At 35.1% G+C, this 123,321-nt stretch overlaps 1 protein-coding gene across 2 annotated transcripts; it reads left to right on the forward strand.

Moving 5' to 3' along the window:
* The first annotated feature begins 13,272 nt into the window (after window positions 1-13,272).
* LOC128982205 (E3 ubiquitin-protein ligase KCMF1-like) lies at window positions 13,273-96,538 on the forward strand. Of its 2 annotated transcripts, none has more exons than XM_054401268.1 (8): window positions 13,273-13,529; window positions 33,050-33,217; window positions 46,860-46,999; window positions 47,082-47,198; window positions 61,397-61,494; window positions 67,831-67,999; window positions 68,816-68,973; window positions 95,640-96,538. In XM_054401268.1, exons 1-8 carry the CDS (start codon window positions 13,514-13,516, stop codon window positions 96,010-96,012), a joined length of 1,239 nt encoding a protein of 412 aa, XP_054257243.1. In that variant the 5' UTR covers window positions 13,273-13,513; the 3' UTR covers window positions 96,013-96,538. The 2 variants fall into 2 exon arrangements, with proteins under 2 accessions (XP_054257243.1, XP_054257242.1); XM_054401267.1 differs by having other exon boundaries at window positions 13,275-13,529; window positions 67,831-68,005; window positions 95,640-96,537.
* The last annotated feature ends 26,783 nt before the right edge of the window (window positions 96,539-123,321 follow it).

A 123,321-nucleotide genomic window follows, 5' to 3' on the forward strand; every position in this document is an offset into this window, starting at 1 on the left:
GCCACAGTTTCACGAAAAGTTATAAGCTATTCCACAATTTCTCTAAAATGAGAGAGAGAGAGAGAGAGAGAGAGAGAGAACTTTATTACATAAGCATCAAGCTTAGAAATAGTGTCACAAAAGTAAAAATTAAATACATGTTATTTTTTTTATGTCTTTGGCTTCTTTTTTAAAAGAGTGGCATTCTTCTACATCGGGCTTCAAACTCCTCGATGCTGTAAACAGGCTCTTCGAGCATCCATTTCCGAAGTCTTCTCTTCATTGTCCCAGGGTTGCCGGCTTTGATATCCATTGGGAGCAGGTTAAAAAGTCTGGACCCAGCATAGGATGGCTTCTTAGAGAATCTGGAGGTTTGGTGGACGGGAAGGTTGAAATTAGCTTGGTTCCGGGTATTGTGCTGATGGATATTTGAATTCCTCGGGAGGTTAAGGGAAGTAGAAAAGGCAACAACCTCACAGATGTAAATGGCGGCCAGCGGAAGGATTTGGAGAGACTTGAAGACGCCCCTGCAACTCTCTTGCTGCTGGAGGCTCCCGAGAATTCTCACAGCAAGTTTTTGTAGAACAAAAACTCGCTGAGTTACTTCCTTTGCACAGTTTCCCCATAGAATTATACCATATCTAAGATGGGATTCAACGAGTGCGTGGTATGCTGCCCGTGTTGCATCGGCTGTTGCAATACTATTGATCCTTCTTAGAGCAAAGATGGAGGAGCTGAGTCGTTGGCAGAGATGGTCGATGTGGGCACCCCAGCGCAGTTCCTGGTCCAGGATTATTCCAAGATGTTTTATTGACTCGGTAGCTTGTATGTTAGGGTGGCAAGTGACGTCGTCCTTAAGTTTCCCAAAGAATACTTGCTGTGTTTTGTTTTTGTTGAAAACCAGGTCATTGTTGGCACAGTAATCCATGGCTCTTTTGATGGCGAGAAGGTTGTTTAGCTCAAGGGTCTCCAGTTCATTGTTACTGGTTAAAAGTACCGAGTCATCCGCAAACATGACGGTGTGGCTATGCTGATCCATGTAATCAGGGAAATCTGCTGAAAACAGTGCGAACAGTACTGGGCCCAAAACCGAACCTTGTGGCACTCCCCTCGATACGTCTAACAGCTTAGATTTTACCACGCTTGTTGTTCCATTTGCAGTGTGCCTAATTTCAACTAGCTGCTGTCTATTGGAGAGGTAGGAACCAAACCAGGCGAGTGCTGAACCATCTATACCAAAAGTTCGAAGTTTCTCTATGATGCGTTGATGGTCCAGGCAATCGAACGCCTTGCTGAGATCCAGGAAGGCTGCACAGACAGTATTTCCATATTCCAAGTTGTCCAGGATGTGTTCGATTATATCTGTCACAGCAGTGATTGTGGATCTGCCAGGAATGAAACCATGTTGTCCCTTTGGCAGAAGGCTCTTCTGGTGTAGATACTTCTGGAGACGGGCCAGAATAACTCTCTCCAGCACCTTTGAAAACGTGGGGACCAAGGAAATTGGCCTATAGTTGCCCACTTCATCAGTTTTCCCTTTTTTATGAAGAGGGTAGACCTTTGCGATTTTCATGGCACAAGGAAAGGTTGCTTGAGACAAGGACTTATTGACAATATCGGTCAATGGTAAACAGAGCTCATCTTCACAAAACTTCAACATCCTGGAGGAAATATCGTCCACTCCAGTTGATGAGGTTGGCCTTAGAGTTCTTATTATATTCCGGATCTCGTCATTAGTTGCTGGATGAAACAAAACCAACCCAAGGTGATCCATAGGTGGCTGGAGGAGCTGATGGATTTGCTGGTCATTTTTCTGTGAAGGGTTGGCTCTAAGTGTTTCTTCAGCTATAGACGTGAAATATTCATTGAACACGTTTGCAATCACGTTGGGGTCTTCAACGAGTTCATTTGATGTATTCAATCTCCAGGTAGGATCTCTTGGCTTATCACATGCTCTTCTTTCTGAGTTTATAATATTCCAGATTGCCTTGCTTTTATTTGACGATTCTGAGATTACCTTTTCACTTGCAGCTTTCCTAGAAGACTTTAGTTTTAAATCGTAAGACTTCTTCTTCAGATTGGCTTCAAGTTTGTCGCATTCTCTTCCGGTGATCAGGAACCTGTTCTGGGCTTGGATGAAATTGGCCTTCAGTAAATGTACATCTGGATCATACTGGAACATTTTTTGGCGAGCATTTTTACCTCTTGTTGTTTTGTACGGACATGATGCATCTAGAGCCAATCTCAGAGTTCTCATGAGGTGTGAGAGAGATTCATTCACATCAACCGATTGAAAGACGTTATCCCACGACTCCTCAGCTAGAAGTGCCTTTAACTGTGACAGATTATGGTTGCTTAACTTTCTGCGAGAAGAAATTGGCTGAGTTGTAGTTTTTGCAGGTAAGTTCAGAGCGCAAAGCTGACCACTGTGGTCTGATATGTGTTCGTGCATTATTTTGATATTGACCTGTTTTGGGTCTAGATTAGTGCAGACGACATCAATCGATGATTCAGAAATACTAGTGATTCTTGTTGGTGGCAGATTTGCTCTGTATATGCCAAAGGACGCAAGAGTATCATTAAGGGCTTGATTTTCCTTCTCCTTTGATGCTTTGAGACTGTCAATGTTCAGGTCACCAACTATGCATATAGGGGCACTGCTCGGGAGTGTTTCCAAAAGGGTTGATATTCGCGCCAATGCTTCGTCAAGAGTGCCTCCAGGAGGCCTATAGACGCCGATCAGGTACAAGTGTCTTCCTCCTTTGAGAGATACTTTTATGCCGGCCATCTCACAAACAAGTTCAAGGCAATGACGTCTCGTTTCAATTTCTTCAACCTCAAAGCCAAAGGATTTATGTATGTAAATAGCGCAGCCACCTTTTTGATGATGCTCCCTACAAAAATATGCAGCGAGTTTGTAGTTTACCAAATGAGTGCTGGTGATTCTGGATTGATCGAGACCGTGTTCAGTTATAACAAGTAAGTTATATGTAATGTTATAGTAATGTTATAATGTATGAAACATATTAAGTTTTACAACTTGTAGAGGCGGTTCACGAGTACGGGGTTTCGTGGCCCATGGTTATCGACGTTATCGTTGATCTCGACCAATTTTAACCGACGGTCTAAAATGGGTTCACGACATAGAGCGTTAGCCGAGATCAAGCTTAGCCGAGACCAACGCTGGCCGTCGCATTTTTGTTGGGAGGTTGGCAACAGCCACCTGCCGGGCCGCACGATTTTTATTTCAGCTGCAGTTTTTTAATACGGACAAAATGAGAGTTTAAAAATTAGAAATTAAAAAAAAATTATTATAGGCCTAAAACTAAAAAAATATATAATTATTTATTTAATTAAACTGTCATAACCTAACTTAACCAACCAAACTTGCTGATAATGACAAAATTGAATGAAGGTTTACTAATAGAAAACCTATTTCTGTTCATAAGATAAAACTATAAATGCCTCAAATTAAATTTTATATTTTTTAATTATAAAATTAAACTGTCATAACCTAACCAAACTAACCAAACTTGCTGATAATGAAAAAATTGAATGAAGGTTTACTAATCGAAAAAATAGTTCTGTTCATAAAATAAAACTATAAATAGCTCAAATTCAATTTTATAATGTTTTAATTATAAAATTTAACTGTTATAACCTAACAAAACTAACCAAACTTGCTGATAATGCAAAAATCTTAGACAAAAAGTCTATGCCCCCGATGAGTTTCGAACCTGGTACAACAAGATTCATAGCCCAGCACGCTAACCACTGGACCACCAAGGCCGATTGCTGCGTATCGTTTCATTGCGCTATTGGTGTTCCCTCAGCCAATAGAATGCTCTCATTTTATTGTTATTAAAATAACTGCAGCTGAAATAAAAATTGTGCTGCCGGGCCACTGCTCGCGGTCGACACGAGACCTTGCCGTCAGACCGTCACCACCTTTTTTTCGTCTGTCTAGAAACGGGACAGCGGAATTGAAATCCGAACTAAACATCTGACCGCTGGTTTCTGCTTCTGTCATCACCGAGCTTGTTTTAAATTACGCGGGAACAAAGTACAGTAGCCGTTTAATGTTAAATATAAGTCTAAATATGTTAATTGAAAATTATTTCTAGAATAATTATTAAAAATTACAAATAGCTATATAAGTCCAAATAAAGATGAATTACATAAAAATCCTAACTATTATTACTTGTTGTTTACACTGTTTAAATAACAAAAGTATAGAAAGAAAAAGTTTAATTCCATGTCATTCTAAATTATAGCTTACAGGTAGGCCTATTTTCAGCTGTGAACATTTTAAAACTAGTAACATACCTCGTGTTAAAATTCCTGGTCTTCGTCTTCAAAATAAATTCTTCTTCAAAAGCGACAATTTAACACATATTATATTACACACTAACACACACAAATAATATTTACATTTATTTACAACATTTTCTTCATCTTGGAAACTGTAACAACAAAATGAACATAAAAATTAGGCTATTTTAAATGAGAAATATCTTCTTGTGAATTTTCTATAGGCCTACTTGTTTATTTTGTTTGTTTGTCAGTGTCACAAGTTACTCAACATGGGTCTACGTTTATGTTTGTAGGTTCTCTGTGAAAATATCTGGGATGTCAGTGTGTGTGTTCAAGTTCAAAAACTTTTATTTCAGTAAAAGATTTCACTAGCATACCACTGGGCCGAGTGAATACAAAAAAGTACAGCAAGTATTTACTTGCGAGTAAATACTTGCAAGTATTCATCGTTCAGGTAATCTCTTGTGAATAAAAGCGACTCTTTACTTGCAAGTAAATCCTATACTCTAATACGAGCAATGTTTGCTTGTATGTATGTATGCTTGCACCAAGATCTCGAAAACGGCTCCGACGATTGTCTTCAAATGTTGTAAATAGTTTATTTTTGGTCTAAAAATGAGTTTATTGCAGTTAGAACTGCCAACAAAATTCTAATTACGTAGAAAAATGAAACTGAAAGTCTTATGGGTTGCTAAGTAACCATGTTAGTTGAATTGAATAACAAGGAAAAAGTAAACAAAAGACTTGTTAGTAGTCTATCCACAGTATACTAGCAATTACAAAATACAGTACAAAAGGAAAAACATCAGTTGTTACTATTGAGCAAAGATGATACTGAAGATTACTGGATACATTGTAGGAGGACTTTTTTTATCAATAATAGTAAAGGCTAGCAGTGTGGAGTGTGGGAACTGTTTATGACGATTAGATTAAGGTATCTGCAATCCTCAAATGCTATGGGAAGGGAGGGAAACAGGTCTGCGACGTAGGAAGTGGTGAAGGGAGTAGTAAAGGTGAGCAGTCTGGAGTGTGGGAACTGTTAATGGGGATTAGATTAGGGTATCTGCAATCCTAAAATGCTATGAGAAGGGAGGAAAACAGGTCCATAACGTAGGAAATGGTGAAGGAAGTAGTAAGGCTAGCAGTGCAGAGTGTGGGAACTGTCTGTATCTGCAAATCTAAAATGAGGGCAAACAGGTCCACAACGTAGGGAGTGGTGAAGGAAGTAGTAAAGGTAAGCAGTGTAGAGTTTGGGAGTGGATTAATGTATCTGCAATACTAAACTGTTTTCAGAGTAAACTAATGATTTTCCCCGAGCAAAGCTTGGTCCCCAGGTACTACTTCCTAAATGAGGTGGTATACTGATCTATCGGATATGAGGGTATACTTGCAAGTATGTACTCCATTTTAAAGTAAACATTATACAGTACAAGTATATATATATATATTATAGGCTATATATGATAAATATATATATTATTGAAGGTCTAAGGCCTTCATTTAAACATGTAAAATGTGAAGGTTTTGCATTATTGAGACTTGTGGATGGATTTTCATTAACAAATAGCTTGAACATAACGAAGGAATACCACAAAGGTTCCATCTTCAACCCAAGCATTATTTTGCGGAAATCACTAGTGTCATACATAATTTAAATAAGTGTATTACACCATACTGAATGTGTTACATGCATTTATCAACAAGTTAACTTAAACAAGCATGGGTTACTGATAACTAGTTGAAAAACAAGTATTTACTCTTTAGGCAAGTATTTGCTGGTGGTTATTCACACCAAATTTATAGGTTTCTGAGGGTATATACTTTCTTGGAAAGGCTTTTTAGAAGTACAAGTAAATACTCATGCTTATTCAATTCTGTTTAAGTAAATGAGTGAAAATTTAAAAACGTACGTTTTCATGTCCCTGGCCTTTTACTTCGTAGATACTGGATTTGTAGTTTATTATTATGTGTTTTAATATTTTTTGGGACGGGGGCAACATGTTACACACATTTATTTGGTTTTAAATAGGTTCTAGGTATTTTTTTCGTATTTTTAAAGTCTCGAAATTCACGACCATGACGTGTCCCTAGGGTACATTTTCCAACTTTCACGCTGTTTTTAGACTAATTATTCATGCCGAAATATATAAAGCCATATTTTTATGTCATCAATGGTTATTAAACTCACAAAAAAGGAGCATAATATAATTTTATTGTCATTGCAAACTGACTACCATGACAAAATAAGTCTGTCCCTCGATTTGGCGTCACGACCATTTGGGAAAAATTTTCAACTTTGGAGCACGACAGTGGCAAGCCTGGCGTCGATGGAGTCAGTTGGTTTTAGAGACTAGTTCGGGGTGTACGTCAGGATTGTAGTGCCGGCCGTTTCGAGTTGAAAGGAGGAATTACAAGATTAATAAAGGAAAGATAGTGTTTTTTGTAATTTTGGTGTGTCCATGACCGTACGTAGTCATTCGATGAAGTAGACATGGTGTTAATTTTTGTTTATAAGATATTTCAATTGCTAGATTAACCTAGAAGTCCACTTTGTATCCTCGAACATGAGGTGCAGGGCTACCGCCAGAACAGAGCCAAATAACACGTAATTTCACGACCAAAGTTTCACGACCATCGCGGGTTTTTTCACGACCAATCCAGCCTTATGGATTATAGTGTGTTTGGTCGTGACAATAACTTTAATATAATTGTAAATTGAACAGTTTAGTTCAATTGAAACACATATTTTTATTATAACTAACAGTATAATTGAAGGATTGTTTAGAAAGATTTAGATTATTTCAGAAAATTCACGACCGTACCGCTTGTCCCTGACCATCACGTTTACGATTTCTATCATAAAAATTTCAAAAACTAAAATATCGTCATATTTCAATGTTTTATACACAAAAGAAGCACACCTCTATACAAACATAACGATTTTTCGGGTCTCAGGTAAGTTTTTTCGGAGTTATACAAACTTAGAAAGATTTTATTGGCTTTTTTCAATTTTTTGAGTTTTTTTTATTTTTTTATAGAAAGACCAAATATACCAAAAGCTCAGTGACCTTTTTATTGTATAATGGTCATAAAAGTAAATTAGTTTATAGCAAAACATAGTTATAAAAATAATATTAACTATTTTTAATATTCATTTAAACGTCTGTTATGGTCGTGACAGGTTTTGTGTTTCTCCACTAAAGATGCTCTTTTTTAAAAAAAACTACCAAAGATATTGCGTTACCATAGACATTTTATGAAACTTCAAATGTTAATGAAATAAAAAAAATAATAAAAGTTTTGAAAAAATTGGGAAAAAATTTGCAAAGTGCTTTTCCTGAAAACGTACGTTTTTAAATTTTCACTCAAATACTCAAATTATGAAAATTCAAGGCAAGTAAAAAAATTTTAAGTACAAGAACTTTAACTTAGAAAATAAGAATGTGTCAGCTGTTACTATTTCATTTAATTTATAATTGATGGTTGATTATTACCTAATGATTAAAAATTATTAAATATATTTCTTTTACAAAGTTTTATTGGTTTTATTTACAATCTGTTTTAAATTAAATGATAAGTAAATATGATGACATTTATATAAATTAAATAAAAATTGGGGGAAAAATGTATTATTAATAATAAGACTACAGTTAACAATAATGTATTACTGTTTAAAGTTATGGATTAAATAAACTAATCTTAATATTGATCTTAGCCTACCTGGTTAAGCAACTCATGGAGTTGAAGGTTCAACCCCTGTACTGAGCAACAATGCTGTTAAAGCAATGTGCTGAGATTCTTCTCGTGTAGGCCGGGAAGTTGCTTTCAACCCTTTTTTCTTTTTGTTTTTGGTTGAAAAAAAACGCCTTTGAGGCTCGATTTTTATCTTTTTGGTCTTGGTTCTTACTTTTAAGGCAATATTCCTTTGTTTTATCGATGTCAACTTTGCATCTAGGTTTTTCAGGCATTGATCAGCTACTTTTAAACTCTCCGGGTTGTCAATTTTATTTAAAATTGACTCAACACGTTGCCTTAGTAGAAGTTTGTCAGTACTAGTCTCACTCTTGTGGGCAGAACAGTTTTAGTTGAGACTTCTGCCAATATTGATTTTCTTTCTTCCAAACTTTTGACTTGATCTTGGTTAAGGGCTTCTTGATTAAAGGCTTCACCTTGATCTTCCGACATCAATTTCCGACATAGTAGGTGCACATGTTTACACATGTTAGATTTAATGCATGCATCAATGCATGTGCATGTGAACTTGTGTATGCATGCTGTACACTGCTTGCAAATAATGCTACATGGACATTCTTCTTTTATCTGACAAATCGTGTACATTTCTGCAGAATTTGATGACGCCACGTTCCACGAATTTTCTAAAGTTTCAGACTTAACAATTAAGTCTTGGTTCATGGACAAAGAACTTTTTTTTGAAGTTAGTTTTCCCTTTTCAATTATTAGTAATCTGTCAAAGAGTTTCTGCCTAATGAGTTGCATGATTGCACTTATCGCTTTATCAAGTCGATTGACAGTTTTTCCTTATTCCAATATAAAATGCTTTATTGTTTTATGCATACTTTCCAGATGCATGTTAGTGTTAATTCCTACATTTACTCGAAAACAGTATGCCCATGAATGGTAGTTTGACCCGTAATGTTCCTTGAAGTAATCACCATATTCTTCGGTGGCTTGGTCGCTGCGAAGTTCGTCAATAACTGGTCCCAGCATTGCCAAGAATGCATTCGGATCTGTTTCTTCCAGCAGAACTCTTAACTTCTTGTATACTGCTTGTCTTTTATCACAATCTTTTATCTTTGACAGATTCTTTTGCCATGCACGGTCGACATGCCATGTACAATAAAGTCTGTTATCAACTGGGCCCATTACTTCTTTCCACGCGTTATAAAATGATTCAGCCATGTCTGACATGAACGCATTAGGATTTATCATTCCAACTTTCTCTCGGATTGCTGAAAGAAATTCACTCACAGCAGATTTATCTGTTCTGTTTGTGATAAAAAATGCACACGGAAATCCTTGTCTCATATTGTCAATTACCATAACGGTTACCACTTCAAAATCATAAGCGCCCAAACCGTGAGTACTGTCTATACAAATACAGTCTGAACCAAACTTTTTCAAAAGTTCTCCTTGTGCCTCAGTCATTATTGCAAGAGCGAAATCATTCTTGGCGAATGTGGCAGTTTCATCAACCCCTTGTGGTTTATATAACAAAACACAGTCATTTTCACCCTTTTGGCCTTGTACCCATGCTTCGACACTAATGGCATCGTTCGAATGACGCATAGTCTCATTAAGACCGAATTCTTTTTCAATATTATACAGATCTTGTTTCGTCAGTAAATGTATTCTTTTTAGCGAGTTTGGTTGCAAAGTTGACCGAACTTCTTCAAGTATTGTGCCAAAAGGAATTTTATTTGATATTTTTCCGGCGATATCTTGACGTTCATCAAAGGTCAAAGGTTTGTGAGCTAGGTCAAAAGTGTGGCCTACATGAGTCTCACAGTACTCTACTTCGACATTTCCATTTTCAAAAAACGTTGCCTTTATTGAGAAAGGACAGAAACCATTTATTTTGCAGGAACCCTGTATCTTTGTTTCCCTTTTTCTTTTGCCGGATATAGGCTTAGGTTCAAAGTTTCCCGATCTATTGCACTTAAAATAAATTCTCTTCTTACCAGATAGAATCCTCTGTCCTGTTTGTTTTGTGAACAACACATTTTCCTTTTCCTCCGTCTTGCTTTTCCAAGTGTAGAAATCTGACGCACTAGAAAAACTAAGAACTGACTTGACAAAAGTCTTATCGCAAAACTGGCACACATTCATTGTTGACAGTTGACACCACGCGACCACGCGACCGGACAGACAGCATCGAATTTGACGTTTAAGTTCGGCACTGCTCGGTAAGATTCGGAAGCGTTCGGCACAGCGCAGTAGTGGGGGAAGCGTCGTTCCGATTTCAAATTCCGCTGTCCCGTTTCTAGACAGACGAAAAAAGAGCGGTGACGGTCTGACGGCAAGGCCTCCTCGGTCGACGAGCCCCAAAACAATAGGATGACGTTGCGTCATAAAGATTGGTTCATAAATTATTACAGTATCATTAAATAGTCCAGGAGCTGAGGGGGTTTGAGCATGCATGAAAGTAGTACGCAATGTTATTGCTGATTATTGTAATACGGACTGTGACTGTGGTGATCAAAATTACGTATGTCGCCTATTTCAGAAGTGGTCGGTAAGGTGGGGGGGAGGGGGCAAACATGGCGGTTTGCGCTATGCGTTAAAACGCTGATAGTTCGAAAACGATAAAAGATAGAACATCGGTTAAAACGTCGTTGGAATTCTAAAAATGTGGACAACAATAATGGTTATTGGGTCCGAGGTCGTATCTCTATAAATAAACAAGTTATTGTATAAAATAAGTAAAAATGGACTTTTCGTGTAGTTTTTTTTACCGAAAGTAGAATTAATTTGTGAGTGTCGCAAAGAAGTAATACCAAATATCTTTGCTGATAGTTGTAATATGGACTGTGGTGATAAAATATACGCATGTCGCCTACTTTTCAGGTGGTCGAGAACTTGGGGGGAGGGGGGCAAAAATGGCGGAACGCGCTATGCATCGAAACGACTGTAGCTCGAGAACGGTACGAGATAGGACATCGGTTAAAACGTAGTTTTAATTCAAAAAATATTACCAATAGAAAAGGTCATTGGGTAAAAAGTTGTATCTTAACTAATAAAACAGTTAATAATTTTAACAAAATCTACATCGTACAGCTATTTTTTTCGAAAATCGTATGGATTGTTGATAAATAATAGTGCAATTACTTAATTACTCGGCTAAATATTAACTAGATACATTTTCTTATAAGAAAAAAATATATTATTACGAATACATTTGGTTTAAAATGAAAAACACGTACCAAACGCCTTGGGGTTCGTCCGATAGGTTGCGTTATAATTGCTGCGCAGTGCTGCTGATATCGGCACAACTGTTAATAAGAACTGAATAACTGGCATAACTGAATAAGAATCTGTTACATAATCATATTGAAATAACCTACAACTTTATAATAATTAAAATTAGATTTGTAGTGGTAGTCTGTATTATGCATTTACAGGCGTTTGACAAGGTGTGGCATGTCGGACTTCTGTTTAAACTCAAAACCTCTCTTCCTCACTCTTTGTATAACCTTCTGAAATCATATCTGACCAACCGATATTTTCAAATAAAATTTGATAATTCGTTATCTGATCTGAAGCCGATACAGTCTGGAGTACCTCAGGGGAGTGTTCTTGGTCCCTTGCTATATTTGATATACAGCAGACATCCCTATATGGTCCCCAACGTCACAGTTGCTACGTTTGCTGATGACACCGCACTGTTGTCGAGTCATGTGGACCCTCAAGTCGCTTACATAAATCTACAAGCTGCCTTGACTGAGCTCCAATATTGGCTTAAAAAGTGGAGGATAAAAGTCAACGAAAACAAGTCCAAACATATTGTTTTTACTCTGAGAACAGGGTACCCTCCAGTAACCATTAATAATGTAGCCTTAACGGAGGCAGACAGTGTAAAATATTTTTCCTACATTTACCTAACAATGTATATGTTCTCTCACTTATTTGAGAAAGCAAAGTGGCCAATTCGCTCATCAGTGAGACAATGTTAACATTGTCTCACTCTAATTACTTTGTCTCACTCCAGATTTGCAACGTGAAGGCACGAAATAGTGAGCGCGTAACATGCAGGCAACGTCGTATGCGCGCGAAATACGTTGGCAGCACTGGCTGTAAATCAGCTGGTCAGCTGTTGTACTGTTGTATTTGTCACGTCACATTAAATATTATATTAAAAGTTCACTTCTATGTAAAAATAGGTTATCTTTCTTCACAAATTTATTTGTTTTATGGTAACTATAGGAAAAGTATAATGTGCAACTCGAGTTCAAAGTACAATTGCCTCACTCGAGAAACCATTCCTCACTCGCCTACGGCTCGTGAGTAAGGATTTCTCTCGAGTGAGTCAATTGCTCACTTTTCTCACTAGTTGCACAAATAACTATAGGTCTATCTTGACAAAAAATTAAATTGGAAATCTCATATCTGGTGCTAGAGACAGCAAATGGAATTAAAACTTCGTAAACACAATTGGCTACTATAGGTACGAATTCAAAATTATCATTGGCTAACAAAATTTTACTGTATAAAGTTATGATAAAACCAATTTGGACATACGGAATTCAACTTTGGGGGACCTCGAGCAAATCCAACATCGAAATTCTTGAACGATTTCAGGCTAAGGCACTGAGAAGAATTATTGGCGCACCCTGGTTCGTATCCAACACTACAATTAGGAATGACTTCAAAATTAAATCAGTGAAAGAAGAAATTGCAGACCTTAGCAAAAATTATCAAGAAAAATTAGAATATCATCCGAACAGTCTTGCTGTTAATCTGCTGGACAATAGTCAGTGCATTACCAGGTTAAAAAGTGTTGTGCATGTGCTGGACCTAAGCTACAGATTTCTGTAAATATTTAAATGACTGATCTAATTTTTGGCAAGACTTGTTGATGAACAGGTGCTTGCTTCCTGACATTGTTTTGATTTATGTTTTACTTATTGTTCTCATATTTGAACAGATTGTAAAATAAATTCTGATAAAAAAACGAATATTTGTTGTCAAATGCAACTGAAGGCAAGTGAGCGCAGCGAACGAGCTCCAACCTAAAGGCGAGTGAGCGTAGCAAACGAACTTAAACCAGGACGTGATTGAGCCATGCGAACGAGCTCATCTTGAAAATGAATGAGCAACGAGCATTTGACATAAAACCACATTAGGACAGGACGACGTCTGTCGGGCCAGCTAGTTGATTGTATGTTATAATAAAAAAATCAATCATTCCATAGACATATGATAGTTAGCTGCTCTACAGAGGCGTGACGTCACACTAGCTTAGTTGGTTTTCTTTTCTTGTTAGTTCAGTTGGGTTTACTTTTACATAGCTGATTGTGTTATCCATCGTAGAAATTTGAGAAAATGGGATTTATGTAAACGTTCATTACATTTTTCAGTTCTTAACGATCTAGTATAATTCCATGGTCATATATTTACCATTTAGAATCAATTACTTACGCCATCTAAACCTTGTAGCTAGTGTTGAAAATTCCATTTTAGGGCTGTTCACTACCTGAGTGAAATGTCTCGACATGAAGGTACGAATTATGTAGTACTAAGGCTATACAGATCTAATACGAAATAACGCATAATAATAGTGATCTAGATATTTTTACCCCTTTTATTGCCTCATAATGACTAATCTTACAATTTTCGACTAGGAAATAATGATCAAGTAGGTCTAAGTTATTTATTGTTCTAAGTTAGCCTACTTAGTGAATCATAATTTTGTAGATTATCTTTAAGTTATTTAGAGAAAGTCATAAAAAAATTAGATAACTTAGGCCTAGCTGAAAATGATTTTACTCTTGAACGATGTCTTAATACTTATCACAAACAACATCTAAAATAGGTAGGCTAGTAATATTTTATTCAGTAGGCCTACCCTATTTATTTAGTATAGTTAGGCCTAAGTTACCTATGTGCCTCCAAACGAATTTTTAATTTTGATATCTTACTTTATAGTTTTTTATTTCCTAAATCCAAGCCTATGTTATTTTTTTCACCGCTGATGAATGTTTTCTCAAGATACTCCATAAAAATATACAACATTAGGCCTATAATACACAAGGTAGGATGGATGACATTTTCAAGTGGAATTAACTGTGGGTTAACTAAGCCTACAGCTGACTCTTTTCAAACACACGACAAGCAATGGGAAGTAACAACATTTGAACTTTATTAACTCACTCTGATTCTGTCGTTGGCAATAGGCTAGGCCTAGTGACGTCATTAACTTACGTCACTACAACTACTTACTTACTTGAATCCACATCCTACACTCATCTCCATTCATACTTGGCTTAAAATACCTACATAGTATGGTCGCCATTTCATAAGAAAGTATAAAGTATAAAGAATTCTTGAATACTTGTATTCTTGATCCTTGACTGGCAATTTCAGATAGATCGCGTCATGTCTTTAAAAATGTAAAGACTTGATTTATTACTAGAAGGAACACAAAACAAAAATACTCATTGTCATATTGTGCTAGGCCTACTTAGTCTGTTACGCCTGTCACAAGTTCAGGTTAAGTGAAGAGAGTAACATGGTTGATGAGAAGAATAACATAGTTGATTAAACATAATATAACATCATTGACTACAAACATTTCAAGAGATTCTTTACTGTAGTCAATAATGTTTTCTATGAAAGTAATTTCGTCACATTATAATGGAGAAACTTAGATGGACTGGTGGACTAATTAAGTTACATTTAGTTCTTAAGTTACATTTAGTTCTTAAGTTATTTAGGCATGTCAGGGTGGTAGGTATTGCTTTAGGTCCATGTGAATTCGTGACTGTAAGTTAAGTCCTTTGAAGGTAGGTTGGATTAGGTAAGTTAAAGTTTAGGTTATAATGCATCGAGTTGTTAGTTTATGTCACCTGCAAACTGTTTTTGTAAAATTAAAATTTTTACAAAAACAGGATTTTAATTTTACCAAATACAGTCTGACATAAACTTAACCTAAACTTTAACTTCGGCTACCTAATCTAACCTACCTTCAAAAGACTTAATGCAGTCACGAATCCGCATAAAGCATGGCCAACCACCTTGACATTCGTTTGCTAACGTTCTAGAGGGTTGGTTTGGTTAGGTTATGTTAGAATAGCACTTAATTTTAGTAGGTAGGTACCTATGTAATTTCTAAATGGGGAAATATAAATTATTAATTTAAAAAAATAGGCTGCTGGTAACAATAATAAATAACATTAAATGTGTTAACTTATTAGTCTTAGAAAGTGAAAAAGTGTATAACATAATCAGGTGATTTTCAAATTTCAGAATCAGAGTTTGCTAATTAAGTTGTCACTTCCATTTGCTTGACTATGATTGAAAACAATCAGCTGTTGGCTTACTGGCTTACTTCACCGTTCATCCACAGTTCTTTGTTCATTCCACTTGTAAATGTCATCTGTCCTACCTTTTAGCGAATTTCCCTAGGGAAGCAGCTAATTACCGTAGGTGGCATGATAAGACCTTGGCCCGGGACCGATTTAGGTACTTTTTCATTTTGATGTCCCCACTGGCCAAAATCACCATTCGTTCAAATTTGTATAGGCCTATATATTTATATATATATATATATATATATATAGATATATGTAGTGAGACCGGGGACACTTGATACAGTTTTTTAACTTTTATTTTTAGATTTGTTATTATTTCTCTTTTAAATACTTCCAACCAAGCTTGAATTAACACTTCCTTTATCACTTAAAATTTATTTAAACATATAAAAGTAACATTTTATTAAAAAAAATACAATTTTAATGGCAGTTTGTATCAAGTCTCCCCAGCCAGAGTTGGGAGACTTGATACGGCATACATAACAAAACCTAAGTGGGTTACTACTGACAAAGTCCTTCAAACTTGTCTTAAAAATATAATACCCCCGCCGCAGCAAACCTGCAGACTAAGGGAATTTCCATTTGACTGATTGGATTTACACTGAAATGTCTACTTAAAAATATAACATTTATTCCCGATTTAAATAGAAGTACCTGGGGACCGAGCTTTGCTCGGGGAATTAAATAGAATTAGTTTAACCCTTCAACTGGCACAGCGACTATAATAGTCGCGGTAGTCAGTGTCTGTAGTGGCAGCGACTATAATAGTTGCATTTTGCAAGGTTATTTTAAATTGCATATAAACAGTTAAAAACGATCGCTAACTTACATAAATTGTATACCAATCGAAAGATGAGGTTCTAAACTTTCATTTTATTACATAAATAACCTTTATAACACTGATGGATCAATATAACTTAGTGATAAAGTGGAAGACAATTTCGCGCGAAGTCAGTTTCTCTATATAAGCATCACAAAACTACCGAAAATGGATATTTTCAACAAATAATAGCAAGGGGTATTTTTAGTCTACGGAACAGCGGGTGGTACCACTGCATCCGGCAGTTCATTTTCTATATCCAGATATATAAATTATATCGATATCTTTATAAATAACTCATATAGAAAAATAATACCTCAGCCACCTTTTTACGTGTATTTGAACTGGCAGCGCGACTATTATAGTCGCGGTAGTAATTCACATATGTTTCAACGAAATTTATAACTTTTGTTATAATGACATATACCATCTGATAGCCCATGAAATTCTGTGCATAGTGGACTTTTGTTGCCGTATGTTGCACAACCTGTACCAACGTCATCACTTGTTGTTTACGTGCAATTTATCTTCTTCACCTGTTCACAAGGTTATGGGAATTTCACCGTTTTTTAGTTTTTAGCGAATTTCCCATATAGGGAATAAGCTATTACCGTAGGTCTCATGGTAAGACCTAGACCCGGGACCGATTTACTTTTTCGTTTTGAGGTCCCCAGAGGCCAAAAACACCATCCGTTCAAATTCATATATATATATATATATATATTTATATATATATATATACCTATATATTTATATATGTGTCCGTTAGCGCGATAACTCGAGCAAAATTGATCCGATTTTGATGAAATTTGGTACAAACGTGTAAACCTACATTAATTCGAACGAGTTCGCGAACCAGCATAATCGGACCATGGGATCAGGGGTTTATGGGGGGTTTTATGGGGTAAAAATGGGTTTTTCTCGTTTTTGACCCTAAAAACTTTAAATTTCTAAATTTCTCTCTAGACCATTTTGAAGAGCTTAAAAAAACAAATAATTTAGTATATTGAAGTGTTTTTGAATGTTCATTGACTACGGAGAAAATTAAAAAAATTGTAAATTTAAAATTCCCATGTTATTCTTATGGAGAATAAATAAACTGTTCTAGTTTGCTTGTTTATGGATATATTTTAATCAAATTTGGCAATTTGGTTTATTTCATACTAAGCTATCAATATTTCAATTGAAAAAACACACCTCAACATCTTCCCCGTAGCAGCAAACCTAACTACTCACTAAAATAATGTTATTTAAATAGGAAATAAATCTGAAAATTTATAGGGAATATTTTAGTAGAAATCAAGCCGGGTAAATGGAAATTCGCTTAGTATGCAGGTTTGCTGCGACGGGGGTATTTTGGCCATAACTCAGCCAAAAAAAGTTATAAATTGAATGTTTTTACTTTTTTATGAACAGAAATAAATTGCTAACATTTTGTATATCTTGGATTTCATATAACAAATTTTCTGCATTTGCAGCACAGTTTTGCTTTCAAATTTTCAAATTTGAAAAAAACAATTTTTTTTGTTTTTTTCTCTTTGTTTCAAAAATTATTCTTCCAACTACTTGCAGTTTTACCATTTTCAGATTCTTCACTATTTTACGAACAATTCAAGTATATGGTTCATATGGTTTACTTTATTAGTTCAATTTATATGAATTTTCAAAAATATGTCTGCAAAATCACTAAAATGGCCTTGCCACTACAGACTTTTCTATGTGCCAGTTGGAGGGTTAACAAGTACTTAGGTTTGCTGCATCAGGGAGGGTAAAACTGTTTTTTTTTTGTAAAATGTTAATAGTAAGAAATAAAAACATTTTCCAAATTTGATCAAAATATGTTCATAAACAAGCAAACTACAACAGTTTACTCATTCTCCATAAGAATAACATGGGAATTTTAAATTTACAATTTTTTTGAATTTTCTCCGTAACCATTAGGCGCATAATAACGCTTCAATATACTAAATTATTTGTTTGTTTAAGCTCTACAAAATGGTTTGGAAATAAATTGCTAAATTTTATGTTTTTTGGGTCAAAAATGGGAAAAACCTATTTTTACCCCATAAAACCCCCCGTAAACACCCGTTCCCATGGTCCGATCATGCTGGATCGCGAATTCGTTCGAATAAACGTAGGTTTACACGTTTGTACCAAATTTCATCTAAATCGGATCATTTTTGCTCGAGTTATCGTGCTAACGGACATATATATATAAAAATATATAAATATATATATATAAATATATGAATTTGAACGGATGGTGTTTTTGGCCTCTAGGGACCTCAAAACGAAAAAAAAAATCGGTCCCGCGTCCAGGTCTTACCATGAGTACTACGGTAATAGCTTATTCCCTATATGGGAAATTCGCTAAAACAAGGTTTATACACAATACAAAGTCCATAAATTATTCTTTTAATTGTATAAAACATGGTTAGGCCTACTACTCAATACAAAGTCCTTAAAAATTTTCTTAAAATATGAAGCATGTTAACCTATCATTTTTCTGTTGAAATTATGGCTGTGATAATTTTGTTTTTGTTTGCTCATCATCAAAATTGCTGATTGTCTTCTACTTCAGGCCATTTGAATTTACTTCTTCAATATGGCAAGCAAACTTTACCCTCCACTCATCGATAGAGACTTAATTTTCAATTACTCCTACAAATCGACAAACACTTTTCTTTGCTTTGTAGGCAACAACCACCCAATCTCCAACTTTTAGGCCTTTAGTCTTCGTCCTCGGTGAAGAAAACCCAAATTTAACTCCCATAAGAAATACATGGAAGCAAAATTCATTAACGAGTAAGCCAAATGGGATAACAAATAAATGTAGGCCCTATGCCGATGCTTATTGTAAAATCTGTGCATTCATTTTGCATTCATACATTCAATTTGAGACCTCAATCATGAAAATTGGTCGGGTAGAAGAGCTAAACGAACTCGGCAAAGAAAAACCAATCCCATAAGAAATACATGGGGAGCAAATTTCGTTTACATATAAGCAGAGTGGGATTATAGGTAAATATATGCCGATGCTTGATGGCAAATCTGTGCGTGCATAACTTCAATTTGAGACCTCAATCATGAAAATCGGTCGGGTAGAAAAGCCAAACGAACTCGGAAAAGAAAAACCAAGTTTTTTAAATATTTAAGACTAGCTGTACCCGCGGGCTTCGCCCCGTTTAACTTCATAAGTAGGCTATTCGCATGGCTCATTCACGTCCTGGTTGAAGTTCGTTCGCTACGCTCACTCACCTTTAGGTTGGAGCTCGTTCGCTGCGCTCACTTGCCTTCAGGTTAGCTCGTTCGCTACGCTAACTCACCTCAAGGTTGAAGTTCGTTCGCTACGCTCACTCACCTTTTGGTTGGAAATTAGCTGTTGTCATAAATAAAAAAAGAAATTAATAGTGCTGCACCCTTTTGGTAATCCTTGTAACTTTTATGCTGTTGAACATCATAGAACAGAACCAACTTGTTTAATTGAGACAGCTGTTAAGATTCATTAATTCCTTTTAAATATGAAAAATCATAAGATTAACATGGGGAACTACAGAGCCACTGGGGCGGAGCCCGAAAGGGTTTTTGAGATAAGAATATGCTTTAATGTTAATCGGGAATGTGAGCTATCAGCATGCCAAATTTCAGCCCAATCCGTCCAGTAGTTTATGCGTGATTGAGCAACACACACACAAACATACACACAAACATACACACAAACATACACACAAACTCACAAACTTTCAGATTTATAATATTAGTAAGATAAGATAATATTAGTAAGATGACATTAACATATGGTTTGACAGCTCCATTTAAGTAATGTTAAATAATGTTTACATTCAGGCTAGTGACATCATTATTTTAAATATTATCCTTACCCTCTCTGTTTTAACATTCGTGCAGTATTTAAATAAATGTTTAAACCAGCTGTGTGGAATTGTGAAATCAAAATTCATTTGACCGTTAGTTCTGCTTGTTTACATTTTTAAACTTTGTAGGTTTGTTCTTTGTTACCATGGATACTATCAATCAATATTTACTTTTAAATCTCTCACCTAAAATTCTTGAAAACCCACGGGGCAGACCCCTAGGACAATATCGAAGCGGGAATAGTTCTATATGTATCATCAGAACTGTTGTAGCTTCATTTGTGTGCAATTTGAGCCCAGTCGGTTCAGTAATTTTTGAGATGATCTCATACAAACACACACACAGAAACCACCTCTTCTTTATAATAGTATAGATATATAGATAGATAAATCTATCTAGGCTATCTATATATGTATATAAATTTGAACGAATAGTGTTTTTTGCCTCTGCGGACATCAAAATGAAAAAGTAAATCGGTCCTGGACCTAGGTCTTACCATGCCACCAATAGCTACAATAGCTACTTCCCTATAGGGAAATTCTCTAAAAACCAAACAACTTAAACGTTTTGTCAAGAAATGTAGTAAAATTATGTACATTTTTTAAAAAAAGGCAATAACATTATAAACTAAATTTTTCATGGATAATGATCATTACTTTAAATCTTTAAGACTTTTATAAATCTTACAACATTACAACTTTTATATTTTTTTCAAAAAAAGTTTTGTTATTCAGACTTGTAGGTATATTATTTTTCATACACATAAAACCTAGAAAAAGAAAGTAGATGTAGGTATTCAACTACCTAAATATATATATAGTTATAAAGGCAAATATAAATAAATAAATATTTTATAGTGTTTTGTATAAAATGCTGCTGCACCTTTTCCATGTAGCGATCAAATCGTTTATTTCGCTATGACGAAATGTTTCAAAAACGAGCTAAATGTAAATGGAGACACACTATCGATCTTTTCCCCGAACAAGACCCGGAACCGAGCAGGGAGAAGGGAGGTAAAAATCTGCAAATTTTCAATCCGAACATTTCCCCGAACAAGACCAAGACCAGACAAGTTCTACCGAGCGCGGTAAAAGGGAGTTTAGAGAGAGACGGTGAGCGTGTGTGAGTGAGAGCGTGTAGGCGGTAATAATAAAACAGTAATAAAACATGAAATAACATGTTACAGAATGATAGTTTTGATTGCCTTTAACAATTTTTATGTTTATATTAATTTTGAAAGAATTAAAGTATAACATCAATTACTTAATTCAAGTTAAACATCATGGTATCATTGATTTAACGGTTTCAACTTGTAAAATACATTTTCAACCTTGACAAAACACACAACAAAATTACAACATAAATGTCCATAATATAACGGCAAAATATTACCCAACATTTATTTTTTTTAGCAATTAAAGAGTTTAATTGCCATATTAAATTAGAACTATCAACGCTAGCGCAGGCGGCCGCTTGGTGCGGCGCTCGCGACGATGTACGGGGCAAAAATATACCGTGACACAATATCGTACATCACTCCGTACATCGGACCGATCTTTTCTTTGATCTTTCGCCAAAAAACCGCCTCCAGAGCGCTCGTCTCCCTGCTCGGCCTGATGTCTGGTTCGCCGTCTGGATCAGTGTACGGACCCGTGACACACTATCGAACATGCTCCCTTCGACCTCCCTTCTCCCTGCTCGGGGAAAAGATCGAGTGTGTCACCGTCTTAATGTCCCAAACCTCAAATCTAGTAAGTACATCTATGCTCAAGAAACAGTTTACAAACTAAAAATGTACAAATTTACAACTAATATGATTCAAAGTGATAAAGTCACAGTCAAACCCGCGATATTCGTTAAAGGTCGATTCACACATATCAGTTCAATCACAGTTCCGTTACAGTCCAGTCTCAGTTGCATCCGCAATTTCTCAGTCAATTGTCCGTCAGTTGTTTTCAGTCAGTCATCCGTTTCTAAAATTTACAGTAATTTACAGTGAAAATTTTTAAGTTATAAACCTATATTTTATCAAATATTGAGTCAAATATTTATCATTGTCCATCTTGTTGATTGTTACAAACAGTTCTCAAAATGTAAACACAACCATTTAAATAACAATAACACTATTTTCTAACCTCAAACAGTTCCGTCAGGTGTTTGAACAATCAAAAAATATCGTCGGAAAGAAATCTGAAATTGACTGACGGATGCCAGCAGAGTGACTGACGGGACTGCAACGGATGAGTGTAGATAGCGCTATAGAAAATCCATTAAAGAAAATTTTTGTTAACTGTGACGTGCCTGAAGTGACTGGACTGCAACGTGTCGTAACTGATGTGTGTGAATCAACCTTAATGGTAAACAATCAATAAAGTTCTCAAAAACCGGCTAAAAATAGTGTTGAAGTTTCTAAAAGTAATTTCACATTTCAGTCAAAAAATAATAAATAATATCCAAACTAAACATTTACAAATTTACAGCTTATAATCACGATGTAAACTAATACCTACCTAAAGTAAAATCACACCAAAACTAGACTTCTTAGTTGTTGGTCAACAGAGATTGAGGTTAGTTAGTCAGACAAATATTCTCAAAAAGTAACAGCTGATAACTTAAATACCACAATGCACAGAATTTCATGAACTTTCGAATGAGATACATTATCATATGGATAATTATATATTTCAGTGAATAAAATGTGTTTTACGACTGCTACTATTATAGTCGCTCTGCCACTTCACGAACACGTAAAAACTGATTGATTTGTTTTTGTTGTTGTGAGATCATGTAAAGTTAGCGATAGTTCTATCAAATTATTTTTGCACCATAATTTAGGAAATTTATTTCTTATTGCAGTGGTACCACCTGTTTTTTTTTTGGACAAAGATATCCCTTGTTATGATTTTTTGAAACTACCGTGTTTGGCAGTTTTGTGACGCGTACATGGTGCAACTGACTTTGCTCACAATTTTTGTTTAATTTAGTGCTCAATTACAGTGATCCCTTTGCGAGATGAAGTTCGTCCATGTAACAAAGTGCAAATTTAGAATCCTATCTTTCTAACGGTATAAAAATTATTCTATTTTACAACCGTGACTAAGCATTTATTTTGGAGTTAACCAAAACCTTGCATAACGCTACTTAGTGACTGCCACTACAGAAACCACCTACCGTGACTTTATTCGCGCTGCCAGTTGGAGGATTAAAGATTAAAGCTGTCACCTCTTCCACCATTTTTTTATCGCAATCAAAAAACTAACTCTAGAACATTATTAACGATGAATTTTTTTCAATACAAGTTAAGATAAATTATTGATACCTATTTTATTTTTCAATCCGATACATCAATATTAACGAATTGAAATATAGGCCTACAGCTGACAACTACAATACATAAAATACCCCCGCCGCAGCAAACCTGCAGACTAAGCGAATTTCCATTAGCCTGATTGGATTTACACTAAAATGTCTCCTTAAAAATATAACATTTATTTCCTATTTAAATAGAATTAGTTTAACAAGTAATTAAGTTTGCTGCATCAGGGAGGTTAAAATTTTTTTTTTTTTGTAAAATGTTAATAGTTGGTAAGAAATAAAAACATTTTCCAAATTTGATCAAAATATGTTCATAAACAAGCAAACTACAACAGTAGGCCTATATTTATTCTCCATAAGAATAACATGGGAATTTTAAATTTACATTTTTTTTTAATTTTCTCCGTAACCATTAGGCGCATAATAACGCTTCAACATACTAAATTATTTGTTTGTTTAAGGTCTACAAAATGGTTTGGAAAGAAATTGCTAAATTTTAAGTTTTTAGGGTCAAAAATGGGAAAACCAATTTTTACCCCATAAAACCCCCCATAGTCCAATCATACTGGTTCGCGAACTCATTCGAATAAACGTAGGTTTACACGTTTGTAACAAATTTCATCAAAATCGGACGATTTTTGCTGGAGTTATCGCGCTAAGGGACACATATACAGGGTTAGTAAAAAGTGTGGAGACCCCCTGTTATTTTTTTAACGGCCCATACTAGAAAAACTAAACTCGGCACACCATTATGGCATGTTATGAAGTACTTTTTGGGCATAACCGCCACTTGGTGTTCATCCCCAAAATGGGGGATTTTGGGGGAAACTAAAAAATTTCAAACACAAAGACCCATCGAGTGACCCCTCATTTTGAAGGTCCTGGTAAAAGAAAACCAACAACGCAAACTAGAGGTCTCTATCTCAGTTCAGTACAAAATGGCAGCCAATTCAATAGAAAATTGCAAGTTATTTCCGATTTTAAAGATTTTAATCACCTTCCACTTTATACTGGATTGAGATAGAAACCTCTATACTCTGTCTGAATTTAATGTGCGGTTGAAGGACAAATTTGTTTTCCCCTGTTTTCTCCCTGGCCCCTGCCACCACCACATAATAGCCTACAGCTGATTCATACTGTTCATAATTTTACAACAGGAACAGGTGTCACTTTGTTTACATTTTAGTAGTAAACAACATTGTGATTATTATGATGATATTTTGTGCAGTTTAATATTATTCAGTTTGGGTTTAATTGATTAATGTTAATTAGAAATAGCCAAAACAGTGCAAAACTTAACGGGGGAAGGAAACAAATGCATTGCAGCACATAATATGGACTCTGAAGATTGTAATATAGAAAATATATCAAAAGATTATTGTAATGGATAATGCCAGCTACCATTCGAAACGACTTAACAAAATTCCAAGTTCAAAATCAAGAAAGGCAAGCATTGTGAAGTGGCTATCAGATAACGGTATTGAACACAATCCAGTCCACACAGTAGCAGAACTCCTTACCACCGTGCGGCAGCACAGGCAAGATTTTCCTCCACAGTACGAACTGGATGAACTTGCGTTGCAGATGGGTCTGAGGTTGTTTGCCTACCCCCTACCATTGTCAATACAATCCCATAGAGCTAATTTGGGCTCAAGTGAAAGGGGAGGTAGCGCAATAACACGTCTTTCAAAATAAAGGATGTCAGGAACCTTCTTGAAAATGCCATGAACCATATAACAGTAGAAGACTGGAAGCAATGCGTAATTCATGCTGAAAATATCCCGGAAGAAGATTTTTTTAAAGAAGGACTGCGTGACGAAATTATGGAACCATTCATTATAAATCTGCAGGATGACACTGACTCTGATGGCTTAAGCGAAGATCTACTTTCCAGTTATGAGAGATAATGATGTAATGGAACGTCTCCAGTACTTTGTTAACGTTCACATTACATCTAACTGTTGTTAAATTTACATCATTGTGTTCATTTTGTGGTTTAATATATGTTTTAAAAATAAAATTATATTTATATATTTTTACGAGTTTTGTTTTCTATTTGGTGTGTACTCAGGCATATTGGGCTTTTATTATTAGGGATTTTAAATATTTATACAATTAGTAAACAATGAAAAAATGCAAAAGCTTAAATATAGCTGTTTCATACAAATGGTTTAATTTTTGTGTATCTTTAAACATAACTCGTTCATTCAAATAGTATGATCAATTTGTTATGTTAGTTTATCCTCAGTCAAAGAAAATTATAGTAAATAATGTATGGTACAATAAAACAAGTTTAATGAAATGACTCCATTGTTCATCATGACCTAATAGGTAGATATTAAAGTCAAAGTACTCTGATGTTGTACAATGATTATTCAGGCATAAACAGGAACACTCAATGGTTTTCATCCTGATCTGACCTTAGGGCTCCGCTAGAGACCTTGACAAAGTTCCCATTACCGACGGCATTAAAATAATAACTAAATAAGAAGTGAAGAATCGCTTTAGAATTGTGAAACCAGTTCACCACGATATTAACTAATTTAATAATGTATAGTTACATTACCTGAACTGAAATTGTATTTAAAACAATCCATCAAAAGCATAAAGCATAAATGTTAGTCCAAGATTATCTATATTACAACAAAACTTCTAGTGAAATTAAAATTAATACGTAGATTATTTATGAATAAATCTTCTTGTTTTATTATGTGTGTAGTTCAATCATTATAAACAAATGCTTCCTAAAAACCTGTCTGCAATATGAAACAGATGATTGTTACGGGTATTTTAGCGTAGAAAAGGGTAAATGAGAGGGAGATTTACCATAATAGGGAAATCATATGTTGAATTCCAACCACACAACTATTTTAGACAGGCTATAGTTTGCGTTGTTAGTTTTCTTTTACCAGGACCTTCAAAATGAGGGGTCACTTGATGGGGCTTATCATTAAAAACTTTTGAGTTTCCCCCAAAATCCCCCATTTTGGGTTTGGTAAGCAAGTGGCTATTAGGCTTAAAAAGTACTTCATTACATGCCAAAAAGGTGTGTGGAGTTTAGTTTTCCTAGTGTGAGCCGCTACAAAATTTACAGGGGGTCTCCAGACTTGGAAAGCTGCAAGTTAAATTCAACTTCTGAGAATTTCAATTGGCTGCAATTTTTTACTGGATTGAGATAAAGACCTCTAGTTTGCGTTTTTGGTTTTCTTTTACCAGGACCTTCAAAATGAGGGGTCACTCAATACGTCTTTGTATTTGAAATTTTTGAGTTTCCCCAAAAATCCCCCATTTTGGATTTTACACCAACACATGTGTTGGATTTTACATTTTTGGCATGTACACCAAGTGACGGTTATGCCCAAAAAGTACTTCATAACATGCCATAAAGGTGTGCCGAGTTTAGTTTTTCTAGTATGGGCCGTTAAAAAAATAAAAGGGGGTCTCCACACTTTTTCCTAACCCTGTATATATATATATATAGCCTATATATGAATTTGAACGGATGGTGTTTTTGGTCTCTAGGGACCTCAAAGTAAAACGGTCCCGGGTCCAGGTCTGTTTGGTTAAAAGTATTCCTTTATCTGTGTATAATCATATGATCATATTATGTTATTATTGTTATTGTTTACATTTGAAGTTGTACACAGATTGAGTTCAGTAATAAAGATACTTTTGTCTATTAAACATGGCGCAGTCAAGAATAATAAAGTAAATAAGAGAATTCAAAAAGAAAAGAAAGATCAAAATGGATTTTAATAAACCTGAAGAGTTGAATGTTGTTAATGGTAATATTGCCACCAATTATAAGAAGTTTAAAGAAGAAATATTAATATACTTTGAAGCAACTGAAACAGACAAAAAGTCAAACAAAGTACAAGTTGCAAGATCGAAGAACCTTTTAGGGGCTGAAGCTTTTAAAGCTTTACAACACACTGAAGAGAGATGCAGAAAATGAGGATGAAACAGTCTTAAGTATCTTAAACACGCTGGAAAAACACTGTATTCCTAAAAAGAATGAGACTATGGCAATACATCGTTTCTTAACTCGTAAACAGAGAGATGAGGAAAGTTTTGATAAATATTTGATTGATTTAAAGTCACTTGTAAGCCCTTGCGAATTTAAAGATCAAGAAGATAAACTCCTACGGTCCCAAATCATATCTGGAATTTCCTCTGCGAGCGTTAAAGAACGCCTTCTAAGAGACAATGTTCCTCTAGAAAAAGTAATTGATTACTGCAGATGCGTAGAAACAGCAGAAGAAAACAGAAGCAATTAATGAAAAATGATCAGCCAACCTATATTGATGACGTTACTATTAACAAGACTCAAAAACCACAGACGAATAAGCAAAATTACAGCCAAGCTACAAATGGTTATTCCTCAATGATCAGGCCTAGAGCTTATGATAATGAGGGTGTAAGATGTTCAAGATGTGGATATTTTCACAAAGGCCAACCTTGCCCTGCACAAAATAAAGTATGCTTAAAATGTCTAAAACCCAATCACTTTGCTAAAGTATGCAAGACAAAAATTTTCAATGGCCATGAATTAGAATCTACTGCTCGAATTGATGAAACACAGTCAGAGTGGAAGCTTAACGATGAAGTGGGGGCTATAGTCAATGTTAACAGGATCAAAGCAAGTCACTGGACAGTAACATTAAATATAAATGCAAAGAAGATCGTATTTAAGATTAACACTGGTGCAGATGTTAATATTCTTTCCACCAAACATCTTGATAGCTTATCTCTACCTAAGTGCTTTGAGGTTCAACCATCAACAACCAAGCTTGAGGCTTTTTGTGGGTTCAAGATAATCACAGTGGGGGAAGTAACCCTGCCAGTTACAGTGGCTTCTAAATTGTACAACATCACATTTATTGTGGTTGATTCTGAAAAGGCGACACCAATAATAGGACTTAATTCATCTATTGCAATGGGCCTCATCAAGAGAATATCTATTGATGCAGTAAGCAAAATACCCGACGTACAAACGCTGGTTGAAGAGAATAAAGATGTATTTGTAAACCAAGGTTGTTTTCCTGAAGTACTGAAACTGAAACTTAAGGAAGGGGCTGTTCCAAGAATACCTAACAAATTAATGGACCGTCTTAAGCAGAAGCTGGATTCTTTGGTATCAAGAAACATAATTACAATGGATCAGTACATAAAATCTACAAATGAAGACGAATCCTTATACAAAGTTATGCAGTTTTATCAAGAAGGATGGCCCAGCAAAGTTTCGCCGAATAACCATGAACTAATGCATTATTTTAGAATACGAAATGACCTAACAGTTCAAGATGGACTAGTGTATTTTAACGAAAGGTTGATAGTGCCACCATCTATGCGAAGATATACTTTACAGACACTCCATGAAACTCACTTGGGATTCAACAAGTTAAACAAGAAAGCTCAAGAACTTGTTTACTGGCCTGGATTAGTTTCAGATTTGAAAAATCTTATTGACAGCTGTGCTACTTGCGCTAAGTTTATGCGAGCAAAATTGAAAGAGCCACTTCAACCTCATGAAGTTTTTGACATGCCTTTTTACAAGGTAGCAGCAGACATAGCCGATTTCGACGATCAAAGTTATTTAGTGTTAATAGATTATTACTCAAGATGGATTGAAGTTGAGCGTATTCGAGATAAAAAAGCAACTACTGTCATTACGGCATTGAAGCCAATTTTTGCTCGTTTTGGAATACCAAGTATTTTTGTAAGTGACAATGTCCCATTTAACTCTCAAGAATTCATTGACTTCAGTAAATTGTGGAAGTTTGAAGTAAAGTTTACTAGTCCCCATTATCCTCGCAGTAATGGACTCGCGGAAAAAGCAGTAGGCATAGTTAAGTCAATGTTGCAAAAGTCAAAGCATGAGAAAACAGACTTCAGTTTATATCTTCTAAATTATCGGTCATCTCCAGTTGCGAATCTGAGGTATTCTCCTTCGCAACTACTTCAAAGTAGAGTTCTGAACACTAAGTTACCTGTAATACCATCAAAACTTAAACCACGGATTATTGATGATAAAGAAGTGACAAGCAAACTTGGCCAGGGTATGCAGTATAATAAAACAGCACTAAATAAAGCCAGTGTTTTCATGAAGGGACAAAAAGTATTAATCAGGAATGTTTCCAACCTTCAGTGGGAAGAAGGTATAATAGTTGATGTGCTGGGAAACAGATCATACATTGTTGAAGTAAATGGGAGAAAGTTGCGTCGTAATTCGTGGTATATTCGACCCTTCATTGAACGTACCAGAACCAGGATATTCAAAGCTCCAAAAAAATTAGATTTGTGAAAAGGGGCATGTTTGGTTAAAAGTATTCCTTTATCTGTGTATAATCATATGTCATATTATGTTATTATTGTTATTGTTTACATTTGAAGTTGTACACAGATTGAGTTCAGTAATAAAGATACTTTTGTCTATTAAACAAGGTCTTACCATGAGTACTACGGTAATAGCTTATTCCCTATAGGGGAAATTCGCAAAAATTAGTAAATTGTACATAAAATTGTAAATTTATAATTCCCATGTTATTCTTATGGAGAATAAAGTTAACCGTTGTAGTTTGCTTGTTTATGGATATATTTTGATTGAACTTAGAAAATTTATTTATTTTAGACTACCGGTAAGCTATGAATATTTTACCAAAAACATACTTTATTACCTGCCATGTAACAGCAAACCTAGGTACTCGTTAAACCTAATGTTTTTTAAATGGATCTAAGTGGAAATCCAATCAGGAAAATTGATATTCGATTAGCTTGCAGGTTTGCTGTGGAGGGAGCATTTATTTTTTACTGTGGTCTATACCATTAGTTCTTTAACAGTTTTGCCAACAGTTATTCAGAGTCCAGAATTTGCCTTTAGAGCTGTTTTGTTACTTCTGTTATATGTTGTCAGTACCTATCTAAAGCTGTTCATATTTTGAAATTTTCAACCAAAAGAATCATATTGTTGCCCTTTGTTATTAAACCTTGTAACTTTTGTATTCTATTATTGAATATCATAGAACCCACCTTATTTAGTTGAAACAGCTGTCAAGATTCTTTGACGAACCTACAATAACCTTACCCTTTAAATACGTTTTGTGGATAATTGTAACAATTAAATCTGAAATAACATAATGGTAGTAAATTAACGGAAAAGGCCCTTTAAATGTTTTAGCCTACTACTGCAAATCTTTAGTGATAACTGCCCACTCTCCTGTATTATGTCATGTTTGAAATCATATATCAGTTGGCTTTATATCAGAGTTGGGTTTCCAAGCATGTCGGTAGGTTTTAAATAATACCAGCTAAAAATGCTGATATAGGTCAGACAGGAAAATCAAATATTATGCACCTTATATGTTGATAGCTTTGACTGCAAAGAGATTTATAGAGAGAGACTCACCTTTGGTTTGCTGGGGGCTTCACCTCTCAGGTCCCCTTTTTAGTTATAGAGAATTGTAGGAAATTACCTTGGGGACATCTTGAAATTGAAATATTGTTTTACTGAGTAAAATGCCAATAATAAGTAGGTAAACACTGAGCACTGCAGAAGTAGGTAAAAAACTGTTAAAGGAGTCCTTATATTTATCTATTTAAGGGAGGGGGGTCATGGTTGCAATTTTAAATTTCATATTTCTCAAGTATTAGCCCTCTTAGCATTTCTCAAGTCTCTATTGTACATTTTGAAGTTATTAACACAATATAAGCTGCACATTATCCAAAAGAGGTTTTATATTTGTGAGGGGGGGGGTTGGCAATAAAAGGTTACGTTAAAGATTCAAAGATTTTGAGTTTACGTTCTAAGATTCAAAGATTTTGAGTTTACGTTCTAAGATTCAAAGATTTTGAGTGTTAAAACTTAAGGCCAATAATCCTGCTAAATATCAAAGTATTTTGCCCATGATAATTTAGTCCAATGAAGTGTTTTTATTCAGAAATGTAGAAGTGCGATTTTGGGGGGAGGGGTTAAATTGTGTGATATTTGATATAAATTAATAAATTTTGGTTTTAAAAATAAGACCAGTACCTAACTGTAAAAGATGTCAAGTCCTTAGCACAATGAAAGTGGTTTAAGAATTGTTAGGGGGTTAGAGCTCAATTACTGTATTTGTTGGGAGGTACACATTTCTTAAATATTTTGGGTTAGTACCTCAGTCTAGCCATCCTACCAGATGCCAAATACCCAGCATGTGTGTTGTTGATGGGTGACAGTAATAGACCATATAGAATAGAATAGAATAGAAAGTGCTTTATTAAATACATATTATGTACAGTAGGCTACATGAAATGGGTACGATAAATTGATTCATGCACATACAACAATGGTCATACGACCGTCTGCTGGGTTGGCATAATGTCCTCATAATGTCCATTCAATATTAATGAAATAAAATTGTTCCACATAATCAACATACTAAGCACTAAAACAAAATAAAATAACACTTCTTAATGCAACACATATACATGCATATATACACATACACATGTATGCATACATACACATATATGTATACTCTAAACATATTTTAATGCAAAATTTTAAAAATTAAATTCCCTAACTAACTCCCATCTACGTTTCCATGCAATTTTAAAAAAAAACTTAAACTAATAATTAATTAGTCTAAAACTTAACAGTAATAGACCATTGCACACAGTGACAATAAGAAACAATTTGATTTTTTTCTATTGTCATTTCAAATATTTTTGAGGGGGTGAAAATTTTTAAATGTTAGGCTACTTTTGGGTTTTTAAGTTGGGAGCATGAAATGTACAAATATTTGTCCGAAAAGCAAGTTTAAAAATTAAAAACATGTGGAAAATCCAAGAAATTTTAAGAATGTAGGGCGTTTTTTTTTTGGGCAAATGGGTGAGATTTTCGGAAAACGCCCAATAGCATTTTGTATAAAAAATGTTATTCCTGACCATGAAAATTCTTTCAAATATTTGCTAGCTCTTAAACGTTATTAACTTAGTTGTAGGTAGCCATAAAAAAATGTACTTTATTAAATAAAAGAGTATTTTAAGGAATTTTGTTTTGGGGGTTAAAATTTAAAAATGTGACTTTTGGAAATTTAACCGTTAAAAACGGATGGTGTAATATATTGGTAAATTTCAAGTCTCAAGCTTGTTTTTAGGCTGAGAAATGGTTTCTTATCCCCATTCCAAAGTCAGAAACTTCCAATGTTATTTCCTATAAGAATAACGTGAGGGAAATTCTAAATTTAAGGGGATTAAAATTAAAAAATGCACCTTTTTAGGATTTTCCTTCAGAAACTTTCAATGTTATTTCCCATAAGAATAACATGGGCGAAATTATAAATTTAAGGGGGGTTAAAATAAAAATTGAAACATTTGTATCCCGAGTGATTGAGTGATTTGGTTACACATGAGGCTGTAGTTATAGAGATATGACCAACCTCTATGTAATGTTATAACTTTGACTATTGATGTTATACCTGAATTACCTATATTTATTTGTGCTATTCAGTATTGTATCTATACAAAGTTGTGAAGCATGCAAAATAAAAAATATAGGTTTACAACAAGAAGTTTTTTTACAAACTCCATTGTTTTTAATGTTAATGCGATTGAGGATAGGAGAGTTTAAATATTAGTAAATTAGCTTCAATTTTTAGTTAGTCTGTTAATTTAATTCAGGTAGGACTCAGAAAACATTTTAATTGGCCATTTGTTCTAGGGGTCAGTTGTGATTCATGTCTAAAAGGCAACTTTAGAGGACGACGTTACAAGTGTCTGATTTGCTATGATTACGATCTGTGCGCAACATGCTATGAGGCAGGTGCCACTTCCACCCGCCACACGACAGAGCATCCAATGCAATGCATTCTCACTCGCTCAGACTTTGGTAAATTTATTTAAACTTATAGCTAAGCTTATCTTATAGACTCCCTTTAGAATGAAACAAAAGTTGTGAACAACCACAGGATTTGAACTGGAAATGGAATTGAAACAAAGCAAAGTAGTAGGTAGGTATGATTGAAAACGAATTATGGTGTTACCTTCATTGAAAACTAATGATTGTAAACGACAACAACATAACTTAAACCATAGAAAAATAAAGCCCTACATAAACATTACAACACTCATAACAAAGATGAAATCATAAAGAAAGATAACAATGAAATAAAACGTGGTCATTCTTACCCTTCCACACATGCGTGTATAAGGTGCATTCAACAAGTTGCTATGATTACTGATCACCCCAATCGTATACCACTACTCCATTATGTCTTCATCAGCCCCTTGGCTAAAATCTATTGTCGTGACAGTGCATAACGGACAGATGAACAAGGCGTAGACGATTGTCAATGCCAACATTGACACCATCTTGCATCAACATTTCTTTGTTCTACTTCTACTTTATTTTCTACAAATAAACTGTAATGTCTCAAACACATTAATTTGGGAGCCAACTGCATTTACATACCCATTTGGGCCAAACCAGTTGAATAAAATAATGCATTTTATTACACAGATCGGAAGTAATTTTTCTTGAGGTAGTGTGATTTTGTAACAGTTATACAGGGTGAGTTTTAATTGTCCCCCCCCCCCAACTTTTTTCTACATTTTTTCAAATATCAATCCCAGACCACTTTCAAACATTGTTGGGTAGTAAGTACTTTATTTTGACAAGGTGGTCATTTCCAGCCGCCATCTTGGATCCGCCATATTGGATGCAAAATATTTTTTTTCAAATGTAAAGGTAGGGTTGTAACCCATTATTTCGAACTAGGTTTTTACCCTGATTGCAATGCCACAAACAGTTTTTAAAAATCTTGATCCATTCCAAAGTTATGAGGGGTTTTTAAAACTTTATTTGTAGTCCATTTTAACATTGTGCATTTACAAACCAAGACCATAATCTCAAAATAGTGCTAGATAAAGATGAGTATACACTACCAGTCATTGTCGACTTATTTTCACTTGGTTATGGCAGGTATATTTTTTTCGGCCACCATCTTGGATCCGCCATTTTGAAATGTGATAAATTATTTTAAATATGAAGGGGGTGTTGTGACCCATCATTTCGAACTAATTTTTTAAGCTGAACTCAATTCCATGATCCGTTTTTCATTTTCATATTTTGATTTTGAAATATTGAAATTTTTAACAAAAAAAATGCAATATTTCATAACTTGATAACAAAAAATGGATTGCGGCATTGAGTTTAGCTTAAAAAATGAATTCGAAATTATGGCTCACAACACCCCCTTCATATTTAAAATAATTTATCACATTTCAAAATGGCGGATCCAATATGGCGGCCAACAAAAAATACATCAATCATAACCAAGTGAAAATAGGTCGACAATGACTGGTAGTGTATGTTAAAATGGGCTAAAAATAAAGTTTTAAAAACCCCTCATAACTTTGGAATGGATCAAGATTTTTAAAAACAGTTTGTGGCATTGCAATCAGGGTAAAAATCTAGTTTGAAATAATGGGTCACAACCCAAGCTTTACATTTGAAAAAAATTTTGCATCCAATATGGCGGATCCAAGATGGCGGCCGGTAATGACCACCTTTTCAAAATGAAGTACTTACTACCCAACAATGTTTGGATGTGGTGTCTGGGATTGATATTTGAAAAAAATGTAAAAAAAAGTTGGGGGGGGGGGGAACAATTAAAACTCACCCTGTATAACTCGATTTAATTTGATTCTGGCCAAATGTTTATTTATGTTACCGGTATGCTTAGTATCTGAGATTTTTTTATACCGGTACCCGTCCCAAAAAAATAAAAATGTTTATTTTTACACTTTAAAACATCCTATATATATATATTAAAATTAAAACGAAACAGGGTTTTTTTATTTCACGATTCTGAATCAACCACTTGACGGGTTTTTATGATTTTTGTGTTAAAAGAAAGATAATTTTGAGAACTAGGGAATGTCGAAGCCATAATTTTAGTTTAGGGTTTCAGTTTTTTAGAAATTAAGTTTTAATTTTCAAAAAGTCTAGCAGCCGACGGATGAGTTAAAGTAGTTTTAGTAGTGGTTTAACTAGCAGCTGGTTCTAACTGTCATTGAAATGTTTACGTTACAAGTTGTTTGTATACAAAAATCGTCAGAGTTTGCCTACACACTATTTTACTTTAAAATACAGATTATTTTCTACCGTAAAAGATCTATATGTTATCAGGAGATTGTGTAATTTTGAACTAAACATTTTAAACGTATAATCAAGTTTTGTCATAAATGCAATCCGTCTAGCCTAAGTGTAAGTGCTTAATCCTTTAAGATATAAGTGGTTTACTTGTTGATACATCTTTTTCTAGATGTTTGAATATAAGTATGACTGCATACAGTACACATTTTATTCATAATGAAAATGTCAACCGGTGTAGTAGGTCTCCAGAAAACTTACGAGTAAGCTGCAGGGTGTCAGTAGAAACCAAAATCGATTCATACCATATCATAACTATCCCAGTAGTACTGTATGATTCAGAAACTTAAAAAAGGGGTACATTCCAAAAGTAGACCAAAAGGCTCGGATCTCGGATGGGCTGGGAAAGGCTTTGCATGGCGGAGAGAAGATACTTCAACTTTTAAAAGTGTATTCCAAGGAGTACTACAAGGTAGACGACCACTTGGAATACCAAGTAATGAAAGACATCTTCAGATTGGTATCTTCCTGTCTTCCTGTCATCCAGAAATGGCAGGGGATAGAAGAGAATGGGAGGCCAGGATCATTTAGAGGTTTCAGTGGCCAAGGTGGTAAAATAAGGTACGGTAAGTGATAGTAGAACGTCCTGTTTTCCAATGTACGTACTCGGACAACTAGCACATTTTATTTTATATACACCTGATTGGTCAGCTTTATTTTTATTAATCTTAGGTTTTAACTTATTTATAACTTTATTGCTGGTTCTGAAAGCTAGTTTAATTCCATGCTTTTTCAACTCATTCTTTAGGCATTATTATATTATATTCATCAATTCAGCTCAGGGGCTAAACCATGTCTATTGATAAATTAAATTGATCGAAACAAACAGTTTCCGCCCCCTATTATGGGTATTTTTTCACGTTCCGTGTTGTTTAAACCTAAAATTAGGACTTCCCTTTAAATCATTTCGCATGAAAACTAATACACAATTCAAAAATACAAAATTTACACCAAAACATAGGCTACAAATAATGTTTAAATACATTTGAAATTAAATAACGCATTGTGGTATTGTAAGTTAACAAAATAATACACTTTTCCCTGTTCGATATCGTGTCTGTTTTTAACAGAAACTCCTAGATTAATAATTATATACTGAAAGTGGGGTTATAAAAATAATAACAAATGTCTGACAACCACAGCTGACAAATCACTTATAAACTGTTTATTAATTCTTCAATTAGAATTGTATCTGGATGATTTGACCGTATGTGGAAAGGATCAAAAGGATCATGATGAGAATCTAAGAACATTTTTAGATGCTGTAACTAAGTATGGACTTGTAATCAACAACGAAAAGAGCAAGTTCAACCAGTCTTCAATAACCTTGTTGGGACATTTAGTTTCCCATAACTCTATTCGACCTGATCCAGATCGGCTAGAATCTCTACTGTCACTTCCTGTGCCCAAAGACCAAGTTTCACAAAGCGAGTCCTAGGATTTTTCGCTCATTATTCAAAATGGATACATCGGTTTTCTGATAAAATAAGAAACCTGACACAAGTCAATTCTTTTCCTTTGTCACAGGAAGCGGTTGCAGATTTTGAAGCCCTCAAACTTGACATTGCAAACTCAGTAATTACTTCTAGGAATGCGCAAGAGCCACTGGTAGTGGAGACTGACGCATCTGACATAGCCGTGGCAGCAACTTTAAGTCAAGATAATCGGCCAATCGCTTTTTTCTCACGGACTCTAAACAAATCTGAGAAGCTGTATTCAGCTGTTGAAAAAGAAGCCGTTGCCATTGTCGAAGCCCTTCAAAAATGGAAATCATTTCTTATCGGAAGAGACTTCAGATTATACACGGATCAGCAAGCTTTATCATTTATCTTTGACAAGAGGCATACAAGCAAAATCAAGAACGATAAAGTTATGAGATGGCGACTAGAGCTAACACCTTATCAATATGAAATAGTGTACCGACCTGGTAGGGAGAATGTAAAGCAGATACGCTCTCTCGGGCATGTGCGGTTCGCTGGGACAATGCTAAGTTGTTTGAATTACACAAATCTCTCTGCCATCCGGGAGTCACTCGAATGTTTCATTGGATTAAAACTAAAAATCTAAACTACACTCTGGATGATGTAAAAAGGATGACGTCAGCTTGTCAAACATGTGCAGAAGTGAAGCCAAGATTTCACCAATTCCAAGGCAAATTGATAAAGGCAACCACTCCCTTCGAACGTCTAAATATTGACTTTAAGGGCCCTCTTCCATCAACAACCAGAAACCGTTACCTTTTAACCATGGTGGACGAGTATTCTCGTTTTGTATTTGCTTACCCCTGTAAGGACATTAGTTCAGCAACAGTTATCAGATGTTTTTCAGATCTATTTTTTATGTTTGGAGCCCTGTCCTTTGTACATTCAGATAGAGGTTCATCTTTCATGTCGCGAGAGCTGACGGACTTTCTTCAAAAGTACGGAGTAGCTACAAGTCATACGACACCTTATAACCCTAGAGGGAACTCTCAGATTGAACGCTTCAATGGAACAATATGGCGAACCATCCTACTAGCTTTGAAAAACCACAACCTGCCAGTTGCTGCATGGGAAGAAGTATTACAGGAGGCACTTCACTCAGTCAGATCTCTTTTATGCACTGCAACAAATTGCACACCGCACGAAAGATTCTTTATACATAGCAGAAGATCTACCAATGGAGACTCCTTACCATCTTGGCTATCCGCTCCTGGTCCTGTCCTGCTTAGAAAGTTTGTAAGATCTAATAAATATGATGACCTTGTGGTGCCAGTTCAACTTTTGGAATCAAATCCACAGTACGCTCTCGTCCGAAGAAGAGATGGGTCAGAATCACAAGTATCCCTGAGACATCTTGCACCCGCTGGCCTACCTCCTGGTGATCTACCTCATGAAGACAACACTACTGAGAGAGAGATTGTTGAAAATATAAATTCAGACATTGACCACAATGAAGTTCAAAATGAAACTCAACAAACGGTATCTCAGACCCCACCTTCAGAGACGGCTGTGGGGGAACTACGTCCAAAGAGGAATGTCAAGCCTCCGTCATATCTAAAGGATTACATATGCTATACCTACCTTGAAAACTAGTGGGGGAAATGTGGTGATGTGAACATTATCACCTGATAATATTTATTATTTGATTTGTTTGTAAATATTGTATTTGTTCTTAACTAAAACATGGTTGTAATTTTGAATGAATAAAAGCCATACTTTTGGTTTACTAAGTCTTTCTTACAACAGTATCTAATGCTAAAGGAACGTCCTGTTTTCCAATGTACGTACTCGGACAACTAGCACATTTTAGCGAATTTCCCATATAGGGAATAAGCTATTACCGTAGGTCTCATGGTAAGACCTAGACCCGGGACCGATTTACTTTTTCGTTTTGAGGTCCCCAGAGGGCAAAAACACCATCCGTTCAAATTCATATATATATATATATTTATATATATATATATATATATATATATATATATTTATATATGTGTCCGTTAGCGCGATAACTCGAGCAAAATTGATCCGATTTTGATGAAATTTGGTACAAACGTGTAAACCTACGTTAATTCGAACGAGTTCGCGAACCAGCATAATCGGACCATGGGATCAGGGGTTTATGGGGGGTTTTATGGGGTAAAAATGGGTTTTTCTAATTTTTGACCCTAAAAACTTTAAATTTCTAAATTTCTCTCTAGACCATTTTGAAGAGCTTAAAAAAACAAATAATTTAGTATATTGAAGTGTTTTTGAATGTTCATTGACTACGGAGAAAATTAAAAAAATTGTAAATTTAAAATTCCCATGTTATTCTTATGGAGAATAAATAAACTGTTCTAGTTTGCTTGTTTATGGATATATTTTAATCAAATTTGGCAATTTGGTTTATTTCATACTAAGCTATCAATATTTCAATTGAAAAAACACACCTCAACATCTTCCCCGTAGCAGCAAACCTAACTACTCACTAAAATTAATGTTATTTAAATAGGAAATAAATCTGAAAATTTATAGGGAATATTTTAGTAGAAATCAAGCTAAATGGAAATTCGCTTAGTATGCAGGTTTGCTGCGACGGGGGTATTATTTTATATACACCTGATTGGTCAGCTTTATTTTTATTAATCTTAGGTTTTAACTTATTTATAACTTTATTGCTGGTTCTGAAAGCTAGTTTAATTCCATGCTTTTTCAACTCATTCTTTAGGCATTATTATATTATATTCATCAATTCAGCTCAGGGGCTAAACCATGTCTATTGATAAATTAAATTGATCGAAACAAACAGTTTCCGCCCCCTATTATGGGTATTTTTTCACGTTCCGTGTTGTTTAAACCTAAAATTAGGACTTCCCTTCAAATCATTTCGCATGAAAACTAATACACAATTCAAAAATACAAAATTTACACCAAAACATAGGCTACAAATAATGTTTAAATACATTTGAAATTAAATAACGCATTGTGGTATTGTAAGTTAACAAAATAATACACTTTTCCCTGTTCGATATCGTGTCTGTTTTTAACAGAAACTCCTAGATTAATAATTATATACTGAAAGTGGGGTTATAAAAATAATAACAAATGTCTGACAACCACAGCTGACAAATCACTTATAAACTGTTTATTAATTCTTCAATTAGAATTGTATTGACTCGACCTTTGAAGGGCTGTAGGTCTCAGCCCTTAGAAAAAACATAAATTCTAAGGAAGTTCGGCAAATCTACACATTATCCTCTTTAATTTGAGTCATAAATCTTGTAGATCGGTCCAGTAATGACTGAGAAAACGCACCTACAACTGTGTATTAAATATATAAATATATAGATATATAGATTGTTATATTGTTGTGAGTTCAAAATTGGAAATAAAAAAAGAGTGTTGAAAGTAGCTCTCTGATTTAAGGGGGTTTTAAGCTTTTTACTATCTTAAATCTAAATGTTGATGTGATTCCAACAGTTGTGGCAAACAGCTCTTACGGTAGCAAGAAACTTTACAGGCAACCAGTGTCTTGCCAGCACAAACATATGGTGGAAATGTATTAAGTTTGGTCCATTTAAAAGAAGATTTAGGCTAAAATTGTATTTAAAAATTACAAGCTGTTGGCCCGTCCTACGTACGGGAATCGAGTACTCAATTAAAACTGAATATGATTCAGAACAACTAGTTTACAACTTGGTGGCCGATTCACACACACTGGCTTTGAGTACAGTAGCTACATACCACCTTCAACTGCATAGATTCAACAGATTTAGGTTGATTTTAACAAATCCGTGGACGTTTGATTTCATATTAGAAGCAGCTAGTGATACTTGTCCACTTTCATTATACATTTTAATTTTGTTTAACTGAACAAACTTCAAGTTTACAAAGCTTGATGTACTCCCGGTGTCTATTAAGCAATTTGCTTTCAGGCCATTCACTTTAGCTTCAACTGTAGAGTCCTTCAATACAGATGTATTATGTGTAGTTGCTATTAGTGCAGCTGATGTACTAGACGTCTTCTGTTTTACTTTAAAATGTTGAGTTGGATTACTTTTACAGACTCTCGCATAATGCCCTGTCTTGTTACATTTCCCACAAGTTGCTTCTCTGGCTGGACAGCGATCTCTAGAGTGTCTATCATGCCCACAAAAATAACACTTGCCATCAACATCTTTAATAGCGGAAACAGTCGCTTCTTCCTTTTGTTGTAGTGGGAATTCGTACTGACAAGCTTGCTTTGCCAATTCATTCGTTGCACAAGTTTGCATTCCGTACATAGATTTTGGATAGCTCTCGACTTGAGCTTGAGCCATTTCAAGAGCTCTAGACTGTTCCACTGCTTCAGCTAGGTCTAAAGTTTTATTTTCAAATAGTCTCTGTCGTATGTATGACGAGGCTAAGCCATTGATAAAAGCATCACGAATGTAGTGATCCCTGTATTGAATCGCATTAACAGCTTCAAAAACGCAATCTTGGCTCAAAAGTTTCAGTTCCGACACATATTTGTCAATAGTCTCATCTTGTTGCTGTTTTCTAGTCATTACTAAATATCTTGAGAATATTTCATTCTTTTGTTTGATGTAAATAGAGTTAAGAACTCTCAAAGCGTCTTGGTAAGTTTCAGATTCCTTGATAAATTTATAAGTAGTAAAAGATAATCGATTAGTTAGTAGTTTCAGTTTGTCCTTGTCTTCAACGAATTCTGTCATGGTTAGAAAGTCTTCGAATGTTTGTAACCAGTGCGTCCATTCCTCTGAGGCAGTTGGAGATTCCGGGTCAATTTGCAATTTGTCTGGTCTAAGGAATTTCTCCATTGTAATGTAGCACTAACTGAGTTTATCAATGAATGAATAAAATTGTTGTAAGAAAGACTTAGTAAACCAAAAGTATGGCTTTTATTCATTCAAAATTACAACCATGTTTTAGTTAAGAACAAATACAATATTTACAAACAAATCAAATAATAAATATTATCAGGTGATAATGTTCACATCACCACAGATACAAAGAACATCGCCCTAACGGAAAAACTGACAAACAAAAATCGACTTTCGCACAACACCTGGTTGACAATAATCACGACTTACTTGATTTGGACAATGGCTTAGAAATTCTGCATGCCTGTATTAATGGAAATAGACTAGACACCCTTGAGGAATATGAGATTTATAAAGCCCATAAAATAAAATACAACAATGAATCCATACTAAATGACCAACTACAATTTAAAGATTACTCTATTTTCAATAACATCATCAAACGAAGCAAGCCAAGGGATCAAAGTCCAAGAGATAATACCGCAACGGCTGGAACGAACTAGCAGTTGTCCAGTCAGCTTCCGTACACGTACTCATCATGTGCGCAACAGGCCTGTCTTTCGTTTTTTTATGTTTTAAATGTTTGTTATTGTGTTACGTGTGTGTATCAAGTTTGACGACGCCAAATCCGGTGGATGTATGTACCTGAGGATGGCATTTTGATGCCGAAACGGCCGTAATATATACGGAAACTACGGAGCTGTGACGAGGTAATTGTAAAATTATATTATAATTTAATTTATTCTCTACGGCCACCAGAACAATCATAGGGAAATCCGCTTGCAGGTTGTACAGAAAACTTCTAATGTGTGGGAAACATACAAACATTTTATCATAGATGATTAATCTTACTCAAGGTCAGTGTTTGGCGTTAAGCAGTACCAAACTTTACTTTCTAGTGGGGATGGACGAGATTGGATTTTTAGTTCGAGACGAGACGATACGAGATTTTTTATTTCTCATAAAATGTCGAGACGAGATCGAGACGAGATTTCTCTTCTCATACACAACGGGAAATGCACGTTCAAAAAATTTTTACCTGATTTTGTAACATTGTTAGATGACTGTTTAAATACTAAAATAATGATAATAGGCAAGAATATTTACAATCTTTCATTAAATAACATCAGCATAACATTTTTTTATTAATCACGCCTAACTTATTAAAAATGCCTACGATTAGGAAACAGTAGGTGATATCAGTTAGGATAGAGTTCAACTTATCCTAAAATAAAATAATTCATAAAATAAAAGCAATATTAATTTTTATAAAATAGTTACTTGTTTTCACTTTTTTTTTAGTAATAAAACATTCCTCACACTGCTTACACTTAACAAAACTTCTCAAATGTTATTAAAGTAATATTATTAAAATAATGAAAGTAATATTTACATTAAAAGAATTAAAGTAATATTTACATTAAAAGAATTAATTAAATAAGAACGCCTTCGAAAAGAAACGCAACTACAACACGCTCCTGTATTGCGGGTATTGCATTGACTTTCTGCAGGCGTTTTTAATTTTTTTTTTTTTTTTTTTTTTTTTTTTTTTTTTCTCGTCTCGATAAAAATCTCGGCCAAAAAGTAATCTCGTATCGTGTAACAAGATTGAAAATTTCCCGAAAATTTTCCGAAATTTCGAGACTTGACCATCCCTACTTTCTAGAGATGGCGAGTACGCTGGATATGTCAAACTACAATGTAAATTTTGTATTTTTGAAAAATGTGTTACTTTTCATGCGAAATTATCCAAAGGAAAGTGGTAATTGAGTTTAAGTTAGAGTATGGAACGTTAAATAATACCGATAGTAGGTGACGGAAACTGTTTGTTCCAATCAAAATCATTTATTCCACCACAACAATCATGGGAAATCCGCTTGCAAGTTGTAGAAATAATTGCTAATGAGTGGGATACATAAAAACATTTTATCGTAGGTGATTAATCTTACTCAAGATCAGTGTTTAACGTTCAACAGTACCAAACTTTACCTTCTCGAGATAGCGAGTACTCTGGATACGTGGAACTACAGTTTAAGTGGTTTAAATACCTGTAATGTTGATAATCCAATCGGTTGTGAAACAACTAGTTTCGGCTCACAAAGGAGCCTTCTTCAGGTTTTCCCAAGGACATTGTCACTTCTTCTGAAGGTCGTCAAAGATCACAATATTTACAAAACATAAAAAACATTTAAAAAACGTAACACGCATGCCTAGGCCTAGCTTTAACGATGTGACCGGCGGGAGTTTACGTCTAGACTGCCGGGCACTATGGTCGGTGCGTCTTATCAGTAACAGGTTGTTTGTGGGTATCATTCTTCTCCCTCTCCCTTTCCATTATTTCTATTGTAGTGTTGTAAATGAAATTAGATGCAAATGAAACTACAGTTTATCAGTGAACTATGCCCTCCTAACTATTTTTTCGAGTACACTAGGAAATTGCTTGAGAAACTGTCACTTACAATTTCGGTCCTGGCGAAAAAGTGTGTGACTTGATGTTTAAAGGCAAAGTTGAATCGGGTCATTACAGCGTTATACAACTTTATCATAATCCCCAGATTATGAAAAGTACAAAAAGAAAAAGAAAAAGTAAGTCATTAAATGTGTGTAAAGAGACAACCAGAAAAAAAAATGTGGAGAACCATGGAATTAAAAAGTAAATAGCTGTGATGGTGTTAAATATGCTCTGGAAGTTCCTAAAAATAAAACGCAGACTCTTTTGAATTGGGGTCGTTAAATTGGATTTCTCACTACTGCAAATCTATGAATATATTCTCCTTGTGTTGTCACAAGGGGAAGGTAAAATTAGCTCCTTATCAGCATTCTGAGTTCATAGAAAATCTTATCAATGGGGCTACATAGACTATAAATAAAGTATGTATCAAAAGAAACAAAAAAACGTTCAAAAAACTATTTGAATAATATAAGAACATACAACTCTGCAATTTGCAATGGGGAGTTTATAAATCTCACTTAGAAGAATCATCATTCTGCATATAGATTTAAGATCCAGGACTCCTTTTACCATCGGATTGGATCGTTTACCCTCTAACATCGTTTACCCTCTAGGCCTATCTGTTGTATGAGGGCTATCCAGAAAGTTGATTATGTTTTGGAATTAAACATAAACAAAGTCTTGGAAAAATATTTTATTGTATACAAATGAAAGACACACTTAAATTCTACTTTTCAACATAATCACCATTAAAATTAAGGCACTTGTCATAGCGACGAACGAGCTTAGAAATTCCTTCGTCGTAGAATTCGGCCGCCTGCGTCTTCAACCACTTGGTTACCTCTTCCTGTAGCTGTGGGTCGTCATCAAAACGCTGCATAGCCAGCCACTTCTTCATTGCTGGAAATAAGTGAAAGTCACTCGGTGCCAGGTCAGGACTGTGCGGCTGATGAGGAAACAACTCCCACCTAAAAGATTCAAGAACTTCACGAGTGACATTAGCCGTATGGGGCCAGGCGTTGTTGTGAATCAACAGGATCTTTGAGCTTAACTTTCCCCTGCGATTGTTTTGTATCGCTCTTTTAAGGTTTTGCAGAGTTTGGCAATATCTTTAAGAGTTTATTGTAGTTCCTCTTTCCAGGAAGTCTACAAAAATTACACCTTCCCTATCCCAAAAACCAGTCGCCATTACCTTCCGACATCGTTTGCATGCATTTCTTGGGTTGGGGGGAATCTGTGTGCCCCCACTGCATTGACAGCAATTTCGTCTTGCAGTTCACATGTTTAACCCATGTTTCGTCACCAGTAACGATGCGATCGAGTAGTGAGTCACCATCTTTATCGTAAGCGTCCAGAAACGTTAGTGCTGCAGCCATTTGCTGAGTTTTTTGACTCTTTCAAGATTTTCGGTACCCATCTTGCACAAAACTTGTGGTAACCAAGTTTTTCGGTTATGATCTCGTGCAACAAACTTCGTGAAATTTGTGGAAAACCCATAGAGAGTTCCGTGATTGTGAATTTTCAAATTTTACGGACTTCGGCATTGACTTTTTCGACAAGTTCAGCAGTCACAATGCTGGGTCTTCCACTTCACTCTTCGTCGTGAACGTTAGTTCGGCCATTTTCAAATTTTATGACCCGCCTACGCATTCCACCTTCAGTAATCATGTTTTCCCCATAAACTTCACATAGTTGCTGATAGATTTCTATCGGTTTACAGTTTTTTGCAGTTAAAATCCTTATAACTGCACGCACTCCACAGTTTGCGGCATTTTCAATTAACACAGACATTTTAAACTGTCACAGTAGCTCAACGAAGTACAGCAGAAACCTCTCACTAGCACAGCTAGATGCCGACTGAGCTGCATAATGAACTGACATCAAGATGGCCGCGCAAGCCCCACCCCTTGCGGATATAGACAAAAACGTAATATACTTTCTGGATAGCCCTCGTAGTTTCTCTACAGATTTCTTAGCTACGTGAAAAGCTAATGCTTAGTCCTTTTGGCTGTCCATCTCCTTGCCCATGTCATTGTCGTTTACTTCAGTCAGTTGACAACATGGGTTCAAACACTTCTGAGTCATGTTTCGCTATGGATTCATATTGAGTACCTAGCTAAAACATCCATTAAAGCTTCAATCTTAGTTCAATCCTGATCTTCACTACTAATCAAACCTTCAAGTTCAGTCCTTGTTTTAGTGGATGTTCTTCTGATGACTCCTCTACTTCGATTTACTTTTGAGTTTTGATATATCCATTTTAGCACTGTTTTAGTCCTGTCACGGTTGCCAATAATGTTGGAATCACATCAACTTTTAGATTTAAATACCATAAAATAGTAAATGCTTTAAAAACTGTTAAATCAGAGAGCTATTACTTTCAACACACTTTTTTATTTCCAATTTTGAACTCACAACAATACAACAATGAGCATTTAAATCATAACTGAATCTTAGCAATGAAACAACAACAGCAAAGACTAAAGTTTATAAAATATTTAACAGCTGATTCAAATTATTACCCTAGCTGTATTTAATAAACTGACAACCTCTAACAACAACTATTGAATTGATTTTTTCAGATTTGTACTACGGCGGAGAGGCCCTGACAGTTGAGCAGCCTCAGTCGTTCACTTGTCCGTACTGTGGCAAAATGGGATTTACAGAAACAGCTTTGCAAGAGCATGTCACTTCCGATCACTCTGAGACTTCGTTTGAAGTGGTAAATAACTTTGCGTCTTACCCTGTAAAGTGTTACTGGCCTCAATCGTTTGACAGCATGTTTACAGAATTGTTTTTCACAGGTATGCCCCGTGTGTGCTGCCTTGCCTGGGGGTGAACCCAACTTAGTGACTGATGATTTTGCTGGACATCTTACATTGGAACATCGCAGTGGTCCGAGGGATCTCATATCCTTCCTGATATCCTTTACAACACATCTAATTTACATTTAGTCAAAAGAAATAGTAAATGTAGTCTCTTTAAGAATTAGAAAATGACAATGATTTGGTACAAACAAAATTTTTACAATTTTATCTACTTCTCAAAATATTTTTCTGTAAGGTCAGTCTTTTGAAAATCCAAATTTTCAACCTGCTAAAAAATCTGAAATTGTTGAGAAATATTGTTGAGAAGTATATTGAAATATACTTCTTGAAATATTTTGGAAAGGTCAGTCTTTTGAAAATCCAATTTTTCAACTTGTAAAAAAATCTCAAGTTGTTGAAAAATATTTTGCAGGGTTTAAGCTCATAAATGAGAGAAAACATACTTAGAATAAAAGCCTAAAATGGGTAAAAAATATTTCAGTTTTTTAAGCATGATTATTATTGATGCTTTAAATTTGAAAAACCTAGTATATGTTTATGTGTTAACCCTTTGAGGTTTAATATTTTTTTCATTTTTGGGCCAGTATTGGTCGCCATTCGAGCAGTGGGGAAAATGGCACCCGGCGACCTATACTCGCCATTTGTCCGTAAAGGGTTATAAAAACATTTAAAACACATAATAAATACTAACCAATCCACCATGGACATGGTGTCACGTTGTTTCAATAAACTTAGCTTTATCCATCCTTAAAGAAATGAGTAGTACAACATATTCTGCTAATAAAAGACTATGGGGATGTCCAGCAGAACTGAAAACCGGAAAACTGTTCATTGTACAAATATCATTTATGGGAACAAGTGTAGTCTACTTATTCCTTTTGTTAACCTTCGATTGACTTTTTTTAAATATTTCTTCACAAAACATACAAATTAGAGGTGTGCGGATATCCGTAACCGAACCGAGCCCAAATTTGATATCTGACACTATCCGTTAAATATCTGACATTTCCAGATAGACTGTATATAATGACGTTTGAGACTGAGGTTTAAATATTCATAAGGTTACAGGTTACTTAAATCATCATTAGTTTCCCACGACGTAATAATTTCAACACTACTCTTTCCCAGCGACGTTACAGCGGTCGATAAGTCATCGTCTATGACACAAAACTAAAACATTCATATCATATCGTTGCCGTGGAAAATAACCGAATCAAGAAACAAATACAGCAATGACAATCGATATACAGCAAAACGCCGATTATCTTAATTAATTGGGACCGGGGTCGATTCGGATTATCAAGAATTCGGATAATCAGATACAGAATGGTAATAAAGAAAAACAAAGTGTTACACAAAGAATGAACTTTATTGAGTGGATAACTAGACATAATAGAGCTGTTAAATTGAATTGAAGTACAGTAGAGGAACAAATACTGATATTTATAAAAATAAAACTAAAGTAAACTATAAAATTTTTTTTAAAGTTCTTTAACAATGCTTACTTGTACATCTCAATTAGCGTAAGTTGCCGTGACCTTGTAGCTCGTTTCCGCGCAGCTAAATCACGCAGGTGCCAGACGGCAAGAAGCTGTACACCGTCGCACTCTGGTTGCCGCTCCATCTATTTGAGGGCGTTGTCAAAGCACATAAACGCCTCACTATGTGATGGTACACTTTCGTCTCCTGCCTCTTCATCTCCTGTGGTCTCATTGTTTTCATCTTCTTTTTCGTGTTCATCCATGACACTCACTGCGATTTCATCATCAGTCATTATCTGGTATCCTTGATCATTCTTATCACATTCCAACCACTCTTCCATATCATCGACATCACACTCCGAACAACCCGCAATTTCCTTAGCCATGTTTACTAACTCCCCAACTGACGGCAATCCCGGTCTGTCTTCATCAACGCCAGCAGTTAGTTCTCGTTTTTTAGCTTGCTTTTCTAACTCGAGTTGCTCTTTTGTCGACGTACCATTTATTTTGTTCCAAGCCTGTTTAAGTGAAACACTTTTAACCATGTTCCAGGAGTCTGCAATCATGTAGTAACAGTCTTTCAAGTTGATTTTTTTGTAAGAATCCAAAACTTGTTCTTCGTCATTCTCTTCAGCTAGGAGCAATTTACGAAGCATCTGCTGTCTGTAAAGACGTTTTGTGCACTCAATTACACCCTGATCCATGGGCTGGAGCAGACTTGTCACATAAGGAGGTAAAAAGAGACATTTAAATCTCCCCTTTTCTCTCACGAGAAGCTCCAGTGAAGGATGTGTCGGCGCATTGTCCATGATAAGTAAAACCTTTCCCTTTTTTCCTGTTTCCTGTTTAAATTTTTTCACTTGAAAATTAAAAGTTTTATCGTACCACTCCAAAAAAAAAATAGTGCTCTCAATCCAAGCATTCTTCTGATTAGTTTAGGTCACTGGTAAGTTGGCTACGTTTTTAAAAGCCTGCGGCTTCTTTTCTGATCAATAATAAAGGAAGGCGATGGGTACCGGTAGAGTTAGCGCAGACCTTAGAGACCGGTAGAGTTATTAGTGACACGATCTTTACTGACTTTGTGTCCAGGAGCACTTTGTTCTCTTTTAGATGCTATGGTTTTTCTTGGCAACGCTTTCCAATTCAAACCAGTCTCGTCAGCATTATACACAAGATCAGGGTCGTACATTTCTGTTTCTTTTTTAAATGTTTCCACAAATTTATTAGTAGTTTCACTATCAGCAGAAAGTTTTACACCGGCAATATCCAATTCCCGAATTCCGTGCCAATTCTTGAAATTGCGTATCCCTGTGCTTGCCTTAAAATCAGCTACACCCATTTTTTTCACTGAACATTTGTGCTTTCTCACATAAAATAGGTCCTGAAATCGGTTGTCCAATAGATCTTTGTTACAAAAACCAAGAAAAGACAGCATTTTCCAGCTGTTCATCATTGGCCTTTTTCATAACTTTTCGTGACGAGCATCCATCATCACTTTCCAACATAGTCACAAAACTTAAAAATCTTATGTCAGATGTTATTTTTTATGTCAGTAAACGTAGCCGCCTCGACACCAAATCTCTCCGCCAATACCTTTCCCGCCACTCCTTTTTTAGTTGGTTTATTATTTCCAATTTGTCCTTTAGTGATAGGACCACACGTTTTCGTTTTGCACTCATTTTACTAAGTTATTTAACACACGTAACTATTAAATACAGTACGGTAATGAAGATTACAAGTTTGACAATCTCACAAAAATCAGCGATCCGCACAATAGGACAGGGAAGAGAACTGGCCTAGCCTAGAACCCGCCTAGATTCGATAGTTCACGTGTCATTGGGTAGGGGGGTGGCTACAGGTGAATGCACAGTACATTCTGCGCATCTAAAACGCTGTCTCGATGTCAATTCACTACACCGCCGCGCGGGGTGGCGTTGTCATTGTGTCTACACGGCAGTTGGTCGAATTTTTGCCCTTAGTTTTAATTTTAGCGAATTTCCCATATAGGGAATAAACTATTACCGTAGTACACATGGTAAGACCTGGACCCGGGACCGATTTTTGTTTTTTTTTGAGGTCCCTAGAGGCCAAAAACACCATCCGTTCAATTCATATCTATATAAATAAAATTAGAGTTTTGTCTGTACTTTGCTCCGAATTATATACTTTTAGGTTATTTTTACGTTTTATACATTAAAGAAGCAGAAACGAGTCTTATCTCTATTTCTGTCTGTCTGTCTGTCTGTCTGTCTTTCCCTTTGTCTGTAACACTCAAGATGGCATTTTACGCAATCTTCTCCGTGAAAACCAGAGTACCTATCAAGATCCAAGTCATTTTAATGTATCCACTGGATTGGCGAGAGTGTCTTTAGTGATTTAAATATAGCCTCACTACTTTGTAAATAAAATTACGGACGTTCAAAAATGCAGTTTTGTGCGATTTTTGTCAAATTTTCGTTCAATTTTTATCACATAATTGTCTATGAAATAACGAACAGCTGTTCGGATCAAGATTATTTTTTCTAGCTGTCAATGATATGTTTACAAATATGTTGTTTACAAATACCGCAACCATTTCGAATCACGTTTTGAAAGCAAATCCCAACCAAGTGAGATTAAAAACGTTTTTCTTACATAACGGATTTAATTAATCGCAAATGCAATAATATAGTCTAATAGTGTAACCGTAAATGAAACTAAATAACTAGACATCGTCCAAATCGGAACCAGAAATTCTTTGAGTATAAAATGTTTCTTGAGTTTTGACAACCAGAAAGAAGACCTTGAATCAGTGTTGTAAGGGAGTATGTTTTATCTATGGTGTTGTATAGGGCTGGGACACTGAAATGATCGTCGCCAATAGCTTACAAAAAAGGTTTCCACTCATTGACGGCGCTTCAATGGCGGTTGTGTAAAGTGTAAGGTAAAAAAATCACAACTGCATTGGGTGATTGTAACAGAGGTTTAACAGAGGAAGTGCTAAACTCGCTTATCCAATGTGTCACTTTCTGTTTCTACTCACCGTGTGATGCAATCGCTGGACCATACAGCCAATAGGCCCATAGCTCATATCTTGGGTACGTAAGCCTACATATTTATTCATAACAACCTTTTTGACGACGATCCTTGATACCGGTACTTTTCCATAGAATACATGGCCTACCTACTTAAGAAATATAATTACAAATGACCAAAACCCCAACATTGTGTGATTTTCGGCACATTTCCTTATAATGTTAATAGATATACTAATCATTGTTTAGAGAATGCGTAATCTATTAAATAACAAAAAGTTGTTTGGGTAAGGTTGTTTTTTTTCAAACTGACACCGATAAGTTTATGCTATAACTTTTTACGAGAAAATCCAAAAGCAAGTGATCAATAACCTCGGGACTAGATATTAATGTATTTAATTGGTCGGATGTACTATAGTTCTTAGGTAGGTTCTTACGTAGGTACTGGTTCTTTTCCTTAGAACCGTTGGTAGCTGCTAGAATCATTTTTACGTAGGTACCAACACATCACTGTAGTTTACAAATTAGTTATCATTGGTGTTGCACCTTATTTATTAGAGCCGTCCGTATTCAATTTAAGTGATGTCTTAACTCTGTATAAGTTTTGCTTTTTCTGTCTGGATTCCAAATCTTAGCTTACCCGGTATGCTAAGAAAATTATAACCTATTTGAGTAAAACATTTGTTGGGCAAACCATCATGAATTGTTTACGCCTTTATATTGTTTACTAGGTGAAACCCGTCGAAATCGACGGTCACTGTCAAGGCTTAAGCTAATTATTCATCTACGGAAAGTTAGGATCTAGCGGATCTAGTGGAATATACTTGAAGTGAAGTTCGTTGGCTTTTACTCTTAAACTGTTAGGGACCTCCTCGTTTTTATGGTTGTGCGGCTTCATTGGCAACAAATAATTCAAATTACATAACAATGCCGCATTTCCAAAAAGCAATAAATACTGTAAATTGACTGTTACGTCAATATTGACGTATACATGCATTGTTAAACAAAGTATCTTATAAAGGATGATGTGATCAAGTTTAAAAGGAATATGACCTTTCTGTCATGACAGTAGCTGCTTAAATAGTATTTACTCTTTGTGCCTTTTTTACAGCCAAAATGCCGTGTTATTTTAAATCATGTTAACAACCCAGTGAGCCACGGTCTGTAATATAGATCACTTCAAATAATCTGTCAAGATATGTAACATTTTAGGCCAGGTTTCTGTGTTTGGATGTTAGTTATTGCACACGATAAGAGCACAATAAACTTCTTCTGCAGATAATAATCTGCTGGAGAAATATAAGCTGAATTATGAATGTCACAATGTGAGTTTGAGCATTTTGTAACTATATGGGTAAGTTACATAGTATTTTCAAGCTGCTGCTCAGTGCACTTTAAGAATATATTTTTAGAGATAAATTAAATGGTTTTTGTTGCTGAGTAGCGTTAGTAAACATGCACAACCCATTTTGTTATTCTAATAACATTCAAAGGCTCTCTAAGAGTTCAAATTCTTATTTGTATACTTATCCATATTATGTTTTCACTAAGTTGAATTAACAACATCGAAGTAACCTCTCTGAAAAGTCTGTAGTAAATTGCAGTTTTACAGCTTAATGACTTTCTAAATCATGCACATATTTCTACATAAATATTGTAAATTGTTTTATCCAGTTGCTGTAAACTACTATTAATTTAGCAAAATAGGGACACTGGGGGCAACGTGCCCTTCTGCACTTGTATAATTTTTCCAATGATTGAAAACATGTCTAACAATAATCTCGTGAACCTATGACGATCTGTATAATAATATGATAAAATATAAGCAAAAGTGGGGGAAAAGGCAGGCAACAACCCGTACAGCAGATATAAGATAGTTCAATAAGAAATTATTGTAAGAGTTCTGTGATAAAAGGAATTTCCACTGATTTCGTAATGGAATGTTATATTGCAAATACAGAATATTACAGAATATGTTATATTGATACAGAAGAAAATAAATTTTAAAATCAGAAAATGGCATTGCAAATACTTCTTTTGGACAATTTAGTAACTCCCAATAAATGTGTGTTGTTTAAAACACAATTGAAAAATCAACAGCTGTTTCATTAAACCATGGCCAAAATGTAAACAAATTTGTCAAGGCATCTTTAAAAGCTTCTGGGGCAGAGCTCTAAGGGAATTTACTTCGTGTTTCTTTTGAGAACTCATATACAGACCAAGGCCTTTCTTTGGAGACCTCTACCAAGTTTCTACGTCCAGCCGTTCTCTCAAATTAGTGGAGACAAAGTTTCCAATTAAATATTTAGATTTCCCCATGTTAATCTTATGGGAGAAAACCTAACTTTGATGGAAGATCCTGCCCAAACTAATTAAGATTTCAAAAAACCAAAAACACTTAGCAAAACTACAGATCAGGGCCATTTTTTTGACACTTTAATCATCAAAATCGGTCCAAAAATGTGGGAGGAGTTCTGTTTACAAAAATCTTAGCGTATTATATATATAGATGTATCAATAGTTCGTGGCCTTTTTTGGATTGTTGTGTGTATGTCTGTTGGTAACGCATTAATGTCCTTATTTCGCAGTGTTTCACGGAATGGACAAGAGCACCTTTGATACTGAAAATGTCAACCGGAATAAAGTGTTAAATGGTGAGGTTGAGGTAGTACTTTAAATACGTTTAAGTTAACCGATGTGGAAAGTAACTTTCAATTATAGGCCTACTTTAGGGCTACGCTTCATGGATCTATAAAACATTTTTTAGTTTAATCATTGGACATATGGACCATAACGATCCAGGTGACATTTAATTGCGAAGCATTTATTTTGGCTTGAACTGTCAGATACTGTATTTGCGAAGGTTTATATATAATAGTTTTGCCAGCATATCTGCAAATATGCAAACTAACTGCTGTTCTTAATCCTTATATAAGAAGGTTTCAACTGACTACTATAAGATCCCCGTGCGTAGAACGGGCACACAGCTAGTATATATATAAATATATATATATATTTATATATGTGTCCGTTAGCGCGATAACTCGAGCAAAAATTATCTGATTTTGATGAAATTCGGTGTAAACCTACGTTTATTCGAACGAGTTCGCGAACCAGCATGATCGGACCATGGGAACGGGGGTTTATGGGGGGTTTTATGGGGTAAAAATGGGTTTTCCCCATTTTTGACTCAAAATACATAAAATTTTACAATTTCTTTCCAAACTATTTTATAGAGCTTAAAAAAACAAAAAAATTAGTATATTGAAGCGTTATAATGCACCTAATGGTTACGGAGAAAATTCCAAAAAATTGTAAATTTAAAATTCCCATGTTATTCTTATGGAGAATAAGTAAATTGTTGTAGTTTGCTTGTTTATTATCATATTTTTCCCAAATTTGGAAAATGTTTTTATTTCTTACTAACTATTAACATTTTACTTAAAAAACACTTTTACCCTCCCTGTTGCAGCTAACCTAAGTATGTGATAAACTGATTCTATTTAAATAAGGAATGTGATATTTTTAAGGAGACATTTTAGTGTAAATCCAATCAGGCAAATGGAAATTCGCTTAGTCTGCAGGTTTGCTGCGGCGGGGGTATTTAATATTATGCTTGGAGCCGATTCGGATAATTGGTGATTGGGTTAATCGGCGTTCGGATAATCGGCGTTTTACTGTACAAAGGTGAACATCGATGGTTGACCTATCGATGCTCATCCCTATTCAATATGTACATCTGCCACCAAACTCCAGTTTCCAGCTAACCAGCTGACCGGTCTATACTTTGGCGTGTGACGTGCGGTCGGTTGTTTTCATTCGGTTGTTCCCGCCTGCCCCGCCTCGTAGTGAGCAATAGTGTTTGTGAGCGAGAAAAAATCGTAGTGCAATCTGTAGAGATTGATAGTCAATGGAACAACTCAGCATGAAGTCGACAATAGCGATATATCGATGGTCGACACACATAACATCGAAGTACAGGTCGGCCAAAGTTTCTGTGCGCGCGACCAGATCTGGATGGGTATAGGCGAGGGGGTTGGCGGGGGTACTTTCGTGAAAACATTTGTGTCTTACTACTCACGCACCCCTACCCCCAGCACTGCCAATAACCAGTGCCCGTATGTTTTAGTTCGGCTAGTAGCGACCTGTCCGCGCGCACAGAAGTTTTGGCCAAACTGTAAAGAGTGGAAGCAAGGAAACGCTCCAGTTCTTGCGGACACGAAAATATCGTACACTCCCGGATTTTATGGTATCTTCCCCTCTATAACTAAATAGAAGCAGGGAACCGTTCTTGTTCATTACGGCACGAAATAGTTGTGCTCTTTAAATTCTGTTTGGATTATTTCTGATCATTTAATATCTGCGGTTCTGTTATTTAAGAAAGAGATGTTTTACTGTAGCTGTAAAATTTTATTTTCATCAATAATTCGCCTGTTGTAGAATGGTGGACTCAATATCAATTTGTATTCATTTTTAACCAATTTCAATGATTGGAGATGCATGGAATCCTACAGTACCGCATTACGATCAATTGGGGAACAAGGTTAGTTTAATTCACTATAGACACATTAGAAAGAGTTCACAGTGGAAAGAGTTCAGTTCTGATAAATATTATCAATCAAAGTAGGCCTACAGTAATGCCAAACACTAAATTTTAATCTCGCGCTTATTATTTTATTTCTTGAGTTTTATGTCTGGCTAGCCTAAATTATCCGTGAGCTCGAAGACAAAACCGTTTGATGCAATGCCGAAATCTCATTCAGTTGTTTATGGGCTCTACATTCATTTGCTTTTACTTAACGATTCGCTTTAATGGAATCGCTTTATGTTGAACGAACAGAGATAAAGCAGAAAGGAGCTACCGAACTGAGGTTAAGTGAAAAGTCAATTCGTGTAAGTTGCCTGTTACTAGGAGCGCTACGCTACTACGCCATTACATACGTTACTAGTCAGCCATTATTTAACTTCCACTGCAAGACAATAATTCAACAATGCTACAACTGTTAAAGTTCTACTGCCATGCCAGGCACTTGAATCCACTAGTAATGTTTTCCTTTGCTTCTCTTCTTCAACATTACAATTATTCTCAACATCTGGGCTGGGCCAGTGGGCCCTAATTTCTATAATGTTCGTTCCGTTTCAATCAGTGTTTCAATGCCCAGGATTTATATCCCGAAAATGGGAATTTTAGACTTTAAGCGGGAAACGGGAATCGGAATTTGCTGCTTTCCATTTCCATATAAAACTTATTATTGGTTGGATAATTGTTTACGACAGTGTTATTGCAAGATGTAACTGTCATTTAAATAGTCTTTTCCATGTCATAAAAGGTTTAAAGGTAACACCAAATCGGATAAATCGGAAAATGTCATGCGGGATAAAGCGGAATTTTAGATACCTTAAAGTGGGTTGACAGGGTGTCCACCGACCGGGAAAACCGGGAATTATGCATGAATTATTTGAACCGGGAAAAAAACCGGGAATTATGCGTGAATTTCGTATTTTACCTGGAATTTTCAATTTGCCACGATCACGCATGAAGATGACGTTTCCGTGACCGCGGGAGAGGACGATGATGTCCAAACGGCCGTACGATCTGTTAGTGATTTTGCCACGATCGCGATCCCGCATGACGACGTATCTGTGACTGTGGGAGCAGACGATGACGTTTCCTTAACCGCGGGAGACTACGATGACGTTTTAGTGACTGTGGGTGACGATGATGACGTTTCGGTGACCACGGGAGCAGACGATGACGTTTCCGTGACCGCGGGAGCAGACGATAACGTTTCCGTGACCGCGGGAGACGATGATGACGTTTCCGTGACCGCGGAAGAGGATTATGATGTTTCCGTTACCGCTGAAAAATTCAGAATTTGGTCACGACCACAAAAGACATTGGTGATGTTTCTGTTTCTGAATGAGATATTCAGGATTTTTCAGTTAACGCAGAAAACGATGATGGTGTCTCTATGAGAGTGTTAATGATCACGATATAAACTCGAGTTTGACTTGACCAAAAATTTCAAAATGGCACACTTCTAGAAAGTTTTATTTTTTATATTTTGTAATATCTTCATTTACATTTTAAGGTTGTATTTATTTACTGTGTTTAGAAGGGTTAACAATTTAAATTGGCTCCGTGCACTTTTTGTAATTTCTGCATTTAATTATTTCTGTAGGTCACTTGAGAAACTGTTAATACTGTTCAATGAAATGGCGACCATACATAGTAGGCATTTTAAGCCAAGTATGAATGGAGATGAGTGTAGGATGAGTGGCGCGATCTTGTAGTCTTGTTAGTGACTAAGGACGACATTCCTTAGACACAGCTGTTAATTAATAGCCCATACAGCTAATGGCAACTAAGGGACCTACAGTTTATAGTGGAATCCAAACCACATTTTTCCTTGGTATATACGAATTGGTCTAATTATCAGAATAGTACTGCGGATAGCTGTAGTACTCACTCGTGCGGACGTTAATCCACACCAGGGAGTATCGCATCCACAGTGCATGCCTATAAATATCCACAATTCGTGACCTCCTAGTAGCTGGATTACAGGACGATGCCACCCGTCTCAACCTATAACTCAAAATTTACATACTATATGAAAGTACATAAAGACAGGGGTTGGTGTAGTAATCATTACAGAAAATTTTGGTAAAGAATCTTATTTTTTCAGGTATCTGTACAGAGATAAAAAAATTGTTGGTATCGACACATCACTATTTTTAAGAAGTTATTGATAAATTGCAGGTTTAAGGATTACTAAATACCTTGGAGGAGTTTGAAATATATATGGACATAAAAACCAGGGACAGCACACAAATTTTGAATGAAAAACTCAATTATGAATCCCATTATATTTTCAACACTACGTCACTACAATAGTCCTATATCAGCTGTTGATAACGCAGACGACAATCCAGAGTCCACGTCGGTCCTTAATAACCTGGTTCAGTCTACTTCCAGTCCTGCCCGCGGCAATGTACGTGCATAAGTTGATAGGCCTATCTGTTAGCTTGTATTTAATCGTTTCGTGTTTTGTGTTTGTGTTAAATTGTAACAACTCTGACGACACCTTTAAGAAGTGGATCCTTTTGTGTGCCTGACGATGGTGGAATTTAATAACCACCGAAACATGTAGCAAGTTTATTTTCGACACTACAAAACTGTCAAGGATTGTCTGACAAGGTACGTTTTTAACCATTATTTACGCAATCCTGGGGCTATAAAAATGAATTATAATTTAAGTATTAGTTTTTAATTTTCGGATTATTTAATCAGTAATATATACAAATTGAGTACTTGTGTCAGGCAATATTACAGTAATCATAAATTTTGTTTCTTTAACTGAGAATGCTCTTTCCGATAACTAAAATAGCGGTCTGTGTTAGCGCTAAAACAGCATTGCGAGAGTTGGCGCAAAACACGTTGGAAATTTTAGTATGAAAAGTACGAACTGAACTACCTGGATTTTTTTTTTACTCATGAATTACTCATGATTTTTTTCTGGTTGGCCTGGTGGACACCCTGGTTAAAACGTGATTCTCTTGACCGGTTGACCAAGGTTGACCCGATAATTTGGATTTTTATTTGATTGTGTGACTTTGGAATGTGAGTGGATTGAAACCGTTTGGTAATACGACTGTGAAATACCGTGATTCCGATAGTGGTGGTCTGACTGTTGCTGTTTACATACAACTGTAACTCATTTGATTTCCGTAGTTTCTTCTTCTTCAGCTTCTGATAAAATTTATGAAAAGGATTGGAACTGGAACTATTGGAAAATATAGAACAAAATATAACATCAACAATTGACATAACCAAACTAACAAACCGGGACTGAGAATTTTCCGAATTGAAAGAAGTTTAGTTTTAGTTTTGTTTAGTTTTAAATAAAAATGTATAGACCTACATCAACAAAGAAAACGAAGAGTTTAATATGGAAATGTTTTAGAAAACTTGACGACATTGAAAGCTAAATGTACTTTATTGCAAACTTGTGCTCAAGGTAGCAGTGTAGGTCTTAAGTTATATTTGATGAACCTTAATTTGTCAAATGTGATTAATTCATGTGTCCGGAGTACTAAAGATAGATAACTGATTGCAGATTAAGTTAAATAGCTAGGCCCAATGGTGTAAGTCACACCCTTGTTATCCTAACCAAGCCCTTACTTTTCATATGTTTTTTACTGTCCAAAAATATTAAAATTACTTAAATAAACCTTGAAAAGCTACAAAATATAAATTAGGCCCTTAGTCATTCTATGTATTTATGTCTATAGTATTTATTCCATTACAGTACCCAAATTATCTCAATTAATAATTTCATTGTTATGACATTTATTTACATTTTGTTTAGCCTACAGTGAAAACAAAAACAAGTAGGCTAGGCCTAGGCCTATTTTAAACCACTTGTATTTTTAATGCAGTTTATTGGAAAGAGATTGTAAGTTATGTAGGCTACTAAGCTACTTTACAATAGGCTTGAGCCTATTATCAAAGGCTTAAGATTTATTTTACTTAGCATTTTATTTTAAAAACTTACTGAGACCTTGATTTAATGTAAGAAGAAATGTCTACATGTAAGATGTAATTGCAACATTTGTGGTCTAGGGACTTAAAAACATAAAACATATCAAAACAAATTCCAGGTAAAGAAATTTAATGCACCATACAGTAAAGTAATTTTGATCTGATCAATAATATTGGTTTAATGTTACGATATATAAAAATGACATTAATTTATTAACCTTTCTATTAATTTATTAAATAACAGTGAACTATCCGAATCCGAACCTATTACAGTAGACTCCCTCTCATCCGGACTCCTCGCGACCGAGGCCAGTCCGGATAACGGGTTTTCCGGTTAAACCAACGTCCCCAACAACTCGTAAAAACGTGCCGTTTAAATGCGTATTTGACTTAAGTTTATCAGAGCATTGTATTTAGACACGTGATCACTCTTCTCAAATCTTTCCCACTAGAATGGTCTTTTCAGTACCGCCCACTTCCTGCCGATCTAGTCCGGTTAAATTGATGTGCTGATAAAAATTGTCCGGTTAAAAAGGTGTCATTTCTGCCAAGTGTATTCCGGTTAAACCGATGTCCGGTTAAAAGGTGTCCGGATAAGAGGGAGTCTACTGTACTATCCGATCCGAGCCATAAATATCCGATCCGAACTCAAATTCCGCTATCCGCACACCTCTAACTGTTTAATATAGTGATACCAGAAACAAAAGAACCCTGGGCCGTTTCGAGCCGCGCAGGTTTGAATGGTACGCCACACCTACCGGCGCGAACCACGTGATCTTTTCGTTTCTGCGCAGGTTGTTTTGTTCGTGGTATATCTATAGTAGATAAATTATTTATTTATTTATTTTTTTTTTTATTGAAATATACTTTCCCAAAAGCAATTATTGTTCTAGTGGGGCAATAAGTTCTCATGTTAGCAGTCTTGCAATGTGAATAATTCTAGTTCTACTACAGTTGATATTCTGGTGTTTAAAATTAACTTTAAGGCAGTTTAGAATAAATTAAGGATAAAGAATGGATGATCAAGCAAACATTAGTGTTCTTACATTTCATGCTTGGTCTCATAAGAGGGGAATATTTAAGTATTTTGTTACGTTTTCAGTATATTCTATTTCTCTTACGTAGGATCGTGTGACATCTCAGTATTATATCTGTCATCATAACTATACACTCTCATTAAGACAGTTGCATTGCATTCACCAAAAATATTCAAAGGATTGCGTTAATAGGTGATGGACCTTAACAGATAACTAAGACGAGCCGTCAGGTTCTAGGCATGGTGTAAGGAGGATACCTCACCCTACCAGAGGCGTGGGTGGACCTAGGGCACGAAGAACAAACATGCATTTTAGGTAAGGAGCTTCAGCAACATGATTGATAAGAAAATAACAGATTTATCCTTGTCATAGCTTTGTTTAAAAAATACAGTATATTCGCAGGGTGTCCAGCCGACCTGGAAAGCGGCAATTGTACGAGAATTTGGATTACCGGGAAAATATCCATGAGTTGTGTGCGTGAATTTTAGTAAAGAACCGAGAAATTTAAATAATAGAATAATCACCCTAAAATCCACCCAAAATTGCCAAATTTGTTTGTTGCATAGTTAAAATTGCAATAGTTTCCCACGAATAATGGACATTGCTGCGATCCTAAGAAATATCACTGGCGTTGTTGCGATAGTAGGAAATCATCACACTACGATTGCAGGAAATCATCACTAATTTTTAGGGGTGTGCGATGCATCAAAATTCCGACTTGATTTGATTCAATGCATCAAATCATGATTCGATTCAGTGGTGATAAAAAAAAAACAAGTCAATTCATGAGGGAGTCAGTGTCCATATACGAAAAACGCCTGTAGAAAGTCAATGCAATACCCGCAATACAGGAGTTTACTGTTGTTGCGTTTCCTTTGCTAAGGCGTTCTTATTTATTTAATTCTTTGCTTGTAAATATTGCTTTAATTGTTTTATAATTTTTTGTTTTGTCATTGCAAATGATGATAAGTTTTTTTAAGTGTAAGCAGTGTGAGACATGTTTTACTACAGTAGAGTCCGGCAAACTAGTACTCCAAAATGTGGACTGGAAGGGTGCCGAGTTTGTGAAATGCCAGGTTATAATAATAATAATATTAATAATCTTTATTGTCATTCAGCAACATAAAATTACAATAGACAACGTCAGAAGTCAGGACACAAATATGACATCATGCTTAAATCTATATCATCTTATGAAGCATTGAACATTTTGTTGCATAAACTGTACATATAGGCCTAATATTTAAATTTAAAATTCTACAATTGAATGCTCTTACACAAATTTATAAAAAACTTAAGTAAATAATACTTCAAAACTTAACTAAACAATTTGTAAATATTCAGGAAATTTGTAAAAAGATTTTTGGTCATACAGGCTGCCTCCTACATACATCCTCATACATCCTCCTGGGCTTTTCTTTGCCAAGTAAACACCCTGCTGGCCCTACAGATATTTCCCCAGTTAATATTTCCATATAATAAGTGCGTATGAAATTAACTGTGGTAAACAGAAAGGAGTGTGTGATTTGATACACAGTTTTTTAGTTTTCGCATAAAAAAACAAACTCGTGACATTTTAGATGTGATTTTAGATTTTAGATTTTAGATGATTTTAGATTACATTGTTGGTATGTTCTTCCCAAGTTAATTTTTTATCTAAGAAAATACCTTGCAATTTAATAAAATCTGGATTTTCAATTTGGTTTCTACGTAGTGTAAAACATATTTTCTCTGTCTTGTCACTATTAATTTCAAGAAAATTACTCTTAAACCAATTATTACCGATATCGATCATGTCATCAATTCCATGGATTGCTGTGTTAAGATCGTCAGAAGGCCAAATAAACAATGTGTCGTCTGCATATAGAACTGTTTTACAAGGCATAGCATTTGGCGAATCATTAATATATAATATAAAAATACTGGCCCAAGTACTGACCCCTGTAGCACCCCAGCAAGATCCCTCTTTAAAAGCTGATGTTTGTTTGCCGGAAGCTACATATTGTTGTCTGCCACAAAGGTAGGTTTAAAAAAAAATTAGTTCCTGGTGTTTTATACCATAAAAATCCAATTTCTGCAAAAGTATGGTGTGCAGAACTGAGTCAAAGGCCCTGCTGAGATCCACAAGGGCCAGACTCAGATAGTTGCCAGATTCAAATGTATCCAGAATATCTGACACTATGGATGTAACAGCTAAAGTTGTGGAGTACCCAGGTCGAAAGCCAAATTGTTTGCTATTCAGAATTTCATTATTTGATAAAAAATCAAAAAGCTGTATTTTAACACAATTTTCAATTATTTTTGAAAAAACTGGAACCATTGAAATGGCACGATAATTGGAAATGGAAGATATATCTCCTTTCATGAAAATTGGCACTGTTGCATATTTTCAGACAACCTGGAAATGTGGAATTTAATAAGGCAATATTAACTAGATAAGTTAAAGGTTCTAGAATGTATGGAGCTATATATTTGAAAATTTTGTTAGAAAAGCCATAAAAATCTTCAGAGTTAAAGGAACTAAGTGATCTTATAACTTTTAAAATTTCAATTAATGTTACCGGCTTCCAGGAAAAATTGGTATTAGAAACATTTTCCTTATCTAAAAAGTCGTAAAAATTTAACCCACTTCCCCCTCCATTAGAGAACTTGTCTAAAATTTGTTTTCCTACATCAATGTAATAGTCATTAAATTCGTCAGCTGTAATTGGTGGATTCAACTTTTCACTTTTAAAAAATAAATCACTTTCTGACTTAACAACTTTCCATGCAGCCTTACATTTGTTTTGTGAACTATTAATAAATTCCTCATTATATTTTATCTTAGCGGTTTTAATTCTAGCTTTATATTTGTTTTTTGTAAGATGATAGACATTTTTTTAGGATGTCATTGTTTTGATAAGCTGGTATTTTAGTCAAATCCTTGAGGAGTAACAGAGTATCCTTCATTTTCTTAAGTGACTCATCAAAAGGCAGGTTATTTTTTGTACCAACTTTGTAGTCCTTTCCTACTCTCTTAGATATACTAGGACAGTGATAGTTGTAACAATTCTGAATACAGTCAATGAAACATTTAAAAGCAACATTAACATCAGCAATCGGAAAAACCGGCTCCCAATTGATGACACTTAAACTATACAAAAGGTTATCGGGAACTAGGGTTAAAAATAAGGACAATTCAATTTTTAAGCTTTTTAACCACCGTTTTTTATATTACAAGTCAGTATTAAGTCATCAGATATGGTACAAAAAATCCTTGGTGAGAGTTGTGAATGATTTTACTTGAGCTGGCTTGAGTCCATGTTTAACTCGGACTCAAAATATCACTAATTTTCTGAGCCAGGTGATGGCCGAGTTATCCAGACTGCCGGGTTATCGAGTGCCGAGTTTACGGGACTCTACTGTACTGTAAACATAGCAAAAGAAAGTCACTCCAAAATCATTCTAAAAATAACACAAGTCTGAAAATTTTTTACTTGATACTTAACTAGTAAGATTGGTGTTTTAGACTGATAAATTTGGTATTTTTGTAGGTCTGCTATGGCTATGTATACTTTGTAGTTTGTAGGTCTAATTCTATCGTCTCATTTTATCAAGCAATTATTGAAAGCAATTATTGAAAGTTTCAGTATAAATAATGCAAATGTTTTTATTTGTTTACACCAAAACATATCTTTATTTGTAAAATCAATATTATATCCCTTTCAGACCCGGGAATCTTAGTCATCTCGACCGCCCGCTTTAAGTCCTGAGCAAATTTTGAATAAATGTTGGTTTTTAACCTAGATTTCAAATACTAAAATTATTGATTAGGTTTGTTTTAAAGACGAAACCTTCATAATACCATATTAACCATTTCAGTTTCAGCAATAATTAGCATCATATACGTTTAAAAACATAAATAAAACAGTCATTAACCTTAACAGTTGTCTCTTTCTCCTATCTTACCGTGACATTGCAACAAAACAATCAGTGTTACCATAAGACATGAAGGCAGACTGCAAAACAAAAATTCCCAGCTGATCTCCATAACCTACACAATCGATGCGTACAGGTCTGAGCAACAGAAAGATCCAGAAACTTCAAAAAAACAAATAAACACAATTGTGTTGGTTAGGTTGTCAGGACTTAAAAATTTACCTACACAAATGAGTGTGCTGGGTCTGAAAGGGATAAAATAGGTAACATGCTTAACAATATGATTCCGAAAGTAAAAATTATGAAATAGGCAAGTAAAGCAGCTCACTGACATTTCCAGCAATACAGTGGACTCCCTCTTATCCGGACTCCTGGGGACCAAGGCCAGTCCGGATATTGGGTTTTCCGGTTAAACTGACGTCCCCAAAAACTCGTTAAAACGGACTGTTTACTGTGATATTCGACTTAAGTATGAATAGAAAAATGCGGTATTGCTTCGAATGGAGTTGCATAGATTCAAATCGAAAATCTTTTTAATCAAATCGTTGCTTCACATTTTTTGCTGCTTCGCACACCCCTACTAATTTTGCCACAAAATCATCTTGCATGTACCCACGATCACAGAAAATCATCTTGCATGTCGTCGCGATTAAGGGGAATCGTCACAGATGTTTTCACGATAGCAGGATATCATCATAGATGTTGCTGTGATTGCGGAGAATCATCACTGATTTTGCTGCAATCGCAAGACATTATCATAGAATTCACCAAATACCGGTTTTCAATTGCAAACAAACAAGTAAGTTTTGCTTATTTGAGTGGAAAGTTTTGCCCTGGTAGAAATTTTGAACTGGGAATTGTCCATGAATTTTATTTTGATGGAACGCTGTACACCCTGAGTCGTGACCATCTAACCTAAACTGGTTGCACCAAGGTCGGATATCACAACAAAGATATAAAAAAATGATTGTGTAAATGTACAAAATCAATTTTAAACCTTTAAAATATTCCGGATTTTATTTATTAATGGGTCATTGGAAAGCTCACTACCTGTAGTTTTGCAAATAATCATGAAAGTTTGATTTGTTAGGAGTTATGGTGACAAAAGTTTTCCTTTGTTTGGATTTGAAAATAATTATGAAAGTTTTATTTTGTCAAAGATTTGTGATGAAAAAGTTAAAACACAAAAATACATTAAAAACCGTCTTTTTAAAGTTTCATTTGTAGCCAAATTTAGGCTGCCTTTATTGAGTACAGTAGACCCTCAGTAATCCGGCAGATATAGGACCGCCATACTGCCGGATTAGTGAAAATGCCGGATTACTGAAATGTTATCATTAAAAACACTTAAAATGCAATTAAAACACGTCTCTGAAGTTCGCGTGGTCGGAAACCGCTATTGCCGCGATCGGGCATGACAATTACATATTCGCGGGAGGCGATGATAACGTCTACACATCCGCGGGAGATAATCGTAAAATTGCCGCCATCGAGCATGACGTTTTTGTGACCGCGGGAGATGTTCATGATTTTGCCGCGATCGCTCAAGTCAACGATGACATTTCCGGGACTGCGGGAGTAGACAATGATGTTTACACGACCGCGGGAGATGATACAATTTTTGCTGCGGCCGTGGAAGACAACAATAGCGTCTACATGACCGCGGGAGATGTTCATGATTTTGCCACGATCGTGCTTGACGACGATGATGTTTCCGTGACCGCGGGAGGCGATGATAACGTCTATACGTCCGCGGGAGATGTTAATGATTTTGCCGCCATCGCGCAAAACGACGATGACGTTTCCGTGACCGCGGGAGTAGACAATGACATTTACACGGCCGCGAGAGATGATAAAATTTTTGCTGCGGCCGTGGAAGGCAACAATAATGTCTACATGACCGCAGGAGATGTTCATGATTTTGCCGCGATCGTGCTTGACGACGATGATGATGTTTCCGTGACCGCGGGAGGCGATGATAACATCTATACATCCGCGGGAAATGTTCGTGATTTTGCCGTGATCGTGCTTGACGACGATGACGTTTCCATGAACACGTGAGGGAATTATGATGTCTACACGGCCGCGGGAGATAATCAGAATTTTGCCGCGATCGCAGAAGACCTCCCGTTAAAAGACGCCGGATTACTGCAGTGCCGGAGTGGTGCAGTGCCGGATTAGAGAGGGTCCACTGTATTTTCAAGAAATGCATTGAAAGTAATTTTTATGAAATTTTCTTCTCTTTCAGAATACCACCTTCCACTTTGGTCGATTTCCTCACCATTTAAAAGCTATTTTCTAAAAAGCAAAGAAAAACCTCTAAATTTATGAAGGCGAGAAAAAACTGAATTAGAATTATTTTTGTTAAAATTTGTACAATTGAATCCACAGTTCTACTGGACCGTTTTTATTAATTAATAGGTCAATGGAAAGCTTCATCCGTGTAAATTTGCAAATAACTATTAAAGTTTGATTTTCTAACAAATTTTCTAGAGACCGTTGTATTTAACCACAACGCTGTTGCTAGTTTGTACACAAGATGTTACAATGGTGATTGCTTGCGACCAGTCACACTTTTCATCAATAGCCTCAAATTAAGAGTTATTTTAATATTTATTTATAATATTCATTTTACAAATAAAGATATGTTTTGGTGTAAACAAGTAAACACATTTGCATTATTTATTTATTTTATTCTACACTGAGCAAAAGTAACCTGTTGAACAATTGCAGTTCATCTGGTGGGCTGTCATCACTGTCGCCATCGTCTCGTGAGAGTGTTGACCCGATTGCAGAACTGTTGTCTCAGTTGTCCGGTGTACGACGGACAGCCGCGACATCAGGCTCCACACCGTCTCAGTTGCAACAACTACAGATGCAACTGCAGCTGGAGCGCACTCAGGTCAGGGTATGTACATGATGCACTCACTCCCAATAAACTCAATTATTATGCTATATTATATTATATTACTCAATATTCTTAAAAAAGAATGACCCTTGTATTATTATTATTATTATTGTTTATTAAAACACAAACAAAACAACTAAAATAGTTCTTTTTGACATTTAATAAATTTTCAAAACTGTTTATACAACAAACTTTTATGTTTATAAAAGTAGTTTGAAATATTATATAACTATAAAATTACACTTTAAACCAATCATATAGATGTAAAGCCACTCTTAGTTAAATTATCTTTCTCCTATGAAGAAAACCATTTCAAAAGTTTGTATTTAATATACTAATATAATCAATCACAGATAAACTGTAGAATTGTAATCATTCTACAATTCTACCTTACGTTCACATTTATAAAACAAATTGATTTCAATATATATGCAATGTTAAAAAAACCTAACAACGTCTAACGGTTGCTATCTTGGTGATGGTAGCCTATTTACTAGTTCTTGAGTAGGGGTAGTGGAATTTTATTTACCTCCTGAAACCTTAACAGCGACATTGTATTTTTTCCGCTCTACATATTGATACTCATTATTATTTTGATCAAAAGTTTAAGTTACAATTTAAAGTGTTAAATTTAACCAGGCATTAACAAACATGTCAATGTCGTTTTCTTCTTATTTGCTTTATAAATAATTATACAGTTTTTAAATTGTGAATTTGTTTCAAAGATATCTCCCCTTCCTCATGATGATAAAAATCTACTGTACAGGGGAGCCTTATTCTGACACTTATTATGTTTGTTAATCGCTGAAGGCTGCAAGACAGCAGTTAGAAAGACTGCCGCGGCGTCAGGCGCAAACTGCCAGTGCGGGCGCAACAGCCTCAGCCCCTCCCCACACTAGCCTACCTCCAGACACATCCTCTGGACAACACTCGTCAGCCACTAGCTCTTCCCAGCTCATGCTTACAAGGTAACACTAACAAACTTGACAATATCATACTCTTAATTTACTCATTTCTTTGTATAAAACAGTTTAAAGAAATCTTTTTTTATTTTTGTTTTTGGGGTGTCTGTAATAGTGATGTAAAACCATTTTTCAGGCTTTTCACATTTTAACATTTTACGGCCTGTATTTTAGAAGCATTATTTTAGGTATACAATAACTTTTCCATTTTCAGGGAGAGTCACACAAACCATATTTTTATGGTTGTAATAAATACATAAATTGATAGGTAAATTAGTTTAAGATAAAATATAACTGAACTTATTCATGAGTCAAAAACTAGAAACAAAAACAAGTTAAAAGTCAGCTGCAATTTAAAAAATGTTCAAAACATATCACTTCTTTCCACCAAGTTTAGGCTTCTTCAATTAACCTCCTCTGTGGCCGAAGGTCCTTGTTGATCTTCGCAGCTGAGGAGGTACATTCGGGTGTGGTAAAGCTTCTGCAGGGGATGTTCTAGGTCGTAGCTGACGAGGGACATTCGGATGTTGTGAAGCTACTGCAGGGAATGTTCTAGGGCTAGAAAATACAGCTGGTGATCCATGGTTTTCTGAATTCTGAACATGTACTTCTAGATTTTGTACTTGGAAATCTGAAAAAGACAGTAGCTGTGGTAATTGTTTAATGCAGGGGTCGTCTTTCTCTTCCGATTCATTGTCTTGGTAGCATTTCCGAATTTGACTTTTATGTCTTTTAGTGTGTCCATTAGAATCAATCAACCATGTGTTCCTACCTAACTGTCTAAGTATGGTTCCTATTTTCCATTTTACTTTCCCTTCAACAAAAGTATGAATGTACACTTTATTCCCAATAGAAAAGCCTCTGGTTTTATTATATCACAGCACTTCAGAAGGTTTATCCCTTGAGTAAAAAACCAGACTTCAGTCATCTCCGAGAGAAGGAGAATTATTATAGACAAAATTACAAACGAAATTATGATCAACGACATGGTGCTCAACCCTTATCAGATGTAAACCCAGGAACCAAAGTTTGGATATCTGATCTGAAACATGAAGGACAAGTCGTAGAAAAGTTAAACTCACCACGATCTTATAAAGTATTGACGGACAAAGGAACCATAGTTCGAAGAAACCGGTTCCACCTGCAACCAATCCATCAATCATCAACAAGTAGTCAGAAGGATCATCGATTCGAGGAAGACAACGGTATGTGCTTAACAAACTTTTCAACAGTTAACCGCAACCGTCGACCATTAACAAGTGGTCCGTTGGATCATCATGAAGACATGACAAACTTTTCAACGGTTCCTCCAAACACCTCTGGAATGTCTTCTGCTAACATAACAACCCGATCAAGACGGCTTATAAAACCTCCCCAGAAGCTCAACCTTTAAAGAGGGAGATGTAATGGTTGGCTCTACTGACTATTGTCATTCTAGTTTTATATTATCATGTGTTTATTGTTATTGTTTACTTCTTGTTTTGTACTAATGAAAGATTTGTAATTAAACTATTCTATTGTGATAAATTCTTATTTTCATTGGATTAATACAGGTTTAAAATAGGCCTAGGCCTAGCCTACTTGTTTTAGCGAATTTCCCTAAAGGGAAGTATAGCTATTACCGTAGGTCTCATGGTAAGACCTAAGCCCGGGACCGATTTACTTTTTCATTTTGATGTCCCCAGAGGCGAAAAACACCATTCGTTCAAATTTTTATATATCTATATATATATATGTCCATCCGCACGATAACTTAAGTAATTTTTGTCCGATTTTGATAAAATTTGGTTTGAAGGTGTAAGGCGGGATAAACTTGAATGAGTTCGCGAACCAGCATGATCGGACTATGGGAACGGGGGTTTATAGGGGGTTCTATGGGGTAAAAATAGGTTTTTTCCATTTTTGACCCTAAAAACACAAAATTTCACAATGTCTTTTTAAATCATTTTGTAGAGCTTAAAAAAACAAATAATTTAGTATATTGAAGCGTTATTATGCGCCTAATTGTTACGGAGAGAATTCAAAAAAATTGTAATTTTAAAATTCCCATGTTATTCTTATGGAGAACTAGCAGAGTACCCGTCCTTCGTACGGGGTTGGCATATAAGTATCAAATGCTTATAGCAGTTATGAGTGAGGACATGGTTTAAGAAATTTCGGTTCTTTTTGAAGTTCGTTCGCTACGCTCACTCACCTTAAGGTTGGAGCTCGTTCGCTGCGCTCACTTTCCTTCAGGTTAGCTCGTTCGCTACGCTCACTTGCCTTCAGGTTAGCTCGTTCGCTACGCTCACTCGCCTCCAGGTTGGAGTTCGTTCGCTACGCTCACTCACCTTTTGGTTGCAAATTAGCTGTTGTCATAAAAGTAAAAGAAATAATAGTGCTAGTGCTGCACCCTGTTGGTAATCCTTGTAACTTTAATGCTATTGAACATCACAGAACAGAACCAACTTGTTTAATTGAAACAGCTGTTAAGATTCAATAATTTCATTTCTCATAAGGTTAACATGGGAAACTCCAGAGCCACTGGGGCGGAGCCCGAAAGGGTTTTTGGGATAAAAATATGCCTATATGTTAATCGGGAATGTGAGCTATCATCATGCCAAATTTCAGCCCGATCCGACCAGTAGTTTTCGCGTTTACTTTTCCCATACACACCCACAGACACCACCTCTTTTTTATAATAGTATAGATAGATAGATAAGTCAACTGTTGTAGTTTGCTTGTTTATGAACATATTTTGATCGATTTTGGAAAATACTTTTATTTCTTAAACTATTATCATTTTATAAAAAAAATCTTTTTTACCCTCCCTGTTGCAGCAAACCAAAAGTACTCGTTAAACAAACTAATTCTATAGGAAATAAATGTGCTATTTTTATGGAGGAATTTTAGTGTAAATCCGATCAGGTTAATGGAAATTTGCTTAGTCTGCAGGTTTGCTGCGGCGGGGGTATTTGTTTTCACTGTAGGCTAAACAAATGTAAATAAATGTCATAACAATGACATTAATTGAGATAATTTAGGTACTGTAGGGGAATAAATACTTTAGACATAAATACATAAATAACCAAGGGCCTAATTTATGTTTTGTAGCCTTTCAAAATTTATTTAAGTTATTTTAATATTTGAGACTATGTGAGATGCTACTAGCTAGAGATACCCATGTTATTGGAACAGTCGATTACAAAAGAACAAATATGCCAGATGATTTTCCAAATATGGAACTGGAAAGAGGTGAAGCTGTAAGAAGCTGCAGTGGGGTATTAGCAATTACAGGGTGTCTACCAACCGGGAAATCCGGGAAAACCGGGAATTGTACTTAAATTTTTACTGGCCATGAAATGTACGGGAATTGTACTTAAATGCCAGACTACGTCCTTAAATTTTTAATGGGCCATAATTTTATTGATCGCTAGTTGGTTAGGAGCACATAAAAGGTTTATCAGATGTTTGTTTACATTTTCATAATTTATTACTAGAGTAATTATGCAATAAAAATCCCATTAACAATCTCAAACCCATTAATATTTTATCACGACAATCAAGTTTCAAGTTAAGTACTTCCAAGAACTGTTGACTCAGCAGCTAGCTCATAAAAGTTGTGTCACTTTTATCCCTTTACAACTTCTTTTTTTATTACTAGGGTAATTATTATTAGATCCCAAACCTATTTTATCGTGAAAATAATAGCTTTATAATGGCTGTTAAATTTCACTTCTTACTTGTACTTTCTGAAGATTCAATTTGCCGCGGCCAGTGCCTAGTGCCATAAAACTGTTTATGGTTTCATATTAAACATGTAAATAATCTACAGTCTTATTTTGTAAGTTAACCCCTTTTTTATGGACAAAACCTTCAATTGACAAAACCACAAGCATTGTTGTTTGCATTAATGTTTTATCACTATGTAAGACTGCTTGGTTTCAAATTATGTCATTGCATTTTCTGTATCTTTGTATTATATTGTTGGCTATTCAGGTTTCAATGTTTTTTGTTTCCCATATATTTATTTATTGAGTTGTATGCTTTAAGCAATCGAAATCTTATGAACTAGAATGATGATAGTGACTTTGCTGCTATTATAACCTCATTGTTTGTTACTCAGTTTATATAGGCCCTCCTAAATAATTAGGTCTAGGCCTGGGTAATTTGACTCTTGAAAGAGCTGTAAAATATATTAAGAAAATGTAATTGAGCCTAAGATAAACAACTAATGATTGCTATGTGTCGATATTACTTTGCAAATGAAAATACAATAATCCATACCTTGATTTTGTACTAAGAATTGAGTAACAATATGCATTAAAGATGTTTTTCAAACGTAGTCAAGAACCTAACGTTGTGCCAGGGCGAATCATGCCAAATTAATCGGCCTGGATCGGATAAGCTATGTTTTTTTACATGACCGATGGAGATATTTATCTCTATCGCAGGAGACAATGTTTGCATTTCTCTGTTACACTATACAAGCTTTACCTAAAGTATAGGTAGGCTTATGTTTGTTTACTTTCAATCAATTTCTATTTTGTAATTTTTAACTCTTATATGTTATTATTTACTTTTCTCTCTGGTACAACTACAGTGAATAACAAGATTAATACAGTTTGACAAATCAGGAAAATTATTCTGTAGGCATAATGACACCGACAAAGATTACGGCAAAGTGTCCTTAAATGTACGGGAATTGTCCATGAATTTTTTATCCAGCATGTAGTAGACACCCTGAATTAGATGGCTTGATAAAAAATATGTACACGTTTTGTCAACAATCCATGAAGGTGTTCAGTTTGCTGTTGATAAAGAAATACAGTAGAGTCCCGCAAACTCGGCGTAACGTGGACTGAAAGGGTGCCGAGTTTGTGAAATGCCGGATTATCGGGAACTAGGGTTAAAAATAAGAGCAATACAGTTTCTAAGCTTTTTAACCGCCTTTTTTATTTATATTTGTATTACAAGTCAGTATTAAGTCATCAGATAAAGTACAACAAATCCTTAGTACCAGTTTAGAATAATTTGACTTAAGCTGGCTTGAGTCCATGATTAACTCGGACTCAAAAAATCACTAATTATCTGAGCTAGGTGATGGCTGAGTTATCCAGACTGCCGGGTTATCGAGTGCCAAGTTTGCGGGACTCTACTGTAATAATAAGGGGGGAAACAATACAAATAAAGAAACCTACAGTGACTGAATACAACAAGGGCATGCTAGGTGTGGATGTGCAAGACCAGTTTTTGGCATCCCACACAATTATGAGGCGCTGTGTCAAATCGTATAAAATAATATTTTTTTATTTGATTGACATTGGGATTTTCAATTCATTCTGCATTTGGAGGAAGATGCATTATTCTGACTACAGACTGAATATTGTTGAACAAATGATAGAGAACATCGCGCTCCCAGAAAGAAGTTCTCCGGGGCGCCGTTCTTTGCAGGACAATCCCCTCCGCCTTCAAAGTAAAGCTTGGGCACATTTTCCAATGGCTATTCCTCCAACTGGAAAGAAAAACCGTCCCACAAGAAACTGCAAAGTGTGTTTTAAGAATGACATCCGGTCAGAGACGCGTTACATATGTCAGAAATGCCAAGTCGCTCCATGTGGACACGTGCTTCGAAGCGTACCACACCAAAAGCGACTACTAAAAAAAGAAGCTAAACTGTAAATAGTGTAAATATGACTTGTAAAAATGTTAAACAGTTACTATAATATACATGACAATGGAAATTCCTTACATCATTTCTCATTGGTCAGTTAGCCTACAATAGCCTACTGATTTTCCACTACCGCATGCCAAGTTAGTTTATTAGTTTTATTTTGTAGGTATACATATTACATACCAAGAAATCTAATTAAGTACATAGGCCTACTGTGGGCTACATTATGTAGAAACTTGCTATGTTTATTCTGATAACCAAGAGATGTAGGCCTACAGAAATGTAAAATACCCCCGCCGCAGTAAACCTGCAGACTAAGCGAATTTCCATTTGCCTGATTTGATTTTCAATTAATCTATTCAAATGACATTAGGTTTAACGAGTACCTAGGTTTGCTGCCTACAGGGTAATAAAGTATGTTTTTTAGTAAAATATTAATAGCTTAGTATAAAATAGATTGGCCAAGTTTGATCCAAATATATGCATAAACAAGCAAACTCCATAAGAATAACATGGGAATTTTTAATTTACAATTTTCTCCGTAACCAATAACCATACAAAAACACTTCAAAATACTGATTTATTTGTTTTTTTTAAGCTCTTCAAAATGGTCAAGAGGAAATTTGGGAAATTTTCAGTTTTGAGGGTCAAAAATGAGAAAAACCTATTTTTACCCCATAAATCCCCCCATTAAACCCCGTTCCCATTGTCCAATCATGCTGGTTCGCGAACTCGTTCGAATGAACGTAGGTTTACATGGTTGTACCAAATTTCATCGAAATCGGATCATTTTTGCTCGAGTTATCGTGCTGACGGACATATATATATATATATGAATTTGAACGGATGGTGTTTTTGGCTTCTAGGGACATCAAAATGAAAAAACAAATCGGTCCCGGGACTAAGTCTTACTATGAGACCTACGGTAATAGCTTATTCCCTATATGGGAAATTCGCTAAAAGACAAGTGGGCGCGTTTTTATTTGTAAGCCAACATTTTACCACTTGTAGCGTTTTAGAAAATATTATATAAAAAAAACTAAATATTGTATTTAATTAAATCAAAGTTTTCTATGTAGAGAATTAAATATTCTACACAATAATATAAAAGTTAAAGCATTTAACTATTTTTATGAATGAAAAAAAATTGCTTACTTTCAAAATTTTATATACATTTTTATAAATTTGTAAGTATTATATTAATAAAAAATTTTTTTTTCTTAAAAGAACTTAAAAAGTATTCTAAGGTATAGAGAATTGTATAAGGATTAAGAAAAATATAATATAAACCACATTTGGATGAAAAACACGAGTGTTATAGGCTATTAGTTAAAACCTTGCATTTTGCTGGAATTTAATAGGATCCATAGGGGCCAGCTAGTAATGTGCTTATTAGGTCTCCAATGGGTTAACACTCTAATCTGTTTCCCAGAAATTTCTTTGGGGTCAAACAAATAATCTATATATATAAAAGGCGAAGCCCTCACTGACTGACTCACTCACTCACTCATCACTAATTCTCCCACTTCCCATTTACCTAGGAGGCTGAAATTTGGTACACTGATTCTTTAGGCATTAAATAGGAAAACTAAGTGGTTTTTATTCTGATCGGACTCTCGGGCTCCGCCCCAATGGCTCTGGAGTTTCCCATGTTAACCTAATGAGTACTCATATTTAAATGGAAATGAAATGATTTATTGTCGTTAAAACTATGTACAAAGTTCATGACAATCGTCAAAAGAAAAACAAAACAATCAAGATGGCTCTGGCAACTAAAATATCTAAAACTAAACCACCAAAGTACTCTTCATGTTTATACAGGCAAGCCTGGGTTAGAGTAGTTTTTAAAACATGTTTGAATTTTAAAACACACAGGTTTTTGATGGATGCAGGCAAGAAATTGTACATTTTAACACCTTGGTACTAAAAACTATTTTGAGTGGCTGTATACTAATGCCTTAGTGTAGACAGATTATCTTTAGATCTAGTACAATAGTTGTGAACATCAGATATATTTTCAAAGTGAGAAATGTTTTCTTTTACAAACAACAAACTTGCCAAAACATACAAGGCTGGAAATGTGAGAATGTTAAGACCCACGAAAAGGGGCTTACAATGTGTTCTTCTATTCACACTACAAATTAACCTCACCGCCTTCTTTTGTAAAGTAAAAAGCAACCTGTTAGCATAAAAACTGTTGGCCCACAGTGAGGTACCATACGACAAATAGCTATGAATGTGGCCATAATATATACAAATAAGGACATCAACTGAAACAGTGGACCTAAGTGCTCTTATCATAAATATGCCTTTTACAATTTTAGATGCTACAAAATCTACATGTGAAAACCACTTCAAGTTTGACTGCAAGTGAAAACCCAAAAACTTCAGAGTGTTTACATCATTACCATTACTGCTAAGACTAATAGTCAGGTCTTGAGTCTTATCAGCATTAAGACATAACTTGTTTGCATTACACCAGTCATTAATAACAGCAGATTTTGTATCCAATGTATCTGTAACGTCATTCAAAGAGTTACCCCGTACACACAAGGCCAAGTCATCAGCAAAAAGAAAGCTTTTTACAGATAAGTCATTAATATTACAAGGTAAGTCATTTATTATATATACAGTATAAACAGGGTAGGGCCCAATATAGAGCCTTGGGGCACTCCGTGGGGCATTCGAACAGGGCTAGAATAAGTGCCGTTTAGATAGACTTTTTGCCATCTGTCACTGAGATAAGATTGAAAAAACTTATCCAAAACTGCATCAAGGTTATAGCAAGAAAGCTTATCCACAAGGAGATCATGAGCCACTGTGTCAAAGGCCTTAGACATGTCGTACGATCTAAACACTATACCACTTTTGGCCTCTAAACTTTGAAAGCAATTTGATATCAGTGCCTGGGTTGCTTGGACAGTGCTGTGTTTGGGCCTAAAGCCAAACTGACTACTTGCTAAAAGGTTACTATCCTCAAGATACTGAGAAAATCTACGATGTACGAGATGTTCCAAGACCTTCGACACTGCAGGGATAATAGATATAGGCCTATAGTTAGCAATAACATTTTTAGGCCCCTTTTTATGGACTGGTATAACCTTAGAAATCTTGAACTTGTTTGGGTAGCAACCTTGTGTTATACAGAGATTAAATAGGTACCGGTATGTCAAAACTTCACTTATGTAACTAGAAGCTAACTTCAAGATGGGGACATTAATTCCGTAAATATCTAAACAAGAGCTATTGTTAAGACTGTTGATGGCTGCATACACCTCTTCTACAGTAAATAGTTCAAGCCTAAAAGCATCTGTGTTCAATAGTCAGAAGAACGTTGCAAGAGGTCAAATTACTTAGATATTGCTCAGGACCATTAGAAGAGGCGGGAACATTACTTCTTAGGTTTTCAACACAGTCGACAAAGTAATAGTTCAGTCCATCGGCAGTTAGGCAGTCAGGAATAGACAAAGGCTTACTATTACAGTTGCTTATTTCATTAATCATTGACCAGGATGTTTTAGAAATATTACTAGAGTTTTGCAATAAACTGTTGTTATGGTCAAGTTTGGCTTTCTTGATTTCTTTGTGGTACTGCAACTTTAATGAGTTGTACTTAGTTTTAATTTCAGCAGTCCCTGCTTTACAAAACAAAAAATATAGCCGGTCCAGCTCATTTTTCATTTTTACAAGTCCTTGATGATACCACCTTTTGTTAGGTTTGTTGTTAAAACCGACAGTAGTTTTCAAGGGAATCGAACCATTTAAGGCCCACAACAATTTGTCAAAAAACACTTTGAATTTAGCATTTAAGTCTAGGCTATGGTCATATAATTCAAACCAATTCAACTGGCCAGGGTTAGGTTAAAGAATTCTGAGGATTTAATTTCCTAGTAACTTTTCTCGGTAAAGAAATTGGATTAGATTTAGAATATGACTCAATGTTCATTGACAGAAAGGCTGCATTATGATCTGAGACAGGAGTGTGTATAACTGAGGCTTCCCATCTATCTGGGTGTACTGAGGTCACAATATTGTCCAAGCAGGTACCTTTGTTTACACTTCCAGCTGCGACATTAGGCCTAGTGATTTCATTAATTGCAGTGTGAAGACCAAAACTAGATATTAGGTTTTTAAGTTCCCGGACTTCAATGCTGTCAGACAGGAAGTCTAAGTTAAAATCAACTGTGCAAAAGAAGTCAAGTTTCACACCATGCATAGTTGAGAATACATCATGCAGTTTATCCAGAAATAAAGAAACATTACCTGAGGGTGGTCTGTAGAAGTTTACAATCACTGTTTTGTACTTAACGATGTAAACCGCTGAGGCTTCAAACGTGAGTTCTTCCACTAATATATTCAAATTTAACTTATCATAAATTATAAAGTCTAGGTTCTCTTTTTCAAGTATTGCAGATCCACCATGATTAGACATTGATCTAGCAAAAGAGGTTGCAGCTAAGTAGCCTCTTAAGCTTAAGCTATTAATATCATTTTGTGAGACCCAGTGTTCAGTCAAACAAATCACATCCACACTACTGTCATACCCAAGCAATCGTAGGTAATCTAGTTTGTTGGTAATGGATTGAATATTCCACAGGAGGATGTTTAATTTTTTAGCTGACCTAGATAGTGTATTATTAGATGACTGGGGCCAGGAAATGTTAGAGGAGTTCCCAATCGCTTTGTTATGCGAAGAGAGTCGCGTATCAGAGTTATCTGACACTTCAGACTCTACAGAGTTGGAGGGAGTTTATACAAAATTTCCCTGACGCTTAGCAGTGCTTGTTGCTTTTACTTTCTCCCCCTATACCATAGTATATGGAGAAAGTATTGTTTTTGTCAAAATTTTCGAGTTTGAGTTTTGAGTGGATATATTCGTTTTGGGTCCACCTGGACCCAAAAAAGTGGTTTTCGAAGTGATGTCTGTGTGTGTGTGTGTTAGTGTCTGTGTGTCTGGATGTGTACAGAGCTAGAGACTACACCTGTGGTCCGATTTCGATGAAATTTGGTATGTAGGTTCTAATCCATGGTATCTCTAGTCGATTTTTCATTTTTTTGAAATTTTGATTTTTAATGGGGATTTTCCCATAAAAAACCGGAAAAATCGGATTTTCTCAAAAATGGCCCGAACGATTTTGATAAAAAATTAGTATGTTGTAGCCCTTCAAATTCTTAACAAAATGGTACAAATCCCATTTCTCTAAAAATTACGGTTCAAAAGTTATGGTAAATTATGTTATTTTCCCATAAAAACCCCATAAAATAACGAAAAATAGGATTTTAGACAAAAATCCGGTTTTTATTTGACATAGTATGTTATGGTCCTTACAATTATGATAGTTTTTTCATTTTTTAGAAATTTTTATTTTTAATGGGTACTTTCTCATAAAACCCCATAAAATAACGGAAAAATAAGATTTTCCCAAAAATGGCCCAAACGATTTTGAAAAAATTTTAGTATGTTATAGTCATTTATATTCTGTACAAAATGGTACAAATCCCATCTCTGTAAAAATTACGGTTCAAAAGTTATTGTAAATTATGTTATTTTCCCATAAAAACCCCATAAAATAACGGAAAAACACATTTTCCCAAAATTGGCTCGAACTATTTTGATAAAGATTTTGTATGTTATAGTCCTTTAAATTCTGAAGAAAATCTTACAAATCCCATTTCCGTATATTTACTCTCACCGCTTACACATGATAAAGGTTGTTGACAAACTTATGGGAGAAAGTATGTGTCAGAATGCTGATACCGTTTATTTTAGCAAACCTGAAGGCATTTATATATGCCCCAGAAGGCCAGAATTCAGGCAAATATATTTTGTCCCACAAGTAAGCAGGAACCCCTACCTTAAATGTACGATAGCCTGAGAATCTGTTCCTCATTTGTGTGACTTTGTAATCACCACTAATTTCATCACTTATATATTTATTAACTGTGTCACAGTCAACATCTGTAGCCAGCCTTGAGATGAATAAATGCCTGTATTTGTTGACAGTTTTTAAGTTTATTGCTAGTGTTGGCAGAACCTGTGATAGAATTGTCGTTATTAAAATGTTGTTTTCCAGAACTTTGTATTTGTTTGTACACCTTAAGCCCATTAGTGTTAACTGCACTTGTACTTGTTGTAGTTGGTAGGTTAAGGTTATGTTTATACTGTTTTGACAGTTCAGTTTGACGTTTTCCACCATTCCTCTTCACTGATGTATGTTTGGCAGGCGTAACAGTTTCGCTGTTTCGCTTGTCTACTACAGGAGCAGACGTCGCAGGAAAACTAGCAGAACTTTTGGCGGCAGACGACAGGCATAGTAGTCGAATTTTTGACAGACTGATGACAACTACTAAGATTAGGATTAGAATTGTCTTTATGATTGTGAACAATATTCTTTGAGTTGTCATTTGAAGATTTAGATGACTCTATTTATTTGTCACTATTAGCAATCATTTTAGATTTATTTTTCAAAACACTTGCAAAAGTGTTACTATCTTTTAACATAAGATCACTGACAGCCTCTGCCTGATTAGACAAAGCAGTTTTTAACCTTACATTTTCTATTTTAATTTCTGAAATTTCTACTTTAATTTCTAAGTTGTTTTGAGATAGTTCATTGATTTTTTATATCAAATATTCAATTTTCTCTGAACACGGGCAGATATGGTTGACAATTGAGTTGGTGTCGTAAGCTACCGAATTGTCTGTGTTGTTACTCACGTTACTTTCAGCGACGGAGCATATATCACACTTCCAATCAATTTGAGAGCAATTTTCCACAAAATTGATTCTGATAAACTGGTACAATTTAAATGAAACATATATTTACATTCACCACTACATTGGATTTTGTCAGATTTATAATAATATAATAAAAAAATATTATGGTTGGATTTAAAATATACTGTTAAAGGTAATGCACTATGGGCAAAAAAAGTGTGTTTAAAAACGTGACATTTTATGAAGTTTTTTATTTATAAATTATTTTATATAGTCTAGGAGCTAGGCCATGTCCCGTGTGCACTAATATGTCCCCTAAGTTTTGATGCGGGGCTTTGTTTCACATCTATTGTAGCTAAAAAACGACTGGTCACGTCGTTCAGATCATGGTTGTTTCTTTTCTGAGTCGTTTAAATCTTTTACCCGTCCGATTTTCATAATTTTGGTCTTAAATTAGAGGTATGCATGCACAGATTTGCTATCAAGCACCAGCGTTCATTGATCTAAAGTATATGATTGATCTTGGCTATGCACAAAAGCAACTTCCTCCCTGTACATTTCTTATAGGAGTCTTTTCTGAGTTCGTTTGGCTTTTCTTCTCGGCCGATTTTCATAATTTAGACCTTTAATTAAAGGTATGCATGCACAGATTTGCCATCAAGCATCATCATTCATTTGTATACTGTACTACTCGACAAAAAAATTAGATTGTTTTCTTTCTTAAGTTTTTGGAAGACCATGTCTCTTTGTATATTTTATAGGGGTCTGCGGTGCACCGAAAAAGTCGGTACGGTACGGTACAAGCTTAATTACCGTCATCGGTTCGGTGTACAAATTCGGTTCGGTACAGCCTATTAAAATAATAAATTACTTTCAGTTTACTATCGTAGTCAACAGCAGTTAGTTCCGAGCACATAAAAGTCTTATCAGATGTTTGTTAAGATCTTCATAATATATTACTAGGGTGGTGATGATGATGATATAAAAACCCATTACCAGTCCCAAATCCATTAACATTTTATCACGCCAATGATATTGTTGTAATCAAGTACTTCCAAGAACTGTTGAGTTTTATCACTTTTATTTCTTTACGACTTTCCCCAATTCTGTTTTATCATAAAAATAATAGTTTTATGATGACTGTTAAATGTTATCTCTAACTCAGTCAGTATTTTCGTGAATATTCAATTTGCCGCTGGCCATTGCCTACTGCCATAAAACTGTTTATGGCTACATATTAAACTTGTAACTAATCTACAATCTTATTTTATAAGTTAAAATATTTGTTATAGATATTTTATCTTTCTATTGAAGAAACCACAAGCATAGTTGTTGTTTGCATATTTTTTTTCATTATGCAAGCCTACTCGGTCTCAAATTATGTCATTGCAGGTTCTGTATCTTGTCTTATATTGTTAGATGTGGCCTTTGGCTTAAATGTTTTTTAGTTTCCTGTATTTTTTATTGTGTTGAAGGTACTTTAGGCCTATGCAATCTAAATCTTATGAACTAGATAGTGATTTTGCTACCCTCATTGTAACCTAATCAATTTATATATAGGCCCTCCTAAATAATTAGGTCTAGGCCTGGGTCTTTTGATTCTTTGGAAGAGCTTTAAAATATACTAAGAAAATTGGATTGAGCCTGAGATAAACTAATGTTTGATATGATTGATATTGTGAATGTTAACTTTGTAAATGAAAAGACTGTTTACACTGCGGTGTAAACGCGGCTTTACTCCGTCATAATCCTAATTTTAGTTTCAGAAAAAAACTTTGCAAGAGTTGTATCCATCTTATAACTAGTTTTGAAGCTGATAAAAAAAGATGCTCTTTGCCATTACTTCATCATAACTTCCAGTTATTTCATTGTCGTCTGCTGTGAAAAGCTGGCAAAACTACACTGTCTTATGCTTTTATGTTTTTAAAATTTTTTAAAACAACTAGACATTGTGTTGGTTGGAAAAAATTTACCAGTTTTGTGAAATTATCTTGTCAATAAATGTTTCAAACATGTTTATTCATAAAAACTCTTATCCTATTTTTAAACCACTTTATCATGGCTTTTCTAAGTATCTCAGAGTAAAATAGGTATAGCCTTTATCTTAACTGTGATTTTTCTTGACACAATCCTCGTAGTAGTAGAAGGTTTTGTTTTAATAATGTGTGGTACAGTAATTGTTGTTATAAAACCATGAATGTAGGATACTATCCATTTTCATAGTAATGTCAATGTATTAAAGTAAAAAATAATGGTTTAAATACAGTTTTGAGAAGAAAACCGCAAAAATACGGGTAGCCGCGTACCATACCGATTTCAGGGTGTCCACATTCTGGAAAGTCAGGGATAGTCATGGAAAGTCATGGAAAAAAATTCTGGTCATTGAAAGTCATGGAAATAGGCAAAAGTCATGGAAAGTCATGGAAATCCCCAATGATGGATGGATTCCAGGGGACCTTTCAATGCTCTAGTGGGTCGTAACCCCAACTATTGTAGCATTTTCCGAATTTTTCACAAATGTACGCCAATTTCAATTTATACAGTTGTCTTAGTTTATGGGTTTTGAGTTTGTATTAGTTCATTGTTGTACCTATTGTACTCCATTGTTATCTGTTATTACATATTTCAATATTTTCTGTGAAATAACTTGTCTAGGCAGTATTATTCGTGTGTATACGGTATATTATAATTTTTGAGTTAAGTTCGTGAGTCATGGAAATCAATGGTTAATGGTCATGGATAGTCATGGAAAGTCAGGGAAATTAAAGACAAAATTTCTGTGGACACCCTGGATTTTGTACCGAGAACCGAGGTACAAAATATTGTACCGTACCGACCATAAATTTTCTGTACCGCAGACCCCTAATATTTTATCAGTAGATCAATAGGAAATATAAGTTTTAAACATACCTTTAAGTCCTCTGGTATATTTTGAATCAATAGTGTTAAGCTTTTGGAACGAATAACATAGATTCATAGATTTTTTGTTATTGTCTCACGGGAACTTTTTGTATCTATAGTTCAGTATTGTTACATCTTGAGGATATTTGTTGTTATTATCTGTACTTGTCAAATAACGTTGATTGTTATTTTTGTTTTAATTCAATTTCATTGCTGTTGTTATTTTATGTTGCAATGCTGTTTTGGTCAATGTTAGATGAACTTCTTTTGTTATTTGTAGTGCAATTAGATAATTTCTTTCTACTCTTGTTCCTAAAACATATAAATTTGTAAATAGTGTATCTGTTGAGATAAATAAATAACGCATTAACCAGTCAGTAAGTCCACACGTTAATGGAATTACTAGGCGAAACCCGTCAAAATAAACGGTTACTGTTGAGGCTTCAAGTAAAATCATTTTACTATCAATCGATTATAAATAACTTAATTTTTTATCAATTTTGGTTATTCATGATAAGATTGACCCGATCTTAATAATCAATAACTCAAATAAAAGCTGGTATTTCACTTAAGGTTCTTGGATCAAAATATGTAGGATTATGTAATTAGAATTGAGGAAATATATATAAAATTAAATTTGATATCCGAGAAATAATCAGATGTTCAGTATATCTTTTGATTGAGTAATACAGTATCTTGAACTGAACTCATACTAACAATCAATACCCAAATTTAAAGCCTTTATTTCTAGGAATATGTTAAGACCAAGACATAAAATAACTAAAATAAAAATGGAGTTACGTATCATTGATTGCAGATAAGTCCTCAAATAATTATAATTAATGTTGGTTCATGATTCAACAGCGTGCTTCAGGTACGACCGATCTTAATAACCAATAGCTCAAATGAAAGCTGGTATTTACTGAAGGTTCTTAGACCGAAACATATCAAATAATTCAGTTAGAACTGGTGAAATACATCCTTTAATATAATTGAGAATTCGAAAAAAAAATCTATTTTTTGTTTTTTGGTCGAGTAATACAGTATACAAATGAATGATGATGCTTGATGGCGAATCTGTGCATGCATACCTTTAATTTAAGACCAAAATTATGAAAATCGATCGAGAATAAGAGCCAAACGATCTCAGAAAAGAACAAGCAAATTTAACTCCCGTAAGAAATGTACAGATAAAAGTTTCTTTTGTGCATAACTCAATATATACTTTAGATAAATGAACGCCGGTGCTTGATAGCAAATTTGTGCGTGCATACCATTAATTTAAGACGAAAATTATGAAAATCGGATGGATAGAAGAGTCAAACCGACTCGGAAAAGAAAACCAATATTTTTAAAATATTTGTATTCAAAATATATCTCAACAAATAATTGGTTTAACAAAACATGTATAATGACAAAGTTTGTTTGCCTTTAGATAAGGAGTGAAATGAGCTTTACAAAATTAAAATCGGACCACTGGGTACGGAGATACGCATTAGCAAATAATCTAGCAATTTGGCGGCCATTTTCCAGTATGGCAGCCAAACGACCATGATCTGAACCACGTAACTGGTTGTTTTTTTTTAGCTCCCATAGGTGTAAATCAAAGCCCCGCAACAAAACTTAGGGGACATATAAGTGAACACAGCACATGGCCTAGCGCCTAGACTAATGCTTTTAAAATTAGTTAATTTTTTTTAATTTTTGCCCCTAAAACATAAAATTTCCCAATTTTTCTCCAAAAATTTTTAAAGAGCTTAAAAAAATAACTTAGTATATCAAATTGTTTTTGTACGGTTATGGTTGGCGGAGAAGTTAACAAAATGTAAATTTAAAATCCCCATGTTATTCTTATGGAGAATATTGTAAAATGTTGCAAAGTCCTCGCCACCCTAAGTTGAGGCAGCCAAAGGCCGCGGCCTTGGGCTGCCTCAACTTAGGGTGGCGAGGACTATAGTTTGCTTGTTTATGGATTTATTTTGATAAAACTTTGCAGATTTATATATTTTATACTATACAATTAATATTTTCCTAAAAACACACTTAATTAGTTTCCTTGTAGCAGCAAACCTAGGTACTTGTTTCGTTATACCTAATGTTATTTATTAAATAGATTTAATTGAAAATCAATTAAGAGAAATAGAAATTCGTTTAGTCTACAGGTTTGCTGCAGTGGGGGTATATTGTACTACGATCGTATTTCCAAATAGTGCTTATAACCACTATTATAACATTTTTCAGCTTTAAATTTCCTATAAATTGATACCCAAAATTTTATTTTTATGAATATTAAAATTTTGACACTTTTTTCAAGATGGCGGCCAAAAAAACGTATCTTGCGCCACAGTATGGATGTATATTGTTAGTATGTTGATTAGAAGCATACTACCTACCATTCACAGCAAGAATGATTTGTGTTGCAATTAGTTCCACCCTAAGCTATATTTTCAATTATTTCTACTGCACTAATCATAGAACCAACTTGTTTAACTGAAACAGCTGTATTGCAATAAATGATTGTAAAACTTGAACGTTATTGCGATTTATAGAATCTAGAAGTTAATTAATATTAATAAATTGAAAATTATGGTTTTTCGTAAAAGAGGTAGATTAGCAAAAGGTAATGTATGGTTCTATAAAGGCAAAGAGGTTGAGATTGTTAACTCTTACAAATATCTGGGTGTCTTATTCACACCAATTTTAAGTTGGGAACAAAATTTTCAGATGGAGCCCACAGCTGCAAAATTAGTTATTCACACTGCTTGGAACAAATTAATAAACAATGACAGAATGCCTTTGTCCTCAAAATTTGTTATGTTTTAACACTGTTGTAAGACCAATATAATGTTAGGGAGGCCAGGTCAGGGGATATTTAGAGAGCGAAAAGTTAGAATCTGTACTAAAGATATTTAATAGGAAACTGTTTCAGTTGGCTTAACACACCAAATTCACTGTACTTGGAAACGGGTCTAGATAAATTACACACTTATTCTCTCTCAATGAATCCTAATTATACGTATAATAAATATATTGGGGCTACCGCCAGAGCGTTTTCCTAGAATATTAGCTGCTGAAGTGTTATGAAAAAATGTATATTGGTGTCGAGCGTGGAGATCATTAGAAATAACATTTGGCATGCAAGTGGACCTGAATTTAGATACGATTGAGGAGTCGGGGAGTGGTAGGTTAAAGTCTCAATTAGTTAGACGTAGATGCAGCAAGAGATAGCTGGATGGCTGAGTGTCTAGGCAGAGCGCGTACTTCAGCTTATCATTCTCAATACCTCGCCGTCAACTTTGACCTTGGCAACAATAGCTTCTTGGAAACTGGTTTAGACAACCGAACCATTTCTTGGATAATGAAATGTAGGGGAGAGCTTAAAGATCTCAACTATAAACCATAGATTGTCGACAAAAACCACACTTGTTCCTAGTGTAATTTAAACGAGAATGAAACTTTTCACACTTTGTTGCTAGTTGCTCTGTGTTCAATGACTTGCGACTCAAGTATTTTGAAACCAAAAATACTATATGAGGAGTTTGTGTCTTATCTAAATGGGAAGGTTTGGCAGGGCCTTGGAAGTTTTTTTTTTTTTTTATTTGCATGGAAACGTAGATGAGAATTAAAAGTTAGTTAGGGAATTTAATTTTTTTAATTTTGAATCTTAAAAACTGCGTTTAGATAGTAGATACTAATGTTGTGTAAACCATTTTGGATGATTTATATATATTTTAATAGACAACATAATTAAAATATGTTTATTTGTGTATATGTATATATATGTGTATGCATACATGTGTATATGTATATATGTTACCTAAAGTAAGGGGATTTTATTTTGTTTTAATGCCCTGTATGTTGATTATTTTGGACAAATATTGAATGGACATTATGCCAACCCAGCAGACGTTCGGATGACCATTGTTGTATGAGCACTATGGGACTAAATGACTGTATTTTATTTTATGTAAATTTATATGTAATATGCAATCGTGTAGGCATAATTATTATCCCCTAAGATCACAGAAACATTATCACCGTCTTTAATTTATTGTAGCAGAGCCACGGTCTTGCAGAAATCATCATTGTCTCCAGTGGTCACTAAAACGTTAGGCCTAGACAATAGACAATAGACAAAAATCTTTATTGAAATATTCCTAGAGAACATTCATGCGTCAGGTACATAAAATGTACAGTATGTACGTAAACTATTACAGTAATTTACAATTACAATTAGAATTTTTTTCTTCTTTTTCTTCTTTTTTCATGGTAGCTTATTGTTTAAGAATTCATCCTCAGAGTAGAACGGCCGGTCCATAAGCCATGTTGTCAGGTGCTTCTTGAGCAGATTGGGTTGTTCTCTCTTGAGGTGCTCTGGTAGGTTGTTAAAGTACAGAGCACCTTTGTAGGATGGTTTCTTCTCGTACAGACTCAGATGGTGTTGTGGGAGGGAAAAATTGGCGGCATGTCGTGTGTTGTGCTGGTGTATGTCTCTGTGTCTTGGCTGGGCTGTTTTAGTGGTGTGGATAATGACTTCTCTTATGTAGAGTGAAATTGATGTGAGAATTTTAAGGTTCTTGAAGACTTCTCGGGAACTGTCTCTGTAGTTCAGGTCGGCAAGGCATCTAATTGCTCTTTTTTGCTTTAGGAGTACTCTTTCCAGGTTGCCTTTTGATGTTCCACCCCAAGTCGCAATGCCATATCTGAGGTGGGACTCGAATAGAGCAAAATATGCAACTTTGGCTACTTCTGGGCTGCAAGCTTGCTTGATCCTACGTATAACGTAGAGACTTGAACTTAGCTTTTTGCAGAGCTGGTCTATGTGGGGTTTCCATGATAGCTTGGAGTCAATTATGATGCCTAGGTATTTTGTGGTATTTTGTGTTTGTAGTCCCGGTATTGTAATGTCTGTGTTGTTGCGTTTGGTGGTGAAAGTCATTTGAACGGTTTTGCTTTCGTTTAGAACTAGGTCGTTGGAGGTACAGTATTGCTTTGTTCTCTGGAGTTGTGTGTTGGTTTTCTCTTCCAGATTTTCCATTGTTTTGTCCGCAAATGTGAGAACCGTGTCATCTGCGTACATGGTGGTGTGTCCATCTTCCTTAATCCAACTAGGTAGGTCATTCGTGAGAAGGAGGAAAAGGACTGGGCCAAGTACTGATCCTTGGGGTACTCCTCTTTGCACGTCTACAGCTTTGGATTGGGCCTTATACTTTGTGTTGTTCTTAATGTAGGCTATTTCCACAAGCTGTTTCCGGTTACTAAGGTAGCTTTTAAACCATTCTGCTGCTCTTCCTCTCACGCCTAGTGTTTCCAGCTTGAGTAGAAGAAGTTCGTGGTTTAGGCAGTCGAAAGCTTTACTAAAATCTAGGAAGAGGCTTGTTGAAGTGCTGCCTTCTTCTAGTTGGTCTAGTATGTGCTCCGTCAGTTGTATTAAGGCTGTGGCTGTCGATCTGCCTTTGATAAATCCATGCTGTTGACTATTGAGAAGGTTGTGTTCTTGAAGATGGTGTAGGAGTTGGGCTAGTACTATCTTTTCGATTATTTTTGAAAATGTTGATATTAGGGAGATTGGCCTGTAGCTGTTTCTTTCTATCGTTGGTCCATTTTTGTATTTTGGGTAGACTTTAGCTATTTTTAATTTATCTGGGAATTTTCCTTGTGAGAGTGATTTATTTATGAGGTCTGTCAGGGGTATTACTATTTCATTTTTACAGTTTTTTAGAAGTTTAGCTGATACCTCATCAGTTCCGGATGAATTTTTCATCTTTAGAGATTGAATGGCCTTTTGCACTTCTTCTTGTGTGACCCGTCTGAACTGGAGTGTGTGATGTGTTGCTGGTAAGTGGTCTGTTAAGGCATTGGTTCTAGAGTTATTGTTATTTTGGAGTGTTCGGTCGGCTATTGATGAGAAAAAAATCATTAAAACAGTTTGAAACTTCTATTGGGTCGTCTATTGTTTTATTGTTGACTTGAAGATGGATTTGGATTTCAGTATTTGATCTCGCTTCCCTTTCTCGGTTTATTGTTTGCCACAGTGCTTTAGACTTGTTTTCAGCCTGGTTTATGTGAGCTGTGTTGTTTTCTTTCCGAAGCATTTTCAAATGCTGGTCGTACTCCCTTTTTTTAATAGTTGTTCTGGCTTTGTCTTCCATAAGTCCGGTTGTTTGCTCCTTTTCTAAGGCCTTTATATATTCATTTTTAAGTCTAGCCGATTCTTGATTCCAACACTGTCTCCTTTTATGTTGTTTAACTCTTGACGTTTTAAGAGGGCAGGCGTGGTTTAGTGTTGTCTGGATGATGTTGCTGAAATTGTTGTAGGCTTCATCTACGTCATGAGTTTGTATTATAGTTTCCCAGTCTTGTTCTTGTAGCTGTGTCTTAAAGTTATCTATTGTTGTTCTGTTGAAGATTCGTTTATTTTCTTTGATGTTGTTGATGATCGGTTTTCTAGTGATGATTTTTGCGATTTGTGCGGTATGGTCAGATAGTCCTGATGTTATAACTGAGGTTTCTATTTGTTGATTATCAATGTTTGAGCATATCCAGTCTATTGATGTTTCTGAGTCACTTGTAATTCGAGTGGGAGGTAGCCTCAGTCTTGAGATATTGAAGGAGGTTAGGAGTTCTTCAATTTTTTCGTTTTCATTGTCATCAACTAGGTTGTTTACATTGATGTCTCCCATTATTAATATTTGCTTATCCGTAGTGAGCACTGTTTCCAGTTGTTCAGAGAGTATATCGATGGCTTGGTCTAGGTTTGCACTTGGTGGCCTGTATACTCCGAGGACTAGCAGTGGATTCCTGTTTAGCTTCAGTTCAAAGAGCACAGTTTCGTAAATTAGTTCTGTTTCCTCGCTACTTGTGCATATGAGTGATACATGCTTTTCCCAGCCACTTCTTACATAAGCGACCACTCCTCCTTTGACATGGGATTTCCTTGAGAAGCCTCCAATAAGTGAGTAATTTTCTACCCACGTTTTTTGCAAGTTTTGTTGTGCTACGCCGTGCTCTGTTATTAACATCAGGTCCGGGTCTTCATCTTGGAGGAAGTGTGCTAGTCTATCAGTTTTTTTAGATAACCAATTTATGTTTTGGTGTAGAATTTTAAGTCCTTGTTGGCTATTAGGTGTTTGGAATTTTACTGTACGGAGTGTCGGAGGGGATGTGTTACATCTTTGAGCTGGTTTTTGTGCTTTTCTCTGGGATGATGGTGTTCTTCTAAAAAATGATGTTGGGAGGTGGGAGTGTTTAGGGGTTCTTGTGTGCAACTTTGGTTTTGTTAGTTTGTAGTGTGTTTTTATACTTTGGGAGGGGTGGTTCTGCGATTTTCTGAATGTTGATGTGGTATTTGGAAAGTTCCTGGGAGCTAAGCAAGTTTGCTTGTTGTATCCAACGGCCTAGTTTATCATTACTGCTGGGTGTTATGTAAAGGAATGAGTGTGTGTGCCTTGAGATAGCAACGATGCAGTGGTGCTGCGATTAATAAATTTCTTCTCTTTTAGCAGATGTTCGTATGACAGCTATGTTTTCTGCTTGCCGTCCTTGAAATTCATGTATCGTAGATGCGTTGAAACCTAGCTTGTTTAGTTCTCTTTTCTCAGCTTGTTTGAAGACCAAGCATTTGTATTTATTTTTGTTGAGAGTGAGGTTCAGGCTTTCTAGTCCCTGATACTGCTGTGTCGCCATTTCTTTCTCTGTCTGGTTGGTGGTTTGCATTCCTTGGCTGTAGAATTTTGAGAGGATGGCTGTGGTGCTCTTTGTGCATCTGTATGTGGTGTTTAGTATTTTTGTTGTTGTGGCTATTTCTGTAGTGTTGTGGTATTTAACTTCTAGGTTCTCTGCTCTGTTTATATATGGTATTTGGTTCATGTCGCCAATAAGCAATACTTCTTAAGCAGTTGATAAAATGGCTGCAAAGAGTATTTCTCCGGCATGCATCATTAGGGCTTTGCCGATGAAGAGCCTGTTATAGGTGTTTCCTCTCTTAAGATGTTGGGTGGAGTTTATTATGAATGAATGCACGGTTCTGAAGGTGTCATTGCATTTTGCCTGGCTATGGTCTGGGTGGTTGGTTTTGTATCTCTGTCGGAAGTCCATTGCCACATCTCTTGTAGGAAACAGGATGAGGTCCCCTGTAGCATAGTTGTTGAGTAGGAAAGTTGTTTTCCCAAATCCTGGCACACCTTGGACTAAGTTCAGTTTAGTGTTGTATGAGTTTTTAATGTCAATGTGTTTTGTGCTATTATAGAGATGTAGTTCGTTTAGGAGTATTGTCTCGTCTGATACTAAGATGTTTTGATTAATTGCTATGTTGTTTGGAGCAGTTGCATAATTTCCATTACCTTTCCTCAGTAGTTGCACTAGACGTGCTCCATCGAAACCAAATTGGTAAGGTGTTGGGTGTGTTGTTTCTTGTTGGGTGAGGAAGTTTCCAGTGTTCAGGTTTATGATGGCGTATTTGTTTTTGGTTCTATTGCAGAAGTCTTGGAGTTTAGGGTCGTCTTTTTGGAGGCTGCTTATATTGTACTCCTTGTATATGGTGTTAAGGTGGTGTAGCAACATCGATTCTTTTGACTTCCAAAGTTCTCTTTGCTCAAGCATCGCTGCTTGAGCGAAGCTTTCCTCACTGTTGGATGGTAGACATGGAGGTTGATAGGTGTTAATTCCTGTGTACGTTCCCCGAGTTGTTCTCCAAGTACTGTAGTACGAGGTTTTTTCTTTTCCTGGGAATATTTTTGCTATTTTCCTTTGTACCCTGTCTGTAGATCAATAGGTCAATGTAGGTCAATGAGATCATCAATAATTTTTTTGTGGTCTTTTGTTTGTGTATAGTAGGCATTATATGAATATTGTAGTAGTATTTGTATTATTTCTCTGATGTGTAGTTTGCTGAGGCTGGCAGTTTCTATGAATTCTTCGAGTCTGATAGAGAAAAGTACTGGGAATTTTATACAATCGTTTGCCAATTCAAGGAACCGGAACAGTTTCCTCTTCCAATTGCCATTTATTCCTGTTGAGCATATGACAATGTGAGTGTTGTCCTCGTTGTCTTGAGCTGTAATAAAGTTGTTAAAGGATAGGTTTCTATTTTGTAGTCTCCTGATTATAGTAGGTCTAGCTTCGGGTGGCAGTGTTTTGTATTCACATGATGTCGGGTGTTGTGTGTCAATAAGGTGGATGCGGCATGTGTGCTGTAGATCCTCATCTGTCATTAATTGTGTGCTTATCAGCGGGGTATCTTCTGGTGGAAATGCAAAAATCTTTTGTCCTTCGAGGCTATGATGGTCTTCCTCTGTAATCATAGATACTCTGCCGCTGTTTGTGTTCACAGATTTACTCCTAATGAATTTCCCTGGATGTGCTCTTGTTTCGGTGGATTCAGCATCTTCATCGTCACTGAGTGGAATAAGAGAGGCTGTTTGGCCCAGGTCCAGTGTGGAATTGATTGTTGTGTTTTCAATCAGTTTTTTTGGCGGGGTTTGTCTGTTTCCCTCTGTATTAGGTGTATTCAGTTTTTTGGGCGGGGTTTGTCTGTTTCCCTCTGTGTTCGGTGTATGCAGTTTTTTTGGCGGGGTTTTTCTGTTTCCCTCTGTATTAAGTGTATTCAGTTTTTTTGGCGGGGTTTGTCTGTTTCCCTCTGTATTAAGTGTATTCAGTTTTTTGGGCGGGGTTTGTCTGATTCCCTCAGTTTCAGTCTGTTTGTGACAGCAGTAGTTTTTTGTCTCTTTTGTGTCTTGAGTTCTCTCTTTTTAGTTGCTTTTTATTCAATTTTTCCATATTCCCTTCTAAGGCCTTGATTTTATTTTTTATGTGTAGTAGTTCTGTGTATATTGTTGTGTTTGGAGTTGACGGGAATGCATCAGAGTTGGGTTTCAGAGTCTGTGTATATTGGTCTAGCTGGGTTTCTATCTATGACAGGCTTATTTTGTTCAAGTTCTTTAACTTTGTTTTGGAGTTGTTTGATGTTTGTTTCATATCTAAGGATAGTTTCAGTACTCTCCTTGTCATGTTCCTCGAACATTTTTTCTAGGCTATATCTCATTTGTTTCTCCTTTATCAGTGCTTTATCTAGTTCATCTGTTTTTTCAATGAGGGAGTTATATTTGAATAGGATGTTTTCCTTTTCAATAATGCATTCCTCTAGTTGCTGTTGGTATATTAAGGAATGGTCTTTGGAGTTTTTCAATTCCTTTATTTCATTTTCTAGAATAATGTACTTGTTTGTCATAGCTACTAAGTTTTGTTTGAGTTCTTTATTCTCCATTAGTAGCTGCTGCCAACCTCGGATGCTAAAGATAGTGATGTTTCAAGGTCAGCTGATTCTATGTCACTTAGGTTACTAATCCATTGCTCTAGTTCGTCTACACTGGGGTTTTGGACTTTGGTGTCTTCGGTACACGAATTACATTTCCAGCTTTGTATCTCTAGGTTCGTAAGCGTTTTCAGTTTTTTATCTGTCCATTTCAGGCATTTGGAGTGATACCATTGATTGCACTCTCCGGTACACAGAATGCCTTTGTGTTTAACCCCTATGTTGCATATTCCACATGGATATTTTGACATGATTTATGGTGGTTTCTGATTGTCACTTTTTTAGGGGGGTTTAGTTTTTGGTGGTTGTAAAATAAATTTCTTCTTGGTTTGGTCAAATTGTTTAAGTGTTTTTTATCAGGAATATTATGTCAATTGATAACATATGTGCAGTCTTGCATTAGTGATTTGAAAGCACAGCTCAGCTATGTTGGCATTGGTCAGTTATTAGCAGTATTTTGAGTGGGTTAGCAAAGATGGAATGTGCTGATTGTGCTCTGTCAGCATTACTTGTCACCAGCTGTCACAGTTTTAATTGGTTTATTCTAGTTCTGTAAATAGTGTATTATTCATAATATCTTAGAGTTTTTCAGTTTATACTGTCAGAAGATTATACAAATTTATTTTGGTGCTTGATTCAATATTTTAAAGCTGAGAGCAAGGTATGTTGGTGAGTTGTAAGCACTTGTGCAGCAAATTTGTTTTCAGATTGAATCTACTCTTTAGGTATGTAGGTCTTAGTTTCTCATGATTTTTGTGTACTTACAGTTGATGAGTACAGTTTTGTGTGAAGTTATGTAGGTAATTTGTTGGTTTTACCACTTAATTCACTGAAATAATGGGGAGCACTAGTACAGTTGGTGATGAGTGTCCGCCATCTTGGATGGGAGCCTATTATCGTCCTCCGCAATCACACTAAAAGCGTGAATTATTTTTCTAAATTTCAGTAGAAATCTAACTATCCTATTTTTGTTCGTCCGAATGTAACTTTCCTGATTGATCCAATAATTGGAATTCTTCAGTATTAAACAAGATAGGTAACTCTTTAATTGGATATAGTAATTATTGCAGTTTTTAACCATGTTGCAGATGTTTAGAGGCCAGTATGACAGATGTGGAGCGAGAGACAGTTGAACGGAGTCGGGCAGATAGAAGTCTCTTTGTACAGGAACTGGTGCTGACAACACTGAGCGATGTGGCTCGCTCTGAGCAGAAGATGGTGTGTAATACTGTGGCCCGAGACTACCCGAGGGGTACAGAGAGTGTGGTACCCAAGCGTCCTCAACCCCGTAGTCGTCCTCAGGCCCCTCCTCCCACCCTACGTCCCACCCCTCGCCATCACCCCGGCACTGGCACCATCAGGGAGGTTGTCACTGCACCTCCTCCACCCTCGTACGCCGGAACTGCACGGCGAAAACCTGTACGTCCTGTACAAGCCTCGGAGCCCCCACCCTCCCACTAACGTATTTACCGTTCCTCTATTCTAGTCCTCTACCCTCTACAAATTGTACGGAGGAATATTTTCTGTAATATTGTATTTAACTAACCGCTCTGTATAGAATCAAATGGATACGATTGACTGTTTATATTGGTGAAACAAATCGACCGATTCGATTTGAATTATAGTTTGAGTGTGTGTGTGTATGGTGCGTGGTGCCAGTACAGTCGTGGAGTTGCCTTAGAAGAGATGAAGCAGCCGTGCGATCGGAGATACAATCCAACAGTTTTGTTTTGATATTGGTTCAACCTTACAAACTCTTAAAATACAATTGGCCTATCACAATGATTTTTAATTGTGCAATCGTGATATAATTTATTTTCAAATTGTTTTTACAAATAAAATATATAAATAAGTTTTAGATTGCTTTACCGTTTTCTCTTGTTGGTATATTATGATGTTGATTTGTTTATTATACGGCCGTAAAGTTGTAGGTAGCTGATTATTAAACAACTGCTAAATTACTGGAATTACTTTATAAATATATTTAAAAAATGTTGTCATGTTTTATTTCATCCTCTCAGCCAGTTTATTTATTTATTTATTTCCTCTCAACGGTTACACCATTTTACAGCAAATACATGACTACCGAACAACCAATAATACTGCAACACTGCAGTATATATAATGATGTTGACGTGCTAGTTTCTAATAGATCACAAAAGTACTAAAGCAACAGTAACTATAACAATTAATTAGTGATGGGCGGATCCGGATAAGAAAATGTCGGTACTGGATCCGGATCTTGAAAAATTCGGATCCGGATCCAGATACACACTGTCATAATGGCGGGTTAAAAAATATAATTAACAGAATGCCAATTTAAATCATACCATACAACAGGATGACTTGAGGCCTGTGGAGTGACTTGAAACTATAAGCTAAAAAAGTTTTTTAAACTTTTTTAATTTTTTAACTACCAATAAATTACTTGTACACTTAAACTTTTTTTGAAGCCTAATACCTTAGCTTCAATATGGTACAATAATATCTTCAATTGAAACAAAATTAAATGTAAAAAAAATAAAATTTAAAAGCCAAAGAGTTTCCCAAAAATTTTAACCCGAATAATATTATACTTTTTTTCAGAACAATGACCCCGTGAAACCTGTGGCATTTTTTCCCCTCTTTTTTCAACTTCTTAAATTACATTATCAGCATAGTTTTATCTCTTATCTATGATAGGATTGTCATAAACCTCGTCTTATCAAAACTCAACATAATTTTCCTGTCTTTGGGTGACTTGATACCACAGTGGCTGTACATGATAGATGCTCTTCTTACAATAATTTTAGTTTCTGGGGAGGACTACAAAATAACTTCAATGTCAATGAGTGGCCAAAACCTTTTTAAATGGCCTACCAATAAAGATGTATGCTGGTATAACAAATGTGATATAAAAGAACCAATTACACCTCAATTACCCATTTAGCCCAGTCAATAAACGTTTTTTATCGCAACTAAATGGTGGAAAGCTGGACTTTTTATATGTGATAGAACCATATGAGAGGTTTATTTTCCCAAAAGTCCCCACTTCTACCCCTTGAGCTTTCCCCCCCACCCTCCTCCAAACATAGAAATTGCAGTGTTTTACTTAATTGGTCATAATTTGAATGCTATGTAAGCTATCGAGCTGCAATTTGTTTTGTTTTATTTCTGATTAGTTTTCCTACAACTTTTGTATTTACAAAATTTTTCTAAAACCAATACTTAGGGAGATATAAAATTTAAACTTCGTTAAAAGCTTTGTTTCAGAGTGCAAAATTTTGTTTTTCTCTATTTATACTTGTAATTAGATATAATATTCAAATATGGTACAAACAAAAGTTTTAGTACGTTTTTCAAGGTTTACAAATATATTATTGGTTAGTCATCTAGGTGACCGGGTGAAGAGCTGGGCGTCGGCAAAGAGAGCGCGTGCGGGCTAGTTGAACACCTCTGCGCTGCGTCATCGCATCTAGCCCAGCCAATAAACGCACAAACTGCCTTTTTTTGTAGCTAAATAGTGGAAAGCTGAGTTTGTTATATGTGATGAAACCACTTAAGACGTGTATTTTCAAAAAGTTTACGATTCTCCACCTTGAGCTTTTTCCCCCAACCCCCTCCAAACCTGGAAATTACAGTCGTTCACTTTACTGGATATAATTCAAATTTGTATTATTTGTAATTAGTTTATCTTCAACTTTTGTACTAAATGTTTTCTTATAAAACTATATCCAAAGAGATATAGCATTTTAACTTTTTTTGATAATGTTTATGTTTTAGAGTACACAATTTTGTTTTACCCTCTATATATTTTTTCCAAATAAAATACGCATAATGTGTCAGAAAAAAAATGTTAGTATGTTTCTTAAGGTTTATAAATATATATATTTGGTTAGTCATCTGAAACAACTGATGTAGTGTGGGCGTTGGCAAAGACAGCGCTTGCAGGCTTCTTAAAGCATCCGCGCAGCCCCGCCCGTCGATGCATAAGGACCGGCACCGCTAAGTTCTCAACTGTTTCATACAAATCCTAAGACTTCCTAATTTGAAGCCTAATTTACTACCAAAACAATCTGTTTCCAAGCTAAACCGTGACTAAATGAAGCATCTCACTGTCAGTATAAAGTTTTCGTCGACCCACTAATCCTTGATACAAACTGCGTCCTATTATTGATATGTCCCTCTCTTCACGCTTCCCACTAGCAAGGGTAAGCTTTCTGCTCTGCCAATTTTAAATCATACATTCATACAGTCGACAACGCTCGCCCGCTCCCAAATAATGTAATTTTTGTTAACATCAGACGACCCTAGTTGTCATAAAATGTCTATATAGATTTTTTATCCTACTGGCGCTGTATGATTTTGACTCTTTGATTTTGATTTTGATCGACTAAATTGAAGATCCGAATTTCGACGTATAACTTAATTACTATTTTATAAAACCTTTTAATTGAATGGGTAATATAATACTTCTGCCCCTTAAAATCGTGAATGGCATATACTTAGAGGTAAAAGAATAACATCTAATAAAACAGATTTTTCAAACAATGTTTTTATTTTTCAAAAGTATTAGATCTCAATTGAATCTCCATTTAACCCCAACACAATTGTACAAGTTACGTTCTACGTTAGGACAAGAGTTTTCATATTATTTATTGTATTTTTTGCCCCAAGCGAAGGGGCCCCCTTCAACTTGATCACCACGGCCGTAGGTTTGTGTGAACGGCTTCATTGAAACTCAAACTGGTCCGTCACAGCCTAGCAGCTATGCTCGTGTAAACTAGGTCTAAGCGCGGGGCCCAGTGCAACCCTGAGGAAAAGTCCCTTAGAGTCAAGAATTTTGGTCCTAGTAATACCTTAAAGTTCATCTAACAATAACCTTAAATATAAGATAACGACAATAAAGCTGTTAAAAAAGAAGATCATTCGGTAAGTGTCTGATTAATTTTCGAAGATATTAATAAAAACTACTGTGCAAGGGGCCCCTTCAGGGCCCCCAAAGGCCCGGGGGCCCCGGGCGCTCGCCCCGTCCGCCCCTAGGTAAGTTCGGCCCTGGTAGCAAATTAAATCCGCTAGGCAGCGTGGAGGTCGCCGTTGCGAGCGCGCTGCATGCGTGTGTGTATCTTCCTTCTCTCTCGCACTCTGACTCACCACGCCATTGCCATTGCTTTCGCTTTGCGTCGCCGTACCGGCCAACCTCCCTAGTCCCTGCCTGCCTAGCCACTGCTGTCTTGTCTCATTCTACCACTGATGGCCTAGTTCAGTTGCCTATAATCAACCTTGATGTTTGACAAGATACTAACGTTATAGAAATATTTTATTTTATTGTATGTCTAAATTTATCTAAAATTAGTCTAAAGTTATCTAAATGGTTTTAATTATGTCTAAATTTTAATTTGTTCAACTGCTGTAACAAATACTGTATTTCTATCAATACAGTATTAATGCTAACAGTAAAATACAGTATTAAATAACTGTATATTACTGAAAAAATACACAAACACATAGACAGACACCATCATAGTGTTATATAGCAGTAGTAGTAAAGGTATATTTCGTTTACTTACATATATAGTTGTAGTAGTAGAGGTATATTTTGTTTACTTACATTTCCAACTTTCGTCTCGTGCTTGTTGTATTTGTTATGACCCATCATTGGTATATCCATAATACTAAACATTTCTTCTACTTGTGAAAAACCAATTCCAACTGACATGGCTCCCCACACCAATGCATCATTTATTTCCATCTTTTGGTCAAGAGGCTCTGACGTGACAACAAATTCTTTATCACAATTGTGACAAAAATACGTCCAACTGCTAAATAGTCCATTGGAGACCTCTCTACGGAATTCATATTTTCCCATTGTACAAACCTTAGGATGGTTCGATATAATGCGCATCTGTTCCATCACGTGTTTTACATTGACTATGCGACGACCAGATAGTTCAAATTGTGTCTCTGTCGGTGTCGGACAATGTTCCACAATCAAAGGTGGAAAGTCAGCTTCATCATCATCTGTGTTTGAATCACTTGTACATACTATGTGTTGTTCTTGATCGTCGTCCATACTATAGAACAGAAAAATAAACTACCTTGGTTTAAAGTTATTTGGACTTGGAAGGTTATCAATAAAGACTATATAATTACTAAACAACATTCGGGGGCTAAATCTGCATTACATACAACCAAATTTATTTACATGCAAATCACTTCGATGCTCATTCTGTAGTGGTAGGTATAACCAGTATAATCCAAAAGAGCACTTTAAAGAAAAAATTCGTCTTAAAAATTGTCTGAAATTATTTTTGCACAGTTTAATTCTAAAAGTTGTGTTGTTACTCTTGCTACTGCAGTTGTATGAAGGTATGCATTTCCATATCTGTTCATTGGTTAAACATTTTCCAACATGAAGTACCTGCCCACTACCTCACGTCTAACCATATAGAGGTAAGGGGTTCATACATTTCATTACATATTCATAATATGGATATTCATACATTGACTTGGACAACCATAGTAAATAAATAGTTATGCAACTTTTTCTTAAACTCACCTTTGGTTGATTACTTCTTTGTGCCTTGTAGAAGGACATTCTTCCATAAGTCTATTGAAGATTGATTCGGAATCCTCTAACTGAACAACATCATTGTTATCACTCGAAACTAGTGACTCGTTTTCGCACCTCTTGTTTTTCCAAAACAACCTTTTTACGAGGGATTTCTTTGTCCTTTTACACTTATAGCTCTTACGAGGCGAGGCATCTTTTATCTTTATAAAGAATCTAAATTAATTTCAAATAAAACAAAGTGCCTGTTGTATAACACTGGCCTGCCAATAACACGTCCAAATATTTCTACATACAAGTGATATCTGAATACGTATAACATTAACAATGATAAAATAAATAGAAATTTAAAGACGTAAAAAGATCACATAACCATACACTGACGGTGACAGTACGACCACGTGGTGTCAGTGAAAAGACGAGCGCAAGGTTAGTAAAGGAAAGGAGCACGCAGGTGTTGCCGATCGATAGCGCGGGGGGAGAGGCCGGCGCGTGCGAGTGCGGGCGTCTATAAAGCCGTTCTAGTGTGCGTGCCGGGGTTTCTTGACCGTTTTACATCGCTTTAAAAGTACATACACCATGGCCTTATAATAAACGGATACATACAAAGAATATGCTTAACGGTTAAAACATAAAAGCCCCGACATCTTAAGTTATTTTAAAAAATTATAAGTTAGGGATTTCCATGTAAAAATAGCTTTTAACTGTGGGTAAAAAAAAAATATGTATTTCAATTTTTAAAAATTATGTCGAGCTTTGTTGTCACTAGTACAGTATATAAAATATTTTTTAATAATTTTCGCACTTCCCGTTTTTGAGATTTGTATGTTCCTTTATGGCTAAAAATCCGACATTTGACCTTCAATTTTTCCTAAACCAAAACTCCAAAAAAATTGGTTATTGCTGATAACTCATTCTAAAGGTCCAACTAAAAATATAACATCAAAATAAAAAATAAATAAAATGCTCACATTTTTAGACGCACAGCCTTAATAAGCGCCTTCATCTTTTTTAGCGATGTTAAACGTTTGCATAATGTCTACCACTAACTAATAAAGAACTATTATGCTGACTCATTTTTAAGATAACATGAAAACGATCAAATATTAGAGAACAGAACGTCACCAAGATTATGAAAAAAACCCAATTTGATTGACACCTCTTCACAATATGTCAAGAAAGAAAATTTGAATAATTTGCCTGTATGTATCCTGTAAATAGTCTTGCCTGCATGTATGGGGACACAAATACAGTTTTTTACTTACTTATTTATAACTTTTGGATATATACCTTATTACATTAATTAATTGGAAAGTAAATAAAAGAAAATACGTCTAATAGCCTAACACTTAAAACATAAATTTACACTTAATAATGTTACTCACAATACTGTAAATATACATAAAAGATGGTAAGTGGTGGTAGATTTCGATTCGACACTGCAATCATCCTCAGACCCATAGGCGAATGGGGTCATCTCATCATTGGGTTCAGTATGTTTCTTACCCAGCTTTATGTAATGTAATATATGTATCCATGTATATTATTGTGTAGCCGTTGACAGAAATAATCAAATAAATTATTATTTGAAATGAGGAACGAGTTAAGACTTAACAATAAATTTAAGAAATGTACAAATAATTAGGTTAAATCTAATTATTATTTTTTTGCAGTTTACTGTTTAGATCTTTACTGACCGCGAGGCGCAGTTAGTATAAATCTTGCGGAACAAAGCGAGTCCCATTGGTGGTAGATAATGGAAAGCACATTGTAACGTAAGGAAGAGCAAAGAGTATGTTTATAGTGATTTTTAAAGTGTTTATTAGGCCTAGTGTTCTATACCTCAATCTATCAAGCTTCCGTTGGTCAAAGATTAAGAAATCAAGTATTACAAGTATTGCAAGTATAACAAGTAAGTAGGTAGAGATTAATTTACCTGAACCAAAACTGGTTATAAAAAAGTAAATTATTGGGTTCCATCTAAATAACAATTGTTTTTGTAGTTCGCGGTTAAGCTTGGATACAGATTGTTTTGGTAGTAAAGTACAAAGTACAACGCTTTAGCATTTGTATACAACTTTTGAGAACTTAGCAATGTCGGTGCCTACGACGTGACGCATCGACGGGTGGGGCTGGGCTGCGCAGATGCTTTGAAGAAGCCTGCACGCGCTCTCTTTGCCGACGCACCACACTATATAGTGCACCACACTATACATCAGTTCGTTCAGACGACTAACCAAATATATATTTATAAACCGTAAGAAACATACACACAATTTTTGTTTGAAACATTTTGCACATTTTATTTGGAAAAAATATATAGAGGGTAAAACAAAATTGTGTACTCTAAAACATAAACATGATCAAAAAAAGTTAAAACGCTACATTTCTTTGGATATACAGTAGAACCTCAATTACTCGAACCTCAATATCTCGAATTCCTCAATATCTCGATTTTTATTAAATCCCCTTGAAATCCACATTAATCATAATGTTAAAAGTACCTTTATAAGTCGAAGTTTCTAAATATTTAACCTCAATAAGTCGAATTTGAACAACTTTTGAGCAGTAACATTCTACCTCTATAACTCGAATTTTCCTGTCATCGAGCCTCAGTAACTCGAAGTTTACCTTTATAAGTCGAAGTTCGCATGAATGTGCCTCAATAATTCGAAGTTTTGCCTTAACAGTGCAAGTCAGTTGTGTCTTGATTCCTGTCGAGACGTGAAAATCCAACTTCCTGTGTTTGCTTCCCGTGTCTGTTTGGCTAGGCACTGATGTAGTCACTAGTCAGTGTAGTTTGCCCGTTTTGCCAAAGTAGATTCAGTAAATAACTACATTACGATGCATTTTGTTTAGTATTTCAATCACACTAGAATTTTCCCTTTAAATATTACTCTCTACAGTCTAAATACTTTTGTATGTACAGTATTGTACCTATTCAGTATTTTTGTTGCTACAGTACCTTGTTTTTACAGTACATATAAAGAGTTTGACTAACGTTTGCTTTAAACAAACATTATACACAGTAAATGTAGTTCCGTGTATGGATGATATATACTGTATTATTGTTTTGTACAATATTTAAACTACTTTTTTTGTCATTTAACATGTTTTTTATGTACTTTATTAAACTTATTGCCAACTAATAAATACAGTACTTTATGTGTATTCAAATAGTTTTATTTTGCTTCCAAAGTTACTCCTCAGTACGTATAAATACAGTTAGAGTTCGATTATAAAGGTTTAACACGTATAAGTCGAGTTATAAAGGCCGTTACGTAACATCACTGTCAGACCCCAACACCTCAGTATCTCGAACTTTTTCAAAAGGAACCTTCATAACTCGAACCTCACTAACTTGAAAAACTTGATAACTCGAATTTTTATCATAACCCCTTCAGATTCGAGATATTGAGGTCCTACTGTAGTTTTATAAGAAAACATTTAGTACAAAATTTGAAGATAAACTTATTACAAATAATACAAATCAAATTTCACTACGATGGCATGCGTAGAATTTGAATTATATCCAGTAAAGTGAATGACTGCAATTTTCAGGTTAGGAAGGGGTTGCGGGGAAAAACTAAAGGGGGAAAATCGGGAACTTTTTGAAAAAAAACGTCTTAAGTGGTTCCATTACATATAACAAACTCAGCTTTCCACTTTTTAGCTACGAAAAAAGGCAGTTTGTGCGTTTATTGGCTGGGCTAAGCTTTTAACAAAGTTTAAATTGGTTTTAGAAAAATGTTGTAAATACAAAAGTTGTAGGAAAACTAATCAGAAATAAAACAAAACAAATTGCAGCTCGATAGCTTACATAGCATTCGAATTATGACCAATTAAGTAAAACACTGCAATTTCTATGTTTGGAGGGGGGTGGGGGGAAAGCTCAAGGGGTAGAAGTGGGGACTTTTGGGAAAATACTCCTCTCATGTGGTTCTATCACATATAAAAAATCCAGCTTTCCAGCATTTAGTTGCGAAAAAGGGTGTTTTATTGTATTCATTGACTGGGCTACATTAACGCAAGGGGAACGTTCGCAGTCCCCCGAGATTAAAAAATGGAGGCTGAATGACAAAATCAATTATTAAATGTGTTTAAGAAGCCCTGTAAATGTGTATATAATTAACAATTTAGTTAAGTTACTTTAAAGCTGACAGTTATTGAATTTTTTAGAAAGAAACATTTTTAAATTTAGACCACTTTTTCAAGTATTATAACTGCGGCGACGTGACAAATTGCGACATTTCACTAAGAAGAACAATTTAAATTATGTAAGTTAATTAAAATTTTGGTTATTATTTTGTTTGAACACACCACTTAGGCCGGGCGCCAAACGGGTTGAGTATGCACTGAAAGTCTGACAAAATTTGACTTTTGATTATTGTTGGGGACATCTAGTAGATGAAAAAAATTGATGATGTCACATTTCTAGGGTGGTCACAACTCGGGAGGGAGGGGGAAGTTACGCGCGTCAGTGGTTTACGTTTCCGCGATAACTCTCAAACGGTAATGATAGAAAGGTGGTTTAACTGTCTATCTACGCCTAAATATATTGTCCTTCAAAAAGGTTATTTACAACCTTTCTTCTATCTCTTATGCTTTAGGCCCCAATCAACATTTATTGCAAAAAGGAAAATTTAAAACTACTTTAAAATCAAATATTGAAAATATTGTACGCGTTTAAGACAGTTACAGAATATTTATGGTTAGAAAAACTAACAAGTAGTACAACAACACCAAGTTTAAGGAAATCTGTGCAAAAACAACAGAGCTACGTTTAATTCTGTAAGAGTAAACGTGGAAAATTCGTAGTAGTAGCGAGGCGCGCCATGGATAGTACGTAGCCCACAGTCAATATAGGTTTGATATTGTAAGTAATTATGGGAAAGCTGGATTTTTCTATGCTGTTAGACCATGTTGAGATGAGCATTTTCCCAAAAGTCCCCACTACTCCCCCTTGTGCTTTTCTCTACCCCCCCCCCCCCCCTTTTAGATAAATTTACAGTTTCCTCGAAATGTAGCTATAACTTTAAAACGGGTAAGGATAACAACGCAATCTTTTATTAGTAATTTTGCGTTAAGATTTTCTACAAAAAGTGTATTTACCATGTTATCCTAAATAGTCATAGTTTCGACAAATAAAAATAACATAAACATGGGAGAAAGTATGTATCAGAATACTGAAGAAGAAAAAGTGTTTATTGAAATAAAATATAAATACAGTGTTTTTACTTAAACACAAAGAACAATGGTCAAAGTCCATGTGTTTTGTGGTTGAAATACTGATTTTAAAATACTAGGTGAAACCCGTCGAAATTGACGGTTACTTTCAAGGCTTACGATAATTCACCTAACTGTGATAAATTGGGTGAAATATAGGCTACATATTTTGAGCATTTAGCATTGTTTAAAGAATAATAAGAGTAAAAACAATAATGATATTAATTGCGTTAGTTGCCGAATTTGGTTGATCATTCAATGAATAAAATATTCCCCATACCGTACGTCATCGGAGTTATTACAGTATTAGAATGTTATCTGGTATCTCTTCCTTTGGAAGAACCTTTAAATAGTATTAAAATAGTATTGGTCGTTCTTTTGTAGTTAAACACTTCCGTGATTTCATCAGTGTAATATGATTTTATTTGAAAAGAAAAATTTTGTTGGGAAGACATATTCCAATTTCAAAGGGAGGTATATCCGTTACAGTGTAAGTTTGATTTTTCCTTCATCAGGTCGCGTCAGTTCATTTCAGTTCATAATCATACTTCTGTGCCAACGAATGAACCCTCTAGCTTACTTTTGAGAAATTTATTTTAGGGTTACTGTTGAAGCTGGAATTTCTTGACATGGGGGATGTCAGTTAGTTGTCTCAGCCTTATCAATAACATAAAGTTGTCAATATAATCTCTCTACGGAATGTTAGGTGTAGTGTAATACTTGAAGTGAAGTTGGATTTTATTCTTGAACTGTTAGGGGCCTCCTAGTTCATACGGCCTTTCGACTTTATTGGCAGCAAATAATGCAAATGACATAGCAAAGGAACATTTCCAAAAACAAAAAATACTGTAAATTGGCTGTTACGTATACATTGACGTTTACATATTGTTAATCAACGTATCTTATAAAGGATTATGTGATCTAGTTTAAAAGAAATATGACCTTTCTGTCATGACAGTAGCTGCATAAATAGTATTTTATTTTATCTCTGTACCATATCTTACAGCCAAAAGGTCGTGTTATTTTCAATAATGTTACCAACCCAGTAGTGCGCCAAAGTCCGTAATATAGGCAGGTGCAAATAATTTGTCAAGATATGTACCATTTTAGGCAAGGTTTCTATGTTTGGATTTTATTAGACACGATAAGAGCAGATATCTCTACATAAATATTTGACATGTGTAGAATAATATGATAAAATGTAGGCAAAAGTGGTGAAAAAGGCAGACACCATCCAGTACAATAGATATAAGATAGTTCAATAAGAAATAATTTAAGAATTGCTGTGATAAAAGGATTTTGCACTGATTCCGTAATGGAACGTTACATTGCAAAACATGGCATGATAAAGAAAACGATCAATTTTAAAATAAGAAAATAACTTTGCAAAATACTTATTTGGTAGAATTCAGTAACTCCCATTAAATGGGTGTTGTTTGAAATACAATTTAAAAATGAACAGCTGTTCATTAAAAAGTATTATTCACATGGCCAAAATGTAAACGACTCTGTGGAGGGATCTTTAAAGGCTTCTAGGGCAGAGTCCTAAGGGATTTTGCTTAGTTTTTCTTTTGATAACTCATCTACATACCAATACCTTTCTTTGGACACCCCTACCAAGTTTCTACGCCCAGCCGTTCTCTCAAATTAGTGGGGACAAAGTTTCAAATTAAATATTTAGACTCCCCCATGTTAATCTTATGGGAGAAACTCCAACTTTGATGGCCTATGGGGCAAAGCCCGAGGATTTTTATTACAGGAATTGGTGAAAGGGGGCGTCTACACAAAAAATACTTAATTTTGACACGTCGTTTGTAAAAATCCGTCCATTATTAACGGAGGAGTAATGTTTTGTAGAAATCGCCTTCACGTATTATATATAAGGATTGTAAAACACTTTTAAAAAGTCCATGAATCACATACAATCATTCATAAAATAAACTGATTTCCACAACAAAATATACACAAATAACACTACATACTAAATAAGATCAGATAACAAATAAATCAAAAATAAAATTGAAATGTAGCCTACCGAGAATCTGAATTTTTCCTACAAACAGTTAATAATTCATAAAACAAGACTGTTACTTTTATAATTTACTTTAATGAATACTTGTCTTAACAAACAATATTTTATTAATTTTCCAAATTACATAAATTTTTCCCACTTTTGTATTGATATCTCAATTCTTAAATTTAATAATTAAACTCCATTATCAATTCCCACCTTTTACTCCAGGCCCCTTTAAGATAATTTCCAAGTGCCCGCCAATCTTTGCCATTTTAAAAATTCAAAAAACTCATATTCATTGAAGCATTTTTTTATTGGACATTCTGCTATAAAATTGTACACCGTTTCATCCCGGTTGAGATTACATAGTGAACATACATAAATTAGATTTTCCATATAGAGTTAACTTTTTATTAGACGATCCCATTTATTTGTGAAAAATGTTTTTAAGGACTGTTACGAATGAAAAATATATATCCACCATTTTCCAATATGGCCACTAACTTTGTTATTTCTTATGGAATACACTGCATTTTAGGATTGTTTAAGAATTTAAATGTCATTTTAAAACGTTTTTATTCGTGACATTTTTTACTCTAAAGCTACTCCTTTTAGAAGTTATAGGACTCTGTCTTGTCTTTGTGACATTTTTTTCTCTAAAGCTACTCCTTTTAGGAGTTACAGGACTCTGTCTTTTTTGTGCACCGCAACAATGAAAAAATTACGTATATTATGGTTTTTGTATTTAAATTGTTATCTTAAAATTAAAAAATTATCTTAAAGAGATGTGGAGTAAAAGGTGGGAATTGATAATGGAGATTAATTATTAAATTTAAGAATTGAGATTTCAATACAAAAGTGGGAAAAATCTATGTAATTTGGAAAATTAATAACATTTTGTTTGTTAAGTATTTATTAAAGTAAATTATAAAAGTAACATTCTTGTTTTATGAATGACTAGCAGAGTACCCGTCCTTCGTACGGGATTGGCACATAAGTTTACAATGCTTATTACATTTATACTCAAGCTTTGCGTTAACAATAGGTGAGGACCCAGTTTGATAAAATTTTCTTCTTTAAATTTACAGTATATAGTATTACACATTTACCATAGCCATAATGTACTACCACTTCAGCTAAACAATTAGAGAAAAATAAATTATTAAAGATTTGCAAAATATCACAAATTATTTATGAAATTAAAAATACCCCCGCCGCAGCAAACCTGCAGACTAAGCGAATTTCCATTTGACTGATTGGATTTACACTGAAATGTCTACTTAAAAATATAACATTTATTCTTGATTTAATTAAATAGAATTAGTTTAACAAGTACTTAGGTTTGCTGCATCAGGGAGGGTAAAACTGTTTTTTTTTTTTGTAAAATGTGAATAGTTAGTAAGAAATAAAAACATTTTCCAAATTTGATCAAAATATGTTCACAAACAAGCAAACTACAACAGTTTACTTATTCTCCATAAGAATAACATGGGAATTTTAAATTTACAATTTTTTGGAATTTTCTCCGTAACCATTAGGCGCATAATAACGCTTCAATATACTAAATTATTTGTTTTTTTAAGCTCTACAGAATGGTTTGGAAAAAAATTGCTAAATTTTATGTTTTTTGGGTCAAAAATGGGAAAAACCTATTTTTACCCCATAAAACCCCCCGTAAACCCCCGTTCCCATGGTCCGATCATGCTGGATCGGGAACTCGTTCGAATAAACGTACGTTTACACGTTTGTACCAAATTTCATCAAAATCGGATCATTTTTGCTCGAGTTATCGTGCTGACAGACACATATATATATATAAATATATATATATGAATTTGAACGGATGGTGTTTTTGGCCTCTAGGGACCTCAAAACGAAAAAAAAAATCGGTCCCGCGTCCAGGTCTTACCATGAGTACTACGGTAATAGCTTATTCCCTATATGGGAAATTCGCTAACATAAACATAAGTGTAAACAATCCAATTTTGACAGTTCTCATTGCGTATAGTGGTTTTTTGTTGCTGCTTGGTTCAAATTAGCTGTTTTCATAAATAAAAATAATAGTGCTGCACCCTGTTGATAAATCTTATAACTTTTAATGCTTTTGCAATATCATAGAACCAACTTTTTTAGTTGAAACAGCTGACTAAATTCTTTAATTCCCTTTAAATATGAATACTTACCTTAAATCAGGCTACATGTCCTCCAGTATCCATGAACAATATTCACCTCCCTCAAGTAACGGAAATAAAATACTTGGGCATGCACTTAGATGCAAAGCTTAATTGGAAGGCACATATCTGGACTAAAAGGCAACATCTAAATTTAAAAACAACTAAACTTAATTGGCTTCTTGGATCTAAATCAAAACTCAGTACGGTACACAAAATAAATTGTTACTGTACAAAACAGTTTTAAAACCAATTTGGACTTATGGTATTCAGCTTTGGGGATCAGCAAGTACCTCAAACATTGAAATTATTCAACGTTACCAATCAAAATTATTACGTAAAATTGTCAACGCTCCTTGGTTTGTTACCAACAGAACACTTCACAATGATCTTCAAATTCGAACAGTAAAAGAAGAAATTACAAAATATAGTGAAAAATACATTATAAAATTGGAAAATCATTCAAATCATCTTGCACTTAATTTATTGGACAATCACAACACCATTTACAGACTGAAGCGACATACGATATTGGACCTACCATTCAGATTCGGCTAAGTGTCATCAAAATTCTCTTTGTTTGCTAGTGTTGACGGTGGTCAATCACTAGCTCATGTTCTTTAAGTTATTTTTGTATTACTATTTATATCATTTGCTTATTGTTCAACTTGAACAGATTGTAAATTAAATAAAGTTAAAAAAAAAAAAAAAATATGAATACTCATAAGGTTAATATTAGTACAGTGCAATTAGCTTAAAAAAGAGCAAACCAGGACATCCAAAAAAAAAGTTCCAAACCAGCGCCAAATTGTTGAATACACTTCCCTCAATATGTAAAAAAAAGTTACATTGATTTGAGTGTTAGATTTGGGAAGGAGGGTTTATGAGAAAAGGGAATGGGGTGTTTTTTACTATTTTACTAATCTCTTGAAAACGGAACGTTTTTCTTTAAATATAATGAAATACAAAAATAATCAACATTAAATTTAAAACAAGATGATACCATACAATACCTATCTAACATTAACGGGTAAGGAGATATTGAGGGGTAAATGTGATTTTTTCTTGTAATTCTAAAAAAGTTGTTTTATTTTTAATGCAGGAATACCATGGATACCTATAAAAAAAGATCCTAATGAGTGCTAAATTATTCAATAGACCTCCCTTATGTGTAATAAAGTTACACTGATTTAAGTCTCTGATTTTGGTAGGAGGGTTTTTCAAAAAGGGAGGCTCGTAAAGGGGCTTTTTTTAATATAATGAATTACAAAAATAATCTTTTTTGAATTTCAAATACAATTGTACTATACAATACCTATCAACTATGAACGGTTGTAAAAATTGCAACTACATTCTAATCTATATAATTAATACGCTACATGAAATTTTGTCGGTTGAACTCCTCCGCCATTTCTTAGCCGATTTTATCTATTGTCGTCTCATTGGAAAGAGCGTGTCGCGTAGATTTGCAAACTGACCTTACATTTTTTTTAAGTCCCTTGGGCTCTGCCCCAGTGGCTTTTAAAGTTCCCATGTTATCCTTATGAAGAACATAATTGTTTACATTTTGATCAGCTGTATAATGTAATTGCTGTTGCTGTGCATTGAGTGCATTTATTTACTATTTGAGTTTGTGTAAACATAACCCCCAAGACAGACCGTGTTAGTATGGTTGTATCTTAAATTAGTGTATTTATCGTTGTTTTGTGTCGCTATGACGGATCGTGTTAGCATGATTGTAACTTAAATTTGTGCATTTATCGTTGTTTTGTGTAGATATACAATTTGTTTATAATAGTCAGCACCTGACCTTGGACAATCTCAACCATTAGGTTACCAGTGTTGGGGAAGCTACTTTTAAAATGTAGCTAGCTACAACTACTACTACATTTCCAAAAAAGTAGCTTAGCTACAGCTACAGCTACAGTTCCGAAAAAGTAGCTAGCTACAACTACAGCTACAATGAAATGTAGCTACAGCTACAATTTTAGCTACTTTTCCAAAGACGTTACTTTTTATTCCACGCACATTAGGTAAATGTAAAATTAATTGCAACTACATTTTTATTGCCTTTCTTTACTTTTAATGTTAAAAACGACAATGCTATAACTTTTAACCATAGTGATAAGTTACTTGTTATAGGAATAACACTTTTCAATGTCAAGAAATCGTCCTTTATTGTCATTATGTATAGGGCAAATTGTGCTTCAACCTAGTTGGTAATGAAAACAGTATTCAGCAACTTATCCTGAAATCGGTTTTTAATTTAAACATGTTGAAATTTGTAAAGTAAAAATAACATGTAGGCATGTGTTTAACATGTAGGTGTAAAATAACTTGGCTATGTAACAAGGCTATAGTAGGCTTGTTCTTGCAAGGATTAAACAGATATAGCCTATTCCTAATATTTGAACTTGGAACTTGGTATTCGTCTTTAACCATAGCATAGCCTAGGAATATAGTCCTATACAAGAGCTGTTAGCAGGAGCAAACTATACTATTTTTTCAATGTAAGTTTCATGTTATATGGAGATATTTTCGTTACAATTATCATGTAGTCTAGGTATATCTTAAATCTCATCAGGTAATTTCCTCTTTGTTAATTTAGTAAACCTTTGAAAAATCTTCGTAATCTAACCAAGGAAGGGCTTGTGATGATGAATCACAATCAACAGCTGAAGCAAAGGTTGATAGACCAGCTTTCTCATTATTTTAAGGTTTAGTGTTGGTTTCCATTAAAACCCAAGTTGAAAGACTATCGATATAATAAAGAAACTAAATTGATTACTAATTTCCCTGTCAATCACTTGCAAGCATTCAATAGCTTCTCTTGTCGGTAATGTTTAAACGTCGTCTGCAACTAGCGATTTTATTTTATCTGACAGTAATCATAGAGTAGTAAATAAAGGAAATGAGAGCCAAAAATGTGGATAACACTCATTTAATGGCCTCCATGTCCACACAACGTTGTAATAGGGAATGAAACGGCTGCAACCAGCTGTATGAAGCCAAGAAAGTAGGCCTAATGTTTTTGAAAATCTCAGTTTGAAAGAGGTTGTTTCACGTAAGGTTAAGGTTATGATAAAAATCACTATCTCAAACAATGTTAATGTAGCGAGTAAAGTAGCTAAAATTCCGCTACAACTACTTTAAAAATGTAGCTAGCTACAGCTAAAGCTACAAAATCTTAAAAGTAGCGTAGCTACAGCTAACGCTACAAAAAAAGTAGCACGCTACTGTAGCGTCGCTACTTGTAGCGCGCTACTTCCCAACACTGTAGGTTACAAATGCGCCCTTAACACTATCCCAAAACGACTTTTCGTTCTCAATTGGCCCTCTATCAATGACCTGTGTTGCCTGTACAGCGAGGCATTTTGAGAAGGAGAAAACCGTCCGTAATGCTTTAGGTTTATCAATAATGAAGATAAACATGGTTTGAGTTACACACCGGTAATCTCTGAGTTGACTCTTTTAAACTCATTGTAAACATGACTGTTATTCGTTTTGAAATAACTCCTGTAATACTTTGCAATTGCTCGAATTCGAGCAACATGTACACTAGTAAAATAATAAAATACGATAAAAATATTGAATTCCTTGTAAATAAACTTGCCACCATTTTCGAAAATGGCAGCTAACTTTAATATTTAATTTAATTAATTTATTTATCCATATCAACGGATACACCATTTACAAAATATGTGTTTTAAGCACATGAGCAGAATGAAAAGATAACAAAAAAAAAACAAGACAAGTAACATAATGACCATGAAACAAAGCAGCATTGCAACAAAAATAATAACAAGAAAACAACAACGTGGCAAAAATTACAGATAATAACATTAACAAAGTATTGTACAGATAATAACAAAAAAAATTTAATAATAATTTGGACTTCAGAAAAAGCATATAGATTTTGAAAGTAACAACAACAAATATCTCCTCAAAGATTTAACACGTTCGCTACTGCAATAGTACAAAATTTTCCATTCACATGGACCAGCGACGCACATATGCGACGGCCGGTTTCCACCCATAGACTGCCGTCGCATATATGCGTCGGCTAGTCACATTAAAACAGACTGCCGACGCATATTTGCGTCGGGGTTCTAATGTTATTAAAATGCTTATATCTTTGTAGTGGTCTATTTGAAGGCACTGAATTCCCAGCAGTGGTCTACAGAGATGTCTGACGCACAACTGCGTCGCTTGGTCTGTGGATATGATGATTGGTGACGTCATATAATAGTTGGAAAAACTGGTATTTACTTCTCTGCATCACTGTATGTATTTATGCAGTATGTATGCTGCATTATCCTGTGTAGCTTTTATATTTGTTCAGTTATAAACTGTTCTTGAATAATCTGTTTATTTTTTTACTTACTTTCACTTTAAAACACAAAAAATGAACTGTCGCATATATGCGACGTTTGGTCTATTTTAATAAAACTATGATAATTTTCACTATTGTCTTCGCTGTAGACCGGGCGTCGCAAATATGCGACATTACAAAAGGTTATAAAAAATACAAAAAAAATAAGAATAATTTATTTACAAACACGATTGTAGCGTATTACAATGTAAATTATCACTGTTTTACAGGTTTTCGCCCGTGGTCCGTGTGTACTGTTATCCAAGTGACAGCCGGTCTATGTGTAAGATTCAAATGTATACCTCGGTCTGTGGCAATGACCGCGGCGTCGCATATATGCGACGCTCAGTAGCGAACGTGTTAACAAAATATAAACTATGATGACATTAAGTTCAACGTGAAAAAATAACAACAAACAACAATAAATCTATGAATGAATAACAAGAATGAAAGGGATTTAGGAAAAACAAACAAACATCAGGTACAAAACAGGCATAACAAAGATAATGTTGGAGCATTTTCTTCTGAAGGAAGACAACTGTTCATTGAAGAAGTCAACTTGTGATCCGACTTTGTTTCCAAGAAGCTGCAATCTGGCCAATCCACAATTGAGAGAGTAGTTAGTTGGTAAGTACAAGTGAGCAAATGTATCCGAAGATCGTGTTCCTCTCGGTATAAGGAAATTAATTCCCTCCAGTAGATTGGTAGAATCGATCTCACTACGGACCAGTTTAAACAAAAAAAGGATGTCGTGCAGCTTTCTTCTGAGATGGAGAGGTTGGACGTTGAAGCGCTCCTGAAGCTCCAAGATTGGTGGGGCACGATACTCATAGCCCAGTCGGACACCTAGGACTCGTAGGAAGCGTAACTGTACTTTATTTATCATTTCAATATGGCCAAGCTGATATGGTGACCAGATAATAGAGCCATACTCCAAAACTGGTCGCACTAGGGTCTTATATAACACTAGAAGTGACTGTGGGGACTTGAAGTATCTTGATGATCTACGGATGAATCCTAAGATGGAATTAGCTCTTGAGATAATATGAATGATGTGCTCAGCAGGACTCAAGGTAGAAGTAAGTATGACACCAAGATCCCTCACACGATCCTCACGTCTCAGAATATCACCACCAATTTTGTAGTCAAAGGTGCTACATGTTACAAGTCTTGTGAATGAGACAACATGACACTTAGAAACATTGAGTTCCATTGCATTTTCATTGCACCACGTCTCAACGTTGGTGAGAGATCGTTGGAGATGTTCATGGTCTAAGGATGAGGAGATCCGGGAAAATATCTTGAGGTCATCAGCAAACATCAAGCAGTCCGACGTCAGTACACCAATTATGTCATTTATGAATGTATTAAAAAGTAGTGGACCGAGGTGAGAGCCCTGAGGAACACCGGAGAGAACATTGAAGGGCGAAGAGAAGGTGCCACTACACTTGACAATCAAGTGACGATCTTTTAGGTAGCTTTCCAACCATTTGATCAATGGACCACTAATGCCATAACCAGCAAGTTTAGCGATCAACAAACCATGATGAACCTTATCAAAAGCCTTGGAAAAATCCAAGTACATGCAGTCAACCTGCCTTGAACTAGTGAATGCCGATGAAACATATTCTTGAAGTGATAGTAGGTTAGTAATGGTGGAGCGGCCTCTTAGAAAACCATGCTGATTACGAGTAATATATTTTTTCAAATAAGCATATTGGAACCTTCTGTATTTCATGGTCAGTTTAAGATGCGATTTTAACACTTTTTTGTTCTTTCCATTTTCTCTATAAACTTATTCGTTTATGAGCTACAGGATGCGGAATGTACACAGCAAGCCTTTTTTCCAAAAGTGTAACACGTTGTAACTCCTAAACGAGTAGTTTTTAAGAGAAAATGTCAAATTAAAAATGTTTTTAAATTGCATTTAAATTTTAAAACAATCATAAACCACAGGGTGTTCTATAAGAAATAACAAAGTTGTCGGCCATATTGGAAAATGGCTAACGTATTTTTAAAATTGGAAATCATCCCAAAAATCATCTAAAAAGTAAAGGGGAGTGCTCCATAAGAAGTCAACTCTATAACTCATAATAAAGTTAGCTATTGGTTCACTTAACGTGAGGCATCCTACAGGTCCCGTAAGTAAACAGCCAAACTACAGGAAATGGTTCTATGGGTCAAAATAAAATGAAAATCAAGAATAAATTATTTCCCAAAATCGCTTCGTTAACCAGATATTTGCCAATTTTTTTAACACATACTTAAACATTATTTTATCTTTGAATTTTTTTACCAATCATTATGTAACTTGGTATGTATGTTGAGGTAAAATAGACTCTAGTTAGAAAAAGAATTATCTTAATCCAATTTAAAATTTCAAAATGGCGGCCAAATTGCAAAAAATGGCTAATTTTATGAACAAATGTCTATAAAAATGCTATTTAGCTTTTAAAATAATGAAAATAATAAATAATAAATGAAATTTTTAGTTGTAAAATTTAGGCAAAACCTGAATAGCGTAGCCTTTATAATAATAATTTTACAACTAAATATCATAATATTTTAGTTATTTTTATTCAATATTTTTGACCTAGTGTCGTTTGATAGGGAATTTTAAACCCAAAATAAAAGTGTTCATGACATTTTTTCTTAAAATTAGCCATTTTTTGCAATTTAAATTTAAAATATTTAAATGGCCACCAGTTTAAAATTCTTCATTGGACTAAGATAATTTTTTCTTCTCACATGGGTCTGTTTTACCTAAATATTCATGCCAAGATTAATAAATAATCAATGATAAAACACACTTATGAATTCAAACTGTAGAAAGTTCACTGTGTTCACGTATCTAGGTAGATTTGTTGTTTCAGGTAGGTAAGTCATTAGTAAATTGTCACAATATATGTGTTAAAAAGGAAAATAAAAAGTGTAACTTAACAAAATTTACAAAATTACTTATGAATAAAATTCCCCACCCCGTTTTCACACCCTCCTACCCACAACCGGCAGGCAAACCGTTGTAACTTTTTTACACATGTTAAGGCAGGTTTACCCAACGATTTGGCACCAATTACAAACTTTATGGGTATCCATGGTATTCCTGCATTAAAAATAAAACAACTTTTTAGAATTACAAGAAAAAATCACATTTACCCCTCAATATCTCCTTACCCGTTAATGTTAGATAGGTATTGTATGGTATCATCTTGTTTTAAATTTAATGTTGATTATTTTTGTATTTCATTATATTTAAAGAAAAACATTCCGTTTTCGAGAGATTAGTAAAATAGTAAAATACCCCCGCCGCAGCAAACCTGCAGACTAAGCGAATTTCCATTTGACTGATTGGATTTACACTGAAATGTCTACTTAAAAATATAACATTTATTCTTGATTTAAATAGAATTAGTTTAACAAGTACTTAGGTTTGCTGCATCAGGGAGGGTAAAACTGTGTTTTTTTAATGTGAATAGTTAGTAAGAAATAAAAACATTTTCCAAATTTGATCAAAATATGTTCACAAACAAGCAAACTACAACAGTTTACTTATTCTCCATAAAAATAACATGGGAATTTTAAATTTACAATTTTTTAGAATTTTTTCTGTAACCATTAGGCGCATAATAACGCTTCAATATACTAAATTATTTGTTTTTTTAAGCTCTACAAAATGGTTTGGAGAGAAATTGCTAAATTTTATGTTTTTTGGGTCAAAATGGGAAAAACCTATTTTTACCCCATAAAACCCCCCGTAAACCCCCGTTCCCATGGTCCGATCATGCTGGATCGCGAACTCGTTCGAATAAACGTACGTTTACACGTTTGTACCAAATTTCATCAAAATCGGATCATTTTTGCTCGTCATAGAACCTTTTTATCAAACTGTGTCCTCCACCCATTGCAATCGCAAAGCTTGAGTATAACTGCAATAAGCATTTTATACTTATATTCCAACCCCGTACGAAGGACGGGTACTCTGCTAGTATATATATACAGGGTGACAAAAAGTCTGGAAACGGTTTAATATCTTTTTAACTAAATTCGTTAGAAAATTCAAACCTTTTACATCAACTTATATGTATGAAAACTACTTTTTGCAATCATTGCCATTATTTGACCTTCACCAGGGGACGGCCCACGAGGAGTAGGTACATAATCTTTAATGTAAGCATAGGTTGATATGCACATAATTTTAAAGGTCTGGTCAAGTGGAGTTCATTGCCGGAAACCGCGTCAAAAAAGGTTCATCTGTTACAAAATGGCGGCAGTTCAAAGTTGTTGCAGAATATACCTGCAGAGGCCTTAGTATTGGTAAATACTCATAGTCAACATTAGCAGGGAAATCTGAAACCCGGTTAAATTTGTTTTGAAGATTGAATACTATATTCTATGAGCTAGTTGACTTTAAAATACAGTTTAAGCTCTCAAACTAATGTTTAATACGAGTATTTGCCCATACTAAGGCCTGTGCAGGTATATTTCACAATAACTTTGGACAGCTGCCATTTTGTAACGGATGAACCTTTTTGGACGCGGTTTCCGGCAATGAACTCCACTTGACCAGACCTTTAAAATGATGTGCATATCAACCTATGCTTACATTAAAGATTATGTACCTACTCCTCGTGGGCCGTCCCCTGGTGAAGGTCAAATAATGGCAATGATTGCAAAAAGTAGTTTTCATACATATAAGTTGATGTAAAATGTTTGAATTTTCTAACGAATTTAGTTAAAAAGATATTAAACCGTTTCCAGACTTTTTTGTCACCCTGTATATATATATATATATATAAATATATAAATATATATATATATGAATTTGAACAGATGGTGTTTTTGGCCTCTAGGGACCTCAAAACGAAAAAAAAATCGGTCCCGCGTCCAGGTCTTACCATGAGTACTACGGTAATAGCTTATTCCCTATATGGGAAATTCACTAAAACACCTCATTCCCTTTTCTCATAAACCCTCCTTCCCAAATCTGTCACTCACATCAGTGTAACTTTTTAACACATATTAAGGGAGGTTTATTGAACAATATGGCATTCATTAGAAACTTTTTTTATGGATGTCCATGGGTTTCCTCCATTTCAAAAACAACTTATTTAGAATTTTAAGAAAAAAATCTTATTTACCCCTCAATATCGCCTGAACCGTTCATTGTAGATAGGTATTGTATGATATCATTTTGTTAGAAATTTAATGTAGATTATTTTTGTAATTTATTGTATTTTAAGAAAAACGCACCATTTTTGAGGCATTTGCGGAAAAGAAAATAAGTCCTATTTTCACCCCATTTTCTTTAAACCCTACTTCCCAAATCCGAAACTCAAATCAGTGTAACTTTTTTACACATATTAAGGGAGGTCTATTGAACAATTTGGCACTCATTATAAACTTTTTCTATGGGTTTCCATGGTTTTTCTCCATTTAAAAAACAAATCTTTTTTGAATTTTAAGAAAAAATCACATTTCTCCCCCAATATTTCCTGAACCGTTCATAGTAGATAGGTTTTGTATGGTATCATTTTGTTCGAAATTTAATGTAGATTAATTTTGTAATTCATTGAAAAACCCACCGTTTTTGAGGTATTTGCAAAAAAGTAAAAAAGTCCTATTTTCACCCCCTCCCCCCCAAACCCGACACTCAAATCAGTGTAACTTTTTTTTACATATTGAGGGAAGTGTATTGTATTCAACAATTTGGCGCTGGTTTGAAACTTTTTTTTTGATGTCCCAGTAGTTTAGGTCTAATTGCACCGTACTATATGGGGAACTACAGAGCCACTGGGGCAGAGCCCGAAAGGATTTTTGAGATAAGAATATGTCTATAAGTTAATCGGGAATGTGAGCTATCATCATGCCTAATTTCAGCCGAATCCGTACAGTAGTTAATGCGTGATTAAACTTCAAACAAACAAACACAAAATTTCACATTTATAATATTAGTAAGATTAACTGTTTGTAGAAAAAATTCAGATTCTCGGTAGGCTACATTTCAATTTTATTTTTGATTTATTTGTTATCTGATCTTATTTAGTATGTAGTGCTATTTGTGTATATTTTGTTGGGGGAATCAGTTTATTTTATGAATAATTGTATGTAATTCATGGACTTTTTTAAAGTGTGTAAACTCGCCTCACAAAATTAATTTAGGCTAGGCCTATTCTATAAATGTTTAAAGTTAATAAGTTAACAAAGATATATGAATTACAAAAGGTTTTATTTAAACAAATGAACAAACATGCAATGAGAAAAGGCTTAACGTTACCGACAATGAAAGGATTGACAATGGTGTGTGGGGTTGAAATTAAAATGAAATAAAAGATAAATTTGAATAATAACTTAAAGGTTCAAATAATTTAGATATGATATATCTCAGGGTAGGGTGTCATGCTGGCTTGAATGCTAAGAACTAATAAATTTAATAGTGTCCAAATAAGCCTAATTAAGGTGTTAAACTTACAAAATCCCAACAATGAAAAATCTAATTTTGATGTTGTCCAAAAGGTAAGTCCAATTAGCACTGAATTTAAAAGAGTTTAAAAGAAAGTTTATACTTAATTTTGAAGATAACAATGATGGAGTTGAGTCCTCTTGAGGTTTAGGCTCATGTGATATAACTTGATATAAACTGGTCTTCTTGATTATATTAATGAATTTGATTTAGATAAAATTTGGACTCCTTCTTCTAACTAACAGTTTCAACTTCTGCAATGGCTTCCTTCTCTTTCAATTTCAATGTTCACATAATTCATTGTTGAACACATGGATCACTTTCACTGCTTCTTAAATTTTGATTCCTTAAGGACTAATTTTGAAATGATGTTATAAAAAATTTTGATGTATTGCAATTATCTTACATATTTAATAAATAATTAGGTTGTGGGCTTTGTAAAAAAAAAATATATATAGGCTATGAAGTGAATATCTATATATATAATACGTGAAGCCGTTTTTTGTTAACGCAACTCTTCCCTTATTTGTGGACCAATCTCAACGTTTAAGGTGTCAAAAGATTCGTCTTAATATGTAGTTTTGCAATAAGGTTTTAGAATTTTAAAATTCCTACTCTTAAGGGCGTGAGGCCTTCTCAAAGGTCGGGGTTTCCCCATAAGAAATACATGGAACAAATTTAAAAACAAAAAACAGCTGTTTATAAAAAGATACTCATTAGCTTTTTGGGAGTAAATATTTATGTTTGTATATTCAGTAGGTTAAGACCAAGTTAAACAGTTAATCAGTTTTGTGTGAAGAACAGAAAATGCCTCAAGTTCAAAGAAGAAATATTTAACACGGGAGGAGGACATAATTAATAATAAGATATCTTGTGCGTATGAGGAGAGTAGAAAAAGAGAGGCCTGGTCTAACTACAACTGGTGTACCCATCTAGATACACATTCACTTGGTGAGATGAATAATATTTTCCAGCTCTGTTATGCAACTGACTTTGGAAGTGAAAAAATATACGAAGCACAGAGTGTTGTTACGGTGGTAAGGTAAACTTGCGTAATGTCAGATCAAATTAATGCATGCAAGAAATGTTTACTTCTGACACTGACAGATCGAGATATTTCAAAAGATTTATGAGAATCTATAATAATGCCTTGACTATGATAAGTACAAGTAGTAAGATTAAACCAAATATTGGCGGACCTTATGTTTTTATATGTAGAAATACGTTAACCAACTTTCAATGGTGTTGCTGCCTTAGCCTATTCAAAGCAGATGTAGGTGAACCTTGACGACGCAAATACAAATTAGTTTCTAACAAGTGTTTAAATAACTCTAAGATGTTACTAGAATTACTCGAATTTAAGCATAACGTTTTCCTCGGCGTTATGTTTTAAACTATGCGGCTCGAGCCGCACGGGTTCTCTAGTTATTAATGATTAATTGAACAGATTAATGAAATTATATAAATTAGGAACTAGGAATTATATAAATTAGCCAAACTGCTCCATGCTTTGGAGAACAAGGGTATAGACGAACCTCTCAAGATTGAAGAATGTATGTATGTAATTGACGGTATGGCTTACTTTTAGGTTCTTACTAATATTCCAGAAACCTCTGGTGAACTAGCACAGATTGCCTTCAGCCGTTTTCCGAAACTCAGCAGGATATACTTTATTGCGGATACCTATTTAGATGTAACTATTAAAAACATTGAAAGAGAGAAGAGGATTTGGAGAAACGTTCTTAATGAGATGTCCAAAATCAAGATCCCACGGGATTGGAAAAAAATCCTAGCTAATGGTAAAAATAAGGAACAACGGGTTAACATGCTAAATAATGAATGGTCTCAGCACAAATATTCATAAATTCAAACAAGCTTCAATACACGTTTCTAGGGTAATGTAAGGTTGTTTTTTGGTAATATTTTGAAATTCACCCCCACCCACAAACAGGGTTGAAAATTTTTTAAATGGCAACC

Source organism: Macrosteles quadrilineatus, unplaced genomic scaffold, assembly GCF_028750875.1.
Source record: "Macrosteles quadrilineatus isolate MER2022 unplaced genomic scaffold, UCM_ALF_1.0 Scaffold_188__1_contigs__length_204418, whole genome shotgun sequence".
Lineage (NCBI taxonomy): Eukaryota > Metazoa > Arthropoda > Insecta > Hemiptera > Cicadellidae > Macrosteles > Macrosteles quadrilineatus.

Bases quoted from the DNA above. Each gene is read 5' to 3' on its own strand.
- LOC128982205 (XM_054401267.1), top strand. The intron at 47,000-47,081 runs GTAAATAACTTT...TGTTTTTCACAG, and splicing joins CTGAGACTTCGTTTGAAGTG to GTATGCCCCGTGTGTGCTGC. The intron at 61,495-67,830 runs GTAAGGAGCTTC...GAACAATTGCAG, and splicing joins AGAACAAACATGCATTTTAG to TTCATCTGGTGGGCTGTCAT.